This window comes from Astyanax mexicanus, chromosome 7 (assembly GCF_023375975.1).
Source record: "Astyanax mexicanus isolate ESR-SI-001 chromosome 7, AstMex3_surface, whole genome shotgun sequence".
Classification (NCBI taxonomy): Eukaryota; Metazoa; Chordata; class Actinopteri; order Characiformes; family Acestrorhamphidae; genus Astyanax; species Astyanax mexicanus.
Genome location: NC_064414.1, coordinates 7394005 through 7538183, shown reverse-complemented (window position 1 = coordinate 7538183; position 144179 = coordinate 7394005). Strand labels below are relative to the sequence as shown.

The window sequence follows — 144179 nt, the reverse complement described above, 5'->3', positions numbered from 1 at the left end:
TACAACGTACGATGTAAATCCCCCCCATCCTCCATTTGAACATAATGAACATTAAATCTCTTAATATTTAATCTATATTTATAAATCCAGTCCAGTCCACACAAATCACCTCATGATGGATCCCTAATAATACAGGAGAAATAAGAAAACATCCGGGTATTTGAACTGTATTTACCTTCCTGCAAACAATAGGCAAGATAAACGCTCTGTAGAGACGGACGGATCTAATTCCAAATCTAATAGTTAGCTTGTCATTTAATCAATTATGTGAGGCAAGGAATGAGTGATGTTAGTGTGTGGTGCATTCTGGGCAATAATAAGAGTCCAGGGGTGGGTTTCCCGAAAACGATCAACCTTAGCGAATAACGAACGAACTAACGAATGACGTGAGTAAAGAACGAGCCAGTTCTGCGAGTGTTTCCCAAAGAGCTTCGCAAAGTGAAAATTAACGAACGAGGTTAAAGAACATCTTTGTTGACTCCTCCCCCGACACAGCGCGCTCAATCAATCCACAAATATCGATTCAACACTGCAATATGCAGTATTTATTCACTATTACACCCTAAAAACGTAGAAATGTGTTGTAATCATCAACATTATACATATTCTGAAATTTAAGTTACAAAAGGATGTACTTTGGCATTAATAAAATACTCCTAAAGATACATATGACTAAATAAATACTCGAAAATCTAATCTAATAATATAATAATACATATACGTATGTTCCGGTGTGTGTGTGTATATATATATATATATATATATATATATATATATATAAAACCAATAGGAGTATGTTTTATACTTTATACACTCTGTGAAGCTCCAGCTCATCCTAAATCACCATCTCAGTTGGGTTTAGGTCAGGGGATTGTGAAGGCCATGCACCTTTTTGTTTACTAGATAATTCCATTTGCGTCAATTAATAGTTTTCATGGTCTATACCAGCCTGCATCGGGCGGAAGGCAGCAGGCTATACATCCTGGACAGGCCGCCAATCCGTCGCAGGGCAGACAGACACAGACGGACACACAGACACATCCACTCACACACTCACACCTAAGGGGCAATTTTTTATCCGACATCCAGTTAGCCTGAACTGTCTTTGGACTGTGGGAGGAAACCGGAGCACCCAGAGACACGGGGAATAATATAATATAATATGATATGATATGATATGATATGGTATGATATGATATGATATGATATGATATGATAATAATATAATTGATTATAATTAATAGTAACGTAATATAATTGCTTCAACCAGGGAAATTATCATTTTTCTCCCTCAAAATTGGCGGTCCCTGGTGTTTAAGGTGCTGAACTGCAAGTTGAGATCCCCTAAAGAAGCTCTTAAGAATAACGAGTGGGTGAGGGCACTCGTTAATCTGCGAGCGAGTTTACGTAGTACTTTAGTTACGCACGGGTTTGGGAAACACTCTTTAATTAACGATCAATCTTAAGTACGAGTTAACGAAGTTCTTAGCGTTACGAAGCTTTCGGGAAACCCACCCCAGACCTTTAGATCACTGCTAGACACAGATGCAGGAGGAATAGAAGCACCATCAGTGTCAGGTGTGACATGCTGTATATAAGAAGCTTTTATATCAATTACATTTTTCAGAAAGATTTGAAAACAAACACTTTATTAATTTCTACATCTAATGTATGAATTGTTATTAATATATATTTTTAATTTCTATTCCACAAATGAAAATAAAAAAATAAACCTAACACCCACAGACATAATTTTTTTTTTTTTTTTTACTCCTACATGGAAAATGGCACATTTTTGTTTGCAATAAACGTGAATGACTTCGGCCCACTTCCATTTCTCTTTTGTACCCCACCCCTTGTTTTCAAGAGTAACTCAAGAGAGAAATTCTCCCTCTAAGAATTGGGACAAACCTTCAAGAACCCAATACAGATATATAGATAAGGCAGTGGAGCGCTAAAGTGCAGCAAACTAGCTGCTGGTTTAATAGTTAAGGGCATCATATGTCTTTAGAAATATATGTGCTTTCTGTAATTGCTTTGTGATGGAAGTTAAAATTAGCTTTCATTAACTGTTATTTTCCATTCCACCTTAAATTCTGCAGCCTCTGCCATCTGTTGAAACAAGTAAGATGAAACAAGAAAGTTAGCTAGCTAGCTAGCTTGCTAATGAGACAAACTATTAGCGTTTTTAATGCTTGTTTTGAAGAATTCAGCCATTAAACATTAAAACTACACATTAAACTATGATAGTATTGTGTCTATCATCATTTTAACAAGGTAAGTAGTCAAATTTGTAGGTTTCTATGATTGTTTGTGCCGCTATCTTGCCAGTGATTCTGGGGCCCTTCAAAAAATGCTAAATGCTAAAAACCTAAACATGAATGAATCTAGTAAATCAGTACCAGTAAATGATCAAAGAAAGGCTTGGTTCCAAACCACTGAAGAAAGGCAAATTCCCCGACATGAGAAATGAAAGTAATGAAAAAAGATGACTCATATATTCAAATATAAACATAAAACATATTTAATGTTCAGGCTCAGAGTCAGCAGAGTCAGCTGTGGCTTCCTTTAACGAAGAAGAAGCTTCCAGTAGCGATTCCTAACAGACCTACAGCCACTCCGACTCCACAGAACACCAGCGGACCATCTTCAGGCGGATCAACTTCAGATTCTGTGAGAAAAACACACACACACACACATTTTATTACTAATTTGTATGAAAAAAATTATACCAACATATTATCCACAATGCATTCAGAGATGTTTTAACTCATTAATCAAATAGACAATAATCAAACTGCACTATGCAAATAAATGAGCTGGCTAAACTGACATTGTCATCTTGCATTAAACTTTTTTTTGTTGTTTTTGGATAGTGTCACCTAATTGCCTTAATAAAGAAACCACCCATGAAAACTTGTTTTACTAAAAGTTTTTTTACACTGACAGCTCAAGTTTCTGTCATTTCTAGTCACTTCCACTTGTTATAATATCACTGACAGTTGACTGTGGAATATTTAGTAGTGAGAAATTCTCACAAATGGGCTTGTTGCACGGGTGCTGCATCCTGTCACGGTACCACACTGGAATTCACTGAGCTCCTGAGAGCCTGAGACCCATTCTTTCCCATTCTCATTTTTCTGATGTTTATTTAGAGCTTCTTTTCTCTTCAGGAGACATGAATCCAGCGTGTCTGCAGAAATCCGCATGATCCTGCCCACCACATCTGTAAAACATGGTGGTGGGGGTGTTCTGAAATCTGCGTTGAGATTTTCCACCTGTCCAAAGTTCAGTTTTACATGACTTTAGTATTAATCTACAATACAGAACATTTTAAAATAATAAAAAAAACACTGAATTTAATTTTTTTCTAGACTGGTACTCTCTTTACTCTCTTTTGTAAAATATTATTGGGAATAAATGTCACTTTCGCACTTTTGTCTCTGGAGTCGTTTTAGTAGAACAGCTGTACGTCCTATCATCTGATTCAGCTCCTTTATTGCTTCTCTAGGACACAAACTGAGGCAGATTGCTAACAGCATTGAACAGTATTAACTTATCAGCTAATTAAAGAACAATAATAATCAAATATTAAGGACAAATGCAAAATTCAAGCACTGTCATCTCTTGTCAGCAGAGCTTCAGGCAGTATTTTATTACTATAACTTTAAAAATAAGTCACATAAATCTATGTGGGTGTGGCCTCTGACTCCACCTGCTATTCATTACCCAACAATAAGTCCACCCTGACTCCATCCACTGTTGGACCTGGTATGAACTGCTGTAAGATACCACACTGGAATTCACTGAGCTGCTGAGAGCTGAGATTCTTTTCCATTCTCATTTCTAATGTTTATTTAGAGCTTCTATTCTCTTCAGGAGACTTGAATCCAGCGTGTCTGCAGAAATCTACGAAATCTATGATCCTGCCCGCCACATCTGTAAAACATGGTGGTGGGAGTGTTCTGAAACCTGTGTTGAGATTTTCCACCTGTCCAGAGTTCAGTATTAGAGTCAGAGCAGAGCAGCGCTGGGCAGTACTTTGTGGTAAGTACTGAATATAAGAGTATGTAAGAGTGGACTAGGTGACGATGGTTAAAAAGTGAAGTGAAACATGTCCTTCTTTCCCTCTAGTGAGTTACCGGTGCAGAGAGAAAATTTTATTTTAAAATAACTCATCCAGTTTCAGTGGATATCAGTTGAATTCTGTCAATTCTGAAAGCTCATCCCATGTTAATACCCCATTCAGGGTTTTTTCTTCAAAATTAAATTGTTGCCTGGAGGTTATTTTGTGTCACCTTACAATAAATACGTTTATTCTGTTGCCAGAGGTATTTTATTTCTTCTTTGGCTTCTGGAAACACCTATTTGCTCCTACTCTTACTCTTACTGTCATAGTGTGGTCACTTCTCAGACTACCTTATGTAATCCTAATTTGCAATATATTTTATTCTCCTGACCATAATAAGGTTATTTAAGTATAAAGATTTTTTTTTTTACATTTACAGTAATTAAAATAAGTTCCAAGTTTTATTTTGTCAGTCTTTCAGTCAACATTACTTCTCCAGGCTTACAGTGCAGCCTTTGACGAATTAATAGGATTGTCTTTCTCCTCCTTGTGCAAGAAGGATCTCCTAAAATGTATAGATTTTTTTACTAGGAATTAAATAAATAAATAAATAAATAAGTGGTGGTCTTTAGAAAAGTATTATAGATTCTTGTTTTCAGGAGCATTTTTTATATAGATTTGTCTTCACATGATGGAGGCATGAAAACTCCTGAGGTTGTGCTGTACTACTTTAAAAGTCCCCTTTAGCACAGCCAAACAACAACATAAAACTTTCCTATTCACCACTAAAATCACACCATGACTTCCCCTAAAAATAATATATCCCACCCCAGATTCTGGTCTGAGGCTGCTGGAGGGCAATGTGCTCCACGGTGCAGCTGTAGATGTCCCCTTGCTCCGGAACGATGCTTATGGAGGAGAAGAGAGTGAAGGTGTAGTCTTCGTTTGGGTAATACTGGCTCATATACACGTCCTCCGTCACGTTTTCATTGTTCTTTGTCCATGAGATTCTGAGGGACGGAGGGTAGAACTCGGTCACCAGGCAGATGAGCTCATTTACAACACCCAGCTGCTCATCGTTCTTGGGGTACATGGTAATCCTGGGAGCATCTAGGAATATAAACAATAATTTGCTTTTTTTATATAATTCAAGCCTTTTTGGAACATTTCTCAATTTGTCCATTTATTATAGAATTAAAAAAAACAAACAAACAAACAAAAAAACACAATTAATAAAAAATTGACCAACCTACCCAGAAAAGCCAAGGCTAGGCTTCCCAGAACTTCTGGCCTCTTCTGGAGTATTATGTGTACAGCACCAGTCAAAAGTATGGACACCTTATCCTTAAATTAAATGTATTTGGACCATGAAATTCTGATCTCCCACTTGGAGCAGTGGGTGGGAATTGGGGGCATAATCCTGAAATGGTTCAGGTCATTTTTAACTGATAGAACGTTCTGTATTAGCCTTGCCGATTCTGAGTAATCTTCTGAGACTTTCCTTTGTGGGGTCCCACAGGGCTCAATATTAGCCCCACTGCTTTTCTCCCTGTATCTGCTCCCTCTTGGCTCCATACTCAGGAAGCATGGAATTTCTTTTCACTGCTTTGCAGACGATTGTCAAATCTATGTGCCACTAAAGAAAAAAGACAAGTGCTCTACTGAACCTCTGTTAAAGTGTCATGAGGACATAAAAACATGGTGGGCGGGTAACTTTCTTAAGCTAAATCAAGATAAGACAGAAGTGATGGTCTTCAGTGGCACCACTGGGACCCGACCGGTAGATCTAGGTTCTTTTATGTACATCACTTTGTCCTTTCTTTGAAAGCGTTAAAGTGCTATATAAATAAAGATGGATTGGATTGGATTGGATATTTAATATAAAATGAAAAAAAAAAGATGTGCCAACTTTGAAACATCCAAAATAAAATTCTCAAAAACACATTCTGGTTTGTTTAACTCTTTTTTTATTTATTAAATAATTCCATTTGATTTTTCTTTTATAGTTTGGATGACTTTAGTATGAATCTACAATGCAGAACATTTTAAAATAAAAAAAAACACTGAATTTAATTTTTTTTTGATAGGTACTCTCTTTATTGTCTTTTGTAAAATGTTATTGGAATTAAATATCTTTTTTTGCACTGATTCAGCTCCTTTATTGTATCTGACCTTGGATCTCTAGGACACAAACTGAAGCAGATTATTAACAGCACTGAACAGTATTAGCCTATTAGCTAATTAAGAAATAATAATAATCAGATATTAAGGAAAAATGCAAAGTTCAAGCACTGTCATCTCTTGTCAACAAAGCTTCAGGCAGTATTTTATTACTAGAACTGTGCAGTAAGTCACAGAAACATGTGTGGGTGTGGCCTCTGACTCCGCCTGCTGCTCGTTCCCCAACAATAAATCCACCCTCACTCCAACTTCTGTTGGACTTGGTATGAACTTCTGTAAGATCTGTTTATAATGAAGGTGCGGGGGTGTAGGCGTGTATAGGTGTGTAATGTGTGTCAATTCTTACCCATGTCCTCAGCTGGGAAGTTGTACCAGAACACACTGTATTTCAGGTTGTATCTGCATATTTGGAGTTCTTGAATACTACGTTCATAAGCTGCAGGAATGATGGTGTAGTTTAGAGTTGCAAACTTCGGCAGACTGACCACCCCTCGTCCGTCTTTAAAATCTGCATGATACTCCTCCTCTCCGTCGATCATCCACACAACTCCACCGTCAGTCTCAGAGCACCAATCAAACACGTAATACTCATGAACAACTGGAAAAGATGTGGATATGAAGATTTTACACACATGGAATATGACACTGTCATTGCTATAAATTGTGTAAATGCCATCACTACATCTATAACTGTGAACAACTTCAGTGACACTTAAAGCTCCACTAGGTAGGATTGAGATTTTGTGCTTGTGGGCTCCCCCTACAGTTGCAGAGTGTAATAAATGTTTCAGGCGGATTAGTTAGAATATGGCTTTAATGATAACAGACTCCTAACTTGATAAGAGCAAATGATTCATGATCTTGTTTTGTTTGTTTATAATTTTATTTCAATTTTTTCCCCATTTTCTCCCCAATTTAGCACAGCCAATTACCTAACCCACTCACTAGGACTCCCCCTATCACTAGTAATGCCCCAACACACCAGGAGGGTGAAGACTAGTACATGCTTCCTCCGATACATGTGAAGCCAGCCACCGCTTCTTTTCAAGCTGCTGCTGATGCAGCGTTGCCGATCACATCACACCGCACTTGGAGGAAAGCACAGTGACTCGGTTCCGATACATCAGCTCACAGACACCCTGTGCTGCAGGCATCACCCTAGGAGTGATGTGGGGAGAGAGCGCCATCTACCCACCCAGAGGGAGCAGGGCCAATTTTGCTCCCTCTGAGCGCCGGCGCTAGATGGCAAAGCTGCATGAGCTGAGATTCGAACCTGCGACCTCCTGCTCATAGTGGCAGCGCTTTACCACTGGATCACTCGGCGCACCCCTCATCTTGTTTTTACCAGCTGTAAATACACTAATGCAAAAAGCGAACCCTTAATCACCATCAGATCTTAACAGATATAAATCCTGCTACTATTTAGGAACAAACTGACACAACAACAGTCAAAGGAAACCAAAATCATCAACCCATAGAGGGCTGAACTCAAATTCATACTAAAACTTAAAGGAGAACTCTAGTGTGAAATGGACTTGGGTTTAGTTAAACATAATAGGCAGAGCAAGGCAGGGTTATTCATATAACAACTTTCATACACGGTCATTCAGAGTGCTTTATAAATTAGAAAATACAGAGAGAAGTCAAATGAAATGACGTAAAAGAATAAAAATAAAAATGGAAATAAAAATAATTTTAATAATAATTGCCATTTGAGCAGGGCTCCCAAACACTTCACATACGACTGTACAGTATATTTGATTAAAATATAAATATGCTACTGGATGAGATACATTACAGATATAGATTTGAGCATGTCAGTGAATGTGTGTGTGTGTGTGTGTGTGTGTGTGTGTGATGTTTGGAGAAGTTACTTACTTTTTTCTGCTGCACAGACCCACAGTGCAGAGGTGAGAATAAACACGTACAGCTTCATTCTTTCTTCTTTTATCCTGCAGAGAGGACCTGAGAGAGAACACACAGTGCCGGAGAGCTGCTTCAGGTGAGTACACAGTACAGTCTCACACTGTATGTGTGTGTGTGTGTGTGTGTGTGTGTGTGTGTGCTAGAAAGGAAGAATTGTTGAAGCTACATAAAATCACCTCCCCCAATCAGAGTGTCAGTGTGACGGTGACAGCACTGTCTCTGAGCAAAAGGAAATCTTTTTTTTTTGTAGCTTAAGATTTTTTTTTTTGGTAACTTAAACTTATTTCTGGCTTGAGATCTGTATCAGATACAGCTAGACCCAAAAGTATTTGGACAGTGACGCAATCTTCATGATACACTTGAAGTGAGATTGAAGTGTAGACTCTAGACTTTAGTTCAAGCAGCTGAACAAAAATATGCTAAGAAGCTTTTAGGAATTAAAACATTTCTTCTGTATAAAGCCATGTATATAGCTGGACAGAGCATCGTCTCTCAAAAGTGAAGCCACCACAGGTCGGGCGCCCCCTGCTGTTCGGTTTCAAAAAGCTGTGTAACCCCACCCATCCCCATAGGTTTCAATGGCAAAACAGACAACTTTCAATCACGTTTTTTTCTAATATACTGTAATTTGACCTCCTTTATTTAAATGCAGCAGCTAGTGTAACCTCTGCTTATATCGTCAATTTTTTATATCCCCACAGAATTCGTATTTTAAAACGTTATTTAGATCTATTAAATAAGGTTTGGTTATTGTAAAAAGGGCTGGTTATGGCCGGGACCAATAACAGACCTTCAGCTCCGCTCGGCTCTGCAGCCTGTGACCTCGAGGCAGCCCTCAGGGGCGGGGTTATTCAAATGAGTAGCTGTCTCTCCACAGTCTTTCTCCCTCCTCTGGTCTCTACTGCGCAGACTCGGGTTTCAGAATCGCCAACATGTCTAAGGATTTTGGCTTCATTTTCGTTGAATGAATGGGAACGGCAACACAGCGTCCATCTTTTTTACAGTCTCTGGCAAAACCTAGAGAAAAGTAAACGTAATGTAAATATGCAAATTGAGATGTATGTGCTTATACTAAGCAAAAAAATCTGAAAATGAGGTATGAGGCAAATCACAAAGTCTCAAAATGAGTGAAGTAAGACTTCACTAAATCAAGCAACAACCACTGATTTTTCTTGGCTTAAATTTGGACACAAAAGTCAAAATAAATTAAATGATTTTTGTGCTTTTATTGAGTGAATGAATTAAAATAAGGTTCATTATTCCTTAAATAAATTCCAAAATACTCTTACAGTGCTTAGTCAAAAAATCTTATCAAAGGTAAAAAAATGGGGCCTCTACACTAAAATGCTGCCCTCCTCTTCAGTCGAAGTGTAAACAGTCTCCAATCTGATTGGATCTGTTTGATGACGGGCGGAACTTTATGATTTAATTGACGCTCCTCATTAAAAATTAAAAATACCTCTGATTTATATTACATACAGTATGTTTGGCCAGGGGTTAATAAACATTGCTTCATTTGTAAATTTGAAACTAAACAAATTTTCTACTCATATCTTGAGTTTAATTCATTTTCTTTTACATTTTATTAAAAAAACTAATAAAAAAAGAGTAGCACTTTTTAAAAGAAATGTAACATAAGAAAGGTAAAGGGGAAATATTAACCATGTAAGCTGTTTATATTGCTTGCAATTTAGGTGAAGCAAGCATGTGTAAAGCATTTTAATGTAAAATTGCTTAATTTTGCTGAATAAAATACAAGTAACAAAGTAAACGAGTAACAAAAATATGAACACCACACAAGGGTTAAGAATGAGATGTCATAAAAACTATTATACTGCACTCCTGCTGTTAGATTTAATATTATTGCCTATGGGTTTAGAATGGAATATCAGTGAACCTCTTATATCTTCTTATGTCTATATAGAGTATATGGACTAGATATTATAAGTACATAGTTAAATGTTATTTATTAAAAAGTTCTCAAGCATTCAAAAATGAAATAAAACCGGTTTTATTGCATTAAACCTAAACACTCCTAATCACTTCTTCAAAACACGTAAAGGTCATTTCTGATTGGCACAAGATTCCCTGTTTACTTCCTCATCAGCCCGTATCTGCGGCAGCAGTGCGTGAACGCTAATTCTCAGGTGAGCTTGGTGAAATTCCTGAAGTGCACTTGTTGAAGAGCTGCGTGACTACTGAGTGCCCCTTAAGAGCTTTCTAGAAAGAGAAGAATGACAGGCATGTGTTTGAACTGATAAAGGATGAACCTCAGTGTGTGTTTGTGTGAACTCTAAGTTGTTTCCTCTTATTAGTGCACTTCAGTCTCTCACCAAACCAGACGAGCTACAGGTTCATACTGCAGAAAGAGAAGGAGGCAATTTTCCTCCCTGTAGGGCACAGAAAATAAGTGTAGATTTACTAAACACTGCCAAACACTCATAAATCACATCATCACCCCTCAGCAGGTTAGTTTCTTTTTTGTTTCCAGTGCTGTCCTGCAAAAACAACACGGAAAAAATATCCAGTCATTATTTTTTCTTAGTGTTAATAAGGTAAGTTTTGGACTTTCAGACTTTTCAATTTAGGACAAACCCAAATAGCCAATGTAAACAGTTTATCTGCAGTGTAAAAACACCTTTTAGATGGTGCAGGCTTTCTCAATATTTGACTCCACTTTTTGTGTGCATCATGTGTTGCACTTTTGAACAAACTTGACTCTGTGGACCTTTTCTTCGTTTTTCTTGCAACTTTATTTGCCCTTGTATTGTGTTAGAGCTGTTTTTACACGAAGCCATTAGCACCACTCTTTCCAGCTCATTCTACTCAGGCTCTCTCTCCCTCTAGCTTCTCCACTCTCTTACACAGAGCCCCTCCTCTCCTAAGCACCTCCTCAGTAACCTAGAGCTCCACCCACAGCAATATTAACAATAATAAAAGAAAGAAATAGATAATATTCAAAGCACATAAATGATTTAAAATAAAATTCTCTCTAACAAACTAAATATGTCTCAGTGGGGTATAGAAAAAATAAATTTATACACTGGTATTTACTAAGTCGCAACACATGCAGCATTGTGGGTACAACAGATTACGCTGGTGATTCCTGTATCTACTGTGACTGTAGACTAACTTTTTTAAATTGATTTGTAAATGTTGAGCATTTTCCTTTATTTTACTTTATTTTTCATTATCTATTGCACTCCAAACATGTTTTGTCTGGAAGATTCATAAGAAGTTATTTTTGGACTGGTACTCATTTTTCACACCTTACTTATAAGGAAATGTTGGTTATCTATATTTTACTGGATTAATTATTTTTCAGGTGACTTTTTACTTCTACTCCTTACGTTTTCAGACACTTATCTAAACTTTCTACTCCTTACACTTAAATTACATTCAGATCAGAGTGAATCTAATTATGAATGGATGTAGAGAAGCATAAACATATACCATTCTGACACCCTATTGGATTATACTGTGATCCATCACACCTGCACACGTCACGTTTGCTTATTGACTATTGAGTAAAACAAGATACAAATATTTCATTGAAGCATCCATCACTAAAAGGTTACATTTGGAAACTCTTTCAAAACCCTTCTTTAAACCTGTTTTCAGTTTTTCTCTTTATTAATGCACTTGTTAATATATAGTAATTCAGTAGTTATAGTAGTTCTGTAGTCCTCAATTAATCCCACTTCCAGTCATTGTGCACCATCTACTGGAGAAGAGTGGTGCTGCTGATGTTTGTGGCTGTACGTGGTTTGTGATAAGACATTATTAGAAACACCCAGCTTGTGCTTCCACTCACTGGCCACTTTATTAGAAACACCCAGCTTGTGCTTTCACTCACTGATCACTTTATTAGAAACTCCAACCTTTTGTACACTGCAAAAAATCGTTTTTGGCTAAAACTAGACTAAATATATGTACATTCAGAGGTATATACCAACTATTAAGACAGATTTTCTTTTTGGACACAGGAATTTGAACAGTGATTTTTGTGCTTATTTTGAGTTCAAATTACTTAAAGACCATTTCCCCCCAAATAAACTAATATTTATTTATGTTATATTACACCTATAATGCTCACACAAGTTTTTTGCCTTAAAATTAGATAATTTCTCTTGCTAAGATTTTGTACCTTTGTGAGCAGTGACCTCTAATCACTGGCCAGTTTATTCAAAACACCTACCTTTTATATATCCAATCATTGGCCACTTTTTTAGAAACACTTACCATGTGTTTTCACTCCCTGGCCAACATCTACTTTACACATTGGTTATATTAGAGCTGGAGCTTTCCTCTAATGATGTTTCCTGCATCATAAAGAGGAATGTATCACAGGTATCAGAGGAGGCATGTACTCGTCTAAACCCTCATAGTACTTGAAACACTGCAAGTGATAGAGTCTCAGATAAACTGTGAAGAAAACCCCAAAACAAACCTTTATAGTCTTTAGCAGATGGAATCACATTGGTCTTCAGCATGCTTGCTCTTTACACAAGAAAAAAGCACAAAAAAAGTATACATATGCACTACAATGTAAAATGTTTGAATAAAAACGACAGATATAAAGTGAACCCAGCTAACAGAGAACATTGTAAGAATGTTTAGCAACTTTTTGAAAAAGTTCCTAGAAGTTTAGCTAGAAGGTTCCTAGAATGTTTTGATTACGTAACATTCCCAACTAGACGAATACTAACATTATGAAAACGTTTAATGAAACATCCCCAAAACTAAAAATTGTGACATTGTATTGACATTAATCCAATGTTTAAAAACTTTAATTAAAACATGCTAAAAACTTCCAGAAACTCGACAAATTGAATGTTAAATTATTAGCTGGGAAGGCATTATATAGTATTTTAGACACACACACACACACACACACACACACACATGCACACACACAGAAGCACAACAGCACAACAGCTGGTCTCGGAGTGTGACATCTTCGCAGTCCTGTTTACCTGTTTGAACACTGTGTGTGTGTGTGTGTGTGTGTGTGTATTAATACAGCCCGGAGACAGGGTGTCTGTAGGTGCGTAGGTTCGTCTGATGTTCAGTTTGGTTTAATCTGTCCTGCCACCCACCTGTTCTCTGCATGGACAGGTTTTATACACACACACACACACACACACACACACATTGAAAAGCAAACATCAGCATTGGCTCCAATGTGATATTTTTTTTCATAACTCCACCATGCTGCCCTTTATTTAATGTGCACTTTGTATTTGCTTTTTTGCTTTTTTTTTTTACACTTCTAAGAACACCTCTACAAATGTTAAACATGGAGGTGGATGGATCATGGTTTGGGCTTCTAATATTCTAATTCTTCTCTTCACTCTTAAACTAAACTAAAGGCTAAAGCTGTTTCCATGTGGGTCAGCCAGACGTGACTATTCCTGTAGCAGTTTTCTACAGTTTCCAAGAGTCTTTTGAAGGTGTGGGAAACAGTGCTCACCGGTCTCTGGGTTCATCTGTAATTTCTCTAAAGAAAAGACTTCTACTTTTAATAGTTACAGAATTCTCTGTGTTTCTGTGACTTTTTCTAGTTATTATGATGGAAGTGTGAATGTGCTGTGTGTAACACCATCTGTTTATCTCCATTGCTATAGACCAGCTGTAAAAAATACTTAATTTATTATTATGCCTATATATTACTATAATTTACTATTATACCTATAAAGTTTGATTAAAATTAATATTGTTGTTTTATTCTATAAACTACAGACAACATTTCTCCCAAATTCCAAATACAAATATTGTCATTTAAAGCATTTATTTGCAGAAAATGAGAATTGTCTAAAATAACAAAAAAGATGCAGAACTTTTAGACTTCAAGTAATGCAAAGAAAACAAGTTCATATTCATAAATGTTTGGTGGAATAACCTGGTTTTATTCACAGTTTCATGCATCATGGCATCTTCTCCTCCACCAGTCTTACACACTGCTTTTGGATAACTTTATTCCTTTACTCCTAGGGCAAAAAATCAAGCAGTTCAGTTTGGTTTGATGGATTGTGATCATCCATCTTCCTCTTGATTATATTCCAGAGGTTTTCAATTTGGTAAAATCAAAGAAACATAACATTTTTAAGTGCTCTTTTATTTTTTTTCCAGAGCTGTATAATAAATATGTATGGTATGTGTGTAAAAAAACATTTTTTGACATACACTGCCTGGCCAGAAAAGTCTCCACCTGGATTTACTGTAACTATGTAAATAATGTAGGCTTGATGCTGCAGTTGGTCTGCAGGTTTAGGTTCAGCAACAGTATGTGCTGAAAGAATGAGGTCAGCTGACTACCTGAATATACTGAATATAGACCAGGTTATTGCTGCAATTGTGAAAGAGTGATTCAGGGAGCATGAGATCATCATTTTCACACATGGATTGAGAGAGAGTTCACCACAGAGACCAGATCTGAACCTCATTGAGAATGAGGTTTTGGGATGTGCTGGATGGAGAAGAGCTGCTTTGTGCAGCGGTCAGACCATCATCAATGCTGCTGCAAAATCTTAGTAAATTAATGCAGCACTGGTTTGAATGTATATATGATTGATTGCATTTTTGTGCAGGTCATAAAACATTATTCTTGTGGGTTAAGTGAACCACAGATTGCAAAAGATTGGAGACCCCATGATGTATTTAGTTCCAGCAATACTGTTCCAATTTTTTTTTTTTTTTTTTTTTGAGAAGGAACAGTCTGAAAAGCAAAGGTGGTCATGAATCTCTGCTTCAACAGAGTAGAAGACACGCCCCCATCAGATTTTTCATTGAAGGACTGGGATGAGTTGGAGAACAGAGGAGCGTAAAGCCTCAGTCTTTCTGTAAACCAGGCTTAAGCCGTTCTCATGCTCTACAGAGTTAACAGCCTAATCTCAGACAAGTCACTTCCTGTCTAATGGCTGCTGTTCTGATGAAAACACAAACAGACAATTAGTCTGACGTTCTGATGTTCTTGATAGATGTGTAGAACACACACACACACACACACACACACACACACACACACACACACGTCCAGCATTTTTCCTGGTACCATGAATAGGCTTTATAATTTTTTTTAAAGAAGTTTTTCCAAAATATTAACAGTAACATGTCAATAGTATTGGTAGCTTCTCTTCCACTTACTGGCCACTTTATTAGAAACACCTACCTTTTGTGCGTCCACTCAATGGCCACTTTATTAGAAACACCTACTACATTGTGCTTCCATTCGCTGGCCACTTTATTAGAAACACTTACTACCTTGTGCTTCTACTCACTCTGGAAACTTTATTAGAAACCCCTACTACATTGTAAACACCTACATACCTTGTGCTTCGACTCACTGTGTCCACTTTATTAGAAACACCTACAGACCTTGTGCTATCACTCATTGCGGCCACTTTATTAGAAACACCTTCTACCTTGTGCTTGCACTCACTCTGGCCACTTTATTAGAAACACCTACAGTACATACCTTGTACTTCCACTCGCTGTGGCCACTTTATTAGAAACACCTACTACACTGTGCTTCCACTCACTGTGGCCACTTTATTAGAAACACCTACATACCTTGTGCTTCCACTCACTGGCCACTTTATTGGAAACACCTACTACATTGTGCTTCCACTCACTGGCCACTTTATTAGAAACACATACCTACATTGTGCTTCCACTCACTGTGGCCACTTTATTAGAAACACATACCTACATTGTGCTTCCACTCACTGTGGCCACTTTATTAGAAACACATACCTACATTGTGCTTCCACTCACTGTGGCCACTTTATTAGAAACACTCACACTTATTATTATTCAGAAGACGGGGGTCTGGTAAAGTGGACAGTGGATGATAGTTGTAATGTTGTGCAGTGAAGCTAATATGACAGAATGAATGATGATGTGGAAATAGTCCTGTGTGTGTGCGTGTGTGTGTGTTTGTATGTGTGCATGTCCTGCAGTGGTGAGTTCCTGAGGCTGGGGGTTAGTTGTGTCTGCAGTGGTTTCCTCTGGGTGTGTGTTTGGTAACTCTGGCAGTAATAAAGTGTGAGCAGGGCAGGTCCTCAGCCCACTCAGTGTGAGGGTTGTTGTTCACACATTCCTCACACACACCGCGGCGTGTACAGACCTCTGGAGCGCAGAGTCACGCTGTTATCTGATTTGAACGATTTGAGCTCAGACAAGAGCAGCATGCAGGAATGTGTTACAGGACAGTGTCAGGTCTCATCTTCAGAACAGGGATGCACAGTATCTGCTCTGTTAATTACTGCTGTAAAATCGGCCTTCCTAAAATTGGCCTCGAAATGTAAAAAGGTGACTAAAGATACTTATATGCTGCATCAGCAGCAGTTCGAAAAGAGGCGGAGTCTGAATTCATTTCAAGGCATTTTGGGGTCCAAAGCAAAATGACAGATTAGAGCATTAATAAGCAGCAGGTTATAAATAGCTAACTGATTGTAATCACAGCAGCCCTGTTACTCAGAGCATTTGCACATTGCATGTTGTTCTTTAAATGCGGCTTTTTACTGTTAAAAGCCACCTGTAACTGCAGTAAGCATTTAAGGTTGAACGGAAATCCGAATAAGACGCTTGGGAAAAATCCAAATCTAAGTTTGTCTCCTGGGCCAATTTTTTTTTCCATTTTTGTTGGTTCATCAAATTAAAAACTTATTAGTTTTTTGGTAATATATATAAAAACTTTTATTTTCCAACTTTGATTCTCATTTGAATACAGTCTACAGTACTGGTTTTCCTCTTTTGTATTATATGTTGATGGATGATACAAAGGGTTTTTGCCACCTTCTGCCCATTCGAGGACTTTCGAGGACATCTCATCATCTTCTCGAAAAATGTTTCTCCATATAGCCAGAAGCAAGACAGCCATATGGGAAAGGCTATCACTCCAAAAGAAATGCTTTTCTATCGGTATAATTGTGATACATTTTGGGAAAACAGGTTGTGATGTTAAGGAATACACTCACACTGTGAGACAAGTGACCAAAATTTCCGGCATGTCAGAAATCCCTTATCGCGTCCGACTGCTCATTCACAGCTCGTTTGTGCAATTAATCGTTTTTCATCAGTTTTCGCTTTCACACTGCACGACAAACGATGCATGATGAAGCTGAAATTCAGCCCGATCATGAAATTCAGTCGCATGCGACCAGATTGGGCTTAGAATAGTGTCTACCTGGCTTAAGAGTCCATGGGAAAGACTCCTAACACTACATTGGCCCTCCTCTGTAATCGAAATAACCCAGTCAGTCACTCTGGATAAGAGTGTCAGCTAAATGCCATAAATGTAAATGTAAATGTATTGGAAATATCGGTACCACTTTAAAATAAGACTACCTTTATAAAGCGTTTATAAATGGTTTACAATGAGTTTATTAATGGTTACTAATTAGGTTGTAAATGCCTTAAAATCATTAATAATCAGTTATAACACATACTTAGAAAAGGCAACAATGACCTGTTGTTTGCCAAATAGTGAACCCACAGCCATCTATATTGTTGCCCTTTCTACGTATGTGTTATAACTGATTATTTATGATTTTTAAGGCATTTACAGCCTAGTTATTAACCATTAATAAACTAATTGTAAACCATTTATAAACGCTTTATAAAGGTAGTCTTACTTTAAAGTGGTACCGAAATATCTAAATATGAACACACTCACAAACACATCAACCAGCCCCTAACAGACCCCTGCTGACAGCCAGCTTTGTGATGAAGGAGATTAGATACGACAGATACTCTTCATCCCATTCTTCTGTTATCCTTTGCTCTAGTAAATGCAGACTAAACAACATGACCACCAAAACAATCCACCCTCCACCAAACACACACACACTCACACAAACACACACACATACACACTTTGCAGAGGACAAGAATATACAGAGAGAAACATCAGCAGATATACTGTAGAATATGACGTCCTGAACAGTGTGAAATGGGAAAGTAAAAAGGAGGTAAGGCTGTTTGATGAGGATAAAATACACTATATTTAGATGAACAGATATTTATAGATATTATACAGTACCAGTCAAAACTTTGGACACACCTTAAATGTGTTTATTTTATTATTATTAAAATATTAAAAGCATCCTTAAGTGCAGTCACAAAGTTCATCAAAAACATTATGATGGAACTGGCTCTCATCAGGATCGCCTAAGGAAAGGAAGACTAAGAGTAGTTTTTGGGTAAAGTCTAGTCTGGCTTTTCTGTTAATGATTTACTGTAATCCTTGTGGATAATCCTCTGTATTCGCTCTAATGAAGTCCTTTCTTAATGGTAGACTGGAATACTGATACTCCTACTTCCTAGAGAGTGTTCTTCAGTTGGGTGAATGTGGAAGTTCAGTTGTGGAAGTTTGTGGATGTCCTGTACTTTTTGAGTTCCCAAGTTCACCAGTGTGGCATAAAGTTATCCAAAAGCAGTGTGTAAGACTGGTGGAGGAGAACATGCCAAGATGCATGAAAACTGTGATTAAAAAACAGGGTTATTCCACCAAATATTGATTTTCTAAAATGTTATGAATATGAACTTTTTTTCTTTGCATTATTTGAGGTCTGAAAACTCTGCATTTGTTTTGTTATTTCAGCCATTTCTCATTTTCTGTAAATAAATGCTCTAAATGACCATATCTTTATTTGGAATTTGGGAGAAATGTTGACTTTAGTTCATAGAACTAGTTTACTCAAACATTTATCTATAAATAGCACAATCAGATAAACTGATTCAGAAACTGAAGTGGTCTCCTATTTTGTTTTCAGAGCTTTAAGTTTACCTGTAGATGAACCATATATTGCATTGCAACCCACTGTATCTCAGTGTAGTAGGAGTGGCATAGAAGAAACTTCTTCTGGAAGGACAGAAGGGCACTATTACTTACAATTATTTTGGTGTTTAATAATTTAATTTGGGAATGTAGTATGTGGAATGCTTAATCTACAGTATATAAAGAAGTACAGATTTAAAGAAGAATTGATTTTATCATTTGTCTTTTTGCATAAGAAAAACGAGGAGCGTGTGACGTCATCTGCTGGTGTGGAGCAGATGTGTGGTGGAGGTGGGCACAATTAGAATATCATCAATCAATGACGAACATTCCCCCCTTTTGAGACACACCCAAAGCTTCTGAAATCCAAACCACCATGAACAAAGTCAGCAAGATCCAAGAGGCTGAAGACTCTAAGCCAAGACAAACAGATCAGCACGGTAATACTGAGAGTCCAGACTTCTGATGCGTCTAAAGGTGGGGCGGGGGGCTTCCTCACTGCCGCTGGTAAACAAGGAGCAGAGGAATTTTCTTTAGTCTGCTTTAGTTTGGTTAGTTTCTCTCTTACTCTTCTTCTCTCTTTCCCTTTGATTGATAAGATCTGTGTGTTACTTCTGGCAGAGAGAGAGAAGGAGAGAAAGAGAGAGGTGTGAGAGAGAGCAGAACATGTACAGACTCAACCTTCTTTCCTTTTATCATAAGGAAGAGTCTTTCCTGTAAGACATTGTGGATAACTGTTAACAAGGAAGGAAAATCTTCATCATCATCTTCAGCAGAAGAGAGTTGCATATATGTACAGTAAATATGCAAGTGCATATCAAAACCCAAAACTGAGATAAAGATTTATTTCTTGGTGGTTGTTTTCCTGAAGGTGGGGAAATTTCACAATATGCCAAAAGTGGCCCATATCTGTTTTTCTCATCGATAATCATTTTAGATTGTTTACACAACTGTAGATGGTCATTTCTCCTGTATAAAATCTGAAGAATTTGACGTTTTCTCTCTATGGAAGGCACTCAGGAGCTTGTGCAGTTTCTCTCTTGTCTAATTCAACTCTCTACTGGCTGCTCTTGCACTGCAAGCCAATAAAAAAACCCTGCAACTAGTTCAGAATGAGGCGGCAGCACGACTCTTCAGTATTCAATCTTCCGAAGTTCAGTCATGTGACTCCTTTGCTGAGTTCCCTCCACTGGCTTCCTGTTGGCGCCATCATCGAATTCAAACCCTGACGTTGGCCCACAAAGCCAAAAATGGACCAGCTCCTTCCTACTTGATGGCAATGATGGTCAAACCAGATCTGTACCAACCAAGAGCTCTTAAAGCTTCCAATACAACTCGGCTTTAACCACCATCTCTAGGGTGACCAAACATCCGTATCCGGATTTTTTTCAAAAAGTGAGGAAATGTCCTGTTTTTTAAATTACCTTCATTGGACCTTTAAATTTACAGGCACTAGGGCACTGTGTGTGGCATAATCCCTGAGCCGCCTCAGTGAGAGCAGTGGACAGCGTTTCAAAAAATGCCATTAAGTACAAAAGCTTAGGTCGCGCCACAGTCAGGACCCAACAGTACATTACCCCCCTACCCAAAACACATTTTTCTAAAAGCCATAATGACTATAATGTTATATTATGAAAATGGTAATGTTGATAAATTTGTGATGCACTAGGCTGTTCCCTGTTTCAGCTGCATATATGCTCATTGAAAATGTTTGTATTGTGAAATACATCTTAATAACGTTGTGATGCAGGTCATTATCATGTCACATGTTTACAGAGCATTTTTGGAACATTATTTCTGCTACAATGCTACATGTTAACGTTCCTAGAAACTTTTCAAATTGTGGCTAAATGTTCTTCTAAAGTTCTCTGTTCGCTGGGATATTACAGCTCTGAGCAAACACAGATCAGACAGTGCCATGCTGGAGGTGGGCCAGGCTCTCGACATGTGTTGTGTGTGTTTTTTCTGGATTGCGGTGCAGAGTGTAGTTTGTCGGAGCAGATCAGAGCCGATTGTGGAATTCCCCCGTTGGCCTCGCTGCTCTCCGCCGCTCTCTCGCTCTCTCTCTCTCTCTTTCTTTTTCTCTCTCTCCCGTCATCTCACCCAGCCTCCCCCTCCGCCTCCCTGCCTATCTAAATGGCAGGAAATGTTCCCTCATTCTAAAAAATGTCCCAACGTGTGAAACAATTGCACAGGAACTCTTACTGGTGCCTAAGAAAATTTCCCCCTCTGCCTTTATTCCTGCTCGGAAGTGCTGGCTGAGTGTAGGAACGTTGAGTGCCGAAGAATGCATGAGCACAAGCTCAGTCCTGACGTGATGAAAGCCAGTGGAGGAAGAGATACGAGAAGGAGAGCTTGCATGAATTTGGACGCTAACATCATCCGAACTTCAATGCTCCTCCTACAAAAACACATCCATTCAAATCCATAGCTACTGTTGCTGGGTTGGACAAGCTGTAGCCGACGTAATTAATGGCGTAGAAAATCAACAACAGCGGGTAAGGTTGAGCATGATCAGCCTGTTTAAGATCATGCCGCAGCATGTCAATCAGACATCAGACTCTCCATCATCATCTCCTGCTGCAGAACCCAAGTACACCTGAGCTTAAAGGAGAACTCTGGTGTTAAATGGACTTTTGTTGTAGTAAAACATGATAAAAAGTACTTACCCCTGATGGATAGCACACCTCCACCCTCCCACAGCGTTCCGAGATCCAGAAACTTTAACAGTTTGTCCAAACACCCTTCAGACTGGGTGACACCGGACATAATTTTCCTAAATAAACCACTTTCTCCACCGTTCCAGTGTTTGGAAACTGAATTCCTGTAGACATTTCACATGCTCACAATTATTTCTCATTTTTCCTTTAAAATCATATGAGTATGATAAAATGCAACTTAAATATTATTTGTAGGTAATGTTTTTTGCTGTTTTGACCCTGCCCAGCCATTGGATATCAAATTGTCATCAAAGCTGCATTAAAAACTGCTGGATATTTATTTGTTTGAAAATGACAATTGGGTTGAAGTTAGGTTTTACGATGTTAAATTCATGTAAAGTCAAGTAAAATTTAAAGTCATGTAAAAAACAACCTTGGGTTGCCTTCAAGCTCCAGCATTAGACACCAAATCAACAACACACAATGTCTTTCAAAGTTAGAGTTTAATGTAATCTAGAAGTTATGAAGTTCTACAGATGCTAGGTTTGGTAAACATGCATCGCATCCAAATGATGCCAAGTGTTGGCATTTAACATCAACTTATGACGTTTGGAAGACTTCACATTTTGGTTAACATTGACTTAAACCCAACACCCGGCATCAGCTCTCATCAGTATTCCATGTCATACTGATGTTGGCATTAAATGCCACCTTTGACCAGATAAAAAGATCTATCATCATTGGTGACCAGCTGAAAATGTTCTCTAAAAGATTCTATGGTTAGATGTTGTGATTTAAAGCAACACAATTTGAAAAAAGGCAATAATTCCTTCACCTGGGCTCCACCCACCTTTTTCTGGACAAGATAAGAGATACAGGGATACAGATCACTATAAGTGAAAGAAGCATTAGAAAGATGAGCATATTTATGGATTTTACATAAGTTTACATGATGCAGTTCTTGTGAATATTGGCCGGCCCACTTCTATAGTCTATAAGTTACACAGTGCAGTTAGCAGCATGCAGAACCCAGAACAGCAGCAACAGCATTGCTATTCATCCGATTACAAGTCAGTGGAGCATCAAAGTGTGAGTGCTGTTTTAATGGGACAGTTCATTATGCAGATAAATCAAGTTAGTATTCTAGGTTGGACTCTTTTAGCAGAGTTATTACATCCTAAAAGCTAGCATCAACAACAAATGCACACAGAATGACACACTGTGTATTTATTACTCTGCTAAATATTAATATTTGGAGTGTTTCAAATTATGTTGAAGCACTACAAGAAAAGAATAATGGTCCCCGAGGACATTCCGACTGTTCCTCACATTCTTACACAATGAAAAACCGCTCTTGTAATCGCTGTTCCACTCATTCCAATAACACTGAATCATTTCTGTCCTCCTGTGTACTCTCAGTGTAAGGAAATGATTTACTCTGATTTACTGGAGCTGCCATCACTCGGTCCTGCTGCATGCAAACATTACGCCTGAAGAGGATTCCCTAAAGAAACGCTGCAGCCGCGTCATGAACCAGCGCATTGTCTCTGTGGTTTCTTTATAGCTTTCCTGTTTATTAGAGTGATGGAGTAAACAGGGCAGTTACACCATCCAGTCAGGCTTTACCAGGCCTCTGGCTCTCGAGTCTTTGTTTAAGGCTTTTTCTGTAGATTTGAAGGTGGAAAGAAGTTCCTTAGTTTTCTCTAGTATGAAATTATTGGGTTTTGATTCAGATTTGAGGCATTTCTTATGTATATAACAATAGCAAATTATACCAAAACAAATTATTGTGTTTCTTGTTTTGTAAATGTAACATTTGTTCTTATTAGTTTTGGTTTCATAAAGTAGTTTATTCAGTACAGTAAAGAAATTTACTACTTTCTTTTTTCATCACCTATAAAAGCTGTGTGTTACTATACTGGACACTGATTGGTTAGTAGAATGTTGTCAGTTCAGCAAGTTGCCTTTCCAGGTGTTGTACCAAATCTGACTCCCTGACAAAAATCTTCCCATACAGCAAAACAAATGCAAGGGTGATTTATGGGTGAAAATGTCCTTAATCTACTGTTAGCCCTGGTGGGCAACACTACACACTGATGGTGAGTCAGTGGTGAAGGACACACCCATTATGTAAATAAATGATGCCAGGGACCAATCTAAGTTTCCATCACTTACAAGGTAAAATTAAAGTCAGTAAACTGCTAATTTAAGTCAGTTAAATTCGACAATAAACTGTGTGTTAGTTACACTTAAACTGAAAAAATTACGACAACATAACCATTATATTTATTTACCTTTTCAGGCCAATTTGTTTCCCAAATTCTAATAAGTAAATCAATTTAACAAATTTTACAGTGTATAAAGATGACATTTTATTTGGAGATACAAAGTTTTTGCATGACAGTTTACTGTTCAGCTAAAATGATTTTGTGGAGGCATAAGGAGGCACTATATTTAGTTATTCATATATATAGTATATATATATATATATATATATATATATATATATATATATATTTATTTATTTAATTGCATTTGAAGGCAGAATAATATTATTCTCAATCATTTATTACAAAGTTCATTTATTAAAATGTATTTATCGTTACATAAGAGGAGGAAAGTTTTAAGAGGTTTTATTCCTATTCCTGTTCCCATTAAGAGACATGCGTGCAGTCTCTCAGTCCTGGTCCAGTAGTGTAAGGTCATGGTCATAAACGCAGAGGTCCCTCAGGGATCTATTAACAACACAAAGCCCTCTGAGCCCTGCCCGTCTCCCCCTGCCCGTCTCCCCTTGCCCGTCTCCTCCTGCCCGTCTCCCCTTGCCCGTCTCCTCCTGCCCGTCTCCCCTTGCCCGTCTCCTCCTGCCCGTCTCCCCTTGCCCGTCTCCTCCTGCCCTTCTCCCCCTGCACATCTCCTGCTGCCTATCTCCTCCTGCACGTCTCCTCCTGCCCATCTCCTCCTGCCCGTCTCCTCCTGCCCGTCTCCTCCTGCCCGTCTCCTCCTGCACGTCTCCTCCTGCCTGTCTCCTCCTGCCCGTCTCCTCCTGCCCGTCTCCTCCTGCCCGTCTCCTCCTGCACGTCTCCTCCTGCCTGTCTCCTCCTGCACTTCTCCCCCTGCCCGTCTCCTCCTGCCCGTCTCCTCCTGCACGTCTCCTCCTGCCTGTCTCCTCCTGCACGTCTCCTCCTGCCTGTCTCCCCCTGCCCGTCTCCTCCTGCCCGTCTCCTCCTGCACTTCTCCCCCTGCCCGTCTCCTCCTGCCCGTCTCCTCCTGCACGTCTCCTCCTGCCCGTCTCCTCCTGCACGTCTCCTCCTGCCTGTCTCCTCCTGCACTTCTCCCCCTGCCCGTCTCCTCCTGCCCGTCTCCTCCTGCCCGTCTCCTCCTGCACGTCTCCTCCTGCCTGTCTCCTCCTGCACTTCTCCCCCTGCCCGTCTCCTCCTGCCCGTCTCCTCCTGCACGTCTCCTCCTGCCCGTCTCCTCCTGCACGTCTCCTCCTGCCTGTCTCCTCCTGCACTTCTCCCCCTGCCCGTCTCCTCCTGCCCGTCTCCTCCTGCACGTCTCCTCCTGCCCGTCTCCTCCTGCACGTCTCCTCCTGCCTGTCTCCCCCTGCCCGTCTCCTCCTGCCCCCTACTGTACACCACCTCTCTGTCTGCGTGTGTATGACTGTGGGTGTTTTGTGTATGTGTGTATTTTGTGTGTGTGTGTGTGCGCGTGTGTGTGAAGGAGACTCCGCCCTCCTGTACAGCACTCTGAAGCAGTGAATGATTGGCACAGCTGGTTACGCTGATAAGAAGCACTGTGCACCCACCCGCGACCGGACACGCACATGCCCAGATACAACACACACTGTGCTGAGATTACAACTGGCCACTTTATTAGAAACACCTCTACTGTAACCTCCACTCGCTGGACTCTTTATTGGAAACACAGACAACCTTGTACTTTTACTTACTGGCCGCTTTATTAGAAACACCTTCCTTGTGGTTTCCCTCATGGCCACTTTAAGAGAAACCCAAACTTTTTAATTCCACTCACTGGCCACTTTATTAGAAACACCTATTTATCTTGTGCTTTTACTCACTGGCCACTTTATTAGAAACACCTATTTATCTTGTGCTTTTATTCACTGGCCACTTTATTAGAAAATCAATGTACCTTGTGTTTTCTCTCGCTGGCCACTTTATTAGAAACACCTACCTTGTGGGGGTGAAAGGAGCAGGTGTAAGGTCACGGAAGCTTCTGGTTTCAGGAGCTGCAGCATCTCCAGCTCTCAGTGAGAAGATCATCAGGACCCAGAAGAAAAGCACCTTTTCATCTCCTTAATCTCAGCACTTTTAAAAGCACGGCCTGTTTGATCCTCATTCAGCGCGTCAGGCCTCAACTCCTCTTCTTCTCCGAGTTAAAGAGCGCTGAAACATCTGCAAACACACACACACACACACACACACCTCAAAGCTTCACTTCGTCTCTGAGGAACAGAGCAGACAGTGGCTGGAAAAGAAGACTGACCCAGGTCAAAGGTTAAGCACTCTCTCGCACTCCATCAGTCACACCACTCACCCAGAATAAAGGATCTAACACCTTCAGAGCCCTCCGCTGAGAGGATGTGTCTCAGCAAAGAGAAAGAAATAACAAAAGTATGGAGGAGAGTTCTGACCAAACACGCTCCCTCAGAACACAAGGACTACAAACCAGTCTTGAATCTTGAATTGTGATTGTTGAATTGTGAATTAAAGATTGTGTACAGAAACAGTTCAACCTTGTAGCTGCCAGTTAGCATTTTGCAAGTTATTATTTTTTATTTTAACTTAAAATATAACATTTTCTTTAAAAAAATTAAGTTTTTGGCTTTGTATATTAAATTATACCTTATGTTCTTAACATTTCGGCTTATTGTTTTAAAGTATTTCATCTTTATATCTCAAACTGTCATGTATTTCTTAACGTTTTGGTTTATTGTTTTAAAGTGTTGCATCTTTATATCTCAAATTCTGATGCATCTGTAATTTGAAGGAAATGTAAATCGTTCAATGATAATAATACATAAACTTTTATACTTTTGCACTTTTACAACTTAAACTTACTGCACAAACTGACACAAAATACAAAAGTATTCAGTAGAAAATTTGCCTCTACTTCTGGTCCTTTAGGGTGTTTTTTTTTAAACCAGCACTATTACAATTAATCACACAAATAACATGCAAATATGAAGTACTGCTGTCTCTGCTCTTGCTCCATGCTAAACTATTTTCACACTGAGCACTAACCACACTGAACAACCTTCTTGCTAGACAGCTCTGACCAATCAGAGGAGACAGCGTGCTTGTGTATTTTGATGGTGCGTTTAGGTTTTTGCCTGTGTGAAAACAAACCAACCGAGGGGGAAAACGCTCCATTTAAACAAACTCATCAACTAATCCGAACCAGACAAACCAAAATTAGGTGTGAAATCCACCTTAGACTGTGCTGTAAACTCAACGAAGGTGGTCTGAGACACGTGGTTTGGGAGAAGAGTGGATGTACCAGGTCTCTACTTTACTCTAGTTGCAAACTTGACAATATTGTGGAATATGTACACATTTACTTATGGCTTAAAGTCTTTAGAATAGAATGGAAGGGAATGGAACCACAATGTAATTGTTTTCTACAGTCATTGGGCATTGATTTTTTTTTGTTTGCAGCTTTGAAGGTAGAACATTGTGTTTTTTCATTTAAATCTTTCACTTTGTGTATCTGTCACTTTCATAGTAGAGAACTTTGAAGCTGTGAAAGAGTGTGTTTAGGTGCTGGAAACAATCTAAAAGAGAGAGAGTGTGTATGTATGTGTGTGTGTGGCAGGGGGGTAAAAACTACACCACTGAGCTTTGCAGAGGGCTGCTGGGAGTGGTGTGTTTGTATTTGAAGACGTTTAAAGTTTATGAGCTATAAAAGAGGAGAAAGCACTTTACCCGTAATCTCTCTGCAGTCCAGCATCTGTGTGAGACATTACAGTTAAACAGTTAAAGTTCTGCGTGAGGAAAAAAATATATACAGTGTCTCACAAAAGTGAGTACACCCCTCACATTTCTGCAGATATTTAAGTATATCTGTTTATGGGACAACACTAACAAAATGACACTTTGATACAATATAAAGTAGTTTTAATTTTTTTTTTGTCATTTATAATACTGTATGAAGTTGAACAAACGTTCATCTTTAAGTTAAACAGTTCTTTTCACTCAATATATGCATATTGAAGTTGTTTTTATAGCTGAAAATTCTAAATTAAAGGGGCACCACTAAAAAATAAAATAAACAATGAAGTCAAAGTTAAGTTGAATTAACATAAACTCTTAGCAGGATGCAGTAGACAAAACAAGCTTACATTAATAGTCTTTTCTCAAAAAAAGAGTGAACAGTATTGAGAGCACAGCCAACACACAGTTACTGCAGCTCTGACAATTAAGCTTTAAAACACAGCCTAAAACACAGAGACCAAGCAGTTAATCATAATATATGATTATATTATTTTAACATAAGGTAGCCCAAGGGGAATCACTACACACTGATGGTGAGTGTCTGTCAGAAAATCATAAGGTAACATACCCAGTATGCAAATATATAGTGCCAGAAGCCAATGGAAAAGAAGCTGCCAATGGCAACAGACTAAACTCAGTTATTATAAGTTGGTTCAACTCAAAGATCTCAGTTTAAATGTATACAGGGGTTGGACAATGAAACTGAAACACCTGTCATTTTAGTGTGGGAGGTTTCATGGCTAAATTGGAGCAGCCTGGTGGCCAATTTTCATTAATTGCACATTGCACCAGTAAGAGCAGAGTGTGAAGGTTCAATTAGCAGCGTAAGAGCACAGTTTAGCTCAAAATATTGCAATGCACACAACATTATGGGTGACATACCAGAGTTCAAAAGAGGACAAATTGTTGGTGCACGTCTTGCTGGAGCATCTGTGACCAAGACAGCAAGTCTTTGTGATGTATCAAGAGCCACGGTATCCAGGGTAATGTCAGCATACCACCAAGAAGGACCAACCACATCCAACAGGATTAACTGTGGACACTGTAAGGGGAAGCTGTCTGAAAGGGCACCTCACCTCTCCTGTTTCCACCAGAACTGTCTGCCGGGACAATAAATTATTGTGGTCTAAAACCAGGTGTTTTAGTTTCATTGTCCAACCCATGTATGTGCCCAAAAAGTTCAGCTCAACTCAAACTTGTTCAGTAATGTTTATAAAATTCAAGTTCTATGTATACCAGACTTAATTATTTTTTGTGTTTAAACAACTTGGGGTTTACAATGTAGTACTGCCCATGGCTAGTCCATCCCAGTCAACACATCTCTTACCAGCTAGTTCAGCACTGTACAGTATGTTTTCCTCTGGATGATCAGATCTTTTCAACCACCTTGACCATAAAAAAAACAGCTTAGATCATCCAAAACGTTCTACCAGCAAAACTGATCTTGAGCTGGATTTCTCAGCAGAGGAGAACGGGAGAAAAGGACAGCAAAAGTGTCAGAAATACGGGTTCTCCTCTCTCCAATCTCATATCTCTCCTCTTTATGACTGGCGAAACATTATCAGCACTGATAAAGGAGCGTGGGAACGCTGGCTTTAGTGGAGTGTTTGCATCAGAAAATCCCCTCCGCTCAAACTCTCTCAAACACAGAGTGACCCAACGCTGGTATCACACACACATTAAGTGATTAAACCTGATAAAAGGGAGATATGTGGTGTGAGACCGTAAGTAGCGCTGTTATCTTCACTCTCGGTCTAAATGAACGCAATTTGTATTCTTTACCTCCCTATACTCACTCTGTCTCTCTCTCTCGCTCTCTTTCTCTTGTTTTCTCTGTCCCTGAAATTGGGTGACGTTTCACATCTAATCTGGTTCTCTGACTCAGTACTTCAGTCATCCTGTTCTGTTTCAGTGCCTAAATAAGAAAAAGAGGAAATTTCCTTATTCATACGTTAATAAACATTAGTCATCATCTAAGATCCTAAGCCAAATAATAATAATAATTTAAGTTTGGATTAAAACTGTCACATGGTGCTAAGCCAAAATGTGACGAAAATACAATATATTGACGAAAGTGTTTACTCACCTAGCAAATCACCCAATCAATTTCATCTAGAGAGTGCTTCTACAAACATTAATGAAAGAATGAAAGTCCAGTCGTTAAATTTCCTTACTACTAAATATTTCACAGCCAACTGTCAGTGATACTATAACACAGTGAAAGTGACTGGAAATGAAAGCAACTCAGCCATGAAGTGATACACCATCTAAATGAATTATAGAGCAGGGTCATAGGGTGTTGAGGACCATAGTGTGCAGAGGTTGCCAACTTTCTGCAGTGTCACTACATCACTACAGACCTCCAAACTTCAACAGCATATGGCCTTCAGGTTATCTCAAGAACAGTAGACTTTAGAGAGCTTCATTAAATGGGTTGACATGGCTGAGCAGCTGAATCCAAGCCTTACATCACCAAATTACCATCACATAATGCAAAGCATCAACTGCAGTGGTGTAAAGCACACCACCAAAGGACTCTAGAGCAATGGAGAATTGTTTTCTGGAGTGACACATCTTGCTTCTTAGCCCAACATTCTGAGTTTCTGGATTTCATGGTTGCCAGGAGAATGGTACTTGTCTGACTATATTGTGCCAAGTGTAGAGTTTGGTGGAGGGGGGATAATTAGTTTGAGTGAAAGGAAATCTAAATGCTTTCACATACCAAGAGAGTTTAGACAATTTCAGTTTGGGGATGCCCCTTTCTCCTGTTTCAACATGACTATGCACCAGTGCACAAAGCTAGGTCCATAAAGACATGGATGAGTGAGTTTGGTGAAGAAGAAATTGACAGTTATACATTGTCTAAACAGGTTACAATCCTGACCATAACCTGATAGAATTGGGATGGACACTGTTAGCCAAACTTCTCGTATAAACATATAGTACAGGCCAAATGTTTGGACACACCTTCTCTTTTGCAATGCATTTTCTTTAATTTCATGATTGTTTACATTGTAGATTCTCACTGAAGGCATCAAAACTATGAATGAGTTTTGAACTTAACAAAAAAATGTGAAAAAAAATTATATTCTAGTTTCTTCAAAATAGCCACCCTTTGCTCTGATTACTGCTTTGTACACTATTGGCATCATTCTCTCAATGAGCTTCAAGAGGTGGCCACCTGAAATGAAAAGTTTTCCAACAGTCTTGAAGGAAGGAGTTCCCAGAGGTGTTTATTAGCACTTGTTGCCCCTTTGCCTTCTTCACTCTGTGGTCCAGCTCACCCCAAACCATCTGGATTGGGTTCAGGTCCGGTGACTGTGGAGGTTCAGCTCATTTTTTGTTAACTACATAAAACTCCACATGTGTTCATTCATAGTTTTGATGCCTTCAGTGAGAATCTACAATGTAAATAATCATGAAAATAGAAAACGCATTGAATGAGAAGGTGTGGCCCAAACTTTTGGCCTGTACTGTAAGTGTCACATAAACACACTCCTAAACCTTGTGAAAAGCCTTCCTAGAAGAGTTAAAGCTGTTATATATTTAAAAAAGGTGGATGGGTCAGCATAATTTTAAAACCTTTGGATTAAGAATGGGATGTCACTTAAGTTCATATGTGAAAAAAAGGCAGATGAACGAAGACTTTTGGCAATCTATCGTATTTTTCAAATGAATGCAATTTGTATTCATTACTTCACTCTTTCTTATCCAGAAATTGGGTGACGTTTCACATCTAATCTGGTTCTGTGACTCAGTCCTTCAGTCGTCTCGTTCTGTTTCATTGCCTAAAGAAGAAAGAGAGGAAATTTCCTTATTCATATCCATTGTGGCTCGCCCAGTTCTCCATGCACAGAAAATAAGTTGACGCACAATCTGAGGAAACAGAGTAAGTGGGTGCTTAACCTTGAACAGTCTGGAATTGGGCTGGAGTGGGCTGTATGCAAACTGCTTCAGTTATATTGTTCTATATTTTCAGATTTTCACTGTAAATGGAAGTGCTCACACACACACTCATTGATAAAGGCATGCAGTGTTTCCAAAAGTGAGTACATCCCTCACATTTCTATAAAGTAAGTATGTCTTTTCTTGGGAAAACACTGACAAAATGACACTTTGACACAATGAAAAGTAGTCTGTGTGCAGCTTATATAACAGTGTATTCTGTATTATGTATTCTTCCCTCCAAATAATTCAATATACAGCCACTAATATCAAACCACCAGCAACAAAATTGAGTATACCTCTAAAAGACTACACCCCTAAATGTCCAAATGAGCACTGCTTGTCATTATCCCCTCCAAAATGTCACGTGACTCGTTAGCGTTACTAGGTCTCAGGTGTGCATAGGGAGCAAGTTTGTTCAGTTTTGTAGTACAGCTCTCACACTATCTCATACTAGTCACTGAAAGTGCCAACATGGCACCTCATGTCAAAGAACTTCATGAGGTAGAGGATAGGAGGAGAAAATACGATCTGATTGGTTATAAACACTCTGCAAGTTAAAATAGTTCCATTGCTGCTGTGTTTGTAGCTGCGCTGTTTGGTTTGTAAGTGCTGCATCGTTGCTAGGTTGCCTGTATGTTGTGGAGTAATACCAGAAGAGCTTCGGTTACAGTGCATTACTGGCTGTTAATGTTACTCACAGAATGCCTCTTAGCCAATCACATTGCAGAGTTGGAACTAACTGTGGTATAATCAACAACAACTGCATATTAGTGCATGTATAAAACGTGCAAAGGAGGGTCTGTAAAGATGCATGATAGATAAAATTAAAACATGACGGAGAAAAAATTATGAGGAACAGCATGTCTCGTTGGTTGCTCTGCTGTTGCTGACCAGGCCATTGTTATAGCATACAACGTCTTAGGTAGTTTCTAAGGTATATCAAGTCCAGCTAGAACTGTATATGGTATGCAATATGCATTATGATTTTAAATAAGATGTTAATTATGCAATTTGAACTAAGAAAGCTTCAGTCATGTCATTGTGTTGCCCGCAATTGCATTATCTGATCTGTTAAAGTTGTTTATTTTGTGTAATCATTTTATATATGTTTTATCTGTATTTGAAGTTGTAATTGTAATCATTTATCTTCTTATCTGCTTTTTCCTGGTCAGGGTGGCGGTGAATTCAGAGCCTATCTGCAATCATTAGGTGTAAAGCAGGAATATGCCATGTGAAGGGCACCAGTCCATTGTAGGGTACAAGCTGAACTGCTTTAATTTTTGCACCAGGAGTGGCATGAAGTTATCCAAAAGCATTGTGTAAGGCTGGTGGAGGAGAACATGCCAAGAGGCATGGAAACTGTGATTTAAAACCAGGGTTATTCCACCAAATATTGATTTCTGAACTCTTAAAACTTTTTAATATGAACGTGTTTTCTTTGCTTCATTTGAGGTCTAAAAGCTCTGCATCTTTTTTTGTTATTTCAGCCATTTCTCATTTTCTGCAAATAAATGCTCTAAATGACAATATTTTTATTTAGAATTTGGGAGAAATGTTGTCCTTATTTTTTATAGAATAAAACAACAATGTTCATTTTACTCAAACATAAACCTATAAATAGCAAAATCAGAGAAACTGATTCAGAAACTGAAGTTGTTTCTTATTTTTTTCCCAGAGCTGTATATTAGGAAGATAGATTTTCAGGTTAAGTGAGCAAACCTGCTGAAAACATTTAACTATTCAGCAAAAGCAGAACTTCTTGCTTGGCAACTCCTTATTCTAATAACATTTTCACAACCTTAGTATATTTTTCCTCATCCCACCATCATCCGCTAAAAACCCATTGATTTTTTACAGTTAAAAGTTAAAGTCAAGCTCAGGTTTGGAAGAATAAAGGGCATCTATTCCCTTCAGCCAAGTCAAGATTTGAGTGCATCAGTAGAGGGCGCACATACAGCCATCTCTTAAAATTTCCCTTTTATTATCTTCTCATTTAGGAAAGCTAAAGCGAAACCCAACTGCTCACACAGCATAAACAGCCCTAAGGTCACTAAACCAACTAGGAATCTACCGGATGGTAGATTCAGAGTGGTGCCCACCACTCTGCATAACCCCACCTAAAAGGGAGGCCCCACACCTGACATCCACTCACACACAGGCACACAGAGGCAGGCACACAGAGACAGGCACACAGCAGCCAAACACACACACACAGACGCCACAATATTAATTTAAATTAACTTTAAATTAACATGCCTTTAAATTAATTTTAAATCAACATTATTTTAAATTAACTTCAAATGAACATTACTTTAAATTAACTTTAAATGAACATTAATTTAAATTAACTTTAAATGAACATTAATTTAAATTAACTTTAAATTACTATTACTTTAGATTAACTTTAAATTAATTTTAAATTAACATTACCTTCACTTAAAATCATAAAAAAAGAAAAGAAGGATAAAGAAAATAATATATAGCTAGGTGTTAGCTCAGTTTTTAACCCACACAACTGTTTATGAATTATATTTAGTTTGTATGGTAAACTGACTGCGCGGGAATCAAGAGGGCGTTACTGAACCCGAACCTGCACCTCCCCCGAGCGCAATACCGACTAATGAGAGCACGGTGTGGGCGGAGCTGGAACTACTCAGGCCACGCCCCTCACTCTCGGCTGTTGCAGAGCGGCGCTGAAGTTGTGCTGGTCAGAGAGCGGACGGAGCGCTCGAGCCTGAGGATAACGGAGGCTTTAAAGTTTGGATTTTATGATGGATAGTCGTGTTTTATTCCGCGTGAATTTCCCTTAACCTGACCGGAATCATGCGGAGCTACACGGGCAGCTGCCTCTCTATAGCCTGCCTGATTCTGTCGCTTTGGACTCAGGTGAGCTATCCTTTAACTTTAACTAGCATTTTCACACTTTTCTCTTAATAAAATAATCCATAATAACTCATATTTCTGATTTAGTAAAGGCTGTCGATGTGTTAAGCTTTATTTCAGTTCGTTTGAATCTGTTTATCAGTTTATGCCTTATTTTTGTTTTTGCTAAAATTCCACTCTTAATGAAATTTAGCTCTTTTCTCTGAAACCATGTGATCTTTAAAAGTTGCAGAGAGTCGCACGCGCGCTGCGTTACTACATTAGCTGCTAACCTACCAGCTCTGTCACTGACTGCAAATATCAAAAATATTTATTGCATTCATATATCGTGCTTCGTGTGCATATTGTGGATTAAATGCATTTTATATAATCTTTATATAAAATAAAATAAAATAGAAGCCTCACACAGTGTGTGTACCGTTTAAAACAGTACTTTAAAAAAAGTGTTAGACGTCTCTGACTCCCAACGTGCAGTTTGTCAAATTTTATTATGTATAAAGCCATGCCTAGATTCCCCGTATGCAAAAAAAAGGCTTGTGCATGCATGCATTAATGGCATCCAGTAGTAAGTAGTAACGGTAAAAATGAGTCTGAAGTGCTTTCAATTCCAAAATGTGCACAAGTATGCCCAGCGTGTAAAGAACTCTTTATGTGGCAGTGATTTTCAATATTTGCACTTTTCCTTAACTGTAGTATAATTAAATAAGGAGGTTACTGTTGCACTGTGTTTAGTATAAAAAATGCTATAATAAAGTTGTAAGGGAGCTGGTTGCTAGTGTATTAGTGTTAGTGTATTAGTACTTAGTACATTATTACTTTCTGTTAGCGTGTCAGTGTACTAGTATTTAGTGTGTTAGTATTTTGTGTATTAGTATGTAGTGCATTAGTATTTAGTGCAGAACTTACTCTGTTAGTGTTTTAGTAATTTGAATGTATTGGTATGTAGTGCATTAGTACTTACTGTGTTATTGTATAAGTGTATTATTTAGTGTGTTAGTATTTAGTGTATTAGTATTTAATGCATTAGTACTTACTGTGTTAGTGTATTAGTGGTAGTGTATTAGTGTACTAATATTTAATGCATTAATACTTACGCTGTTAATGTATTAGTGGTAGTGTATTAGTGCTTTTGTATTTAATGCATGGACATTCTGTTTGTGCATTGGTGGTAGTGGATTAGTGCATTAGTATTTAGTGCATTAGTATTTATGGCATTAGTACTTACTCTGTTAGTGTATTTGTATTTAGTGTATTACTCTGTTAGTGTATTAGTATTTAGTGCATTAGTACTTACTGTGTTAGTGCATTAGTATTTAGTGCATTGGCTATTACTGTTAGTGTGTTAGTGTATAGTACTAGTAAGTGTATTAGTCTGTTATAATTTAGTGCATTAGTACTTAGTGTTATTGTAATAGTGGTAGTGTATTAGTATATTAGTATTTAATGCATTAGTACTTACTATGTTAGTCTATTAGTATTGGTTTATTACTATTTAGTGTGTTAGTGTATTAGTATGGTGTATTAGTGTGTGATTAATTCGTATTTATTGTGTTTATATGGTGTTGCTTTGTTCCCTTTATTTAAAATAAAATAAAAGTCTGGGAGATTTGGATTGCTTTTTTTAAACAGTGTCTCTGAATGTACAGTTTATCCAGTTGTATTAAGCATAATCCCGTGCTTATCAGATCTGAAATATGATTTTGTGTTTGTGGTTATGTTCTGGCAGGTGTGCCGGTCGTCCGGCTATCTGGAGCTCCGGCTGTCTCGTGTGGAGAACAGCGACGGGCAGCTCGCGAGCGGGCGCTGCTGTGGAGGAGGGGGCGTGTGCGCGTGCCGCACGTATTTCCGCGCGTGCGCCAAGGAGTATCAGGTGGAGGTGAGCCTCGGGGGCCCGTGCATCTACGGCAGCGCGAGCAGCAGCGTGCTCGGGGCCAACTCCTTTCAGCTGGAGAACAGCCGGGATAAACACGGTGAAACCGGAACCGTGCTCATCCCGTTCGAGTTCGCGTGGCCGGTGAGTGCGGACATGCTGCCCTATAGTCCTTTAATATACAGTATTTAATATACAGGCTTCCACTTATTTTTATATTATGCTTGACATTATTATTTCTGTATTATATATTATATACTTACAATGTATTTTGTGCTACATGTTGTTTGTACACTATATTCTTATAATATAATTTATGCATATATGCTTATAAGTTATAACTTATATTCTTACACTATATGTTATTCTGCATTTGTACACTTGCATTCTTCGTTATACACTGTATTCCTATATTATACACTATATGCATCTGTAGTAGAAGCATTTATTAATATGTGTAAGCAAATATGTGAACTGTTACTTTCATGACAAAGCTGGTTCTATGTGAATGCTTTATCAAACAGCATGTACCAATGTGTGACAAAAGTTTTGGCACCCTCAAAATTTCTCTTAGAAAATAATTGCAATTACACATGTTTTTGTTATACACATGTTTATTTCCTTTGTGTGCATTGGAACAACACAAAAAAAAAACAAAGAAAAGAAAAACTTGGTTGCACATTCTTTGGAAAAAATAACTCAAAATCAATCGCTTCCTATAACCAGAAACAAGCTTCTTACATTTCTCAACTGTTATTTTGGTCCATTTTTCTTTTGCAAACAGCTCCAAGTCTCTCATATTTGAAGTTTTACCTTCTACCAACAGCAATTTTAAGACCTCTCCACAGTTGTTTAAGGGGATTTAGATTTTTTTTCTAAATCCCGTTTTTGTTTCTCCAATACACACAGAGGAAATAAACATGTTTAGAACAACATTTTCTGGGAGAAATACAAATTCTGCCTAAGACACTAATGACTCCACTGATAGAGTTAAATTGATGCTACCACCACCATGCTTCACTGTGGAGATGGCGTGTTTGTGGTAACGTGCAGTGTTTGATGCTCAATTTGGTCTCATCACACCAAATAACTTGTTTCCAGTAGGAAAGGGACCTTGGAGTGTCTCATATGGCTGTGGGAGAACTGTAGTCAAGATTTATTATATTTCCTTTTAACTCCTACGAGCTTCTTGGTGTCTTGATAGCTTTCCACGCTTTTATAAGTTGTGAGGTGTTATCTGGTGAGTCTGGTTGAATACTGGCCATGTTCATGGAAAAGCGTGGTGAATTTTCTTCTTCTTATGAGTTGGAGTAAGGCCTAATATTGGACACAGATGTGCAGTAGGTAATAATGGTAAATAACTGGTGACGTCTGGCTAGACTTGTCTGTATACAAACAGACAAGTGACTAAAGCCCTATCTGGATGGGATTAGTTTCTCAGGGAGACGTCTGTGACATTTATTTCGAACTTCTACTCAGCGATAAAACTCCTGCATCTGGACTGCAATTGAAAAAACAGAAGGACCAGTGAGTTTTTTGGCTTTCTCGGTCACATGACATCGCGTTCAGTAGCTCCTCCATTTCCACTCGCTGTTGTGTTTACTTGGATCTCTGTGGAAACGCGCATCCAAAGTGTAATTACGGTGTGAGGCAGTGGAAAAAATAGCTATTTTATTAAATGCGAGGTGAAGAAACTCAGAGATGTGCTTCCGGACGGGAATAAAATCGCTGTTTTTCAGAGTTCATTGAAAAACAGTATATCATTCTGCCTGTAATTTTCTCAAAGGACGACTGAGAAAAACAAATACATGGTCATTCTGGATGGGAATAAAATCACAGAGGGCCCCCATAAAAGAGAAAATTACCCCAGGACCCCCTGGAAAACTAATCCTGTCCAAAAAGGTTTTTTTTAAGGACCAAATTTACATCTACATTCAATGCAGGAGACTTTACACACATATAGCTCACAGGTCAGTGCCATGATCCTTAGATTTAAACCCCTTTAAACCACATTTGGAAATCGTCGTTGTAAATCTGCCCTAAAGCTTTCAGTACATCACACACCACCAGTTGGGAGCTAATCTAAGCTAAACATGTATGCTGTCATGTAACACAGACATGTACAGTTTATTTAAAGCGCCATAAATAACAGGTCATGCAACTTCAAATATCAGCGTGGAAGCTCCACACGCTCTGTATCTGTGATGGGACAGTGCTGAAAGTGAAGGTGGGTTCTGCAGTGTAAGCAAGATGACAGTCATGGTTTACATAAGAGAGTCAGACTAGACCTGGCATGCTCAGAGAGTGATATGAGATATGGGACAGGGCGAGAGGGAAAGAAAGGGAGAGAGAGGGGGCAGAGGGAGTTGCCTGTGTGATCAGATTTCAGATTGATGCATTGTGGTCAAATAACCAGGACAGATTGTAAGATTAGAGACATTCCTTTTGTTGAAATGAGGAACGTTTTACATTAATGTTTGTCTGTTGGTGCCTTCCCCAGGAAAAAGTGACTCACACTGAATAAGAGTGTTGGGTTCAGTCCACAAATGGTGATTATAGGCTCAACTGGTCAGAGCCAAAAGCGTTCTTCAGGTATGTTGAGAACGTTTAGCTCTATAATGGAGAAAATGATTGATGATTGATGACCAGAATGTTCTAGACTTGGGTTTTCTGGCAGACAGTGAACACGTGCAGCACTGTTTCATGACTAAGCATGCAGAAGTGTAGCGTATAAGCCTTTTAACGCTCTATGGGATGAATTATATTTTAGGTTTTGGAAGCTTGGGAGTCCAGAATCAGGTGTTTTTGAACAAGGAAGCACCCGAAACATGCGAGTTAAAAGGAAAAGACCTCCAGGATCAGAGATGAGATCCAGTGTTAAGTTTGGAGGACATTCCATTTGATGAAATTTGTTGAGAACCTGTTAGAATTGTGTGTTAATGTACGTCTGTTGGTGCGCTCCCCAGGAAAAAGTGACTCACGCTGAATAAGAGTGTTGGGTTTAGTCCACAAATGGTGATTATAGGCTCAGCTGGTCAGAGCCCAAAGCTTTCTTCAAGTGTGTTGAGAACTTTTAGCTCTATGAGGAAGAAAATGATTGATGATCAGATTGAGCTCAGCTTGGGTGACTAAGCATGCAGAAATGTAGCGTGAAAGCCATTTAACCCTCAATGGGATGAATTGTATTTTTGGGAGGAAAAATATAGGTTTTGGAAGCTTAGGTGTCCAGAATCAGGTGTTTTTGAACAAGGAAGCACCCGAAACATGCGAGTTAAAAGGAAAAGACCTCCAAGATCAGAGATGAGATCCAGTGTTAAGTTTGGAGGACATTCCATTTGGTGAAATTTGTTGAGAACCTGTTAGAATTGTGTGTTAATGTACATCTGTTGGTTTGTTCCCCAGGAAAAAGTGACTCACGCTAAATAAGTGTTGGGTTTAGTCTACAAATGGTGATTATAAGCTCAGCTGGTCAGAGCCCAAAGCTTTCTTCAGGTGTGTTGAGAACTTTTAGCTCTATGAGGGAGAAAATGATTGATGATTGATGATCAGATTGTGTTTAACTTGGGTGACTAAGCATGCAGAAGTGTAGCGTGAAAGCCATTTAACCCACTGTGGGATGAATTGTATTTTTGGGAGAAAAATATATATTTTTGGTAGCTTGGGAGTCCCCTGTGGATATATCACAGATATGAGAAGCAATGTTAAGTTTAGAGGACATTCCATTTGTTGAAATTTGTTGAGAAACTGCTAGAATTGTATGTTAAGGTATATCTGTTGGTTCCTTCCCCAGAAAAAAGTGACTCATGCTGTATGAGATTCTTGGGTTCAGTCCACAAATGGTGATTATAGGCTCATCTGGTCAGAGCCAAAAGCGTTCTTCAGGTGTGTTGGGAATTTTTAGCTATATAATGAAGCAGATGATTGATAATTGATGATCAGAATGTTCTAGACTTGGGTTTTCTGGCAGGCAGTGAACACGTGCAGCGCTGTTTCATGACTAAGCATGCAGAAGTGTAGCATTAAAGCTTTTTAACACTCTATGGGATGAATTATATTTGGAGGTCTACGAGACCACAAATGAGAACCAGTGTTAGATTAAGAAGACATTTCATTTGTTGAAATTTGTTGAGGAACTGGTAGAATTGTATGTTAATGTACGTCTGTTGGTTTGTTCCCCACGAAAAAGTGACTCACGCTGTATGAGAGTGCTGGGTTTAGTCCACAAATGGTGATTATAGGATCATCGGGTCAGAGCCAAAAGTTTTCTTCAGGTGTGTTGAGAACTTTTAGCTACAGCTCTGGAAAAAAATAAGAGACCACTTGATGATGATGTTTTTCCTTGATATTACCAAATTGAAAACCTCTGGAATATAATCAAGAGATAGAAGATAGATGATCACAACTGTCAAACTAAGCTGAACTGCTTGAGTTTTTGCACCAGGAGTAAAGGCATAAATTTATTCAAAAGCAGTGTGTAAGACTGGTGGAGGAGAACATGATGCCAAGATGCATGAAAACTGTGATTAAAACCATGGTTATTCCACCAAATATTGATTTCTGAACTCTTAAAACGTCATAAATATGAATTTGTTTTCTTTGCATTATTTGAGGTCTGAAAGCTCTGCATCTTTTTTGTTATTTCAGCCATTTCTCATTTTCTGTAAATAAACGCTCCAAATGACAATATTTTTATTTGGAATTTGGGAGAAATGTTGTAGTACCTATAAATAGCAAAATCAGAGAAACTGATTCAGAAACTGAAGTGGTCTCTTTATTCTTTTCCAGAGCTGTATATAATGGAGAAAATGATTGATGATTGATAATCAGAATGTTCTCAGCTTGAGGTTTCTGGCAGGCAGTGAACATGTGCAGCATGTTTCATGACTAAGCATGCAGAATTGTAGTGTGTTTAGCCTTTTAACCCTCAATGGGATGAATTATATTTTTGGGAAGAGTAAATATTTTTTTTGGAAGTTTGGGAGTCCCTGTGGATATATCAAACTTAATAAAAATTTAGATTTTGACTTTTGATACCAAACTGATTATTTGAATCAGGTGTTAGCAAAGAAGCACCCCAAATCTGCAAGGTATGAAGAGGAGGAGGTCTATGGGACCACAGATATTAGGTTTAGAGGACTTTTTATTTGTTGAAGTTTGTTGGGAAACTGTCAGAATTGTCTGTTGGTGTGTTCCCCAGGAAAAAATGACTCACACTAAATAAGAGTGTTGGGTTCAGTCCACTAATGGTGATTATAGGCTTACCTGGTCAGAGCCAAAAGTTTTCTTCAGGTGTGTTGAGAACATTTAGCTATATAATGGAGAAAATGATTGATGATTGATGATCAGAATGTTCTAGACTTGGGTTTTCTGGCAGACAGTGAACACGTGCAGCACTGTTTCTTGACTAAGCATGCAGAAGTGGATGAATTCTATTTTTGAGCAGTATAAATTAGTATAATTTTTGGAAGCTTTGGAGTCCCTGTGGATGTATCAAATTTAATAAAAAAATTAGATTTTGACTTTTGATAACAAGCTGATAATTTGAATCAGGTGTTTTTAAGCAAGGGAGTACCTGAAATATGCAAGGTATGAAGAGGAGAAGGGGCCCTATTTTAGTGATCTATAGTGTACTGGTTAGTTGTGCTTTGCGCAGATTGATTTAGGGGCGTGTCTTGTGTCTTTGGCATCGTTAAGGCGAAAAAATGACAACTTGCGCATCTCGAAATGCGTAAATGGCATGTTCTAATTCTCTTAATTGTTCATGGGTGTGTTTTGAATGTAACGTGAAATAAGTCAATCAGTGTGCAAGTTGTTATTCTCTTTAAGATCCAGACGTGCTGTTACTTTGGTGCATTTGCGTCTTAGCAGAGGACACTGACCTGTGCAGTCTTGCTATGAAGGTACACCAGAAACACATTTAAGGGAACAGCAATGTTATTTTATTCTTTATTCTGTTTATTGTTTATGTAAAATCTGGGTTTGCAACAGTAACTGACATTTTTTAAATTTTTGTATAATTGACGGGCAGCGCAAAGAGAGAGAGAGAACGGTGGCAATATTTATAATGTTTTATAAATATAAAAATATAAAAGTGAATTTCAGATAAATAACAGTGAAGTGAAATAAAATCCGTTTATGTTCAGACACAGTGCTTTTTTTATTTTTATTTTTTATTTCCAAAACTGCAGGATGTGAGAGAGAATGAGTGAGAATGCGTGTTTGTTAAATTCTCAAACAGCAGAATGCCTATATCTGCTATATTAACTTACAGTTATTAAGTCTGCGTACTGAACATAATATAAATGCTTATAACTGTCAGAAATAAATATAGCTAATTATAACTTATAGTTACTGTGAACATTTTAAGTATATTTTAGTTTATAGTTGATTTGCTGAAGGCTCTGGGTGAGGTGTTTTTTGCTGTGGTAAAGAAGTGATAATATGTGGTATATTTCTCGGTGTGCACAGTGCTCACGATGATCGGTGATCCAGTCGTGGCTGCGCGGCTGACTGTTGACTGTTGTCAGGGTTTTAATCAGTCAGTGAAGCTCCTGTGTTTTCTGCCAAGATCTAGAAGAACTGACAGTACCTATGGTATACTCAGAAAAGCATTATATGATAATGTATTTTCATATATTGTCATTTTTCCTGCCCTTTACTGGCATGAAGGGATTACTAGACATTTAGCAGGACAGTTGCTAAACAGCATGAACTTCCATTCTGTAAAAAATCCACCGAACTGAATCAGCCCCTGTGAACTGGTCAGAACTAACCCTGCATGTTCTTTACTTCAGAAACCTGAAATTTACGGCAGGGCTGATTTCCAGAAACCTCTTGATTCAAAGGGCAGTGCACAGATGGGGAAAATATGTCTCCAGCCCTCACCAGCTGTATGGAGTGGTGGTACGGAGTGCAGACTCCAGGAAACATGAGGCTTTTATAGCATATGATTGATCTTCTTATTGTTTTTTCATTATTATTTTTAAAGGTCTCATTCTGCTAAAATCCACATTTTCTTGTTCTTAGTGAAATACTATAGGTCTCTCTGAGTTGTATATGATGCTGCATATGAAACTGTTTTTCAGCCTCTCTTGTCTGCAGTAACTAGTAAAAGATAATCCTCAGAAATATGAGTTGATCAGAGAGACGTTAGGGTGTCGACGTCAACCAGTGACTTTGTGGCCTCTGAACCCGGGCTATAGCATTAGGAGCTTTAGCTAAAGAGGAGCTAACAGCTCTGTTTACAGCTTCTTTTTAAATAGCTAGTTAGCATTAGCTATCTTGTGTAAGGGACTGTAAGTTTAAATTGGATCTCCGGTTGATTCTGCATTTTACCGAGACCTTAAATAAACACTAGGGAAGCACGGATTGACAAGGCAGCACAACTCAACAGGTCAAAGCGGGCGCCATTCGGGTCAGATTTTATGATAGAGAGTGGACTCTGAGGGTTTGACGTGGTTCGACACAATCAACAGAAATGCTTAGAAAACAAGAGGGAACAAGGTTCAATACTCGGAAAAATGTTAATGAAACAAAGGGGTATTTATACTAACACAGACCAGGTGTGGGCAATCAGAAGTTGGGAGAGTGTGAACGCTGTAGAGTCACGTGATCAGCAGAGTGCGGAAGGTCCGGTGTGAGTGCATGCTGGGAGTTGGAGTCTTTAATTTAGTGTGAATCAGAGTTCAGAGCAGGCAGACTGACAGTAACAGGTTTAACAGTTACACTATTTTTTTTCTGCAAAATCAGGGTTTGTCTCGTTTATGAAATAGACCAAATTTTACAGTTTTTTTTTCATTTCTACTAAATGTACAAAACTTATTTATACTAAATAAACTGTAGTATTAATTTTCATTAATGTTGAGTAATTTTAAAATTTATTTTTGAAAGTTTTGTCATATCGCCAAGAGAATTGTTATCATACAAATACCCTGAAATATTGTAGTATTAGTTTAGGGTCATATCGCCCACCAATACTGGTACTTTATACTATGTGCTACAAATATATAGACCCAGGTTATGTGCAAAACACTGCAATATTCCTTTAAAAATGCACATTATCAGACATGCAGGCATGGTGGGATCAGACTGAGAGGATCTCTGAAGAGCGTCTCAGTACTTAAACAGAAGCACCAGGAACGTGAGATGCTTATCTCGAGGACAGACTACACAATGTGATGACTTTGTTTCTTCACACATTACAGCAGTATTTCTGCGTCTTTACATCAAACGAATTAAACGAAATCTGCCAGCGGTGCCATTGTCTACTGTGTCTCGCCGATGTGGGTGCGCCTGAGGAAAGGGGGCACCTGTTTAGGAAAGCAGTGTTTATGGAAGTGGAGGAGCCTGCTGTGTGTGACGTCTTGTTGATGCAAGATCTTTGATATGGTAGAATCCCACCCTTAGATTGTATATAGAGTACCAGCCCTTTTATAGACAGTGCAGTTCTTTTATAGCTTTTTTTTTTTTACTTTGAAATAAAACAAGTAGCTACTGAACTGAACTCACTGTTCTTACAGTTTTTATTGATGTATTTTTTAGGGGTGTGACGAGATCTCTTGGCACGAGATCTCACAAGATTAAAACGGACAATATTTCTCGTCAGGCTTAAACCTGTCTCGCGGGGCAAAAAAACAGTTAAGTGTGGACTTTTTAAGAAGGATCTGGCAACACAGTAGCGATACAGCGAGAGTGTGGCTGAGCAGTGAGAGCAGCTCTCAGCAGAAGAGGAAAATTCAGGCATTTGTATAGAAGATGTTTCTGCTACTTTTAAGTTGTATGTCTCGCTGCATTTTGGCTCCAGTGGAAACAATAAACAGTAACAGAGTGACCAACAAGATAGAAACCATATATAAAAACTGTAAATAAATCCTACATGTGACTGTTTCATAGGCAGCTGTACTAATCCCTTAGCTCTGTACTGTATTAAAAAAAATGTTCTGTCTCTGTTTGCACTTCAAGCATAGTCTTAATATGACTGGTTATGGTTCTGCATAGGTACATTACAAGAGATTTAGGAGAAGAAAACACAAACCATAGTCTTAATATGACTGGTTGTGGTTTGCACTTATTGTTTGCACTATATAAGACCTAGAAAAGTTTTATTTTTATTTTTTATTCTTATTTCTATTTCTTATAGAATCAATGTGTGAGAGAAACCAATCTGTTAAGTTAGCGTTATATGATTTTGTCAAATAAAGCGTAGTTTTTAAGCCATTTTTCATTTTTGAGGTTTTCTTTAGAATTTTATTTTTAAATCTCGTCTCGTCTCGTCTTGTTCTCATGAACCCAGTATCGTGTCTCGTCTCGTCTCGTGATATTAGTGTCTCGTCACACCCCTAGTATTTTTACTATTGTAGTACCTAAATGATTTCAAAGCTTTTAATGTGCCTTTATGAGTGCAGAAAGCCTAAAGAAGATCTGTATGTAAGATAAGATTAGACTTTTATGAGGGTATGATTATTATATCTGATGAGTGTCTTTATCGAACAGCTACTGCAAAAGTTTATTCGTAAACTGATGATGTTTACTATAGCTATACATGATGCAAATGTAGCAACAGTGCATACAACTGCAAAAACACCAGCAGAACTAACAGAGAAATTAAATATTGTGCTACAAGAAATTGAGGGTTGGGTGAAACAACACTAAGTTGTCCTTAATATATCTTACAGTAAATGTATTTATTCAATTACATGCTTTCCTTAAAGCATAATCTAGGGCTTCAGCTTTTCACAAATAAATAATAAATACCTATTAAACAGGTAAAGGAAACAAAGTTATTATGTGTAATTTATTATGAAATAAAACAAGTTCTTCTGCCCCTGTATTAGTGAGAAAATGTGGCCCATTCCTCACACAGGGCTGATGAAGAGAGTTGTTGGCACCTTGGTTCTAGGTCAGAATGTAATATTGTATGATCTAGTGCCTCTAGAAAACATCCAAAATTCAGCTGATACAGAACAGGGCAGCTAGGCTAATTCTTAAATGCACACAGTACACAAATATCACAGCCATGCACTGCTCAGCATGCACAGCCATTTTGGGGGGGCAAGTGCTCAAGGGGGGAAAAAAGGCACTTTTTAGCGCACGTGGAACACTTCATTATTAAAAAAAAATACTTCAACATGAAGTATGAAGTGGTTGTCCTCGTGTTATCTATCATTGATTTGGGCTAGAGCGGCTAGTTTGTCTGGTGACCAGACGGCTAAAGATGCTTAGTAGTTTGGTTTGGTGCATTTTACTGCACAACAAAATGATTTCAGGTTGGGCTTAGAGGGCAAACGGTAGGATTTTACTTGATGTGTATGTTATCTGGCTGGTGGGACACGGGGGAGAAGAAGCCAATCTGTTGCCGTGTGTGCTGTGCTGAAGACTCGCTGAACTGAACTGCTGCTGCAGCGCATCTGTTGTGCCTTGCGCGCGGCCGCGCGGGGTCATGGGTCGGGTGTGTGCGAGCTGATTTCTGGGCACTCTGTTTGCACTCGTTTTTAATCGCTCAGGTTTTTTAAAGGTCATTTCAAACCGGCCTCAGTAAAATCTTAATAATAATTATATATATATATATATAAAAAAAACCTGATGTCTATGTCTGCATGCCTCTGCTGCTCAGAGTATACAAATATCACAGCCATGCACTGCTCAGAGTATAATATATTTTACCCTTTTCAGAAGTTGTGAAATAATGGGAATCCAATAGATAGATGGATGTATGGATGGCTAAATAGATACTGTGGTGCAGTAAAATGAATACAGTGAAAATCCTTCATGATGTCAGGAATGTGAGTATCCCCTACTGTCTGCATTTGATTTCTTTAAAACATTCACAGGTGTGCACCATGTGTGGTGAAGCTGTTAAAAATAAGAACCTGGCCCAGATGGACATGGACTAGCCTTTGGTTGATGAAAAATGGGCAAGTGATGTTTTGATAAGGGTCACACTGTGAATAACCAAGCCATTTAAGCAGCATGCTGGCTCTGGTACGAAAACCTTACTCAAAGACAGGAATGCTGCAGAAACCAAAGCTGAAAATGACTTGTGAGCACATGTAAAATGGTTTATGGTCTGATGACATCACACTGATATCTGGAGTGGCACTCGCTAAGTAGCCCTGGAGCAACAAAACTCTAAAGCCTCTCAGTGTTTTTCTGTTATTGATGTTTACCCGGTGTTCTGCCCAGTGTTAGCTGCCAGGTCCTCACCACTGTTTGAGTGCCCCCTGCTGATTGATAGTTACCAACCAAGGGTGTGAAGGAAAGTGGAAAAGTTCTTCCTCTTCCACTCAAACAGTTTCTTACTGACCAACTGAGCTTTTCTTTATGTTTTTAAAATTTAACATCTTTATGAGAAATTCTAAGATACAGATAATTTACCATTGGCCTTGATATATAAGGATTAGGGGTGGTACAATATATTGATATTGCAATATATTATATCATTTTGTTTGTATTGTATCAATATGTGGAGTCAAAAATCTGAATTTTATTGAAACATAGGTGCTCAAAACTCCTTAAGTGTTATCCCCTAAATTGACCTACTAATGTTACTTAATCAATAAATCTATTATTCCTCATATTTGAGTATTTCTGAGTATTTTATCCTCTTGAGGAACATTATCGTGGGCAATATCATGATAATAAGTAATAACATATCGTAACGTATCGAGATGCCCTGTGATTTCCATCCATAATGAGGATACAAAATAACTTTTAAACAATGCTATTGATACGTGCATTGTCGTGGCTTATATATATTTTTAATAAAAGTAAAATTAAAGTTAACTTGGTCCACCCTGCTTACTTTAACCATCCTGGGTTACCAGAACACTAAGGCTTCCTCAGTGTAGCGCTGTTGGTTAGCATTTACTAGCGTTAAGTGCTGCTAAGCACGGCTAGCACTGCTGCTAACCGCGCTAAAATATTGTAAATGTAAACTGTAAATAAATAGAACTGCTTTACTCACCCAAACGAACAGTTTTCAGGAGAGAAATCTGTAAAGATTAACATCCAGTGCTTGTTTGACTTTGAAAGAAAATGTTTTTTTTTTAAGAATTAAAGTTTTGTTTACTTAGGTGCCCCCCAGAGGCGAGACCTACTGAATTAGAAGGGAAACATGGCGGCACACTTGTTCCTTACAATTGTGGCTTATAATGCACCTTATAATCCAGTTCCCCTCATGTATAAAAAAATGAAAATAGACCAGAAAATACACTGAATAAAAAAACGGTACCTCCACTCTGCATCTATTTTCCAGTTAGAATTGAAGCTAAATTTCTCATTTTGTGGAGCCAGGCTGCTGTTATCATTGTGGCTGTGCTGCTCTTAGCCTGTTAGCATTGAGGCTAAGCTACTCACTCTGCAGATCTGGGTTGCTGTGCCTGTTAGCATCATGGTTGTCCTCCTCTGCTCTACAGTAACCTGCTGCTGTGTCTGATAGCATCATGGCTAACTTGCTGACTCTGTGGAGCCTAGCTGCTGTAACTGTTCAAGCGTCAAGGCTTGATTTTTTTCAGTGAAGGACTCTTTACATAGCTGCATAGCTGCTGTTAGCTTACTGCTGTACTATGTTTAGCTGCTGTTAGCTTACTGCTGTACTATGTTTGATTATGTCTGTGCCTGCCATGATAACAGATTTTTGAACAATATATTTCCCAGCTTTGCTACTTAAATATATAAAAATAAATATAATGTGTTTAAACAAATTAAACACACCAGACAAATTCATGGTAATAAGCTAATTAGCTAATTAGCTAAATGAATGTAACAGGCAGTATCAAGGCCAGCAGAAATGTTTATGCGAGTTTATGCACATATACTATATTGATTATCGATTATAGAGCTACAACGATTATAACAACAATAATCAACAATGTTGAGTATTTAAATTTTTTGACTACATGTTTTATTGTCGACTAAAGTATAACAGTACTGTATTACACAAAGTGCTGGGGACAGAAGTACAATGGGAGATGGGTAACGGATCTCCAAAAGTGTCCAAAAGTTACATATTTTATCATTAAATATCAGTACTCCATGTTTAAACAACATCTAGACATTTAAAAGCCTTTTAATTCTCATGTTCAGATGTTTTTATTGTTTTTAGAGATGGAGAACATGGCAGAAATTATAGCTGACTAATCGACTAACAAAAAAAATATCATCAGATTAGTTGACTACCAAAATTATCATTAGTTGCAGCCCTAATCGATTACCATAAATTGATGATTTAAATATAATTTCAGGCTTAAACATGTTGGCTATGTTGCCTTTTTAAAAAGATGGTTGAGATGGTTTGGTGGACTATTTAAATCCATGGTACATCACAGTAATCACAGTTGTGGTCTCTTGGACTCTGGGTCGTGGAAGGACGCAGCATCGCTGAGATTCATACTGGGATCTCTGAGACAGAACATACCGTCTTAACCAGCTGTGCCACTTAACAGCCTGTTTAATACGCTTCTTAAATATCTCTCTGGACAGACGAGTCGTCCTCTGTGGCTTATGAATTTTAAATGGATGCATGTTTGGAATACCTGTTGATACTGAAGCCATTGTTGAGAAGAAAAGTGATCTCAGACAATGAGATGCCCTGTAACTCAAATCGAGCACTTCTTTAGTGCAGGTGTGTGTACAGTGTGTTCACTGGTAATTACAGGAAAGTTTACTAGAACTAGAATGACTGACAAGACGAGGGCAGAAGAGGCAGAGCTAACATAAGATTGAGTTCGGACAAAGTTTTATGCAGCATTTATAGATTATGTATTTCGGTACCACTTTAAAATAAGACTACCTTTATAAAGGGTTTATAAATGGTTTACAATTAGCTTATTCATGTTACTAATTAGGTTGTAAATGCCTTAAAAATCATTAATAATCAGTTATAACACATACGTAGAAAGGTCAACAATGACCTGTTGTTTGCCAAACAGTGAACCCACAGCAGTCTATATTGTTGCCCTTTCTACGTATGTGTTATAACTGATTATTAATTATTTTAAGGCATTTACAACCTAATTAGTAACCATAAAAAAACTAATTGTAAACCATTTATAAGCCCTTCATAAAGGTAGTCTTATTTTAAAGTAGTACCTGTATTTCAAAATGCCAAAACTATCAAAAGTATCCAGATTCATTACTCTGTAGGTAGAAGTATAGATACTAGGGTTTAAAATACTTCTGTACAAGTTGAAGGATCAACTCAAGTTTTTACTCAAGTAAAAGTTTAAAAGCTTTTCTAAAAACTATAATGACTATTATGTTATATTATTAAAATGTTACTGTTGATAAATTTGGGATGCACTAGGCTCCCTAGTGTTTCAGCTGCCTATATGCCCATTGAAAACTAATGTATTTTAGTAGAATGTAAATATATTAAAGAAGCTTAGTTGGACTGGAGTTTGTCTGGAGTTCTCTTGAGTCTCTGCAGGATCCTCTTCATACTAGGCTACATACGTCTGCTATGTTCATACTTCTTCTTCATACTGGTGTGTGGGCATAATGTGATGTGCAGGTGTGATGGATCACACTATAAACCAATAGGGAGTCGGAATGGTATATGTTTATACTTCTCTACATCCAATCACAATCAGATTCACTCAATCTGGATGGAGAGATTTATCTGGATAGGGGTTTTATTGAACGATAAAAAGCTGGAATGAAAACAAGCAGAAATTAAACAGAAATAAAGAGTCTATTTTTGAAATGTGAGGAGTAGAAAGTTCAAATAATTGTGTAAAATAAAATGTAAAGAGCTTATCCATATTGGCGGGAAGGGTAAAGGCAAAGTCAGGAACTACAATGTCAGTATCATGCATGACACTACAGAAATACTGTATTTTTTGGACTATAAGGCACGCTTAGAATCCTCTAAGTTTTCCACAAATTGTTAGTGCGCCTTATGTATGAATTTTACCAGTCAGGTATTAAGGAGCGGTAAAGCCACTCTGCTGAAGTACAGAGTTATAAGGATGTTTTCAGTGAAGTTTCTCCAGCACTAAGGCTAGGTGCAGCAGCATTAGCATTTGCCGCTAACTGCAGTGCTAGCTCTTTCGCTGTTCAGAGGTGAGAATTTTGGACTATTAATACTTCAACCTGAGTAATGTGAATGTGAATACTTTTGACACCTTTGTTGGCATGGTTATGGGTTCGATATGCATTATCTGGAGTTTTTTATTCCAGCAACAGCTTTACAGTGCTCACTAATGAGTTCTCAGTCAATACAGAAGCATGAATAAATCTGGAATAAATATACCTGTAGATTCCACTGCCCTCGGGCATATAAACATGAATTAGACAAACACTCAAAACACCCTACAAAGATAAAAACAGCCACTTCCTAATGACTTCCAGTCATTCCTGAGGTTATTTTCAACCTTTTCCTGTCTGCCTTTACCCCTCTCGCCTCTCTCGGTTTGAATCGTAGATGAGATTCGGCTCCTCTGTTTTTGTCTGTGACCTCAGAAGATGAGCTCAGTACTCTGTGTGACCAAATAAACCTCTTTAAATGTTTAATAAAAGTAAACGTTAAGCAAGCACATTCTTGTGCTCTGTTTGTGTCCAGTGTTTGGTTTGTGGAAGCATATTTGGTCTATAACTCTAACTAAAGCCTGATAATGAATTTGGGACCCCTGTGAAGAATGTGTACTGTGTTTTAAAAATCCTAATTATTGTACCATAAACTAAATACCCTAAACATATTTTACACCAGTGACTGTAGAAATCATGGACGTCTAGGCATTGTTCTGGTCGTAGCATGACGAGTACAGTGGTATGAAAAAGTTTGGGCACCCCTGATCATTTTTTTTTCTTTTCTTTTCTTTTACCAAAATGAAGAAAAGCATATGGAATTATTTACTAAACAAACCACACTGTAAACCCATATGTTGTTTGAACTCAAATGATTTTAGTCTGTTTTACATAAAATTGGATATTTCTAAACAATACTCAGCTTTTTTGAGTTAGTTAAACATTTGTGGGCACAGATACATTGAAACTGAGGTCTTTGAGTTTAGTCTGTTGCCATTGGCAGCTTCTTTTCCATTGGCTTCTGTCACAATCTATTTGCATACTGGGCGTGTCCAACAGTTTCTGACAGACACTTACCATCAGTGTGTAGGGATTCCCCCTGGGCTACCTTAGAAATAAATCAAGTTCCCCTTTAATAACTTGTTTTAATTTATGCTAACTCAAGTTTTTATTCCCCATTACTTAAAAAAAATTGAGCAAACCTGCTGCCTTAAAAAGTTAAGTAAACTCAACTCCGGTCTTACAGTATTACAAAAATAAAAAAGTTAAATCAACTTCCTCTTTAGTTGTAATAACTTGATGTTCTTAGGTTTTCTTTACCCATTACTTTACTTTTTTTATGGCAACTGTTTTCCTCAAATTTTTAAAGTAAATATAACTTATCAGGTCTTACAGTGCAGAATTGTTTAGTTCTTAAACAAAACCAGAATATGTTTTATATTTTAGATTCTTCTAAGTAGCACCTCTTGCTTAGATTAGACAGCTTTGCACATCTTGGCCTCAGCAAAAAGAAGAGCAAGAGTTACCTCTGTTGCACAGGATATGTTTAAACTGCGTCCGAACTTTGTTACTGTCTGTTACTGTATGTTTGATCTGTTTACTCACATCATAGAGCTTAAACTCTCTCTTTCTCTCTTGTTTTATGAGAAATAAGCATGACTTACGTCACATATTTTTTTCTTTGGAGGTTGTTTTGAGTTTCTGTGAAAGTGAATGTGGATAAGAGATTTCTGCTAAAGGCAGAGGTGTGCATTTTTAACATGTACATGCATGCTTGTTGTGTGGGTTTGTGTGACCGTTTAATACGAGCAGATCTGTGTGAAATCTCAGTCTTTACTTGCACTAGACTCATGATTCAATGTTGCATCAGTGCAGTAGGCCACTAATTGCGTCCACTGTCTGGGGCGCAGTTGAAATGCCGTCTGAAGAGTGGGCTAGTTCACAGCAGGGTAGGGCAGGGAAAAGAGTGACGTAACAGTAACTTTCAGCTAATGTCATTGGATAACACGGGGTGGTTGCAGTAGCCCACAGAGTAAAAGATAGATGCAATAAATCCTTTGTTTGAATGTTTGAAGATATATGTGTTCAAATTTTGCACTCAATACATTGGTGACAGATTTATTATTTGCCAAAAAATGATACATTTAATTTTCTATTAAGGCATCAACGGTGGTCAACGAAAAACATTCAAACTCATATTTTTTACAGCAAACTAATGCATGCGTAATTCACAGAAAATAGACTTTCATTTAAAACAATGTCAGTATATGTCATAATTGAGCAGGTCAAAGGTAATATCAAAGGGCAGGCAAAAATCAAGGTCGGCAAATACAAAAGCAAGGTCAAAACAAGAGAGTAACACAGGTAATGGAAAAACATTGCGCTGTGCATGTATAAACCGTTAATAATGAGAGCAAATGAGCCCCTTTTATAGGGCTAAACCATGTGGCTAGAACTCAGGTGATCTACATTCTAAGAAACTGTGCCATGTGATCGGGATTGGGTATAATGTCGATGTGTGGTGCATTCTGGGTATTGTAGTCCGGAGGCTGCAGATCGCAGGCAGAGCTAATACCATTGTATTACTGGCATTACAATGATTTTACATCCATTCCCTAAACACTGAAACTAATATATATATATATATATATATATATATATATATATATAGTCACCTTTTGTCACCTTACAACCACAAACTTGGTAGACCAACATAAAGTAGCACATGAAGTGCTATGAAAATGATACATGGTTTTCAAAAGTTTAATCAAATAAAAATCTGAAAACTGTGATGTGCAAAAGTATCCAGCCCCTCTTTATCAATATTTAGTAGTAGGGGTGGGCGATATGGCCCTAAAATAATATCACAATATTTCATGGTATTTTCGCGATAACGATATTCTTGACGATATAACAAAACACTGAATTACAAAAAAAAAAAAAAAATCAAGAATACACTGGAACAAAATGAAAATTTTATTTTATTATTGTATACAATATGATATGGCACACCACTAACTGAGATATTAAAAATACAAAAAATGTATCAGATTTGTAACTCCAAGATTTGCACTCCAAATGTCTCCATATGACCAGGATTAAAGTCAAATAAATCATACTGGACAGATATAATTTGTCTCTAATCTGTGTCTAGTAGATATATAATGATAAATGAGATGAGTCAGAATTTTTCTTTTGATAAAAACAGTAAAAAAGTAGTACTCTAATGTGTTAATTAGGGGTGAGTGATATGGCACGATATTTCAGGGTAAAATATTGTTCACGATATTGCAAAATGTTGGCGATATTATCGCGTACGATACGATATGGCCCCCCCTTACTTAGTACAGTCACCTTTCACTAAAATTACAGCTGCCAGTCCTTTGAGTTTGTCTCTACCAGCTTTGCGCATCTAGAAACTGAGATTTTTGCCCCATTCTTCTTTGCAAAATAGCTCAAGCTCTGTCAGGTTGGATGGATAACATTTTATCACATACGCTTAATTGAATTTAGGCCAGGACATTGACTGTGGGCCATTCTAACAAATGAATATTCTATGATTTAAATCATTCCACTGTAGCTCTGGCTGTATGTTTAGGGTCATTGTCTTGCTGGAAGGTAAATCTCTTTTCAGCCTCCAATTGGGTTTCTTACAGGATTACCCTCTATTAAGCTGCATCCATCTGTGCATCAACTCTGACCAGCTTAATTAATAAACAGTATAGTTTGGCTTCACCACCACTCACAACTACAGTACTAAAGGCCTGTTTCATGATGATAACCACAGTATTGTGTTATTTTCTGGGATGGTTATTATACCGTGAACATCTCATACCATTGTAACCCTAGCAGCAAATAAGATTTTTGAGCCATACTTTCCTCCATAGCCCACTTTAGGTCATTCCGCACAAACATTCTTCTTTTTCAGACTTTTTTCAGATGTTTTTTGTGTTCTTTGGGTCATTTTCCTGTTGCACCACCCAACGTCTTTTCAGTTTGTTCATGGACTGTTGCCTTAGAAGTAAAAAGCTTTGATTTAACTTTAAATTAATTCTAGATGTCCAGATCCTAAAACTCAGATGCTCACCCCACCATGCTTCACAGTTGGAAGTGGGAAGTTTTTATATATGTTAGGCTCAGTAGACTATAAGACGCTGACAATATGGCCTTAGTTCAAATCCTGCTTCGCCATCAGTAGCTGGAGCCTGAGTGAGCACAATTGTCCTTGCTCTGCATGTGGAAGGGAAGTCATATTGAGTGGTTGGGGTAATTGGCTCAGCTAATTTGGGGAGAAAATGTGTTAAAAATGTGTTTTTGTGTGTTGAAGCACTCTAGAACCCCTGAAAAAAAATCTCAAATCTTTTTTAGGATTTCTTTATTGCAAATATCCAGATTTAGTATTTCTTTATATGACTCTTTCTGTGATAGTGCTCTACATTCCATATCCCAGGATTTAACTATTGCATATGTGCACATTGTGATGATGATGCACAAACGATATATTGTGCAGCTCTACACCACGCTGTGTATATGAGCATGTTTAGCATGTCTGGTCTGGCTTTTCTCTGGAACTTCCCCCGAGTTTTTGCATGTTTAATGTTGTCAGGATGCAGAAATTGGACAGTTTGTTCCCTGTGTAAAACGACCGAGCTAGAGGCTAATTTATTCATTGAATAGCGCAGCTTTGCGTGTGTGTGTGTTTGTGCATGTACACATGTGCTTGTATTTGCGAGCATACGTTGGTGTGTCTGTATGTGTAGGGTGTCTCATTTCTCTCTCACTAATGAAAACTAACCCCCCTTCAGTCGACACATTGCTGGTGTCTGGTATCTCAGTAAAGGTTAGGCGCTGCTTCAGTGAAGTGCTGATTCAATGAGCGTAGCTTCAGTGTAGCTCCTGACCACACGCCAGCCAGCCTGCCAGCCAGCCAACCAGCCAACAAACCAGCCAGCCAGCCAACAAACCAGCCAGCCAACCAGCCAGCCAGCCAGCCAACAAACCAGCCAGCCAACCAGCCAACAAACCAGCCAGCCAACCAACCAGCCAACTAGCCAGCCAGCCAGCCAGAGCGCTCAGCATTTCACTCTGACCGTCTTCCTCCGCTGGAGGCTCTATTTTAGTTTAGTTTACCTGTAAACAAGGTGCAGCATGGGTACATATAAATCTTTCAATTCACTTCAGTTTTATTCCAATTTTGTCTCTGGATCCTACCAGGCTCCGACCCTTACTGTCTTTACTTTTTCCTACCTCTTTTTGCTTTCCTAAAACACAAAATTGCTACTGATTAAAAAAAAAAAAGGAATTATCTGCCGATATCATTGAGATATTAGCCGATATCATATTTGCCGATATCATTGTGCAATTTTTGTTTATCAATTCATAAGAATACTGGTCAGTAATTTGATATATATATATATATATATATATATATATATATATATATATATATATATATATATATATATAACAAATACTACTAAAAGAGTTGGCCAACTCTGGCTGTGCTGCTTTACATTTTCTTATTTAATTTTAAGATATTTTTATAGCTTTAAAGTTTCCGGCTTCCGGCTGTGCCATTAAAATGAAAACTGTGTGAATGAATATATACAAACGCTGGTGGGCGTGGTGGTCTGGAAGTGAGGTGTGTAAATTGAGGTGAGGTAAATTTCTGCTGTATTGCTAGCTTGGCAATGAAAAACACAGGTGTGCCACTGACTGATTTGAAAAGTCAGACGTTCTGTCTATTTCTATGTTGGCTACTCTGATACTCCATGGGCTCAACACGTGAATGCCTTCACTTGTTGCTCAGACACATGAACACACAGCAGTGCACAATCCCAACTTTTACATCAGCAGTAAACAGACAAAATAAAATAACATTTCTGTTCCCGTAAAATACTTCCTTGCTCACCTTTACAGCATAAAAGAGCATGGTAGTTTCCTGTGCTATATTGGGCAAGTAACACGCTGATTGGTTTATTGCACCTTACGCTTAAAACACATCCATGATTCATTAAGAGAATTAAATTAAGTCGTGCAAGGTGTACTTTTCCTGTCATTACGATACCAAAGACACACTGACTCATCATAATCAAGATTACTACAATAGAGCCCAGTTATCAGTTATAAATGTGTACTTCGACAACAGAAATATTAGATATTTTCATCCAGCCAGAATTCCCACATCGGTACATGCCTAAAAAAAATTAATGAAATTAAAATTAAACCAATATTGTGATAAAGGAGTGGACTGTTGCTGATAACCAGAGCTTATTCATGAAAGGGTTAATGAAACATAATGTAAGATACAATAGCAATATACACAGCCAGCGTAACTCTGAATCAGTAATAAAGTGAGTAATAAACATTGTAGAGAGATTCTATTGTCAGGATGAATGGTGGGAAATCATGTGTCTCTAACAGTGGCTCATGGCATATGATTTAGACAACCGGTGGGAATCGATAATCAAAATTCCCCTCTAGAAAAAAGAAAGAAATGCTTTTACATTTCATCTAATTTAAAGATATGATAATGACACTGAAACTATGTTGACTAAAGGTTCCCGTAAGGTCATGTGAGTGACCTTTCTGTGCTCTTTCTGTTTAGCAGGACAGAAGATGAAGATTCTAATTATGATCTTGACCTCAGTTTTCTCTGGAGCCCACTCATACACGCACACACACACACACATACACACAAACGCACACACACACACACACACCCTTGTCTTTTACCACTGTTCATCTGATTTATTATGAGCTAATAAGTCACCACAGCGTGGGAACAAGGTTATTCCCATATTCACACTGTTATGGCACGCATACACTCGCGCACACACACACACACACAAGTTTGTACACACACCTTCTGGCCCATGCACACACTCACACAGCCAATCTCACTCTCACAGTCACTGTCACGCACAGATACACTCATTCACCAGCTGACGGCATTACTCCACACCAAACTCGTGAACCTAAAGCATTTACAGCCAAACACTCCTGATCCCCTCACTGATCCACTTATATAAACAGCATGTTTGTGGGTCAAGGAAACCCACAGCTCACTTAAAAAATTCAATTTCAATTAGGGCTGCACGATATTGGAAAAAAATTACATTGCAATTTTTTTTTTCAACGATATATATCGCAATATTAAACAATGCAGGGCTCATGACGTCACCAGCCCCGCCCCCACCCACATGCTGTCTCGTGTCTGGACCAATCAAGAGCTGTGTCAGCGGCGAGCTTAACTCAAAACCTGAAGGAAAACAGCAAAACAACAGTATTCGGCCCTTTAATCAAGCATTAAAATGGTGGAAACACTTTATAATAACTTTCATTAATATACCATTAATGAATAATTAATAACTGTTATTTTTCACATTTTAAGAAACTTAAAAGTTGCTATCACATTTGTAAAAAATAATGAACCCATTGGCAACGTGAACTTTCAATTGATAAACATTTGCCCGGTTTAAAATTTGTATTTACTAGTGATTTATTAATGTTCAAATTCTGATGAGCCAATAATTTTCTAAATTTCCTTCTGGATAAATAAAGTATCTATTTATCTATTTATCTATCTATCTATCTATCTATCTATCTATCTATCTATCTATCTATCTATCTATCTATCTGTCTGTCTGTCTGTCTGTCTGTCATGCTGATAAATAAGTGTCATGTGTGAGCATTTTTGAATATTCAAATTCTGATGAACTACTGCTTTGTTCACGTCTACTGATCATTAGTTAAAAATATATTAATGAAAGTTATTATAAAGTGTTACCTAAATGTTTTTTTAAAAGGTAAATAAGAGCGTTTGTTTTTCTGCGATTAAAAGCGTGAATTCAGCTGTAACTGGAAATATCTGTGCTGAAAACTTTGCTGGACTGAGGTGCACAGCTTTCGACACGTGCGTTTACAACAAGCATGTGCCCAACCATGTGGATGGAGACCATGCAGTTACCTCGTGTTTACTTCAAGTTTCTATAAAAAAATAAAAATAATAATAAAACGTTTTTACTCTCACTTGTTGGTTTGCATGAGCATCCTATTAAAAAAGGCTAACTGCACCCATGATTGGAAGGGTTTACAGAAATCATATTATGTTAATAATACATATTATAGCAGTTTGTAGCTTTGTTAGTTATTAAAACTATGCCAGGATAAAAAAAGTGTGGTATAATGTGAATAGATGAAGACTGAGGTTGTGTGTATATTCTGTGTGTGTGTGTTCTGACCATTTTTTTATCTCTTTCTAGAGGGCATTCACTCTGATTGTGGAGGCGTGGCACTGGGACAACAGCACAATCAGTGACGACAGTAAGTAACACAGTTCATAAAATGCATAAGATAGATAGAAGGCTAGTGTTACAAATGAAATATATTTAACCTATATACAAAAATAAGAGACCACTTCAGTTTCTGAATCAGTTTCTCTGATTTTGTTATTTATAGGTTTATGTTTGAGTAAAATCAACATTGTTGTTTTATCCTATAAAATACAGACAGCATTTCTCCCAAATTCCAAATAAAAATAGTGGCATTAGAGCATTTATTTGCAAAAAAATGAGAAATGGCTGAAATAACAAAAAAAAGATGCAGAGCGTTCAGACCTCAAATAATGCACAGAAAACAAGTTCATATTCATAAAGTTTTAAATCAAGTTAAGAAATCAATATTTGGTGGAATAACCATGTTTTTTATCACAGTTTTCATGCATCTTGGCATGTACTCCTCCACCAGTCTTACACACTGCTTTTGGATAACTTTATGCCACTCCTGGTGCAAAAATTCAAGCAGTTCAGTTTGGTTTGATGGCTTGTGATCATCCATCTTCCTCTTGATTATATTCCAGAGGTTTTTAATTAGGTAAAATCAAAGAAACCCATTATTTTTAAGTGGTCTTTTTACAGAGCTGTACATAATGCTGTTTAAATGACTTTTGGCACATCAGCATGAGCATGATGTAAGATGTATTTGCAGAATTTGTTCCCACATTAAGCTTCATTAACAGGTTAAGTAGTGTGAATTTCCTCCTGCTGCAGGTACAATAACCCTCTGTGTTGTGAAGGCTTGGTGTGGGCATGTTGTTGGAGAGTGTGGGTTTTGTGGATTGTTGTTGTGATCACAGGTAGCTCGGTGTTTGTGTGTTTTCTCGGTCGAGGTCAAGCCAGCTGTATCCTGTTTTCCTCAAATCCTGCGGTGCCTTTGCTGGGTTACGTGTTCTACTCCAGCAGGAAATGAGGTTAATTGAGGAATTCAGTGAATGATGTCGGTTGGCTCTAAACTTGTGGTGTGTTTGTTGGGTGTTTTTTGTACCTTTATGCTCGGCTGAAAATGGACCACACCTCAGTCCTCAGGTGGATCTGTGATAAATGCATTGTGGAGTACACTTTCTGTGACTCATTTACTGCTTTATTTCTTAGTTTTTTACTTCACACATAGCACATGGTAACGGGGCTCCGAGTGGTCCGGAGGACTAAGGCTCTGCCACTATGACCAGGAGATTGTCGGTTCAAATCCCGTTCATGCAGCTTGCCATCCGCTGCCAGAGTCCAGAGAGAGCACAATTGGTCTTGCCCTCTCTCTTCCCTCATCACTTCAAAGGGTGATGTTGATCAGCACAAGGCTGCATCTATGAGCTGATGTACAGTTGTGGTCAAAAGTTTACATACACTTGTAAAAAAACATAATGTTATGGCTGTCTTGAGTTTTCAATAAGTTCTACAACTCTTATTTTTCTGTGATAGAGTGATCGGAACACATACATGTTTGTCACAAAAAACAGTCATAAAATTTGGTTCTTTCATAAATTTATTATGGGTCTGCTGAAAATGTCACCAAATCTGCTGGGTCAAAAATATACATACAGCAACATTAATATTTGGTTACATGTCCCTTGGCCATTTTCACGGCAACTAGGCGCTTTTGGTAGCCATCCACAAGCTCCTGGCAAGCTTCAGGTCGAATGTTTGACCACTCTTCTTGACAGAATTGGTGCACTTCAGCTAAATGTGATGGTTTTCTTGCATGAACCCGTTTCTTTAGCACTGTCCACATGTTCTCAATGGGGTTTAAGTCAGGACTTTGGGAAGGCCATTCTAAAACCTTAATTCTAGCCTGGTTTAGCCATTCCTTTACCACTTTTGATGTGTGTTTTGGGTCATTGTCTTGTTGGAACACCCAACTGCGCCCAAGACCCAACCTTCGGGCTGATGGTTTTAAGTTTTCCTGCAGAATTTGGAGGTAATCCTCCTTCTTCATTATCCCATTTACTTTCTGCAAAGAACCAGTTCCACTGGCAGCAAAACATCCCCAGAGCATAATACTACCACCACCATGCTTGACAGTAGGCATGGTGTTCCTGGGATTAAAGGCCTCACCTTTTCTCCTCCAAACATATTGCTGGGTGTTGTGGCCAAACAGCTCAATTTTTGTTTCGTCTGACCAGAGAACTTTCCTCCAGAAGGTTTTATCTTTGTCCATGTGATCAGCAGCAAACTTCAGCCGAGTCTTAAGGTGCCTTTTCTGGAGCAAGGGCTTCTTTCTTGCACGGCAGCCTCTCAGTCCATGGCGATGTAAAACACGCTTGACTGTGGAGACTGACACCTGTGTTCCATCAGCTTCCAAATCCTTGCAGACCTGCTTCTTGGTGATTCTTGGTTGACTCTTGACCATCCTGACCAATCTCCTCTCGGCAGCATGTGATAGCTTGCGTTTTCTTCCTGATCGTGGCAGTGACACAACTGTTCCATGCACTTTATACTTGCGTATAATTGTCTGCACAGTTGCTCTTGGGACCTGTAGCTGCTTTGAAATGGCTCCAAGTGACTTCCCTGACTTGTTCAAGTCAATAATTCGCTTTTTCAGATCCACACTGAGTTCCTTTGACTTTCCCATTGTAGCTTTTGTAGCTGAGTCTAATCACTGGGTCAAATGAGCCCTATTTAAATGGGCTCATGAGAAGTCAACAGCTGTAGTCAATCAGAATCACTTACAAGAAGTGAAGAGGCCATGACATGAAGCTAATTTGATTGACACAACTCGCTACATCACCAAAATTGACAAATTTTGTTGCTGTATGTATATTTTTGACCCAGCAGATTTGGTGACATTTTCAGCAGACCCATAATAAATTTATGAAAGAACCAAATTTTATGACTGTTTTTTGTGACAAACATGTATGTGTTCCGATCACTCTATCACAGAAAAATAAGAGTTGTAGAACTTATTGAAAACTCAAGACAGCCATAACATTATGTTTTTTTACAAGTGTATGTAAACTTTTGACCACAACTGTATCAGAACCGAGTCGCAGTGCTTTCCTCTGAGCTCGCTGTGATGCAACTCAGCAATGCAATATCAGCAGCAGTTCGAAAAGAGGCGGAGTCTGACTTCACATTTATCGGGGAAGGCATGTGCTAGTCTTCACCCTCCTGGTGTGTTTGGGCATCACTAGTGATAGGGGGGGTCCTAATGAGTGGGTTGGGTAATTGGCCTTGTAAATTGGGGAGAAAACCTTTAAATTCTATATTTTTTGTTTTCCCCGTTTCTTTCAGCAGTTGATTGCATTGTTATTAAATAAATTAGTCAGTGAGATCTGGTTCCAAATTTAAAGTTAACTATCAAAGAAATTTCATAAACTGAATGTTTGTGGATTTCTTACTTTAAATGAATAAACATCACATCGTTGATCTTTTCTTTTTTTTAACCTATTGATAAAAAAACAACAATAACAAATTGTTAGTTCCATGTTCGATTTTCTTTTTATTTCTGATGTTTTAGGTTTTTGATGTTGTATCGTTTCAGTATCGGTATTGCGATATTTAGGTGAGTATTGTATTGAAAGCAATAATTTTGCTATTCTGACAATAAAACAGTTTTATTGAGAAAAACAAATCTCTATTGTATAAATAATCAAAATTTTGTTTAAATTTTTATCATTTAAAAAATATATTTGTTTAAAAAAATAAAAAAATTAAAATTTCTAAATTGACAAAATATCTGTTGCAATGCACTAGTTTACACTAAAAACTACACTATTACATAATGCTCCTGATTGCTTCATTCTAAGTAGGTATCTGTACCGGTGGTTACAAGAATATACAATACTTGTATTGTATGTACATGTATCTATTCATTCCTATTTTTAAATATTTTAGTATTTGCGTATTTACACTGAAAAAAATATATAAACACAACACTCCAATTTATTTTTTGCTCTATTTTTTTTTTCATGAGCATTTCTCATGGGAGTGTTCTAAAACTATTAACAGGATGTTTATCTCAGAACCACAAAATATTGCAACGTCTTTTTTTTCTCCCAATATCGTGCAACTCTAAAACGTAGACAGTTGCTTCGCTCAGCAGCCGTAACTGCTTCTTTAATGATGGCCAGAACAAAACAGTCAGTCGGATCCACCCCAGATTTTACACGGATCTGAAAGGGTTAATGAAGGGAAAGCATCTGTTATAAGTATCTTTATTACTTTCAGCTGTATAATGCAGATTACAGTAAGGGTATTCTTGGTTGAGGATTGGGTTTCTCTCAGAACTCTAAATTAGTGCCCTTAACAGGCAGCGAGGAGATCCAGCCAGAAGAGGGTTTTTTTTTTTTTTTTTTTTTTTGTGGGACAATGTTAAACTTGTTGGAGAGATTTTGTGTGTGTTTCTGTGTGTCTGTCTGTCTGTCTATATAAAGCAAAAAAGCCATGAGAGCATCGCCTTGTTAAGCCATTAATTACTGTCGGCTTCTCGTTATTTTCCACTGATGTGTGTATACTCATTACTCCACAGACAGCTGCAATGCTACTGCACGCCACACACACACACACACACACTAATATTCTCGCCCACAGCCCAGTGTGTGTCCGTCCACACATCGTCTATTTCATTATCAGCCAATGAGGCTCTGACATGAGCTGGTTAGCTTGTTAAATGCAGAAGCGAGCGTGTTCTGCTGTCTGCGGCGGTTAATGTGGAGTGGACTGTAGCTGTCGGAACTGTGTATCTCAAGCCCAATGTAACCTTTTATTAGTGTGTGTAAAGGAAACATTGCGCAAGAGCACTTTAAGAGGTTTTAATATTTATTTTAAAGGCTGGAGCGAGCAGACAGAGAGACGTTATGAAGAAATCGTAATTTTGAAACTGTGTAAAAGCATGGAAACATGCAGAACAAGGACCAAAAAAGCTTCTAATTAAAGTTCTAATAAAAATAAATCCTTGGAGGAAAGTCTTTTTTTTACTCTGCGCTGCCTTAGCCACACCACGAGTAGTTACAGTAGCAGTCAAAAGTTTGAATACACCTTAAATTCAGTGTGTGTTTTTATTATTGTAATGTAAAATGTACTGCATTGTAGCTTCACCCTTGTGTGGTGTTCATATTTTTGTTACTCGTTTACTTTGTTACTTGTATTTAATTCAGCAAAATTAAGCAATTCTACATTAAAATGCTTTACACACGCTTGCTTCACCTAAATTGCAAGCACTATAAACAGCTTACATGGTTAATATTTGCCCTTTACCTTTCTTATGTTACATTTCTTTCAAAAAGTGCTACTCTTTTTTTATTAGTTTTTTAATAAAATGTAAAAGAAAATGAATTAAACTCAAGATATGAGTAGAAAATTTGTTTAGTTTCAAATTTTCAAATGAAGCAATGTTTATTAACCCCGGCCAAACATACTGTATGTAATATAAATGGTTATAGGGGGTGGTGGTACAGGGTGTGTTTATCGAAAATGTGTTTTGATATATGTTTTTCACACAAAATGAGCCAATGCCAATGAGTTTGAGTTAGAAAAAATATTTGTTTAGTATCATTTGATGAAAAATGAAAACGGGTCCCACAGACCCGAACACCACACAAGGGTTAATACTAACTATCCTCACATCCAAACTATGAAGAAAAAAACATATGGACTTATTTAGTAAACAAAAAAAAGGATATATTTTATATTTTACATTCATCAAAGCAGCACTTGTCTGGATTTATTCAGTCGGCTGGATTTTCTGATTCACCTGGAATTCAGGCTTTCCTTTATTTACTTGAATTTCTTGTCTCTTAATAAAGTGTTTGAGAGCATCAGTTGTAAAGTTGTGAAGAGGTAGAGTTACAGGTATACAGTGAACAGCTCTATTTAAGGATTGTTTTAATCCATATTATGAGAAGAAATACTCAATTTAAAAGTAAATACAAAAATACTTTAAAAAAATGAAGCCAATTGGTCAGCCAATGTTTAAAATTTCAAAACCTTTGAAAACTATCCTCAAGTTCAGTCGCAAAGACCATCAAAAACATTTTGATGAAACTGGCTCTCATCAGCACTGCTGTCAGTGTGGCGTACTTTTTGCATCCATGGGACATAGGCAAGGCAAGTTTACTTATATAGCACCTTTCATACACAACGGTCATTTAAAGTGCTTTACAAATTAGAAAATACACAGAGGAGTCAAATTAAAAAACATGTAAAAGAATAACAATAAAAATGGAAATAAAAACTAAAATAAGAATCATGATTAAAACAAAGAGAAGTAAAATTAAAAACATTTAAAAGAACAACAAGGAATTCAAAATAAAAATAAAATAAAAATAAAGCATGAATAAAACATGATAGAAAAGTGCCGTTAAAGAATAAAAGTGGGCGGAGCTGCAGTGTTTTAAGCTGAGCTCAAGGCCTGATCAAACATGTAGGTTTTTAGTTTGGATTTAAACATGTTTTGGTGTTGGTGTTGGTGCTTTTCTAATGCTTTCGGTCAACTGGTTTCATTTAAGAGCAGCGAAGTAGCTAAACATATAATACATAAAAAAAACTCATGGGGCAAAATACTAGACTTTTGGGTAAATTGAATTAAAAAATAATATTGTTTAAATCTAATTCACAGCAGAATGACAGCAGACTGTAGTCAGAACAGCTGATGAAGCAGATCCTGTCGATTGAATCCTCTTGTGAAGCCTCCATCTCTCTGGGCAGGTGGAGTGTTAATTACATTTCAAACTATTAACCAGCTCTTGACCTGCGTACCTGCCTGATTATGATGACTCCTGTGTGTGTGTGTGTGTGTGTGTGTGTGTGTTAGATTAGACCCAGCGTAGAACAAAAATATCTGGATACCTGTTTATTTTTCCTATTAAACGGCTTTTATAAAAAAAAAAAAAATAGAGACGTCCAGAGTCGGCTTTTTACTAGAGTTTTGAACATGAGTGAGGCCAGGTGTTGGAGATTATCAGCACCCCACCAACTCTGATAAACTTATCCTTTGCAACAGAGAATACTCTTAGTCTTTCTTTCCTGTGGCGGTCCTGATGAGAGCCAGTTTCATCATTACATTTTTGATGGACCTTACCATTGCACTTGAGGATTCCTTTAGAGTTCATAGATTTTTTTGGATTTACTTAGTAGAGTAGGTATAATATAATCGAGGCTATAATATAAATTAGAACAAGGGTTGCACAATATTAGATTAGATTTTTTTCGATGAAATATATCGCAGTATTAAACAATGTTGGGCCCATGACGTCACCAGCCCCGCCCCCTCCACTCACGTGCTGCCTCGCCTCCTGTCCCATTGAGCGCTGAGCTCTCAAAACCCGAGGAAAACAGTAAAACAATAGTAATCAACCCTTTAATCAGGCATTTGAACAGCTTTTTTAAAGGTAAATAAGAGCGTTTGTTTTTCTGGGATTGAAAGTGTTAATTCAGCTGTAACTGGAAATATCTGCGCTGCAGAATTGTGCAGGACTGCGGAACACAGCTTTCCACATGTGCTAACGTTTACAAGCATGTGCCCAACCACGTGGATCATTCCAGGTGACTGTATCTCATAAAGCTGACTGAGAAAATCCAAGATTTTCCAAGATGGACAAAGCATATTCTGCTTCGTTTAACTTGTTTTTGTTTACTAAATAATTCCATTGTTCCATTTTTTTCTTCATAGTTTTAGTATTAGATTACTTTTGTATTAGATTACAATGCCCATTACATTACATTACATTACATTACATTTGGCAGATGCTTTTGTCCAAAGCGACTTACAATAATTATGTACATTTAGCTATAAAGGACATAGAAGTTCAAGGTAACAAAAAAAAACATTTAAAGGACAACTCCTGTGTAAAATGGACTTTTGTTGTAGTAAAACATGATAAAAAACACTTACCATTGATGAATAGCACACCGCTGTTCTCCCACAGCGTTCCCAGATCCAGAAATTTTAACAGTTTGTCCAAACACCCTTCAGACTGGGTGACACGGGGCATAATTTGCCCCGATAAATCACTTTTTCCACCGTTATCCAGCTCAAAGTAGCTCCACACCTCAACAAAAGTCCAATTTTACACCAGAGTTCTCCTTTAAGACAGGGCCTAAAGGAGGCCAAAGGAAAACAGTGGAATAAAGGAGGAAAGGAGGGGAAACAAGGAAATATAAAAAATCTGTATCTGTATGTGTCCATACTCGGTTTTATTCTATATTTTTATGTATATTTTATACACCCCAAGATGAAACGCCCCCCCCCCCCCACACACACACACACTCTCTCTCTCTCTCTCTCTTTCTACACTTTCAAAAATACACTCGTGTGTGTAAGTGTAAGTGCGCACCCCACCCGGCCACTCTCCCCAGTAACAGTCTGTAATTGTCTCCTTCAGTGTAGAGAGGGAGAATGATTGGTCTGTATTTTTATAACTAATTGCTGGAAGTGAATTAGGCGACGAGTGCTACTTCTCCTCCTTTTTGGAGTGGAAGATGAGGGAGAGGGAGAGAGAGGGAGGAAAAACGGGGATGACACATTTTGATGTGAAACACAGCGTTGACTTCTTTTTTAAGGCGGAAATTAGGACAGTATGTCAAAGCATTTTGTTCTATTTCTCGAATCCCATGTCCATGTATGGAAGAGGCTGAGGCGGTGTGGGGCCTGATGGAGTATTCAGGGAGCAAATCTGGAGGGGGGGGATTTTTAGAGCACCTTGGCTTACGGTCAAACAGCCCTCGCCCCTTCAGAAGGGTATCAGAGCTCGTTCCCCTGCACTTTTTAAGAGGTTCAGCTGTTTTGGCAGATTTAATAGAGTGGGTGGAATCTTCCTTTTAAGGAACAACTTTGAGCAAGAATGGTCACATTGCTAATGCAAATAAGGGCCCATTAACTGGGGGGGGGGTGGACTAGATTTCACTCCGCATGGGTCTGGATATGAGCCCACTTTACAGTTCTTCACTCTCATACCGTATTTTTGTAGTAGTAGATACTTTAGAATTAATGGCTGGTATTAAATAGAATTTAGTAGGTGAATTAATAGCTGAACTAGATTGCAGTTCCTGCAGAAACTGCGAGTGTGATGGCAGTGCTGGCCGGGGTACTCAAACTTTTGACCAGTAGCTCCATATACACACACAGTACTGGATATCTGGGGTGTCCAAACTTTTAAGCTAATGCTGTTTTATCCTACAGCTGCTCCATACACTCACAGTCCTGGAGATCTATCAGCCATCCTTCGATGGGCCCCATTCCTTCCACTCATTACTATGGGGCCAATTAGTACGACAATTGTACGGAAACCATACGATTTTTTTACCAAAAACATAAGTCCGATCGGAAAGCTGTATACAAGCCCACCATTCCCGATAAGGCCGCACATTTTAACGTTGGAACAGAGTCGATATCTTGAGAATTGCAGCCTAAAGTAGAAAAGTTAGCTTGAAATCAAAATTGGGAATAAGTGAAGATGGTAACGTTAGGAGCGTGAAATAATGCAGAAACTCTCCTCTCCTGCTTTGTGGAGTCATCTTCAGGTGAAAGCTGCGCATTTTTTGAGCATTTCTGCTTGTTTTGCTGGGTGGTGTTGGTTTTAGCTAGCCGGCTGGAATGTGGTTAGTTTAGCGTAGCTTGCTTTAGCTCAGCATTTGCTTAGCGTAGCTTAGCCTAGCCTGGCTGGTTAGCGTTCTGGCTGTCAGACGGCAGTAACCGAGCGATTTTCTTTCCCATTTTTCCACAAAGACGAGCCAGAGCTGCGGGTGAGCATGCTGCAGTTGAGCGCTAGCCTGTGCTAAGCTAACGCTGCTGCGGGTGTCCTGTGTGTATACGCCGTTACTCTGCAATGCGTCGGCGGAGTGATACAAGTTTAGTGTGAGAAGGCCGTGATGTTATCACATATATCAGCACGGCTAGAACACTTCTCAACCAATCAGATTGTGAGGTCGAAACTAACTGTTGTATAAATGTTAATAAAGTTAATAATGCGTTGTGTACAGAAATATGGGTCGTATTGACCTTACTGTGTTATTTAAGCTTTGGGTAGGTTAAATAAACCACTCGGAGCTTCACAACAGGTTGAACCTGAACGTGACTGTGGATTTTAATAGGGTCACAGTGTCCTCCCGGCTGGTGAGGAGTGAGAGAGAGAGAGAGAGAGAGTGTGAATCTGCACGAGAAAAAAGTGTGTAAGAGGAGGATAGAATAGAGCTACAATTGATGAATACTTTATTACTTTACCTTACTAATCGAATCAAATTATACAGTGCCCTCCATAATTATTGGCACCCCTGGTTAAGATGTGTTCTTTAGCTTCTCATAAATTGAGTTTTGTTCAAAATAATATAGGACCACGATGGGAAAAAAGTAAAGTCCAACCTTTAACTCAAGTAAATGTTAAGGGGGAAATAAAATCCCTGACTAAGAAATAATTATTCTTCATAAAATCACCTGTTCCACAATTATTGGCACCCCTAACAATTCTTAGGAAATAAATTTAATAAAAGTATTTCTGTCACTTCTACAGTAGTTTACGAAGTTGATCAGAGTATGTAGGAACATTTAATTAGTAATTCACAACTTCCTGTTTCCCTGGGGTATAAATATGACGTGACACAGAGGCCATTTATCTTCAACATGGGAAAGACAAAGGAACATACCATTCAAGTGAGGCAGATGTGTGTTGACCTTCACAAGTCAGACAATGGCTACAAGAAAATCGCTACTCGCCTACACCTGTCCATATCTACTGTCAGAGGAATTATTAAGAAGTTTAAAACAACTGGAACAGTGGTAAACAAGCCTGGACAAGGACGCAAGTTTATTTTGCCACCACGCACAGTGAGGAGGATGATAAGAGAAATAAAAAGTTCTCCAAAGCTCACTGTTACAGAATTGCAACAAATGGTAGCTTCTTGGGGTCACAAAGTCTCCAAAACAACCATCAGGCGCTATCTACATGCCAACAAGCTGTTTGGGAGGCATGCACGGAAGAAACCATTTCTCACTCACAATCATAAACGCAAACGTTTGGAGTTTGCTAAGCGGTACTATGACTTCAACTGGGACCGTGTGCTTTGGTCAGATGAAACAAAGATAGAGCTTTTTGGCAACAAATGCTCTAACTGGGTCTGGCGTAACACAAGAGCTGAGTATGCAGAAAAGCACCTCATGCCCACTGTGAAATACGGCGGGGGATCAGTGATGCTGTGGGCCTGTTTCTCTTCTAAAGGCCCTGGGAACCTTGTTAGGGTGCATGGCATCATGAATGCTCTAAAATACCAGGCCATTTTAAAACAAAATCTGGTGGCTTCTGCCCGAAAGCTGAAGATGGGTCGTCACTGGGTCTTTCAGCAAGATAATGACCCTAAACATGTGGCCAAATCTACACAGAAATGGTTCACCGCACACAGAATCAAGCTCCTCCCATGGCCATCTCAGTCCCCAGACCTCAACCCCATTGAAAACCTGTGGGGTGAGCTGAAGAGGAGAGTGCAGAGGAGAGGACCCAGGTCGTTGGATGATTTAGAGAGAATGTGCAAAGAGGAATGGTCAAAGATCCCTCTTTCTGTATTCTCCCATCTTGTGAAACATTACAGGAGAAGATTAGGTGCTGTTTTGTTTGGCAAAAGGGGGTTGTACAAAGTATTAACATCAGGGGTGCTAATAATTGTGGCACACATGATTTGATGTTAAATAATTATTTCTTAATGTGGGATTTTTTTCCTACTGAATAAATTCACTTGAGTTAAAGGTTGTATTTTACTCTTTTTTTCCATCGTGGTCCTATATTATTTTGAACAAAACTCAATTCATGAGAAGCTAAAGAACACATCTTAACCAGGGGTGCCAATAATTATGGAGGGCACTGTATTTGCTATTTTTTTGTGTGTGTGGTAATAACTGTGACCTGCAGCATCTGCCTGGAGGCATAAAAATATTGTCTGTGCATACAAATAAAATATAAAGGACTGTTGATTGGTAAAAAATTTATAATCTTATTAGCTGTGAATAATCACTATTAATTGCAGTTTTGTTCTTTTAACAATGGATCATTAAATCTAAAATAAAGTTGCTGTAGTATTGTTAAGTAGACGCTAGATGGTTTCTGTGGTAGCTCAGGTGGTTGCTATGGTGTTGCTAGATGGTTTCTGTGGTAGCCCTGGTGGTTGCTGTGGTGTTGCTAACTGGATGCTAGATTATTTCTGTGGCAGCCCTAATGGTTGCTATGGTGTTGCTAAATAGATGCTAGGTGCTACATGCTGGTGGATGCTTGGTGCTAGATTGTGACTACACTGTGTGATTGCTGTGATATTTTAAGCAGTTAAAAGGCTGGTAGGCGGTTGCTGTGGTTTTCCGGGTGGCTGCTGTGTGGCTCAGATGTAGCTGTGGGATGTGGAGGAAATCTATATTCACTTCATATGTCAATTTGATAAAAGTAATCTACCTTCTGAATTTATGAGAATAAGCTAGTTAAATGCTGCTGAAAAATGCTAATTATTTTGATATTGCTATGTACTCTTGTTTTGAGCTTCTGAAACCTGATTGGTCAAACCAGTAAGCATCATGCTACGTTTGATTAATCTGATAGAGCCGTGTGATAGAGCAACATAAAGCTGGTGTTCTGCAAAATCAAGTTTTATTATTATTTATACAGTATCTCCAAACTGAAGGCTAAGTTCTGTATGACAGAAGATATCAGGGACAGGTTGTGAAGTGAGCTTCTCAAAAAGACAACATTCCAAGAAGATCAAAGTAAAACACCAAATGAGATGATGACAGAATAAGTGGTTTGGCAATGGCACAGAAGATCTGGCAATTTCTTCATGGGTGCAACCTCAGCACAAAATCAGCTCTGCAGCCCCTCCCACAAATACATGTTCCTTAGGAAATTGGCTCCATTTAAAAGAGAAATGAACAGACATTTCCTTACTTTTTCTGCTGTGTTCTATATCTGACTCTATAAACAGGGTTTCTGAAGAACGGAAAGGTAATGACTTGTATGGTTAGGGTGATGGAGTGAGTTAGAGACTAAAAGAATATAAGTGGGAAAGAGTGATAGAGAGCGAGAGTGGACAAGCGAGAGAGTGAGCTTTCTTCAGTCGCCCTTCCTCTTCAGTTCCCCCTATTATTTCCTCTCTGGCTCCAAAACTGTCTGAGACTTTACTTCCTGAGAGAGAGAGAGAGAGAGAGACTGAGAGACAAAGGGGGAGTCAGAGTAAGTTAGAGAGAGACAGAGAATCAAAATGAGTATGTAAGAGAGAGAGAGAGAGAGAGAGAGAGAGAGAGAGAGAGAGAAATATGTAAAAAATGAGAGACAGTGGGTAACACACCTTAAAATAAGACCCCCTACAATTTTGGGGACCCCCACCCCACAAAAAGTGATTCTTATTGTTATATAATTATAATTATTATAGTTAAGTAAAGTAATTATTATAATAATCATCAGTCAAGCTAATAAAGCCACATTGAATTGAGACAGAGAGAGAGACTGAGAGAGAGACTGAAAAAAGAGCGAGAGAGACTGAGAGAGACTGAGAAAAAGAACGAGAGAGTAAAAAAAGAGTAAGAGAGACTGAAAGAGAGACTGAGAGAGAGACCTAGAGAGCCTGATATAGAGACTGAAAAAAGAGTGAGAGAGACTGAGAAAAAGAACAAGAGACTGAAAGAGAGAGTAAGAAAAAGAGCGAGAGAGACTGAGCGAGACAGAGAGACTGAGAGAGAGAGACCTTGAGTGACTGAGAGAGACTCAGATAGAGACTGAAAATAAGAGCGAGAGAGACTGAGAGAGAAAGACTGAAAAAAGAGTGAGAGAGACTGAGAGAGAAAGACTGAGAAAAAGAACGAAAGAGACAGAGAGAGAGGTAGAAAGAGAGACAGAATGAGTGAGAGAGAGAGAGAGAGAGAGAGAGGTAGAAAGAAAGATAGCGAGAGAGAGAGAGAGAGAGAGAGAGAGAGAGAGAAAGAGGGGTAGAGTGAGAGTCAAAGTGAGTAAGAAGTTACAGATACGGGTAGAAAGGGATAGAAATAAAGGTAGAGAGAAGGACTAAGAGAGAGGTAGAGACAGAGTGAGTGAGTCAAAGAGAGACTGAGAGAGAGAGTTACATTTGTGTTCTGTTACATTTCTATTCTCTGCTGTTTCTCAGTCTGAGGTCTCGGCGCTGGTTTGACCTCCAGTCGCCCTCAGCGCTCTCTAAGGGAAGCTATAAACACTTAGGAACGATGGAAGCATTTCCTCGAAGGCTCTGTTGTTGTGGATGGGTGTAGAGCTGGCCGGCGTCCAACCATACAAATATTCACAACAAGTGATCGGGAGGGGCTTTAATAACCACCTCACAAACAGAGCAGCCCCCTCTCACGGGGATACACACAGGTCACTGTGCACTATTAGACAGATCTGAATATCATAAACATGCACGTGTTTACAGCGACCCGCAGTCACATGTGATAGATGTGATAGACCTGTAGTACATTTAATTATTTGGAGTCGTATGTGTTTACACTGGAGATATAAAGCTATTATTAAGGAAGTTTTAGGGTTTTTTCAATTAAGACTGTTGAGCAATTTCTTCACCTTAATCTTCCTTGAAGGTTCTTTAAAGCACCTTAAACTTTCTTAAAGGTTCCACAAACCACTCTAATTTTATACTGCTGTAGAATTGAAGTGAATTATGCAAAATACTGGAAAAAGGAATATGTAGAATTGTATTTGTATTGAATTATATTATACTATGTCAAATAATTAAACAATAAGTTCCAAAAAATACACCTTAATGTTTACTTAAAGGTCCCTCAAACCATCTTAAAGTTATTTAAAGAATAATTTTTGACTTAGTGACGGTAGAATTTCACATTTTATATAATTTTTATTTAATAATGCATTGCTAGTTGGTTGATGTGGTGTCCCAGGTGGTTGCTATGGTGTTGTTAAGTGGATGCTAGATGGTTTCAGTCATAGTTTAGGTGGATGCTATGGTGTTACTAAGTGGATGCATGATTATTTCTGTGGTAGCCCAGGTGGTGGCTATATTGTTACTAAGTGGACGCTAGATGGTTTCTGTCATAGTTCAGGTGGTTGCTATGGTGTTACTAAGTGGATGCACAATTATTTCTGTGGTAGCCTAGGTGGTGGCTATATTGTTACTAAGTGGACACTAAATGGTTTCTGTCATTGTCTAGGTGGTTGCTATGGTGTTACTAAGTGGATGCACAATTATTTGTGTGGTAGCCCAGGTGGTTGCTCTGGTGTTGTTAAGTGGATGTTAGATGGTTTCTGTCATAGTTCAGGTGGTTGCTTTGGTGTTACTAGTACAATTCTTTCTGTGGTAGCCCAGGTGGTTGCTCTGGTGTTGTTAAGTGGATGCTAGACGGTTTCTGTGGTAGCCCATGTGGTTGCTCTGGTGTTGTTAAGTGGATGCACACTTATTTCTGTGGTAGCCCAGGTGGTTGCCATATTGTTACTAAGTGGACACTAGATGGTTTCTGTCGTAGTCCAGGTGGTTGCTCTGGTGTTACTAAGTGGATGCACAATAATTTATGTGGTAGCCCAGGTGGTTGCTATGGTGTTGTTAAGTGGATGCCAGACGGTTTCTGTTGTAGTTCAGGTGGTTGCTCTGGTGTTACTAAGTGGATGCACAATTATTTCTGTGGTAGCCCAGGTGGATGCTATGGTGTTGTTAAGTGGATGCTAGATGGTTTCTGTCGTAGTTCATGGGGTTGCTATGGTGTTACTAAGTGGATGCACAAATATTTCTGTGGAAGCCCAGGTGGTTGCCATATTGTTACTAAGTGGACACTAGATGGTTTCTGTCGTAGTTTAGGTGGTTGCTATGGTGTTTTTAAGTGGATGCACAATTATTTCTGTGGTAGCCCAGGTGGTTGCTCTGGTGTTGTTAAGTGGATGCTAGACAGTTTCTGTCATAGTCCACGGCGTTGCTATGGTGTTACTAAGTGGATGCAAAGTTATTTCTGTGGTAGCCCAGGTTTTTGCTGTGGTGGCTAGATGGGTGGGTTCTAGATTGTGTGATTGCCATGGTATTTCAGGCAGTTGTTCAGTGGCTGCTAGGCAGTTCCTGGGCTTTTCCAGGTGGTTGCTGTGGTGTGTAGAACACTGACTTGTAGAATCTACAGCAGTATGTCTGTAGAGTTTTTATTAAACGTTGAATGCTGAATGTTATATATTTCTGTGATTAATATTTTGCGTTTGTGTGTTTCTACAGAGAATGATCTGCTGATCGAGAGGGATGTGTATCGTGGGGAGATGAACCCCGGAGATGAGTGGCAGGTGATCCAGCACACCGGCTCAACAGCCAGCTTCCAGTACAGCGTACGCATTCGCTGCGAGCGGCATTACTACGGCAACAAGTGCAACAAGAAATGCCGCCCACGGGACGACTACTTCGGACACTACGAGTGCGACCACCTCGGCAACCAGCAGTGCTTGGAGGGCTGGACTGGACCTGAATGCAAGACAGGTGTGTGTCATACATGTCAGGGTTAGTGCTGTGCTGAGAACAGCTCATCACCCAGATAATGCCTTTAAAATGTTGACCCTGCAGTGCGGTGCTGGTCAGTGTTGAATATGCAAATTAGGATCAGTGAATTGTTAGCCATTTTTATTTCCCATTATATATCTACTTTTATAGACAGATTATATCTGTCCAGTATCATTTATTTTACTTTAATCCTGAATATAAAGTCATATGAAAAAGTTTGGGCACCCCTATTAATCTTAATCATTTTTATTTTTTAATATTTGGGTGTTTGCAACAGCCATTTCAGTTTGTTATATCTAATAACTGATGGACACAGTAATATTTCAGGATTGAAATGAGGTTTATTGTACTAACAGAAAATGTGCAATATGCATTAAACCAAAATTTGACCGGTGCAAAAGTATGGGCACCCTTATCATTTTATTGATTTGAATACTCCTAACTACTTTTTACTGACTTACTGAAGCACAGAATTGGTTTGGTAACCTCATTGAGCTTTGAACTTCATAGCCAGGTGTATCCAATCAGGAGAAAAGGTATTTAAGGTGGCCAATTGCAAGTTGTTCTCCTATTTGAATCTCCTCTGAAGAGTGGCATCATGGGCTCATCAAAACAACTCTCAAATGATCTAAAAACAAAGATTGTTCAACATAGTTGTTCAGGGGAAGAATACAAAAAGTTGTCTCAGAGATTGAACCTGTCAGTTTCCACTGTGAGGAACATAGTAAGAAAATGGAAGACCACAGGGACAGTTCTTGTTAAGCCCAGAAGTGGCAGGCCAAGAAAAACATCAGAAAGGCAGAGAAGAAGAATGGTGAGAACAGTCAAGGATAATCCACAGACCACCTCCACAGAGCTGCAGCATCATCTTGCTGCAGATGGTGTCACTGTGCATCGGTCAACAATACAGCGCACTTTGCACAAGGAGAAGCTGTATGGGAGAGTGACGCGATTCTTAATTGTTTTCATGTCAAATAAAGACATGAAAACATTGAATGAAAAGGTGTGTCTCCATTTTTGTCTTTTAGTGTATATGGTGTGATGTGTTTCTGTGTTTTTGTGCTTAATTTAATGGGTCTAAAACACATTTTATTGATCTTAAGCTTCTCTCTCTCTCTCTCTCTCTCTCTCTGTGTTGCAGCTCTCTGTAAGCAGGGCTGCAGTGAGCTGCACGGAACCTGTGCTGTTCCAGGAGAATGCACGTAAGTGTAGAAACCTAAAACACAGCGATTCTTCTCTCTTTTACCTGTTTCTGAATTGTACCTACAGTACCTGTATTATAAGGAAGCTGTAGAGTCTCTCGCTCTTCCTCTCTTTCTTAATCCTTCCCTTATTCCCTCGTTCACACTCACTTATCCTTTAGAGCTAAATACAGCAGTGAGGGCTAGTTACAGCTTGTTGTTTTTTGTAGGTTTGTGGGGATGTCTGTGTGTGTGTGCTTGTGTGTGTGTGTGTGTGTTTGTGAGATGCCTTCGCTCAGATACAGACCTGTGGAAGGAGGGTTGGCCTCCACTGAGCCTCTCAGCTCAAATAAAATAATCCCCACAATAACATGATTCATTTTCTCTACCTCATTTTCTGCGTCAGTTATTCCACTTTTCCACCTCTTCTTCTTCTTTTGCTGTGAATGAGCCACTAATGACCTGCTGTATTGTTTGGAAGGAGAGGTAATCGAGCTGGTATTTGGCTTTTTAACTCCGCTGTAATGTGTTTACTCTGGAAGATTAATGCTGTCAAGTGTTTTTCTGTGGTTGGAGAATTTATAGACAGAAATTACACACAAGAATTGCACACAGAAGGAATTAAACGGCAGGGATAAAAACTTGGTGGATAATCAAGCACCAGTGACATGAACAGTCTAGAAGAAAAAAAGCCCTATCCGGACAGGATTAATGTCTCAGGGGGACATCTGTAAAAATATTTCACACTTCTACTCAGTGATAAAACTCTTGCATCCGGACTGCAACTGAAAAAAAAAAAAAAACAGAAAAAGAAGGAACACTGAGTTTTTAGGCTTTCTCGTTCACGTGACATCGCGTTCAGTAGCTCCTCCATTTCCACGCGCTGTTGTGTTTTTACGTGGATCTCCGCGGAAACGCGCGCACAAAGTGTGTAATAGTAATTAGTACATCATGTGATGTAATTAGTGTAATTAGTACATCGTGTGATCATGTGACTGTACACCATTGTGCTCAATAAAACATCTCCAAAGCTCTCCTCATGGGCTTCCAGGAAAAATCTATACCATACCATATATCTATTTACTTTACAGGGGTTGGACAATGAAACGAAAACACCTGGTTTTAGTTACAATAATTTATTGTTCTGACAGACAGTTCTGGTGGAAACAGGAGAGTTGAGGTGCACATTGAATTCTGCCATGATTTAAGCAGCCGTGTTTTTATGTTTTTTGGATACAATCCGGGTTAGCACCCGAACATCCCTTTCAGACAGCTTCCTCTTACAGCGTCCACAGTTAATCCTGTTGGATGTGGTTCGTCCTTTTTGGTGGTATGCTGACATTACCCTGGATACCGTGGCTCTTGATACATCACAAAGACTTGCTGTCTTGGTCACAGATGCTCCAGCAAGACGTGCACCAACAATTTGTCCTCTTTTGAGGACAAATTATGTCACCCATAATTGTTGAGTGCATTGCAATATTTTGAGCAAAACTGTGCTCTTACCCTGCTAATTGAACCTTCACACTCTGCTCTTACTGGTGCAATAATGCATAAATGCATAATAATGAAGATTGGCCACCAAGCTGCTCCAATTTAGCCATGAAACCTCCCACACTAAAATGACAGGTGTTTCAGTTTCATTGTCCAACCCCTTTATATTTTACTATATATCTCCTATATTGCCTGCATCTGTTAATAATGTTACCTGAGGTTTCTACAGTAATTTTTTTTATTCTATTTTCTTATTGATTAGTAAATTTTACATTTTAAATAAATAGATACAGTGCTTGGGTGCCTAAGTTTTATATACAGTTTTATATGATATAATCTAAATAGTCTAATATTGCGATATCGCATGTTTATCACATCGCCCACCCTGAGACTGGTGCAGTTGTGTGTCAGAGCTTTCCGTGAGTCAGAGGTGTGTGTGTTGGTGTGTGTGTGTGTGTTTTTGCCAGGGCTGAGCATACCGTGATATGGGGTTGTCTGTTGCTGTTGTCTATCAGAGGGTGTGGTTAGACAGTAGACCAGTAGTAAGGGAGTGCGTGTACGCATGTGTGTGTATGCATGTATGTGTGTGTGTGTGTGTGTGTGTGTGTGTGTGTGTGTGTGTGTGTGTGTGTGTGTGTGTGTGTGTGTGTGTGTGAGTGTGAGACAGACACACACTCGGGCTGTACATTACGGAGAGTGTAGGGGCTTTAAATAGTTCTGAATGAATTGTGGAGACAGCTGGAACAAGGTTGCCAGTGACACAGAAATAACACCACATCACACTAAACCAACTGATTAGCTAATCCTACACCAGCAGTGTGTGTGTGTGTGTGAGAGAGAGAGAGAAAGAAAGAGAGAGAGAGAGTGTCTTGAGCATGTGTGTGTTTGTGTGTTTGACAGTATTTATTCAGATGTCAGTGGGGGTCTGTTCAGGGTGGTGCGTCCGTGTCGTGATTGATACCAAAGGTTTAGATCTTTTCTTCAGTCTTTCAGCTTAAACGCATTTCTGTCATTTTGTGCACATAGTTGTGAAAGCATGCAGACTGGTATGCGCCGTGATTCACATGTGCTGTAAGGTCACTGGCGGTTTCCATGACCTGCAGAAACAGCAGCTGGTGGTGTAGAGTGTAAAGTGTAGAGCTAAAACAGTTTACATTAAGTTATATAGCATACAGTTGTTTTATTCTATAAACTACAGACAACATTTCTCCCAAATTCCAAATAAAATATCGTCATTTAGAGCATTTATTTGCAAAAATTGAGAAATGGCTGAAGTAACAAAAAACATGCATGCATGATCTTTTAGACCTCAAATAATGCAAAACAAACAAGTTCAGAATCACAGTTTTTATGCATCTCCTCCACTAGCCTTACACACTGCTTTTGGATAACTTTATGCCTACACTCCTGATGCAAAAATTCAAGCAGTTCAGTTTGGTTTGATGGCTTGTGATCATCCATCTTCCTCTTTATTATATTCCAGAGTTTTTTTGTTTTTTTTTCATTTGGTAAAATTAAAGAAACTCTTAATTTTAAGTGGTCTCCTATTTTTTCAGAGCTGTATATTTGTCTTAGTAGTGCAATTCTAATTATGAATTTATTTCAGCAGTGCTATGCTACTCACAATATAAACAGGTGGATCTCTAAAAGTTCATTGGAAAAATAATTGAAAATGTACTTTATTTCAGTAATTCAATTTAAAATGTGAAACTCATATATTATATAGATGTATTAAACACAGAGTGTTCAATTTTAAGTGTTTATTTCTTTAATTGATAATTAAATTTTTGAGTGAAATTAAAAACACAAAAGTCAGCATCTCAGAAAATTAGAACAGAATTAAATAAGACCAATTGGTACTTTTGGCAGTGTGGGTAGTGTGCCAAGTCCTGCTGGAAAATGAAATCCACATCTACATAAAAGTTGTCAGCAGAGGGAAGCATGAAGTGCTGTAAGATTTTGTGGGAAAACAAAACTACACTGACTTTAGACTTGATAATAAAACACAGTGGATCAACACCAGCAGATGACATATCTCTCCAAACCATCACTGATCATCAGTACATTTTACATTTCATTTGTAAATCAGGGGAGCAGAGTCTGGAGGAAGAGTGGAGAGACACACAGTCCAAACTGCTTGAGGTCTAGTGTGAAGTTTCCACCAATCAGTGATGGTTTGGAGAGACATGTCATCTGCTGGTGTTGATCCACTGTGTTTTATTATCAAGTCCAAAATCAGTGCAGTTTTGTTTTCCCACAAAATCTTACAGCACTTCATCATTGTTATCAGAAGGATGATGACTAGGGGTGTGCCTTATCATATCATACGCAATAATTTCAATTTGACAAAAAAAAAAAAAATCAATATCATGGTATTGTGGTATTTGTTACCCTATTATTATTTTATACAAAATCAGGGTCTTGGTAAAGTAATGTTTTATGGAATAGACAAATGATTATAGATTTTTTTTCTACTGTATGAAACTATTATTTAATCATATCACCAAGAAATTACTTATCCAAATCATTACTGCAAAAGTACCCTGAAATATCATGATTTTTTTTTAGGGCTGTATCGCCCAGCCCTTGTGATAACAGACAGGATTTCTTCTATTTGTTCAGGTTATTAGTATGTTACAGTTGTGGAATTTATTGTAGGATTGTCTCACAATATGATGTGTGTGTGTGTGTGTGTGTGTGTGTGCTGAAGCAGTTTCCCCTAGAGCTTGGATAGCATGTGTGGTGTACATGGCCTTTGACCCTCAGTCTGAAGTGGAATGCTGATCTGTCTGTGGCTGTGTGTGCGTGTGTGTGTGTGTGTGTGTGTGTGTGTGTGTGTGTGTGTGTGTGTTTGTGTGTGGAGTGATGGCTCAACTGCAGATGGATGAAGATGAAGCTCTGCTGTGTTTAGTAGACACTCACTAGAGTGAATTTTGTACTTTCTGAGGGATCTGACAGATTTGCCAAAAGAATAAGTTTTTTTTTTGGTTTATTGTATTAAATTATTCTTTAAAGAATAATGAAGGCAATTTTTTGTCTATCCACTGCTGTTCAGCCATGCCAGTTTACTATGAGTTTATTGACATTATTGATACTTGTGGCCTGATTTGACCATTCACATTTGTGTCGCATGTTGGTTGATCGGATACATATCCGATTTAGGACCACATATGGAATTGACTCAAATTTGATTTGAAAAAAAAAAAATGTATTTAGCACATTCATACAGCCAGGAAAAAATCAGATCTGAGCCACATTGAGCAAAAAAAAGTCAGATTTGAGTCACTTCAGCCTGGTAATGTAACGTAGTCTTAGTTTTAAGCTGTGTCAGTTGTATGTTCTAATCTGTTCACTTTATAGTAATTTCTTTCTTCATTTAGTTTTTAGAAGTATTTAAAATATATTTTTTTACTTACATGAAATCAAAGAGAACACTATATACAAATCTGTTTTATGCACCTGACCATAACTTTCAAAAGTAGAATTATCTCAAGCTGCCGGCGCTCAGAGGGAGCAAAATTGGCCCTGCTCCCTCCGGGTGGGTAGATGGCGCTCTCTCCTCCCTACATCACTCCTAGGGTGATGTTCGCAGCACAGGCTGCGTCTGTGAGCTGATGTATCAGAACCGAGTCGCTGCGCTTTCCTCCAAGAGCGCTGTGATGCTACTCGGCGATGCTGCATCAGCAGCAGCTCGAAAAGAAGCGGTGGCTGACTTCACATGTATCGGAGGAGGCATGTGCTAGTCTTCACCTTCCTGGTGTTTTGGGGCATCACTAGTGATAGGGGGAGTCCTAGTGAGTGGGTTGGGTAATTGGCTGTGCTAAATTAGGGAGAAAATGGGAAAAATTTGAAACAAAATTATGTAAAAAAAAAAAGGTAGAGTTATTGTGCAAAGCAGTTGATATTTTAACAAAAAAATTAAAATCAATGAAATGAATATAAAATTTAGGCATAATAACTAAAGGTTTTAGTGTGATTCAAGTCTTAAGTCAATTTAACTTAAGTCAAATGGTGTGTCCTTCATTCCAGGTGTCATTACGGGTGGCAGGGTCCTCTGTGTGACGAGTGCCTGACGCATCCAGGGTGTGTTCACGGCACCTGTGTGAATAAATGGGAGTGCATCTGTGAGAAGAACTGGGGCGGACTGATGTGTGATCAAGGTGATCAGCAGCTCACACCTACTGTCTCTGTGTGACGTGATCTGATCTGATCTGATGTTTACTGCTGTAATGTAGCTTTAGCTCTTCAGCTAATATGTAAAACTTTATATTGTTGCACAGAAATGTCATTTATAAATTGCTTTTATAATTTTTTTCTTGCATTTTATTTTACTATTATTTTTTTTTATGATTTTCACAGACCTGAATTACTGTGGGAGCCACCGGCCGTGTGTGAACGGAGGGACGTGCTTGAACACGGAGCCCAATAAGTACCAGTGCGTTTGCCCTGAGGGTTACTCTGGCAAAAACTGTGAGATAGGTGAGAGATCTTTTATAACTTCATCAGAATTCAAAAACATCAGTGGTGTCAATTGATTAAAAAATGTAATCAGATTAATCACGACAATATTCTGTGATTAACTGCGATTAATCGCAAGTTTTTACTGTGGATAGTTGAATGTAAAAAAAATAATGAATGTAAGGAATGTAAAATACAATTATATTTATATTAGCAAATTATTTTGCAGAAAATGCTTCACAAAAAAGCACTGAAAAAAACAAATTATGAATAATGAAGAGGAATATTTTTTACCGAACAATATTGTGCTTTGTTGGTGTGTCTAATAGGATGTTTAGCTGTATCAAAAAAATAAATATATATATATATATATATATATATATATATATATATATATATATATATATATATATATATTAAAAATATATATATATATATAAATTTAAATACGTTTACTTCTATTTACTTTTAATGAATGCAATTGTAATTAATTAAGAAAAAAATAACAATAAAATGATTTTTTTTGTTGTTGTTTCAACCAAATCAAAGCTAATGTCTATCCTCCTAAGACCCATCCTTTTGCTTGCTTTTTAATTTAGGATTAGTATGACGACAAGTATAAAATCTAACCTTTGTCTTTGTACAGGAAGTTGTTTTCCAAACAACAATGTTCTCATATAGCGACAGTAGTTTATTACACATTTATATTCTTGCCATTTGGGACCAGAAGGACCACATTAGTCTAGACTAGTTTCAAACATGAATTCTTAAATGGCCCACGTTTCTGTCTGGACTGACTGTAGAAACTTTTGACTGGGATTCCCACCATCTCAAATTTCCAATCATTTGAGTGTAAAGTTGTCATGTGACCATTAGACGGTACAGACAATATCTGCATATGAGGCCAAAGGGTCAACATTTAAAAAAAACATTAAAAGTATCATGGTGCAGAAAAGCAGAAATGTAACGTCCCCATACGAGGACGCAGGGTCTCAAGAGGGTATAGGAACTAAAGTGTTACAATTGATTCTAATTATATGCGATGGTAATATTTTTTTAGAAAAATTAATTTTAGGCATAATTTATATTTAATAAATAATTTCTGATGTACAGAACCATTGAATTGTGATTTATCTCTATGGTTTAATTTGTTAATAGCATTGTGTGTATGAATATATATGCCTGTAATTGTGTGTGTTGATGTTGTGTGCAGTGGAACACGCATGCATGTCCAACCCGTGTGCCAACGGTGGAACGTGCCACGAGATAGCGTCGAGATTCGAGTGTCTCTGTCCCCCGGGCTGGTCAGGACCTACCTGTGCTAAAGGTCAGAACTGTAACACACCTTTACTAACTTGAGTTATTAAGAAGATTTATTGTTGTTTTAACCATTTACACATTTACACAGTACTCTTATATACACCATGTACACAAAGTTATTGGTACACCTGTTCATTCATTGCTCTTTTTTTGGCATCAAGGGAATTTAAAAATATTTGATCCTGCTTTTGTTGAGGTCTCTACTGTCCAGGAAAGACTTTCTACTGGATTTCGTAGCTATGAGGATTTGATTGCAAAAGTGAGAAAGAGAGACAGATAGACAGACGGTGCAAGCAAAAGAGAGACAGAGAGACAGTGCAAGCAAAAGAGAGAGACAGAGAGACAGACAGACAGTGCAAGCAAAAGGGAGAGACAGACAGACAGTGCAAGCAAAAGAGAGAGACAGAGAGACAGACAGACAGTGCAAGCAAAAGAGAGAGACAGAGAGACAGACAGACAGTACAAGCAAAAGAGAGAGACAGAGAGACAGACAGACAGTGCAAGCAAAAGGGAGAGACAGACAGACAGTGCAAGCAAAAGAGAGAGACAGAGAGACAGACAGACAGTGCAAGCAAAAGAGAGAGACAGAGAGACAGACAGACAGCGCTAGCAAAAGAGAGAGACAGAGAGACAGACAGATGGTGCAAGCAAAAGAGAGAGACAGAGAGACAGACAGACAGTGCAAGCAAAAGAGAGAGACAGAGAGACAGACAGACAGTGCAAGCAAAAGAGAGAGGCAGATAAACCTAAATTTAAAGGAAAACATAAAGGAAACCTAAATTTCCTTCGGGATAAATAAAGTATCTATCTATCTATCTATCTATCTATCTATCTATCTATCTATCTATCTATCTATCTATCTATCAGACAGACAGTCCAAGCTAAAGAGAGAGACAGAGAGACAGATAGACAGACAGTGCTAGCAAAAGAGAGACAGAGAGACAGACAGACAGTGCAAGCGAAAGAGAGAGACAGAGAGACAGACAGACAGTGCAAGCAAAAGAGAGAGACAGACAGACAGTGCTAGCAAAAGAGAGACAGAGAGACAGACAGACAGTGCAAGCGAAAGAGAGAGACAGAGAGACAGACAGACAGTGCAAGCAAAAGAGAGAGACAGAGAGACAGACAGACAGTGCAAGCAAAAGAGAGAGACAGACAGACAGTGCTAGCAAAAGAGAGACAGAGAGACAGACAGACAGACAGTCCAAGCGAAAGAGAGAGACAGAGAGACAGACAGACAGTGCAAGCAAAAGAGAGAGACAGAGAGACAGACAGACAGTGCAAGCAAAAGGGAGAGACAGACAGACAGTGCAAGCAAAAGAGAGAGACAGATAAACAGACAGACAGTCCAAGCAAAAGAGAGAGACAGAGAGACAGACAGACAGCGCAAGCAAAAGAGAGAGACAGACAGACAGACGGCACGTGCGAAAGAGACAGACAGACGGCGCGAGCGAAAGAGACAGACAAAGAGAGAGACAGAGTGACAGACAGACGCAGTACAAAGGAAAAGTGGTTCATTAGTAAATTCTGTGTAATGATCTACTTTCTAAGATATTAAATTTTTTTGCTTATCAGAGACAAATTTCAGAACAACAAAAAAAACAACAAAAAAATGCTTTTTGCTTTTTTTTTGGTGTACTAATTTCTCAGAGAGAGAGAGAGAGACAGACAGGTGGTGCAAGTGAAAGAGAGAGAGACAGACATACAGACGATGCGAGTAAAAGAGAAAGACAAAGAGACAGATAGATGGCGCGAGCGAAAGAGAGAGACAGAGACAGACAGGCGGCACGAGCGAAAGAAAGAGACAGATAGACAGACAGTGCAATCAAAAGAGAGAGACAGAGAGACAGACAGACGGTGCAAGCGGAAGAGAGAGGCAGGTAGACAGACAAACAGTACAAGTGAAAGAAAGAGACAGACAGACAACACGAGCGAAATTGAATATTACATGTTTTTGCTTATCAGAGACAAATTTCAGAACAACAAAAAGAAACAATAAAAAACTGCTTTTTGCTTTTATTTTTAGGCGTACTAATATCTCAGAGAGAGAGAGAGACAGACAGACAGACGGCGCAAGTGAAAGAGAGAGAGACAGACATACAGACGATGCGAGTAAAAGAGCAAGACAGAGAGACAGATAGATGGCACGAGCAAAAGAGAGAGACAGAGACAGACAGGCGGCACGAGCGAAAGAGAGAGAGAGAGACAGATAGACAGTGCAAGCAAAATAGAGAGACAGACAGACATACATACGGCTTGAGTGAAAGAGAGAGACAGACAGACAGACGACACAAGCGAAAGAGACAGACAGACGCAGCACAAAGGGAAAGTGGTTCATTAGTAAATTGTGTGTAATGATCTACTTTCTAAGTTATTACATTTTTTAGCTTATCAGAGACAAATTTCAGAACAACAAAAAAACAACAACAAAAAAACGCTTTTTGCTTTTTTATTTTTAGGGGTACTGGGACTAATTTTAGGGGTGTTTGAGAGGGCAAGCGACGACCCTGGGATGTAGTGATTTTCTTTCATTTCTCATTTTCTCCACCCTGTGTGTTCCTCTCAGATAAAGACGAGTGCATGTCGGCTCCCTGCGCTCACGGAGGAACCTGCATCGACCTGGAGAACGCCTTTGACTGCGTGTGTCCCGCGCAGTGGACGGGGAAGACCTGTCAGATAGGTAGGACAGACTGGTGTCGATGTGTCTCGTCATTTGGTGGTTCTTGGATGGAGTGTAGCGTGTACAGAAAGGAGGTTTAATGCGTGAGACGTAGAGCGTGACTAAATGGGGGCGACTCCTCTCAGATATCAGCCTCCCAGTCTCTGAGTGTGCAGATTGCATGTTTAATTTAATGAGGTGTGTAACTGAATGTTGTTGTGTTTAAATCTTGCACCCAGCAATTGCTGTGGAAGTGTGTGTGTTGCCTTGCAGTGTGTGTGTTTGTGTGTGTGTGTTATTGCATGTTTGAGTTCCAGACTGCATGTCTGTTGCAGAAAGCTGTACATTATCAGTAACTCTAGCCCAGCCATTTGAGTAAAGCTAAATATATCTCCAGCCTTGGCAACTGCCAGCCGGGGGGCTAAATTTACCCTCACAGGGGGCTATCTTTGGTGGAGGGGGAGATAGAGAGGGGTAGAGTGAGTGAGGGAAGGGGGGGTTGGTATTTTACTCCAGCATTCATGTTCAGTTCAGTACGAGGGGCTGCCTAATAACCTGTAAACAAGACCACTGGAGCACAGTTGAAGGGGAACAGAGGGGACCACTCCAGTGTCCCGTGTCCAGTGTCCTGTTACCTATACAGACAGAGCAGGACAACCTGCAGGACTACCTCCAGGGCACAGTTTTCCATATACAGACAGATAGAGCCTGAGCACTCGCCCTGCTATAAACAGCTTAATGCTCTCTGATAATAAAGTGTATTATTCATCTCATCATTATTATTTCGGTACCACTTTAAAATAAGACTACCTTTATAAAGGGTTTATAAACGGTTTACAATTAGTTTATTAATGGTTAATAATTAGGTTTTAAAGGCTTTAAAAATAAAAATCATTAATAATCAGTTATAACACAGAGGTAGAAAGGGCAACAATATAGATGGCTGTGGGTTCACTATTTGGCAAACAACAGGTGATTGTTACCCTTTCTACGTATGTGTTATAACTGATTATTAATGATTTTTAAGGCATTTACAGCCTAATTAGTAACCATTTATAAACTAATTGTAATTAACCATTTATATACCCGTTATAAAGGTAGTCTTATTTTAAAGTGGTATTATTATTTCTATTATTATTATTATCGTCATTATTAAATGAAAAAAAAAAAAACCTGCAAAAATGTATTTGAGTAAATTTTAGGAGTGGGAATTGCAGGGCATGTCACGATGCGATATTATCATGATACATTGTCCACAATAAGGATGATATCATGATACTCTGCGATACTTTGCTGCATCTGTGTAACTAAATAGAATAAAATACTGCTAAATAAGCAAATTCCAGGAATTATTGGTGTCAGTTTAAAAGCAGCAACTTAAGTAACTAATAAGTCCAATTGGAGTGCAATTCTTAGGGACTATAGAGCTTCTAAGCTTTAATTAAAAATGTCAATATTCGATGCCATGTATCGAAAATGCTTCGCAAACAAAAACAATACAAAATATCATGCTATTGATATTTTGTCACATCCCTAGTTAATGTCTAAAACATACAGAAGAAAAAAGGTATTAACTACAATGGAAGTCAATGTAAACATATTTAATTTCAAAACATTTTGGAACCAAATCATAATTGGTTCATTCATTATGAAATTTACAAGACACAATGTAAAGGACAGTCTGGCAGATTCACATTATCTCAAAAATAAAATAAAAAAAACAATAAGATAATTAAAACATATATATTATAAAATGAAGAGAATTAAGATATTTTATTTTCTTTATTATGGTTATTATTATGGATGTTATTGATAGTTTTTAATAATCAATAAATTAACATTAGAATAATGAACTAATCTGAAATAGAAGCACTACATTAGTCAATTAAATATTATTATTAGATGCTACCATTATCATTTGTATTCACATTAACTCAAAAAGTAAAAAAAAAAAGACAATCAAAAATATATTAAAATCTAAAGATTTTTTATTTTATTATTTTTATTATTTTTTTGGTAAAGGTATTGTATTTATGTCATATTCTTCTACTTGGTCAGTTGCTGGTGTTATGATTCAATAATTCGAATGGGAGTTCATCTTATCAGAGAGTGAGAGAAATGAGAGGGGATGCTAGTTAGCTTTGTCTGAGGTCACGAGCAACTTTTGTATGGTTATACAGTGGTGCTTGAAAGTATGTGACCCATTTAGAATTGTCTATATTTTGTCACAAGTATGACCTAAAACATCATCAGATTTTCACAAATCCAAGTCCTCAACGTAGATAAAGAGAACCCAGTTAAATGAATAAGGGAAACATATTGTAAGTTGTCATTTATTTATTGAGGAAAATTTTCCACTGTTACATAATCTGATGATGTTTTAGGTATTTATGCAAATTTTGGCAGAAATATGGACAATTAATTCTAAAGGGTTCACAAAATTTCAATAACCACTGTAGATTAAAAACAGCCAAATCTTTAATGCTCCTTGGTGGCGGGATGTATAGCTTGTTTGTCTCTCTCTCTTTCTTTCTCTCTCTCTCACTCTCTATCTCATGCTCTCTCTCTCTCTCTGTCTCTCTCTGTCTCTCTCTCTCTCTCACAGATGTGAATGAGTGTGTGAAGAAGCCTTGTGTAAACTCTTACTCTTGTAAAAATCTGATTGGTGGATATCACTGTGCCTGCTACCCAGGCTGGACGGGACAGAGCTGTAACATCAGTCAGTACATCAGCTCAGTTACATCCTGCTCATCACTGTCTCTGTCCTTTATCACTGCGCTGTATTTACACTGAGTTGCCTGTTTATTAATTCAGGTATTATTTCAGCAGAAGGATTGCCAACATGTTGTATGGAGAGGATGTAGTGCCAAATTAAAAAGCGATTAAATGCAATCCACAAGATGCATTGCTTTTCCTCACTGACATGCAGAATATGTGCCAAAATAAAATGCACACCTATTATAACATTACATTTTAGTGCACTTAATCTCTTTATTGAAACACATAACACAAGAATTGACATTTTCAAAACTCTGAACCTCCTTAAAATGCAATCATAATAATAATCAGCTTCATTGTATTCCAGTGCGCAGCGTTACAAATGTTCAAAAGCAGATCATAATGTACAGGATTGCATTTCGTCTAGGAGCAGTCCTGTATTTGTGCCAAAACGAAATGTTATCACTGTCCAGTCAGAGCCCACAACACCAGTCTGAGACAACACTCAGAGTAAAGCCCTATCTGGACGGGATTCTGAGAAAATTCTCAAGGGGACGTCCGTGAAAAATATTTCACACTTTTACTATGGAAAAAAAACAGGAGGACCAGTGAGTTTTTTGGCTTTCTAGGTCATGTGACATCGCGTTCAGTAGCTCCTCCATTTCCACTCACTGTTGTGTTTACGTGGATCTCTGTGGAAACGTGCGCCCAAAGTTTAATTACGCTGCGTGGCAGTGGTCAAAGAGCGGACAAATTAAATTTTGTTAAACGCGAGGGGACGAAACTCAGCAATTTGTGTCCAGATGGGACTAACTTTACCGGACAACCACAGAGTTCAGCGAAAAAAAGTAGATCAGTTTGCCTGTAATTTTCTCAGAGGTCGTTCCGGACAGGAATAAAATCATAGAAGTCTCCCTTTAAAAGAGAATATTACTCCAGGACCCCTTTAGAAACTAATCCTGTCCAGATAGTAGAGAAATATGTGTAAATTAAATTCCACCGGTCATTTAGGTTTGAAAGAAAATGTTTTTTTTTTTTTTAAGAATTAAAGTGTTGTTTACTTTGGTGCCCCCCCAGCGGTGAGACCTACGGAATTACAAGAGCCCACTATTTTCGGCCACCTTACGTTCAGCTTAAAATACCCTATGTTAACTGGAAAATATATACAGTACACTTAAGCTTTTATTTTAATAATAACGACTCTTAACCTGATATTGGAGGCGGATAATGTGTGTAATAATACGTTTTTTAGAATCTATTAGAGACATGGACACGTTTCTGTACTGTGCTTGTGGGATTCCAGCAGCTTTCAGTGGTGTTTAATGACATCGCATTGGGTTTGTATTTGGTTTGTAAGCGCTGCATCATTGCTAGGTTACGTTGTAGGCTATGTAGTATGTGGTGGAGTAATACATGGAGAGTTTCAGTTACAGTGCATTACTGGCTGGTAATGTCACTCATAAAACTCCTCTCAGCCAATCACATCGCAGGGTCAGAACTAACTGTGGTATAATCTCTTTGATATCTAATCAGCTCTGGTGGTCCTTCTCCATAAACCGGCAGCTCAGTGTGGATCAGTAACAGACGCTCAGTGATTTCCTGTTAAAATCAGCAGTGTTACTCTCTGTTACTCTGTTGCTTCTCTTCTTTTTGCTCTTTCAGCTTTTTAAGCCTGTTTAGACTTTTCTTTGGCACAGAGTGAAAGTCTGAGGATTACAGTATATTACTGTAAATGTACTGACTGAATAAACGGATACTCCTAATGTGAAAACCATCAGATTTTTTTTTATGATTATTATTTAAAGAGAAGATTTAAAAGGTCTGAGATCTGTAGTCTGTCTGTACCTGTTCTGCAGGTTCTTCTCCCCGGAGAGCTCATCTCTCCTGAACATCCCTGTATCCTCTGTAGCGTCAGTAATCTATCCAACCCAGTTTTAGATTGAATACGGACAGATTCACGCTGAAAGGAGAGATTAGCGGCTTTGTTTCCTTTAACTCCTACTCTTCCTGTTCCAGTGCACTCGCGTACTAACACGCTCCTGATCCAAGCTTTAAACACGTTTGCATGTTTAGACTGACTCAGGATGGGTGGCTGCTGTGCACTGTCCTGATAATCACTGAAATGCACTGAAATGAAAAGGTGTTAAAGGAACACTCTGTGATTTTACAACATACATTTACAACATACATTTATGAAGCTCTGGAAAAAAATTAAAAACCACTTCAGTTTCTGAATCAGTTTTTCTGATTTTGCTATATATAGGTTTATGTTTGAGTAAAATGAACATTGTTGTTTTATTCTATAAACTACGGACAACATTTCTCCCAAATTTCAAAAAAGATGCAGAGCTTTCAGACCGTAATTAATGCAAAGAAAACAAGTTCATATTCATAAAGTTTTAAGAGTTCAGAAATCAATATTTGGTGGAATAACCCTGCTGGTTTTCAATCACAGTTTTCATGCATCTTGGTATCATGTTCTCCTCCACCAGTCTTACACACTGCTTTTAGATAACTTTATGCTTTACACTCATGGTACCAAAATTCAAGCAGTTCAGTTCAGCTTGGTTTGATGGCTTGTGATCATCCATCTTCCTCTTGATTATATTCCAGAGGTTTTCAATTTAATAAAATCAAAGAAAATCATATTTTTTTTCTCCAGAGACAGCGTTTGTTGATATCAGTATATATATATATATATATATATATATATATATATATATATATATATATATATATATATATATATATATATATATATATCTGGCTAATATATCAGATTAAACTGCGCCTTATCAGCAGTTTAGCTTAATCCATATTGTTTTTATGTCTTTAGTATTAATCTACAATGTAAATTGTAGCATTTTTTGTAACATATTATTGATATTATTGATATTGATATTTCAGTATCAGTCAGAGCCTGAAGCACTGAGCCGGTGACTACAGTACATGCTGGGTTTTTGAGCTTCATGTAATTTCCATATCATAACAAACAGCATCGACCTGTCATCAACTGTTAGCGAGTAATCCAGCACAGAAAACATTTAGCAACATGCTCCAAGCCTGTCGTTGTCAGCATCGTAGCTATTGAACAACTGATCATATCGCTAAGAAATATATTGTGATATAAATATATTTTGGCCATATCGATCAGCTCTATGTAGATAAAAAAATAGTGGATTAAAAATATCTTTAAAAACACAGAGTGTGACTTTAAAACCATAAGATGAAAACTAGTCTTGATTATATAATTGAAGTATTACATAATGATTCTGATTTTCTGTTACAGACATCCAGACCTGTTATGGCCAGTGTCAGAATGGAGGCACATGCAAGGTAAGCACACAGGAATGTTGTCTTATACTGTTTTTTGTTTTTTTTGACCACACATTTAACCCATAAATTAGTAAGTGTTTAAAAAGTTTGAAACAAACATAAAAAACATAACACGTATTTATTTATTTATTTATTTATTTATTTTTGAGATAGGAGTGCGCCATATTGTTGTGTGCACATTAATATTGTTATAATTTTTGGAAGTTTAAAAAAATCAATACAATTATAAGAGCAATGTTTAATTACAATCTATTGCAATCTATTTTGTGTTTGTTTAGAATAGAATAGAATAGAATAGAATAGAATAGAATAGAATAGAATAGGTTATTGTCCACAAATTCATCTTTGTTTGCTTATGGCGTCAAAGCCATTGACAACATATAACAATACAAATTCCTAATTTTCAATCAATTTGGTAAAAATAATCTGGTACCACTTTAAAATAAGACTACCTTTATAAAGGGCTTATAAATGGTTTACAATTAGTTTATTAATGGTTACTAATTAGGTTGTAAATGCCTTAAAAATCATTAATAATCAGTTATAACACATATACGTAGAAAGGGCAACAATATAGACAGCTGTGGGTTCACTATTTGGCAAACAACATGTCATTATTGCCCTTTGTATGTATGTACATGCATTTGTATGTGCATACGTATGTGCATTTACAACCTAATTATTAACCATTAATAAACTAATTGTAAACCATTTATAAACCCTTTATGAAGGTAGTCTTATTTTAAAGTGGTACCAATTATCTTTTAGAATCATCTTCTAGAATTCTGTTGTATTTATCTCACTATAAGGTACACTTAAAATCCTTTAATTTTCCCAAAAATTGTCAGTGCGCCTTACAATCCGGTGCGTCAGATTGCAACAAGCAGATTCAGTATTAGCATTAGCCTCTAACTGTGCTAAGCACTAGCTTTTTTGCTGTTCAGAGCGGAGTATTATCGGACTGTAGCCTGCGGCTAACCCCGGCTAGCGCTGCTGGAGCAGCATTAGCATTACCCTCTAACAGCACTAAGCGCTAGCACTTTCACCATTCAGAGGCGAGTATATTGGACTATAGCCTGCGTGTTTACTCTGTTAAAACAAGCTACGTGTGTCGAACTGCCAGAGCACTCAGGGTTACTCAGTGTAGCGCTGTCGGCTAGCCTTAGTGGACATCTGGAAATCAAGCATTTTTCTCACCAAAATATTTTTTTTTCAGGAGAGAAATCTGGGTAGATTAACAACCAGCGCTCGTTTGAATTTAAAACAAAATGTTTATTTTTTAAGAATTACAGTTTTGTTTACTTAACTTAGCTAAGCTTTACAGGTCTGGTCACCAAGAAAAACATGGCGACACCCCTGTTCATTACTAGTGTCCCTTAATTGTTAGTTCAAAGGGTGCAGCGTGTCCTTTATAATCTTCAGTGCCTTTTTTTAGAGTACAGTCTCTATGGAGATCGATTGTACATCTTTGACCTTTTTCCTAAAGAATAAAACGAGATAAAACAAGTGTATGGGTCACTCTCTGTTCACACAGCAGCAAGAGGGACAGAGACGAGAGAGAGAGAGAGAGAGAGAGAGAATGAGAAGGAGGGAAAGGGGGGACAAACAAGACTACAGTTACCACATTATCATACAAATCCAATAGCCAACAGCTTCAGATTTCTGGGTGGCACATAGCAAGCAGTGTGAAATGACCCTAAATTTACTTGTACCTCTGTACTGTAACAATTAACAGCTATACAAGTAAATTTATCTCTCTACACCTGCGGGGTGTTTAAGCATCATTTAGTGTCCTTTTATATCCATGTAATACTATTTTATTAAACATGTAGAGACGAAACTAAGAGATGTGGATCTGTGAAAAATCTTTGAGTTCAGCGAAAAACAGTAGATAATTCAGCCTGTAATTTTCTCAGAGGTCGTCTGAAAAAAAACAAAAAAAAAAAAACAAAACATGCATGGTCGTTCCTGACAAGAATAAAATCACAGGGGACCCCCCATAAAAGAGAATATTACCCCAGGGCCCTTTGAGAAACTAATCCCAGTAGAGTAGAGTCCTGGCACTTTTAAAAGTGTATGTTTTGGGCTGAAACAGGTGAAAGGGTTAAAATATTAGCAGCACAGCTCAGTTTTAAAGGTTAAAGGTAATTTAGAATAGTCTTGCCACTGCTTGTTTTATGCTTGTACACTGTCAGCAGTATCTCAGTAATCAGCATCAGTGAACTTGGACATGCATTAAAACATTCATATGTGAACTGTGCAGTAGTATACACGCCTCCATAGCTGCAAGGTGTTTTTTCAGCTTCAGCACTCACTGTGTGTGTGTGTGTGTGTTCCTGTTAGGATGGTCGCCATGGCTACGTGTGCCAGTGTCTGCCGGGGTTTGTGGGTAGGCACTGTGAGGTGCAGCAGAGCGGCTGTGCGAGCGCTCCGTGTCAGAACGGGGGGCAGTGCCGGGCGACGCGAGCCGGATACGAGTGCCAGTGTCTGCCCGGGTACACAGGGACCACCTGCCAGGTGGGCAATATACAGAACACAGGAACACATCATCTCAGTCAGTGTTCTCATTATAATCAGGGTGGGCTCAAAGTTGGGCTCCACTTCTACTACTGCTACTACATATTCATATATACAAATACATGGACAAAAAAGTTATTGGAACACCTGTTCATTCATTGTTTCTTCAGAAATAGAAAAAGGGTATTAAAAGAGTTTATTCTGCTTTTGTTGGAGTAACTGCTGGAGTAAATCCCAATAAAACACAGTTCCTCATGATCATCAAACGAACAAAGCTTTATATTCCAAGATATTGGAATATAAGATGTTTACATGTCAAACATAAATAAAATAAAATAATATTTTTCAACATAGTAACATTCTAGCTCTTTCCACACTTAGTAAAAACAATGGGCGATATTGAGGTCAGCAAAAATGACTGCTATCTCCTTATACCAGTACTGTGCAAAGATTTTAGGCACCTATGGGATTTTTAGTAAAGAAAAGGCCTCTTATCTGTGAAGTAAGTGATTATTAGCTCAGTAAAACACTAAAATACAATAAATACAAACCTGTTTTCCTTAAAGCATCTCTCCTCATCTGAGTTTAATAGAGTTATTTCTAGTTCTTATCATATTAATCAACACCTGGTTTGTAAATTGGTAAATGTGATAAATCAGGTGAGCTGCTGACGGAACTGAACATAATATACACATGCTGGCTGAGGAGCATCCAGGAGAAATCTGGATATACACTTTGATCTTCAGCTCGGCTCACAGGATATAACATGAGAAGTCCTTGTTAAGTTTTACTGTATGTATGTTTATTTGCATCTGTTAAAATTATATATGGTGCTTTTTTCAGGTAAAAACACATTGCTGAGATAAATTGATTAGTTTTATTTGCTTTGGTGTCTAAAACTTACTGTACTGTACGATAAGTGCATGCATGTAATTATCATAACAGGCCAATATACCACGCAACTTTACAACCTGTTACTTGTCTTTCTCTGTTATATATCATGTTAATCTTATTTCTGTCTCTCTCTTTCTCAGGTGCATGTAGACCCATGCACCCCAAGCCCCTGCCAGAACAAAGCTCAGTGTCATGCTCTGCAGGGTGATTTCTACTGTGCGTGTGCTGACGAGTATGAAGGGAAAACGTGCGTTCAGCTGAGAGATCACTGCAAGACCAGCGCCTGCCGAGGTTTTACACTACACTCTTTTCATATCACATAGAGCTAAATAAAAATACACTAAACACCAGGGATATGCTGAAATCTTTGCCACACGATTAAATCAGCGCAAGATTTCTCATTAAGTGTTACGTTTGTCTCGCGAGACTTATAAAAAGGTATCTAAAACAAATAATTGATCTTTATGGCAGCAAACAGCAGTGCTGGTCTGCTCAAATTTGAATTATAATACTTCTTTATTTACCCTCCAGACTTCAGTCACGTTTGCATCAATCACAAAAACCTTGTATCAGCCTTGCTTGCATCCACTTATCATCAGAAATGAGAGATACAGAGGCAGGTGAGATTTAGAGCAGAAAGAGAGAGAGAAAGAGAGCAGTGTGAGGGAGAGATAAAGGTCCTGATCTTCTTCCCACTTTTGGACATGGACAACATTTCTCCCAAATTAAAAATAAAAATATTGTCATTTAGAGCATTTATTTGCAGAAAATGAAAAAATGGCTAAAACAACAAAAAAAAAATGCAGAGCTTTCAGACCTCAAATAATGCAAAGAAAACAAGTTCATTTTCATATAGTTTTAAGAGTTCAGAAATCTATATTTGCTGGAATAACCCTGGTTTTAATCACAGTTTTCCTGCATCTTGGCATCATGTTCTCCTCCACCAGTCTTACACACTGCTTTTGGATAACTTTATGCTGCTTTACTCCTGGTGCAAAAATTCAAGCAGTTCAGTTTGGTTTGATGGCTTGTGATCATCCATCTTCCTCTTGGTTATATTCCAGAGGTTTTCAATTTGGTAAAATCAAAGAAACTCATCATTTTTACGTGGTCTATATATGTATAATTAGTATTTATATATAAATAGTTGTTAATAATTGACTTGCATTAAGTTACATGGATTTTTATTTATGCATTTGGTGCCACAGTGTGAAATCACAAACCTTGAACCCTTGTGTTTCTGTTCTTTTTTATTCTAGTGATTGACAGCTGTACCATTGCTGTGGCGTCTAACTCTACGAAGGAAGGGGTCTGGCATATCTCCTCCAGTGTGTGCGGCCCTCACGGTCGCTGTATCAGCCTATCAGGAGCCAACTTCACCTGTGCATGCCAACCTGGATTCACAGGGTCATACTGCCATGAGAGTGAGTTACAGGAGATACACTATCACCAATAAACATCACACTCTCTCAGACTGAAAACATACTGCACAACTACCGGTCAAAAGTTTTAGAACAACCCCAGGTTTTTATTCCATCATGTTCAGTAATTAACTTGAAATTGCACCAAATCCAGAGAACTTAAATGGTAGAACAGTTGGCAGTACACTACCAGAGCTTTTAAGAAAAAAAAAAAATAAACAAATTGTAAATTGTGAAAAGAAACATATATAAAATACATATTGTAAAAATATACATATTAAAAATACAAATTAATATAGTAAAGCAGTGCTGGAACAGATGGTGTTACTGTACTTTTTACTTCAGCATTTACACACTTACACACAACACATTCACACTTAATATCATCATAATAACTAGAAAAAAGACACAGAAACACAGAGAAACCCATTATTAAAGTATTAAAAGTAGTAAAAGGTTTTTTTACTTATAGAAAATGAAAAAAATAAAGCCAGAGAGCAGTGAGTACTGGTTCCTTCATCTTCAAAAGACCCTGGAGAAAACTGGTACAGGAGTCAGGTCTGGCTGACCCACATGGCAACACCTTTAGTTCAGCTTAACATTGGATGCATGGCTTGTTTGACTAGTGGGATCTCTCCGAACCGGTTCACTTGGACTCGAGCATGGTACGCATGCAGTGTGAGCGCTATCTGTGTTGTGCTGAATTCGGTAACCCTGACAGGAAAAGCACCCCCTCTCAGGAGCACGTGTTATGTCGCTATGTATGGAAGCGTGACTGAGATAACCATGACTTTTGGCACATATTTTAAAGTAAGTTAAAGTGGATTATCTCCACTTTAATCAAGAAGACGGTGCGTACACGCTCTCGAGAGAGGGTGCTTTTCATGGCGGGGGTGCTGAATTCAGCCTACTGACCAATGAGTTATGATGAAAGTGTGCCTGGGCACGGATTGTTTAAACACAGAGTGCAGGCCAGTTTTGGAGTGGGGAGGGGACAAAACCATGCTCCAGCATGATTCAACCAAACCATGCTTAGTGTGAGTGCACTCTAAGTCTCAATTTTAGCAGTAAAGAGAACGAGACTAATAAAAATCATCAACTTTTGACCGGTAGTGTACTTCTGATAATGTTTTAAGGACACCTTTATGATTCTGTGCTGATTTTGTGCAGATATTAATGACTGTGCATCGTCTCCATGCCGGCACGGCGGAACATGTCTGGATGGAATCGGCTCCTTCAAGTGTCTTTGTCCAGACGGCTGGGAGGGAGCACTCTGTGAACAGGGTCAGTCTGAAGCTCTCTCCTCTTCTGTTCTGCATGATCTCCTTTATCCAAGTGTTTCTCAGCCTTTTCTTTTCTCTCCTCTTCTTCTCACTAATCTATTTTTTTTATTGTACAGAGATAAACGAGTGCATGAGTGGGCCGTGTATGAATGGAGGTCAGTGTGTGGACCAGCTCAATGACTTCTACTGTCACTGCACTGATAACTGGAAGGGCAAGACCTGTCAGTCTCGTAAGTCTAATTGTGTGTACGAGTTTAGTGTTAGAGTACCGGTACATTTTACGTACTGCACCATCCTGTACATGTGTGTATATATTAACTTTCAGTTTTTATACTGTGAAAAATATTTTTTTTTGTGGCCTTTTGTTGACATTTCTGTAGTACAAACCTCAAATACAGAGCATGTACCAAATCAATACTTAGAGTTGCAAAACTTTAGGCATGTCATACATAAACAGTGCAAGTAAAACATTTGGACTCACAAATTAAAGTCATCCAGACTGTAAAAGAACACATAAGAAATCATGTAGTAACTTAAAAGTGTTATACAAACCAAAATACTCTGTAAAGAAGCTTTTAGCTGTTCTTATCTTGCAGTTTCTGAGGCTGTTAACTCTGAAGAACTAATCCTGTACAACAGAGGAAACTCTTGCTCTTCCTTTCCTGGAGTCCTGATGAGAGCTAGTTTCATCATAACGTCTTTACAAAGCCATTTTAGTTCTTAAATTTACTGACTACCAACTCTACCTCTTCACAACTCAACTCAACTTTACAACTGATGCTCTCAAACACATTAAGAGACAAAAAATTCAAATGATTAACTCTTGACAAGTTCAGCACATATTCTGGTTTGTTTAGTACTTTTTCGTTTACTAAATAATTCAGTTTTTTTTTTTTTAATTCCATGTTTTCTTCATAGTTTGGATGAGTTTAGTATTAATTTAATGACTGGTATTGTAGGTGCTTATTTTCTAAAAAATAAAAAATTAAATACATATACAGTATATATTACTAGGGACATAGATTTTTTACAACTCAGTAGGACTACTAAGTATGTGTGTTTTTGAACTTACTTAAAGATACTTAGTTAGAATAAAGGGTCAGGAGGATTAAAAAAGAGTGTATTATGCATCTCTACTATTAGTATAATTAGATGTTAAGATAAACATTTATGTGTTTTTAGAGGGTATGGCGGTATATAAATCGAGTAGCCACTCCCATCTCAATCATTTAGGCCAAGATTTTCTTTATCCTGTAGTAAAAAAAAGTGTTCCACCTCCCCAGATCAACTTAATTCTGTCCTAAAAGGGCTGAAGAGTGTGTTTTATAATACTGTATTTAGATATTTATGGAACATGCTTTTTATTATTATTTTCATTTATGGAAAAATATTTATGTTATGTGTGTGTGTGTGTGTGTGTGTGTGTGTGTGTGTGTGTGTGTGTGTGTGTGTTTGTAACAGGAGAGAGTCAGTGTGACCCTACTACGTGTGCTAATGGTGGAACATGCTATGATCATGGAGCATCATACCTCTGCGTGTGTCCATCTGGCTGGCAGGGCAGTACCTGCAATTTAGGTGAGTTCTAGCTGTGTGTGTGTGTGTGTGTGTAGATTTGTGTGTCCATGTGGCAGCTGCTGATTTTAACTGTAATTCAAAGATTAAGCTAATATATAAATGTCTTGAGTCTTGAGTCTGTGCATCTTAGGGCCCTATTGTACAACCTCCACAAGGCGCATCGTGATGCTCATTGCTATCTTACATAAAAAAGAAGATAGGTTATCTTAATGTTTCTCTTATTGCCCCCCCCCTTCCTTCCCTCCCTCTCTTTAGCAACAAACAGCACATGTGATTCTCAGCCTTGTGCCAACGGGGGCACATGTGTAGGAGGGGTCAAAAGTTTCACCTGCATGTGTAAAGATGGCTGGGCTGGATCTGACTGCACCCTGAGTAAGACCACACCTTTAATCTCAGTGCCGTTTTCATCAGTAGTTGGGTTTATCATTCAGAGACTAATGCTGGTGTTTGTTTGGTTCATTTTACAGATGTTGACGACTGCAATCCTCATCCCTGGTACGTAGCTTTTGTGCATTTGCAGGCATATGTGATATATACTACTGCTTCTCAAAGTTTTAAACCCAAAAAGAAAATTTGAATATTATGAGGCCAATTGGTATTTTTGGCAGTGTGGGCAGTGTGCCAAGTCCTGCTGGAAACAGAAATCTGCATCTCCATAAAAGTTGTCAGCAGCAGAGGGAAGCATGAAGTGCTGTAAGATTTTGTGGGAAAGCAAAACTGCACTGACTTTAGACTTGCTAATAAAACACAGTGGATCAACACCAGCAGATGACATGTCTCTCCAAACCATCACTGATTGGTGGAAACTTCACACTAGACCTCGAGCAGTTTGGCCTGTGTCTCTCTCCACTCTTCCTCCAGACTCTGATCCCTTGATTTACAGATGAAATATAAAATTTACTGATGATCAGTGATGGTTTGGAGAGACATGTCATCTGCTGGTGTTGATCCACTGTGTTTTATTAGCAAGTCTAAAGTCAGTGCAGTTTTGTTTTCTCACAGAATCTTACAGCACTTCATGCTTCTCTCTGCTGACAACAAACTTTATGGAGGTGTGGATTTCATTTTCCAGCAGGACTTGGCACACTGCCCACACTGCTGAAAGTACCAAGTGGTCTTATTTAATATTGTAATTTTCTAAAACACAGATTTTTGGGTTTTCATTGGATGTAAGCTATAATCATCAACAATAAAATAAATAAATGCTTAAATGATCTTATTAGTGTTATCTTATGAGTGAGTCGTGGAACACTATGGTTAGATAAAAAACTAGCTATATTCTCATGACTTTTGGCACATCAGATCATATGGGACTTCTGATGCTTCACTAATCACCTCTGTTAAAAACTGCTCGTCAGGTTGTAGATTAGCACTGGAACCAGGCCCAGCATTTAGCTGTTATATTTTTGTGTTCCTACTTTGGTTAAAGTGATGGAAAAATGATTTTTTTCTGTTTTTTTCTCTTTTAATTTTTTTCTATTTGTAGTTATAATGGTGGTATGTGTGTGGATGGTGAGAACTGGTTCCGCTGTCAGTGCGCTCCTGGATTTGCTGGACCTGACTGTCGCATCAGTGAGTAAAGCAGTTCAACATCAACACATTAAATTTATTCAAGTTTTACAACACCGCCAATTTTCCATTATTTTTGCCATAAAATGACCTGAAAAAATAAGTTTAGTGTTGTAGAAAAAATAGTCTACAGTGCTGTGTTTTTGATGTCGTTACTGCAGCACATTCACACTTTCATCATAATAGTGGATAAAAGTAGATCAATCATCATAATAAAAGTGGATCAATGTGTAAAACATTAAACAAACAGAAAGTGTATAAACATGTAAAAGTAATAAAACCAACTAAAAAGTAAAGTAATTAAAGTGAAGTATAACATTAAAGTGAAATTAAATTTTAAAAACACACCAGCGTGTGTGTGTGTGTGTGTGTGTGTGTGTGTGTGTGTGCTGAATGAATGTTCTTGAGGAACTCAGCACACGGTCTGTCAAGAAGGAATTATAAAAAGTTTGACTTGACATTTTCCAGGTTACATCATAAAAGTGAAATGAATGGTTCTTTTTCTGTCTCTCTCTCTCTCTCTCTCCCTCTTTCTCTCTCACTCTCTCTCTCTCTCTCTCTCTCTCTCAGATGTTGATGAGTGTCAGTCCTCACCCTGTTCTTATGGAGCCTCCTGTGTAGATGAGATTAACGGGTATCGCTGTGAGTGTCCGCCGGGCCGAGCTGGACCTCGCTGTCAGGAATGTGAGTACTCAAAAAAAAATTCTCCATCCGCATCTTCTCGTCTATAGACAAAAGTCAACGAGATTATCTCTGCATATAGATATACTGAACCAGTCAAAAATTGGACACAGCGTCTCATTCAATATTTTTCTTTATTTATTTAATTTATTTTCTACATTGTAGATTAATAATAAAGACATCAAAACAATTAAAGGACACGTGTGAAATCATGTGGTAAACAGTAAAAAAAAGTGTTTGTCCTCCACATTAATCCCCTGATCTAAACCTGATGAACTGACACAGCGTGAAGGTAAAGCAGTGAATATTGTTCAGCACCTCCAGGAACTCCTTCCTTTAATACACTGAGAAAACTATTGCAGCTGACTCTCCCTCATGAAGACACTGAGATTAAAATACCAAGAGTGTGCAAAACTGTCCTCAAAGATAAGTGAGCTACTTAGGAAAATCTAAAGTATAAAATATATTCTGGTTTGTTTAACAGTTTTTCTAGTTAAAAAAATAATTCTGCACATGTTCCTGTATAGCTTTAATATAGTCTTCAATATTGAATTTACAATGTAAAAAAAACTTAAAAAGAAAGAAAACACATTGAATGTGAAGAGATGTATCCAAACTTTTGACATACTTTTTTGTACTTTTCCCATCGTTACGATAGCAAAGGCACATTGACACACCCTTAATCAAGCTGTGAGGTGCAGAACTGCTTTTAAGCCTCGCTCTCTTTTCTTTTTCTCCCTCTGTATTTTTTATTTTATTTTTGTTATTGTAGTTATTGGTGTTGGTAAGGCGTGCCAGCACTCCGGGTTGCCAGTTCCTCATGGAGGCCGTTGGGAAGAGGAGTGCAACACCTGCCAGTGTGTGAATGGAAACATTAAGTGCACCAGGGTGAGTTCATATAATGTGTATAAATTTCTCTAAATTAAAAACACGTATGCTTCAGTATAAGCATTAAACTGATACCACCTATCTTCCCCAGGTGCATTGTGGGCATCGGCTCTGCATTCTGCACACGAGTTCAGGTGAAACGCAGCAGCAGCAGCAGCGATGTCCTGCAGGACAGGAGTGCACAGAAGATCCCTCACTGTCCTGTCTCCATCCACCCTGCCTTCAGTGGGGCGTGTGCTCCAGCCCGCATTCTCCACCAGTCGACACCGACTGCAGACCAAACAACAGTTATCTTGACCAAAACTGTGCTCGTGTTACCCTCATATTCGATACAAAGTCTCTGCCACAGGTAAAATTATGCTTATAATTATAATAATAGCATATTATACAGAAAAAGAATGATTTTTTTTTAAATAGGGATGGGCAATATATCTTAATTATTGATGTATTTTTAAGATATATAAAAATTATCATATTGTAACCCTACATCTACTGTGCAGAAATAGAGAAGAGAAGGAGAAGGCACTCAACAGAAGGCAAAAAGAGAAGGCACTCAACAGAGCACAGTTATGTGTAAATTGTGTCGTTGAAAAATCGTGATAACTTAAAATAAAACCCGCAGTCGTATTTATTATCATTAGTATTTCATAGGCCCCAAAATTGAACCCTCTGGGTCATCAAACCAAGCTGAACTGCTTGAATGTTTGCACTAGGTGTGGCATAAAGCTATCCAAAAGCAGTGTGTAAGACTGGTGGAGGAGAACATGATGCCAAGATGCATGAAAACTGTGATTAAAATCCAGGGTTATTCCACCAAATCTTGATTTCTGAACTCTTAAAACGTTATGAATATAAACTTGTTTTCTTTGCATTATTTGAGGTCTGAAAGCTCTGAATCTTTTTTGGAATTTCAGCCATTTCTCATTTTCTGCAAATAAATGCTCTAAATGACAATATTTTTATTAAGAATTTGGGAGAAATTTTGTCTGTAGTTTATAAAATAAACAACAATGTTGATTTTACTCAAACATAAACCTATAAATAGCAAAATTAAAGAAACTGAGTCAGAAACTGAAGTGGTCTCTTAATTGTTTCCAGAGCTGTATTCACACACTTTGTTACTGTCTAAACAACTCAGACAGAAGGTGTGAAAATATGCTTTTGGCAGAGTGCAAGATAGCAACAAGCATACCGATTCGCCCTACGCAGGGTGTAAAATAGGACCCTTAGTATTTAAACTTGCACATTGCTGTTATTATATATATACTGATGTTATAAATACTGTAACTTTAACTTTATACAATAATAAATTTTTGTCTTATTGCCCAGCCCTATTTTTAACATGATCCTGTGATTCTGAGACGTGTGTGTGTGTGTGTGTGTGTGTGTTTCACAGGGAGCAACTGTAGAGGGTATCTGTTCAGAACTAAGATACCTCCCTGGCACTCGAGTCCTCGCCAAAGACTACACCCTGTTCATACTGTGTGAGCAGTCACCTTCCAGCAGCAGTGCGGTGGAGGTCGCTATGGTGAGTTATGATGTTTAAGTCTTCATTAAACTCCTTTCTCATCATTTTTTACAGCAGTGCAACACAATTCAACCTTCACTTTTAACCCATTCCGTCGTGCTAAAGCAGTGATTAGAGCCGTGAAAACACACGCACAGTGTGGTGGAGATCCTTCTCATCACTAGGGCTGCAATGATGAGTGCATAAGTACATAAAACTCCACATGTGTTCATTCATAGTTTTGATGCCTTCAGTGAGAATCTACAATGTAAATAGTCATGAAAATAAAATAATAAAGAAAACGCATTGAATGAGAAGGCGTGTCCAAACTTTTGGCCTGTACTGTAGGTGCGCAAAAGTAATGATTAAAAATAGTTTTTCCATTGAGCTGTGCGACCATTCTTAACTTAACTTAAATAATTTTGGGCCCTTAAAAGACTTTTAAAAAGGCTTTGGTTTCTTGTCATCCAGTGAATTTATTTTTTATTATTCGGTCATAAAAACAACAGATTGCTACTCTTTGTTTTATTTTTATCCCGATTTCTTCCAAATTGGATATCAGTTTCCCTTTTCTCTCTCTCTTTTGCTTAAAATACTTTAAAAGGCTTTGGTTTTTTGTCATCCAGGGAATTTAATTTCTATTATTTGGTCATAAAAACAACTGATTGCCAGTGATGGTATAGTTACTTTGAAAAAGTAATCCGATTACTGATTACTGATTACTCCTTTAAAAAGTAACTTAGTTACTTTATGGATTACTTGATTTTAAAAGTAACTAAGTTACTTTACAAGTTACTTTATTAGTTACTTTCAGCAGCTGCAGACACCACCTCCCGCCGCCTTAACATAAACATTACAATCAGTTTTGCCAATACTCCCTTTATTGGAAAATGCATTTTTAACAGCAACAATTTATCTCTATTAAGTTGAACTATTTCCTAAAAAAATATATATTTTTAATTAAAAAAAAAAATTAACTTAACATATTTAAAAAAAAATAAATTAAAATATGGTATTTCTTGATTTTACTAAACATAAATACTTGTTTTTATAAAAAATATATAAAATAAAGAAAGTCTTTCTTGACCTGACATATTTAACACTGTAAAACTGAACATTGAACTTGTTGTTCTCTGCAGGGCAGCAAGGAGTGGTTTTATAAAACAGAACCGTGTATATGGTCTAGACCAGGGATCACATATTTGCAGACTGCGGTCCGGGTCCGGACCCAGACGTTGTCCAATATGGACCCAAACCGATAAACTACTGAGAAATTTAATTCTGACAGTGTTCATTTAAAGCACCGGAAATTTGTGGCAGACTGCTGCCCTGGCTAGTGAATTGGGACGCGGCCGCAAAAAAAACGCCTTTATAAAGAGATACTGGCGAAACCCGAGAACTGGCGAAAAACAAAAACGGGCGAAAACTAAAGACACGCCGAGCGCGAGAGAGAGAGACAGGGGAGAAAGCCAGACGCGTGTGATTGGGGAAGAGCGGAGGGGGAATGGGGTAAAGGAGCGGTGTGTGTGTGTGTGTGTGTGTGTGTGTGAGTGTGAGGTGGAGAGAGAGAGAGAGTAACGCACAGTGACTTAAATAAGTAACTTTAATCTGATTACTGGATTGGAAATAGTAACGCGTTAGATTACTCGTTACTGAAAAAAAGGGTCAGATTAGAGTAACGCGTTACTAAGTAACGCGTTACTGACATCATTACTGATTGCTCAATTAATCACCACAGTATTCTTCAGATGGCACAATTTTATTACCCACGCTGCTGTTGGATGATGCTGATGTCTAACTTTGCTAGGAGACAGTTTCTCACAGATGCCTTAAAAAGGCCATTACATCAGCATGTCTTTAGTTTACAGTTTAAGTTGGTTTACTAGACTTTCTAAAGTACTACTCTTTGTTTTATTTTTATCCTGATTTCTTCTAAAGTTAGATATCAGTTTCCCTTTTCTCTCCCTCTCTCTCCCTCTCTCTCTCTCTCTTTCTTTCTCTCTCTTCCAAATTGCCACTCACTTTTCCAGTTTGCACTCTATTAAAAGGCAGGCACTTAATTCAGAGTTTCGATGGATTCCAGAGAGCACTCGTAAAACCTCTTTTTTTTCTTTTTTTTTAAATCTCTCCATTTGTAAAAGTGCAACAGCAGGCATCGCCCACCCCTCAGCACCCCTTTCAGCTTTTTTCTTTACATCTGCTTATCATTGCAGACCTTTTACCTCTGAAATGGACCTCCCTCCTTCACTACAGCCATCAATCTTTCCCTCCTTTATGCACATTTAAAATCTCTCCTTTTATTTCCCTCCGTTTTCATCCCCCTCTACGTCTGATTTCACCTTCTGCCATCCAGACTCTCGCAGTAGAAGAACGTGAGGCACGGGTCTATCCACTTTCTCTGCTCTAAGCTCTTAATGGGCAGAGTAAGCGCTTGACCCTCACTTCCACGCTGTAATGTTTAGAAGATTAACGGCCTGCAGTGTTCGGAGACGTTTCCGGAAAAGGAGTGGTGCTGTTTTGTGGTCTGAGCTCATAATACTGTCTCTGGTCTGGATGTTGAGCTTAACATTCTGACATTCCAGAGGAGCTGAGACTCATTGTATCCTGATAATTGCCTTTAATATATTATATTTAATATATATTGCATTAAATCAAACCTTATGAACATTATTCAGATCTTTTAAAGCAGAGACTTGGTGGTGTGTTGGTTGTCTGACAGTCAAATCAGTGTGTGAAGTGTTTTTTAATTGCTTAATAATATATACATATATTATATTGAACAATATAATTAAATACCAGAATTATTCAGTGCTTTATAGTCAATCAGTAAATCAACAGTTTAATAACTAGAGTGTCTTCTATCTGTTTTGAATGAAGCAGTAGATTAATTGCTCTCATTAATACTTTATTATAAACTTAAAGATCTCATTCTATCAGTTTAAAAAAAATCAATTTTAAACAGGTTAGATGTGGTTTCTAGTATGTATGAATGCTATGTGAGACATTTTTTGTAAAGAAAAAAAAAAATCTCCAGTGTTTCTATTTAGCTCTGCTTTAATTCACTGAATTAGTGGTCTCTGAAGAATAACAGATTTTGGCTCTTGCTCATGAATATTCATACATGCAAAAAAAAAACTTTGCCTCTAATTGGCTAACAGGACTGCAGAAAAGTCCGGTGTTCTTGTCAAACCATCGTTCCCTAGTGTATATTTAAGCCTATAATTACTTACACAAGATAGCTAATGCTAACTAGCTCTCTAAACAGAGCTGTAAGTGTGTTCAGCACTGCCTGTGGGCGGTCCCAAGCCAAGGTGGGCGAGGCCATGAATACTAATTCACAAGTTGGCGTGGACACAGTGCTTTTTCTGATCTTTCTTTTCTTAGCTACCTCAGACAGAGGAGGTCGAAGAACAGTTTCATATGCAGCATCATATACAACTCAGAGAGATCCATAGTATTTCACAAAGAACAAGAAAAAAAATCATATTTTACTTTTTAATTTTAAATTTTTATTGTCTTATGTTTTTTTGTTCAGAATAAAGTATGTAAATTGATCATGAAGTGTTACCTAAGGGGTCGGATTGGGAACACTTACTCTATATACAGACTACCAGTCAAAAGTTTTAGAACACACTTATTGTTTAGTAGTCCAGTAGCAGTGCCAGTAGTATGGCCCAGACAAGTTGCTTTTTTATTTTCTCCTCTTATCAATTTCTGAACTTCACCTGTCAGATATCTAATTCTTATATTTATTGCTAAAACTGAGACTTCAGTGTTCAGTGTTAATCTGAGCTAAAGGCTAAAGCTGTTGCCATGTGGGTTAGCCAGACCTGACTCTTCCTGTATCAGTTTTTTTCCAGTTTCCTAGAGTCTTTTGAAGGTGTAGGAAACAGTTTATTTCTGTTGCTACTTACCAGTTGTAAGCTGGTAACCAATTAAGTGTTTGCTAAAAATCACCACTTCTTTTTTTAAACAAGCAATGATTTTTTTTACTTTATTTTTACTATATGATTTTACAATATACTAATATTTTTCTTTTTTTTTACAATAGTTAAAATGTTTTTTTTTTTTTTTATCATTTTTTTCCTTTAGGGAAGTTTACTGCAAATTTTGTACACTGGATTTTGTACTAAACTAAAACTTTTGACCGGTAGTGTACATGCAGTATATTTAGAAATATATTAAGTATATGTGGCTAATCTGACTGTTTGTTATTTTCTGTTTTTTTTTTTTGTTTTGTTTTTTTGTTTTTTCTAGTCGTATGAACAGTCTTCTGCAGTTGAGAACACAGGACAGATACAGGAAGTGGTCGGCTCTATTATTAACGTTCTGTCCAAACGTCACAACAGCACTCTGCTACTGGCCATACGAGAGGTTAAAGTGGAAGCACAGGTCATGCCCACCTCCATAGGTAAGTGACTTTTTGTGCAAGAAAATGATTCAATTATCTGATTTCAGACATGCATTAGATGTTTATATGTGGGCTTGATGACTACACTGTTCCAGCAACAGGGATGCCAGAAAATCTGAAAAAAACACCTCTACAGCTTTTTAAAAATATTTTAAATATAAAAAAAATGTGGCAGCAGGGGTGAAATTTTTATTTAGCAATTGGTGTTAAAAACAAATAATTCATGTATGCCACTTCTATAGAATTGTTTCATAAAATCACACAACACATTTTAATAAACATTTTATCAATTCCTAAGATTCTGAGATGATTTTCCATACAAAACATAGAAAAATACTAATATATTTATTTTATTGTTCGATTATGGCTTACAGTCAATGAAAACCCAAAAATCAGGGTCTTGAGAAAAAGTCCTGCTCTTCAAACCATCACTGATTGGTGGAAACTTCACACTAGAGCTCGAGCAGTTTGACTGTGTGTCTCTCCACTCTTCCTCCAGACTCTGCTCCCTTGATTTACAAATGAAATGTAAAATTGACTGATGATCAGTGATGGTTTGGAGAGACATGTCATCTGCTGGTGTTGATCCACTGTGTTTTATTATCAAGTCTAAAGTCAGTGCAGTTTTGTTTTCCCACAAAATCTTACAGCACTTCATGCTTCCCTCTGCTGACAACTTTTATGGAGATGTGGATTTCATTTTCCAGCAGGACTTGGCACACTGCCCACACTGACAAAGTACCAATTGGTCTTATAGTATTTATAATATAATATTTTAATTTCCTGAGACAGTGATTTTTGAGTTTTTATTGGCTGTAAACCATAATCATCAACAATAAGATAAATAAATGCTTAAAATAGATCACTCTGTGTGTAATACATCTATATAATATTTGAGTTTCACATTCTGAACTGAATTACTGAAATACTTAATAGCTGCACCTATACATTAGTTAACACATTTCTGCTTAAAAAAAAGGCTAAGTTTAATATAACACATGGTAATACTCTCTTTCATCATCCCCTAAATTCTCTTGTCAGGTTACCTGGTTCCGCTGCTGTGTGTTCTGTTCACGTTGCTGTGGATCTCCTGCATGGTGGTCTGCATCTGCTGGTTCCGCAAGCGCAGGAAAGCCAGAGAGAGGACCGGCGCTCCCATAGAGGAGAGCGCCAACAACCAGAGGGGGGCGCTACTGGGCGCTCAGTCGCCCCATAAGGAGAACGTAGACGTTGGGGAAGAAAGCAAAAGCCTGATGTACCCTCTGGACAGGGTGGGAGACGGGGCGGAGAAGGAGAACGAGGACGAGGACGGAGGAGAGAGGGACAGGAAAGGGCTGACGGTGGATAAGTGCCCTTCTCTGAAGTACACTAAAGGGGAAGTAGTGTACACTGTTTGCACTGCGGCACAGAAACAGCCCTCAAGGACACACTACAGCGCTAAGGACAACCGATGTAAGAATGTGAACAATAGTGAACAGGTGAAAGATCACTACGTATGAGCAAAGTGGGAAAGAGCAAACACACGCGCTGGACTTTTTAGATGTCCTCGTTGAAAACGGAGCCGTCCATGATCTTACTTTTTTTATTTCTACAAGTCATTTTTCTTCTGTTTACACTGTTTTTATTTTTATTTTTTTAAAGGAAAAAAAATATGTTTTTTTGTTTTTTTTAAATCTAAGCTGGATGTGTGGCTGAAGACAAATCCACTAAAGGCAGCTTCGATTTTGGATTTTTTATTTTAATGTTTTATTTTTTTTGTCTCAACCTGCCTTAAATTTGTGTGAATCACTGTTCTAGTTTGTGTTTTTTATTTTTTATTTTTTGTTTGTTTAAAAAACACTACTGAGCTTATATAATGGTCAAATCTGTGGAAATTACACTGATCAAGCATAACATTATGACCACCTCCTTGTCTCTACAACACGGATTTTCCTTTTTTTTTAGCTCAACTGATCATAAAGGAACACTTTGTAGTTCTATAATAATGACAGTTTATAGTCCTGCATCTGTTTCTCTGCATACTTTTATTATTATTATTATTATTATTATTATTATTCACAACCACAGATCAGCTATTATTATTTTATTTTAGCTATATTATTATTCTCAGCACTGCATCAGTGATTAGCAGTGATTAGCATGTTGGTGGTGTATGAGGTGTTAGTGTGTGTAGTTCTGGTATAAGTGGATCAGATACAGCCGTGCTGCTGGAGTTCTTAAACACCTCATTGCTCATTTCTCAATAGACCACCAACAGTGTCCTGTAGGTTGAGTCCTGTAGGCATGTGGAGTCATGTGACCACTGATGAAGAACTAGAGAATAATGACCAACATTGTAATCAACAGTGCATCAACAGATTTGATCAACTTCTATCTCTGAGTAATACATAGAGTGGAGGACAGTGTGTGATTCAAACACAGTGTTTAAAAACTCCAGCAGCACTGCTGCACCTGATCCACTCGTACACTCACAGAACAACACACACTAGCCCTGCGTTCACACTGGCAGGCGACAAGGCGCTTGTGTCGCTCCACGTTTGTCTTTTGTGGATGTGTTTAGGATATGTATCGGCGTAGTCAGTTAGCATGCTAGCAAGCTAGCTAGCTTTATATCGAACTATCCAATACTTTTTTCCAAGCTCTATTTTTCTCCAAATTATCCTTGTATTTGTGCAAAAATATTGTGGACCATTTAAAACAGAAAAGAAAGCAAAACTATATGTTTCTATAATTTTCTCACTCATGTTCAAAACCACATTGAAGAGGGGTGATGTCAATCAGTACAAGACGTCTGTGAGCTGATGTATCGGAACCGAGTCGCTGCGCTTTCCTCTGATTACACTGTTATAATGTTAGTCTGATTTCACATGTGTCGGAAGAGGCATGTGCATGTCTTTACCCTCCTGGTGTTGGGCACTACTGATAGGGGGAGTCCTATTGAGTGGATTGGGTAATTGGCCTTGTAAATTTAGGAGAAAATGGGATAAAAATGAGAAATAATATTGATAAAAGTTCACAGAGTAGAAGGCAGGGACATTGGTAACCCCTGTGTCTGTGATTGATTGGAAATTTTTGTTAATCCAATTGGTGTAGAATAGCGTTTGACTGCATCATAATACATTTGTAATACATACATTTGAGAAAATCTTAACTTCATTTTGTCGCTTTTTCATTTTGTCGCTTGATGTTTGTTGCTGCCATATTGCAGCTACCCATAGGAAATAAATTGTGAACTTCCAGTGTGAACCACCCAATTAAAGGCAGAGATAAAAGCTCTAAATCTGTTGCTACACCTCTATCAGTGGCCACAAAACAGGAAAATCTGTCCACAGGATGCTGTTGGTTGACTATTCTCAGTCTAGCAGTGAAAAATGAGCAATTAGGTGTTTAAAAACTCAAGCATCACTGCTGTATCTAATCTACTCATACCATTACAACACACACTAACACCTCATACACCACCACCATGCTAATCAGTGCTAATCAGTGCTAATCACTCACTGCAGTGCTGAGAATTTTAATGACCCACCACTCAAATAATAATAATAATATTATAATAGCTGCTTAGTGGTGGTTTTCTCTCCTGTGGGCTCCTGACCAATTGAAGAACAGGCTGAAAGGATGATTATAATAAAGTATACAGATACAGAAACCTATACAGAACTACAGTCTGTAATTATTACAGAACTACAAAGTACTTCTACTGTATATGAAACTAATAGAAACTATGAGATGGTCGTAATGTTTTGCCTCATGTATCTTCAACATCTTAAGGCTTAGCTGAACAACAACTGTTTTATAAAGATTTTCTTTTTTTTTTCAGTTTTTAAACAACATTCACCTTGAATGATTTGTGTTGGTGGTTTAGTTTTGGGTCAGTTTCTAAATGTTTTATGACAGTAGAGCTTTTCTCTTAGACGTCCTGACGGTTTTCAGACATTTAAGGTGGACCTAGAGTCTATCTCTGCAGAGAAATACTATGTAAGAAAAAGAAAAATGTAAATATGTAAATAGAAGAAAAAGTTATAGCTGTGTATATTTGAGTTTAGTAACTTAAAAGACTGTTTTTTTTAAATATTAATATTTCTATGATTAATATGTCTGTTATGATTTTTATTTGTATGTTTCTGTTCAATTTGTTTTTCTCTTTTTATAATGCCATTCCTTTTTATTTATGTTGGTCAAAAGCATTTCAGCGTTTTTTGTTTTTTTTAATGTGTATATTTACGTTTTGTAGTAAATAGGGCTGAATCCGGCTTCACGCTGTTCACATCAGAGCACACTCAGAGCACGCTCATGCTCAATATCGTTATCACTATCACTATCATGGTCGTTATGTGTAGATATGTTTGTTTTGCTGAGGTTTATGCAGGTTCAACACAACATGCTGATTAGAGAAGATGCTTTACTTTGTTTAAGTGGGACGTTTTCATTCTTTATATCCAGATTCAGGAGGAATTTGGCCGTAACTGATTTAACTGGTTTTATGATGGGATTGGTTGAAATATTCCTGTTTTTTTTACACAGAATTTTTCCTGAAAGGATTGTAAAGTTGCTGTTTACATCCCTCAAAATATACAAAAAATATATACATTTTGGTGACAATAAAAGAATCCCAGGATGTTTATCATAACTGTAGTAAGGGTCCCACTTTATAATAAGTGTCCCTAAGTACTATGTAGTTACATGGTAACAATCCATGTAACTACAGTGTAACTACTGATTACACATGTGTAACAACAACGTTTGTGTACTCAATCAGCCCTAATTACATACTAGACAATAGCTGTTGGATAAGTTTACACTCAACTTATCACACACACATATATTACAAATATATGTAAGTACACACATTGTTACACATGTGTAAGAAACTCTTGCTCTATTACTTGTGTAAGTACACTCACCCTGGTACACATGTGTACTTACACAAGTCAAAATTAACCTTAATACACATGTGTAATTACATAACCTGTACCTCTGTAGTTAATCTGTAACAATGTGTACTTCATTAGTAGTTACACTGTAGTTACATGGATTATTACCATGTAACTACATAGTACTTAGGGACACTTATTATAAAGTGGGACCGTAGTAAGAATTGAAGTTTACATTTGGTTTGATTGATTCTGATGCTTTAATGCTTTTAAAAAACCCTGTGGAGATTCCAGAAGAAGAAGAATGTCTCGCTCATTTTTTCTTCTTCTCTGTTTTGTTTATGAAGGGAACAATTCTTTTTGTCTTTTTCGGGCGATTTTGTGTTTCACCATGCCACAACAGGAATAAAAGAGATTTAAGTGGATTGTCACAAATGTGGCAATAAATAAAACCAATTGTCTCTCTGGATAAAATCGTTTCTGTGTTGTTTCTAGGTTGTTTATTAAAGTGTTTTTTTTTAAATGTAACAGAATTGTAAAAGTTACCAGGATTGATAAGTTCACAGTTTAGTTTGTTATCTCCACCAAGCCACAAATGGGACTCATCACTGATGATGACCTGCTTGTGTCAGACTGTCAAGAAGTGACTCAGTCTTCAGTGTCAGTGACATGGTGTACTAGGACAGTCAATGTTATGGTCTGTGTACATGTACTACTGCGTCCTAGAGCCGTCTGCCAATGGTGTTGGCACTAACATGATAATTCATTTAAACATTCACCTTTGCTTGATGAATGTTTAAATCGTGGCTGTTGTTTGACTCCATGTACACTGAAAAAAAATGATGCGTAAAATTTTAAGTAAAAAATTTGAAGCTTCGCAACTTTCTGCATTTGCTTTTTAATTAAATTTAATTTCAGATAAATTTAAGTAACTTCAACTCAGTTTCAAGACTTAAATATTACATAGTGAACATAAGTGAACTGAACTTCATTCAATCCTTTCTTTTAGTAACCTTTACTTCACTTATTTGTCTTTTACGTCACTTATTTAATTTATACAATATTACTCAAATAATTTATGATACATAATATATTATAATTCCGGAAATTTAAAACACACATATTACACTGCCTCAACACACGAATGGCATGTAATAATTTGTTTTAGTATACCAAAAAGAATGTATTACATGCCATCCATGTGTTGAGACAGTAAAACTTGGCCTGTTTACAAAATAAATCTTTGAGATTATGTAAATATTTGAATGTAAGTTTTGACTAAAAATATATATAATAATATTGTATTAATTAAGTAATTGTATTTAGGTAATATTGTATGCAGAAATGAAGTAAAGTTTACTAAAAGAAAGGATTGACTGAAGTGCAGTTCACTTATTTTCTCTTTGTAACATTTAAGACTAAAAACTGAGTTGAAGTTACTTCAATTTATCTGAAATAAATTTACTTAAAAAAGCAAATGCAGAAAGTTGCGAAACGTTTTTTAAGTAAATTTTACGCATCATTTTTTTCAGTGTATGTTTTACAGTCCGTCAGTTCAAAGCGTTCAAAACACTATTTTTACATCATTAACAAGATCAAAGTAGCTCCACACTTTATTGGTAGAATTCTGTGTTCCCTGACATCTAACCCGAGTTGAAGGACAGGCTTCAGTGATTGATGTGAGAGAACGAGTGTCCCTGCAGTCAGTGAGAGTAATGGTGTGTATCATCTTCAGATTGAAGATTAACCTGACCAATAGAAACTGTGTGTCTTCAGAGGGTCTGTTTACCCAGACAGATCTTCCAGGAAGGAGACGCATCCCCCCAGTTACAGCTCTGCCTCAGTGCCTTCTCTTCTCAGACATTAACCAAATCAACCTAGACTGACACTAAACCTGGCAACCCAATGTCTCTGCTGGTATTTTAATAGGAGACATACAGTCCCTGAATACACTGTAACACATTTTCTTAAAATCGTAAAATCACAATATCACAACTTCACAGCTGTGATTGCCAGTAATTTACTGTAGTTTTACAAGAATTTGCTGTGATTTTAATAAACATAGAATATAGAGTATAAATCACTCATATTTTTAGTTTTATAGGGGTTCTATTGTGAGTGAATTAAACAATAATTATTGTAAAATTCATGACAGTATTTTAATGTAATTACTCTAAAATCCACCTGTGTTTTTACTTTTTTACAGTTTTTACAGTTCATTCCTGAAAAGTTCAACTGTATTTTTACTTGCCTCAACTTAATTAAACAGTTAATTACTGTAATTTTTTTCCCATATTTCTTATAAGGTTACTGTAGTTTTAGTTAAACATCTAATCACTGTAAAATTCACCTGTATTCTTACTGCTTTGCTTTAATTAAACAGTTAATTACTGTAAAATTCACTTGTATTTTTACTGCTTTGATTTAATTAACATCTAATTAATGTAAAAGTCAACCATATTGTCATAGGGTTACTGTGGTTTTAATTAAACATCTAATCACGGAAAAATCCACCTGTATTTTAACATGCCTTGATTTAATTAAACTCTTAGAAATGTGATGTCTGTGAAAGAGGGAAAAAACAGACAGATGCAGTGCGTGTAAGAGTCATGTTTATACTCATATAGAGTGACTCATATAGAGTCAAAAACCATGCAATTAAATCTATTAGGGATTTCTGACCACCTCCACACTGTGTGATGATGCAGGTCTGCAGTCACCTCATCGTTAATTGGCAGCTACAAGTTGCTGCTGCTAAAAACCACTATAGCAGCTTTACTATGGAGACGAAATGAATCTGTTCATTCATTTTATCCTGATCCTGGAAAGGCTTCCCACCGAAAGAACCACCCGCTGAATTGTCAACACGTCAACGTCAGACGCATGTCCTTCTAAAACCAATCAGCGTCAAGTTAAGGAAAATGCATCGACACGTAAGTGATGATGAAAGGATGTAGGAGTATCACACAAAGGTCTTTGGTGCGCTCCCTAAACTGCAGTGTGAAAACAAAAATAAATGGACCAAATATATACAATGTAGCAACACATGATCCTTGGTTCGGACCACGGTCCGGACTTTCAGGTGTGAAAGCACCCTTACACCCTGTCAATAGTCTTTTTTTACGCCTTGCACCCATGCTATTGAAATAGCACCGGAGTTTAGGAATAAAGTAGGAAGTAAGGTGTGTTCAGGTAAATATCTGGTGTGTTTCTATATTGGAGGCAGGAGATACAGGTGTGCCACTGACTGAATACTTGAATTACTTGACTATTGTAAGTCGCTTTGGACAAAAGCGTCTGCCAAATATAAATGTAATGTAATGTAATGTAATGTAATGTAATGAATAAAACCTTGACAACAGTGAACAGTCAGCCGTCCAAACCTAGAGTGCAAACCTGACTTTTACATCAACAATAAACAGAATAAAGAATAAAATATCATTGCTGTTCCCTTAAATGTGCTGCTGGTGTACCTTCACAGCGTGAACGTGCAGGTCAGTATCCACTGCTGAGATGCACAAAGTTCCGCACTGTTAAGATATCAACATGCCAATATCAGAGCTCACCTGCCTCTTAAAGGGAATGACAACTGACACACTGATTAGTTTATTTTACATTACACCTGAAACAAACCCACGCTTAATTAAGAGAATTAGTTCATGTCCTTTACGCATTTCGAGCCACGCAAGCCATATTTTTTTGTGTCTTCACAATATGACGCCCTAAATCAAGCTGCGATATGTGCAATAATGCAATAATCGCTAAAATAGGGCTTTAAGTGTTGATTTTGGTTCTGATGGCAGATTTGGATTTTTTATTTTTTTTTGCCCGCCACCACCCCCCCTCATTGGAGGTCTAATACTTTCTTTAATTTCATTTTTTAAGGGAGGACATATAAAAAAAAAAAAAAATCAAGACAGAGAAAGTGATAGAGAAAAAGGAAAGGGAAAAAATAAATAAATATATAATATATAATTAATAATTTTATCATTTTAAAATAATATAATAATAATAGTTTGGGGTTATGTCTTTTTAATTACTATGCTCAAGTTTAAGCTAAATAGCTGTGGCATCAGTTCCCTTATACCACTGCAGATTTCATAATGGGGCTCCAAATAATACTGAACTGCTGCTGACTGTGTTCAGTGTGCGAAACTATTTTTTCTCATTTGGATTTAAACAATCTGAAGAATTTAGAGAATATGGTTTTGGTGCCAGCACACAACTTTACCAAAGCAGCCACCTGTCAGTTCAGCCTCCTGCACCTAAATCCAGATGTGTCCGACCTTCCTCCCTTCCTTTTTCTCTCTATACTCTAACCCTAGCTGTTCTCCAGTCTCCTGATGAAGAAGGAGGGGGAATGTGAGAGCTTGTGAGAACGTTTTGAAGCTGCTGATTTAAGGCCATAATGACAGACCGGTGAATTATGTGCAAACCCCGCGTCTGCTGTTGCTGGATCTGACTAGATTTCCTGTTATCTCTTGACGCAAACATGAATCAGCCTTTTTTTTTCCCCCACCCGCAACACTGGAGCTTCTCACCACCTCAATACCTTAATTGTTAAGGGAACCAGCTGTTGAGAGCTGCATCTGCAGGATTAGGCGAGGGTGCTGCTGCTGCTGAAGCATTCCCAGAAAACATTCAGCCCTGTCTGTACTGAGACTTGCTTTGGATAATGCTGGCAGAACCGAAGAGCAGCTGCCCATTAAAGCTTCCCAGCCCCTCCTCCTGTCGTCCATTCATTCTGCTCAGTTCATTTTATTGCAGTACTCTTAGGGCCCAGAGTCATGCCGGGTGACGCTAAATTTGAACGCTACATAACTTTGAGGGTAGTTGAGCGCTTTGCTCAAGGGCTCAACATAGGCGTGGGTATCAAACCCACAGCACTGTCAGATAGATAGATAGATAGATAGATAGATAGATAGATAGATAGATAGATAGATAGATAGATAGATAGATAGATAGATAGATAGATAGATAGATAGATAGATAGATAGATAGATAGATAGATAGATAGATTTAGGAAATTTAGGAAGTAAGTACCCCAGAAGTAGCCCAGTTTTTGTGGAGTTTAGTCTTTGCTAATGGCATGATAGCAATGTTGGATGAGTAAGGTTGCCGTCTATGTCTGACAAAAAAACTGGACAATGTCATACTAATGACTGACGAGCCTTTTTACCCAATGTTCCCCAACATACATCTCGATAAGATGATAATAGAATCAGGAAAAGCTTGGTAAAGCAGGTTTTTGTACATACATATAGCACAGAATGTTTTAAGGGTTTTGCCACCCATATCAACGGTTGTATTGTTCCTCGAGTATCACTATAGCAGAGCCACAGATGAGATGCTCTGCTCCTAAAGTTCAGGATCTCTGGATCACCGTTTTAATTCATTCAATCCACACTGTACAGCTGTAAATACAACTAAAGTATTTAAACCCCTAAACTGTTTCACATTTTTACAACACAAAGTAGTTCATCATTTGGATGTGGAGTAAAAATGATACATGGTTTACACATTTTTAAATCTGAAAAAAGTGTGAGGGGTTAGGATATTAAAAAGGGTTAGGTATTAAAAAAAACATATCCCAAGCTTTGAGCATCCCAAAAAGCTGTTCAATCCATCATCTAAAACTGCAAACCTACCAAGACATTGCCATCCACCCAAACTGATTAGAGAAGCAGCCAAAAGGTCAATGGTCACTCTGGAGGAGCTGCAGAAATCCACAGCTCAGATGGACAGAGAATCTGTCCACAGGACAACTATAAGTCATGCACTCCACAAATCTAGCTTTTATGGATAAATGGCAAAAAGAAAACTGAAAGAAAATTGTTGAAAGAAAGACATAAAAAGTGCCATGTGCCATAAGTCATGTAGGGGATAAGTAACACTGGCAAAGTAACTCGGTTCATTATCCTCAACACACCATCACCACTGTAAAACACGGTGGTGGCAGCATCATGCTGTGGGGATGCTTTTCTTTTTCTTGAGCAGGGAAAAGAAAGCTGGTCAGAGTTGATGGGAAGATAAATGAAGCTACATACAGGACAATAGTGGAAGTAAACCTGTTGGAAGCTGCAAAAGACTTGAGACTGGGAAGGAGATTCACCTTCCAACAAGACAATGACCCTAAACATAAGAGCCAAAGCTACAATGGAATGGTTTAGATCAAAGAAACTTGATTAAATTTGATTTATTGGATACCTACCATTGAGGTAACTGACCCAAAAATGACTTGACTGATCCGTGTACCCAGAATCTCACGCTATCTGGGTAATCAGCTTCTATTGATGCTAATAAAGTAACGGAACAGCCCTCAGGATGGCATCGGGGATCCCCCTCCAAGGCGAAGTGGTCGAGGGCTTGTTAAAACCGGCAATGAAATGGACGCCTACAGTTACAGCAATCAAGGCAAGACGACATGAAAGCACGAATGAGGAAATATGGAGCCTCTGTTTTATGTTCACCATGGTGGAAAGACGAGAAATAATTGTCAACGAGTTAAAACAGCACTTTTACCAGGTGGCCTAAAGTAAAGTTCTAAACTAAAAGTTTGGGATGAAATGGTTCACCCAGAATTGCATCAATATTCACGCTCCCTTGGGCTCCGTGATCTCGGACAAGTCAGGGCCAACGAAGGAATTTCATTTCAAATCTCATGAGCCTCAACACACATCAATTTAGCAGCGTTTCTCTGAATCAGACGCGTCATCTCTGCCCTGGTGCTGAACGTATAATCAGGGGGTTTAACTGTGGAACTGAGGAACAGCCCTAATAATTTTAATGGAGGGTAAAATACAGAGGAGATTTCAGCTAGTAATTCATACTGGACAGAGTAATAGAAACTTGCTTTAGCCATGTCATTTAACTGTAATGGCTTAACGACAGCCTGTCACTGGTGAAAATAAAGGAGAACAAATGCACAGTTCACAATCAGAGTTGAAACAGGCAGGATTGATTCTAGAGTCAGAGATTTAGCACATAAAAAACACGACTCCACCGATCACCCTTAAAAATAAACTAAATAAATTAAAAGTAAATGTATGGTTTGGTTACCTAGTTTTCATATGGGATGCATCCAATGGAACTGACACTTTCACACATGTGGACACACATTTAAAGGCTTTTAATTTAAAATGCTATAGGTCTCTCTAAGTTGTGTATGCATGCTGCAAATGAAACTGTTTCTCAGCGTCCCAGTAGCTAATAAAAGAAAATCCTCAGAAATACAAGTTGATCAGAGAGACATGAGGTGTCTACATCAACCAGTGAGTTCATGGCCTCGCCCACCTCGGCTCAGGACTGCCAACCTATGCTGGAGTAGAGCCAAGCTTTCTCGTTAGCTAAGGAGGAGCTAAAAGCTCTGTTTACAGCTTCTGCTAGTTAATGTTAGCTATCCTGTGTAAGTAACTGTAGGTTTAAATCGGATCTCCGGTTGATTCCTACACAGGAAATTTGGCAGTGTTAAATCAACACTGTTAGTGTTAAATCAACACTTATTAGTGTTGATTTAACACTAACAGTGTTGATTTAACACTGCCAAATTTCATGTGTAGTTTTACCGAGACCTTAAATAAGCACTAGGGAAGCACGGTTTGACAAGGCAGCACAACTCGACAGAACACCGGTCAAAGCGGGCACCGTTTGCCTCGGATTTTGTGATATTTTATAACAGAGTCTAACTTTAAGTAAAGTTAAGTGAACTTATAGCACTCAGTACTATAGCTTTATAACTAAGGTAAAAATTGTAAAAATTTTGTCCTTTGAGTTTTAGAGCTGTACAATTTGACTGTGGTTTGGGAGGTGATTGGGGGGAGGGGGGATAGGCAGGTAGGCAGTCTCGGCTGTAGTGCTGTTAGCCAATAAGTGGCGATATGTTTGCATGTATGAATATTTATGAGCAAGAGATAAAACCTACTGTCATCATCTAAAGCAGGGCTAAATAGAAACACCAGAGCACTTTTTAATTAATTAATTTTTTTTTGCAAAAAAATGGCTCACGTGGCAATTAATTCATATTAGAGAGAGACCACAACTAGACATTTTAAAATGAATTTAAAAACGATGGAATGAGATGGAATGTTAACAGGAAGAAGATTCTCCACAATAAAGGAGCTATATAATACACAAATAGCTTATGGTGCTTTCTTTCAATGGCTTTATGTATTCTTGTTTCTTGATTTTTGATATTCATGTTCTAAACCTAAGGCCTAGATCTAACATTCATGGCACTTTCTACAAGTAAGGGAAGTTTAGAACTACTCAAAATTGTCTACTATTATTTGTCGCCTAAGGTGGTCCCATTATGACTGCTTCTGTTTTTACAAATGCTGTGTACTTTACTCAATGTTTATAGAAAACAGTGAGTCATACCGTGTCTGAAAACACTTAAGCAAACCTATTAGACATTACTGAACACCTCCACACTGTTTTTCAGAGAGTGTCTGGTAATTTAGATAAGTAGTTAGCACCAGGCTAATTGGTGTAAAATGCTTCCAGTGCATATGAGCTACTTAAGCATCATAATTCCAACACAGAAAAACTAAAAAAACAAACAAAATTCAGATCCCAAAACCTGTAGGGGAAAGTGGGGTGATTTGTGCCAGTGGGGAAGTTGTGCCACCCCCTGTTTCTAGGGAACCACAGAAGAAAGTTCACATGATCACAAATTTTTGAAAAGTCAGCAATTTTCCTCATCCTGCAAAGAATAAAGAATAGGGCCTTATTGCAAGAGGTAAGCACATTTAGGTTCAAAAAACATTAATTAAAAAAAGTAATAGGGAGCATTATTAATAATAATTATTTCCCCAGGAACTGCTCATTATCAGTTACCACAATGCAGATAGTTCACAGAGAAGCAAAATATGGTTGGACAATAAAACTGGTCTTAGAGCGCAATAATTTATTGTGGTGACGGACAGTTCTGGTGGAAACAGGAGAGTTGAGGTGCACACTGAATTCTGCCGTGATTTGATCAGCCGTGGTTTTATGTTTTTTGGATACAATCCGGGTTAGCACCCGAACATCCCTTTCAGACAGCTTCCTCTTGCGTCCACAGTTAATCCTGTTGGATGTGGTTGGTCCTTCTTGGTGGTGACATGCTGACATTACCCTGGATACCATGGCTCTTGATGCATCACAAAGACTTGCTGTCTTGGTCACAGATGCGCCAGCTAGATGTGCACCAACAATTTGTCCTCTTTTGAACTCTAGATGGTATGTCACCCATAATGTTGTGTGCATTGCAATATTTTGAGCAGAACTGTGCTCTTACCCTGCTAATTGAACCTTCACACTCTGCTCTTACTGATGCAATGTGCAACTAATGAAGATTGGCCACCAGGCTGCTCCAATTTAGCCATGAAACCTCCCACACTAAAATTACTGGTGTTTCGGTTTCCCCTGTATTTAAAGCGTATTGCTTCAACTTATGCAAATGTGAATGTAAACTGCTAATAAACCTTTAATCTTTGCTAGGATGTGATTGGTTTGCTAGGCCTTGTTTTAGAAAATTAACCTTTGGTGTGCTCATGTGTTTGACCTTTTCGCATTGGGGGCAAGTTGTGCCACAAGACCAAGCTGCATTTCTTAAATACTATATTTCAGATCCAAAGTGACTGTTTCCAGGGATGCACCACATCCTGAAATATATGTACATTTATTAGTTGGAAGCATTACTGTCATGGTCTTGCTTTAAAGTCACTTTAAGTAAAAACTGGCACAAATCACCCCTATTGGCTGATGAAGCAATCTTGACGTAAGAGTAGAAGCAGTATAATTTATTTTCCAAATTATCACAGCAGCTACATTTTGTCCCGCTGAATTCATGCCTTCTGGTTAACGCTAGATTAATTGCCTTTAAATTACCCAAAGCAAACAAACAATATACTCAGTAATGTAATGTGTACACAGATCTGTCAAAACAGAAGCCGTCAGTGTCCAAATGCTCGGCCACTTCAGAGAAGCTTCGCGGGGAAAGCGTAACCGCATTGTTTTCCTCAACGAATCATTAAATTCCAGCTTTGTCCGGATCAACGAAAGCTGCAGCATGAGTGGGCAAGTTCAGATCCGCCCTGATACCCGGCAACGGCCCAGGAGCATCACAACTCCTGCAAACACACTGGATCCACCAGACTGAGTTCGGTCTCGTGTTCTGTCAACCAACACAGCCTCAACCCGTACACTCTAAACTATGAACCATATTAACCAGTCAAATCTAATGTTTTTTAAATATATTTTAAAATCCTGATATCATATGTGACATTATCAAAACAGTATTTATATTGCATCACATTCCTACATGTATACTAAACATGCTGAGAGTTAGATTGTAATACAGTGCCCAAACTTCCATTATAGTACAGATTCTACTCTTCTAATTGAGTTAGATTGTGATATAGGACTCATACTTCCATTATAATATAGTTTCTGCTCTTCTAATTGAGTTAGATTTGAATATAGGATTCATACTTCCATTATAATATAGTTTCTGCTCTTCTAATTGAATTATATTGTGTTGTATGTCCCATACATCCATTATAATATAGTTTCTGCTCTTCTAATTGAGTAAGATTGTGATATAGGACTCATACTTCCATTACAATACAGTCTTCTCTTCTAATTGAGTTAGGTTGTGATATAGGAGTCATACTTCCATTATAATACAGTTTCTGCTCTTCTAATTGAGTTAGATTGTGATATTGGACTCATACCTCCATTATAATATAGTTTCTGCTCTTCTAATTGAGTTAGATTGAAATATAGGACTCATACTTCCATTATAATACAGTGTCTGCTCTTCTAATTGGGTTAGATTGTGTTGTATGTCCCATACATCCATTATAATACACTTTCTGCTCTTCTAATTGAGTTAGATTGTGATATAGTACTTATACTTCCACTATAATACACTTTCTTGTCTTCTAATTGAGTTAGATTGTGATATAGGACTCATACTTCCATTATAAAACAGTTTCTGCCCTTCTGATTGGGTTATACTGTGATATAGTACTCATACTTTCACTATAATACACTTTTTTGTCTTTTAATTGAGTTAGATTGTGATTTAGGACTCATACTTCCATTATAATTTAGTTTCTGCTCTTCTAATTGAGTTAGATTGTGATATAGGACTCATACTTCCATTATAATATAGTTTCTGCTCTTCTAATTTAATTAGATTGTGATATAGGACTCATACTTTCATTATAATACAGTTTTTGTTCTTCTAATTGAGTTAGATTGTGATATAGGACTCACATTTCCATTATAATATAGTTTCTGCTCTTCTAATTGAGTAAGATTGTGATATAGGACACATACTTGTATTATAATACACTTTCTGCTGTTCATATTGAGTTAGATTGGGATATAGGACTTATACTTCCATTATAATACACTTTCTGATCTTCTAATTGAGTTAGATTGTGATATAAGACTCATACTTCCATTATAATACAGTTTCTGCTCTTCTAAATGGGATAGATTGTGATATAGGACTCATACTTCCATTATAATACAGTTTCTGCTCTTCTAATTGAGTTAGATTGTGATATAGGACTCATACTTCCATTATAATATAGTTTCTGCTCTTCTAATTGAGTAAGATTGTGATATAGGACACATACTTATATTATAATACACTTTCTGCTGTTCATATTGAGTTAGATTGGGATATAGGACTCATACTTCCATTATAATACAGTTTCTGCTCTTCTAAATGGGATAGATTGTGATATAAGACTCATATTTCCATTATAATATAATGTCTGCTTTTCTAATTGAGTTAGATTGTGATATAGGACTCATACTTCCATTATAATACAGTTTCTGCTCTTCTAAATGGGATAGATTGTGATATAAGACTCATACTTCCATTATAATACAGTTTCTGCTCTTCTAAATGGGATAGATTGTGATATAGGACTCATACTTCCATTATAATACAGTTTCTGCTCTTCTAATTGAGTTAGATTGTGATATAGGACTCATACTTCCATTATAATATAGTTTCTGCTCTTCTAATTGAGTAAGATTGTGATATAGGACACATACTTATATTATAATACACTTTCTGCTGTTCATATTGAGTTAGATTGGGATATAGGACTCATACTTCCATTATAATACAGTTTCTGCTCTTCTAAATGGGATAGATTGTGATATAAGACTCATATTTCCATTATAATATAATGTCTGCTTTTCTAATTGAGTTAGATTGTGATATAGGACTCATACTTCCATTATAATACAGTTTCTGCTGTTCATATTGAGTTAGATTGTGATATAGGACTCATACTTTCATTATAATACAGTTTCTGCTCTCTTAATTGAGCTAGATTGTAATATAGGACTCATACTTCCATTATAATACAGTTTCTGCTCTTCTAATTGAGTTAGATTGTGATATAGGACTCATACTTCCATTATAATACAGTTTCCGCTCTGCTAATTGAGTTCAATTGTTTTACATATACATACTTTCACAATTGTATAGTTTCTGCTCTCCTAATTGAGTTAGCTTGTAATGCAGTACAGATATTGTTCATAGAGTTTATGGTTAGAACGTGAGTATAGTACTTATACTTTCACTAAAATACAGTTTATGGTCTCTTAATTTGAGATAAAAAGTAATATAGTTCTTATACCTTCACCATAGTACAGTTTGTGGTCTTTTAATTTGTGTTAAATTGTGATACAGCACTTATATATATCTATAGCACAATTTCTGCTATTTTAATTAAGTTGGCTTGTGGTACAGGACCCATACATTAACTCTAGTAAAGTTTTTGCTCCTTTAATTAAGTTAGATTGTGATACATTACTCATACTTTTACTATGGTAGAGTTTACACAGCTATAATTAAGTATTTTTGTTGTAAAGTACTACTTATTTTCATTACAGAATGAATTTCACGGTAGTAGAGTTTCTACTATTTTAATTAATAAAAATTGTGATGTAGTATTCGTGTGCTCACTATAATATGTTTTTTTTTTGTTAATAGGATCAGGCTAATACAGTACATATTACATTTTTATATACTATAGCACATTTTCTGCTCTTTTTGAGTTAGATTTTGATGCAGTATTTGTATTTAATTTATCTTTTTTTATTTTACTATATAATCTATATTTGAAAATCTTACAGATTGACTGCATCCTGTGTGCAGGAGAGTGTCAGTGTGTATAATGTGATACCCATGGTGTCACATGATTTCCTTGAGAACACACACACACACACACACACACACACACACATACACATATGCACACACTAGCAGTACCCGTATTAAGACTACATTCTACATTTCAAGAGACCCATTCAAGCACAAGCACCCATTCAGTACTCTTTGATGTCCGTGAAAAGGCACACACACACACGCACACACACACACACACACACACACACACACACACACAGGTTACTGTTCTGCTGATGTTTCCGCCTGAATAAGATTGAAATCTCATGGCCTCAATTACCACACATCCTACACTCTCATTTACTCTTATTCTTGAAAGGAGAATCCGATTTTCTCCAAAGAGAAACCTAAGACAGAGACACCATGATCACCCCCCCCCCCCACACACACACACACACACTGTATGTGGAATGTGTGGGTACCCTGCTCAAAATGTTTTGTTACTGTAAATGATATTACATGTTTATTTCCATCCTTTACAATCCAACTTGTAAATTGAGTGCACTGCTTGATCAGAACTTACCATCATATTTATCACTCACAGACATCTCATTCTGCAAAAAACTCATTTAAGGGTGGGGGGTACTAAGCCACACTGGGAGTAACTGGTAGCCTAAAAAAGTCACCACCCAACACGCAGATTTGTTTTCTAGAGTGGTTCGCTGTGGTGAGAACGTGATCTGCTCCCGATCCGACACAGACATCAAATATACTTCTTTTTAATCGAGCTAAACTGCTGATAAGGTGCAGTTTTATCAATCAATCTATCAACCTTTATTTTCACTCGGGACTAGGTTTTTCCCTGTGTGAAACCAAACCAAACAGAGGGAGAAAAGCTCCAAATTAACAAACTCATCGACTGTTTTTGTTAAGGGCCAGAAGAAAAAATATATTTAAAGTCACAGGCCACACTCTGTAATAAAACAAATAATGAAATATACCACTTTAAATAATACATTTTCTTGATTATTTTCATTTACACAACATTTTACTTGTCTTAATATCTTTATCTATCTGAGAGTGTTGTGTAAACTTTTTTTGTGTAAAGATTTTTCAAATTATGTTTCATGTCAGATGTTTCATTTCATGATGTCTCTTAATATTAAACTCCTTAATTACAGCAACTTTTAGACTCTTTTGCCCTTTTTCTGCGCTACAACTGAACACTCTCGCTGCTTTAAGACTCTTTGGCCTGTTTTTCTGCGCTACAACTGAACACTCTCGCTGCTTTAAGACTCTTTGGCCTGTTTTTCTGCTCTACAACTGAACACTCTCTCCGCTTTTAGACTCTTTGGCCTGTTTTTCTGTGCTACAACTGAACACTCTCGCCACTTTTAGACTCTTTTGCCCGTTTCTGACACCTAGCGTTCAAACTTTGAATCTCACATTATAAAAACCTTCTTAAGAGCGGGCAAACTTTCATTCTATTTCTAAAATACCTTGCGGGCTGCTTCAGTAAAGGAAATGGGCCAAAAATGGCCCGCGGGCCGTAGTTTGGACACCCCTGCCTTATAGTATTTGTCTGTAGTAACCAATTGGGACACAGCCACTGTATATCAGAAGCTGTTGTTTCTGTTCGGATAGAGTGTGAGAGACTGTGCTCTGTTTACGGGTTCGGTGGGCAGTAACTGGTGTTTCTGTGAGCTGAGAGACGAGGAATAACTGACCATTAGAGGAACACAGGCGGCGTCAGCACAGCTTAGCTCACTGATCAATGAATTACTGTTTACTGCAGCATGTGGAGCATGCCATCTGCACGTAACACTACTGAACAGCTTCAATTAACTGTCTGTGTGTGTGTGTGTGTGTGTGTTTAAGTGTGTGTGTGTGTGTTTAAGTGTGTGTGTGTGTGTTTAAGAGTGTGGGTGTGTTTGTGTGTGTGTGTGTAAGTGTCCAGGTCAGGCCAGTTGTCATTACTCTGACAACTGTCCACAACTCGGACGGCAGCTGTTACTGCACAGCTATCAATGAGGCATTACACTACTGCATAAACAAACCATGTGCGAGTTTGTGTGTGTGTGTGTGTGTGTGTGTGGTGTTTGCATGCAAGCCAATCCATTCCTTCGTGGCTTCATCTGTGATGAACCTGTGTGTGTTTCTACACAGTCACTCATTTCTACTTTATTTTGATTTTTTTGCTATATATTCTATGCACACACATACAGACAGTATATAAACATAGCACAAAGAGTGAGGGAAATGTGTGTTTTATTGATCTGGTAACTATTTATTGGTATTTATCAATACTTCTTGCCAATTAATTTAGTATATACACAATACTACCACCACCAAGCTTAACAGCACTTAAATTGCAATTGAATGCATCACTTATAATACTCCAAAAAAAAAAAATCAGAATGCTTTTATTTTTCATAGGGTTAACCTGAAAATTTTAGTAAAACTCAAAGGTGTTTTATTCTGGAGCAGAGCCATCTTTCCTCTCTCTCTGTAAATGCATGCAAATTGGGAAACTCGCTTGACTGTAGGCAGTGCTGATGTTCCAGCAACTCCTAATTTATGGCAGGCCTGTATCTTGGTGGTTCTTGGTTTGTTTTTGACAATCCAAACCAGTGAGGTATTTTTATTAAATTCAATTAAGGTAAAAACTTATTAAAAGTCCAATTTTTCAATGACTAAAGTGTCCATGAAGAGTGTATGTAAACTTCCCACCATATATACATATTGTTGGTGTGTGTGTGTGTGTGTGTGTGCGTGTGTGAGAGAGAATGACAGTGAGATGTTTATTCTGGGATCTGTGGGACAATTTACAACTGTTACCTTCACAAATATCCATTCACTCCTCAGTGTGTGTGTGTGTTGGTGGGGGGTAGTAATAGCAACCTGATATATTCAGTTGTTCACTGAAACAGAGGGCAAAGAAATATTACCTGCCAAAATGACAAAACACACACATACACACGCACACACACACGCACACACACACACACACACACACACACTGCAGCTGTTATTGTAGTTGAGTCTGCATGTTCAATATCAGCATATAATAGAGGTCCTTGACAGCTATACCTCTCTTGGTATGTGTGTGTTTGTGTGTGTGTGTGTGTGTGTGTGTGTGGTTTTGTGGGCTTGGGTGAGAGGATGTTTTGTAGAGAATGTAAATACACTCCTCTGAGCTATCCCCAAAATTTTAAGTCCCATACCAACAACAATAGATGTGTTTATCCTGTTCCAGCACCTGGCAATGGTAATAAACGTGTATTAAATTTACCTCGGTAGGTCTATGCATACTGTCATTTAGAAATATATGAAAACTTATTAAACATAAATATATATTTGCTATATTTAATATTACACATTTTGAAAAAAAAAATGGTCCTACATTGCGACCTGAAATCCCTTGGTAATCTTCAGCTTTCATGATGCCCTGCTTACAGTCATGACCCCCAGTGCCAGATGGAGCAAAACCACCCCAAAACATCTTCGGACCTCCACTACATTTGACTGTAGGTAGTCTCCAAACACAAGCAGCTACAAAAAAACCACCAGAAATAGAGGCTGGATTTGTCGCTAGTTGTTTTTAACTAAGAAAATGCAGATAAGAAGATTAGGAAATTCTCAGGTTCAACTCAGAACAGAATGAAAATTAAATGCTCCCCGCATGGATGTTTACACTAAAAGATCACTAATTAGCTAATTTTGCTGTCAATCAAAAAGGGATTCAGCCTCAGACAGATCATCCAATCATCATGCAGAAGCTGAGCGTCCGGGCCAGCTGAGGCCAGCCCACTGCCCCATAGGCCCCCAGAAACACTAAGCGTCTGATGGGTGGGACAAAGCCCAGCGTTTATCCAATGACTCGTCTCGTTTTGCTGCACTCTTTGCTTCGCTATTGAACTCTTTAAACTGTTTAAAGCAGCACTGTGAAGCTGCGGGAATGAGTGAGAGGAAAGCCGCGGCGTTACCAGTGATAAGAAGCTGATTCTGAACAAAAGTTGAGCGCGTTGTAGCGCATATTTAATAAGTGACATGTACACACAACAGTATATATTTAATCACTTATTTTTTTTTTTTTACATTTTAGGGGAAGCTGAGCTTCCCTTGCAGTCTTAGAGCAATCATCTCTGATTCACACCTATTAATTGCCACAGGTGAGTTTAAAAGAGCATCACATGGTTGAAATAAAGTTGTTTACCTACAATTTTGAAGAGTGTCACATGAGTATTAATTTTGTATTAACTGAGTTTTTTTAATAAACATGAATACAATAAATGTGTAAATGCAATGGACTTTATGTTAGATAGTTTTTTTTTCTAATACTATATAGTGTTATAAAGAGTTATACAGAGCGTATGCATTGGCTTCTGTGGTACCTATCAGGTGATTGGACAGCTGTCTTGATGAAAGCCTGTGGGATGTAGAGATAATTTATTGGCTCTCTTTGCGGTGCTTTGTGCTGTCGCTACTGTCTGTAGTCAGATTACGTAGCTCTGAAACAGTCTGGGAAATGGCCTTGGGCTTTAGGGTGTAGTCTGGGACTGTGTGTGTGTGTGTGTGTGTGTGTGTGTGTGTGTGTGTGTGTGTGTGTGAGGGTTTAGAGATAACACATCTTTTATAATATGTAGCTGTACAGCTAGTCATTGTACAGATCCCATATTTATATTAGAACTGACCTTCAATTACAGACAGTATCATTAAAAGCTGCACGTTCAGTGACCCGGTGACTGACCACGTCTCTTTACAGCCTGAACGCTTCACACGCAGACGTTCTAATGGCCAGTGTCTGTCCGAAGGGGCGTGTGAAGCACACACACACAGTGGTTATTTCCTGCAGTGTTGTGATGGTGTGCAGAATACTGGTTATCAGGTACTACTATTAGATCAGTGATGATACAGGTTATCAGGTTCTGCTGGTGGGTGTGTGTTTCTTACTCACTAAAAAAATGATAGGTGTTTTAAACCCCATGGATTGCAGAGGCCTGTAATATGACATACACTATATTACCAAAAGTATTTATTCACCTATTGGCATAGGAACCAGTGGGAATATCAGAAATAGGTGGATTTATCCCACTCAAAAATGATACCGCAAAAAAAAAAAGAAATTGTTTTAAAATCAACTTTTATTTTGAAAAGGGGTCAAACTCTGCACCCCCGCTATGAAAAGTACCCTCTCTCGGAAGAGCATTTCTTATTATGATTAAAGTTATCTATAGGAATTATCTTCACTTTTATCAAGAAGACGGTGCGTATGCTTTGCTGAGAGGGGGTGCTTTTCGTAGCGGGGTGCAGAGTTTGACACCTTTTCAAAATAAAAGTTGATTTTAAAACAATTTCTGATTTTTTTGTTAAAGCCATAGTTAAAGCCAAGAAGACGTGGGTGCGCGCTCCCGAGAGGGGGTTCTTTTCCTGGCGAGAGTGCTGAATTCGGCACAACAGTCTGCACCCCCACCAGGAAAAGCACCCTCTCTCGGGAGCGCGCACCCACGTCTTCTTGGCTTTAACTTTACTTAGAAAATGAAAATAACCAAAAAACTGTTCTAAGCTACGCTGACTCATAAAAAATAAGAAAAAAGAAACTTCACCTGCAGAGGGTGCTCTTCCTGGTGGAGGTGCTGAATTTGTCACCATAGGAGTGCCTATATGCCTGCACCCCCGCCATGAAAAGCACCCCCTCTTTTGGCAGGGCGTACACACCGTCTTCTTGATACAAGCGGAGACAATTATTTTAGCTGACTTTAAATAGAAACGTGCTCCCAAAAGGGGATGCTTTTCATGGCAGAAGTGCAGTTTTCGCTGCCCTTTCAAAATAAAAGTTTATTTTACAACAATTTCTGCTTTTTCTGAGATATAATTTTTTTTGGGGGGCAGGGACAATTCCACCTATTTCTGATATTCCCCTGGTTCCTACGCCAATGCACAGTGTTGCACTTCTACCATGTTTACACAGTGAAAGGTAATGATTGTGACCAGCAGCATCTGGCTGGAAATGTCCATGTGAACAGGCAAATGACTCGAATTCACTTCCACATTCACTGCTGATTAAATCAAACACATACTTCACAGTACAGTGTTTTTCCAAAAAAAAAAAAAACAGCTGTTGTTTAGCGTACAGGACACAGTGTAGTTCTGTAATTACAGACTGTAGTCCTGTATCTGTTTCTCTGCTTTTATCCTGTTCCTCAGTGGTCAGGACCCCACAGGGCGATGAGAGGTCCTGGTGTGTCCAGACCACTGAAGAACAGGGTGAAACTATTAATGAAAGCTGTGTTGAACCCATGAAATACAGCAGGATGTTAGATTTGACTGATAAGTGCTTGTTTAATTGTTGAGTAAGACATGCAATAGCTTCAGGGTCCATATACACAGTATTTGCATGTTGGGTGGAGTCCCCAGTGAGGGCAATTCCATTATTTATGATACAAAAGATCAACATTTCAGCTTTTATTTAAAGATATTTACATCTGGATCTGACACATTTTCCTTGTGTGTCCCGTTACATTGATTATTATACAGCTCTGGAAACAAATTAGAGACCACTTCAGTTTCTGAATCAGTTTCTTAGATTTGACTATTTATAGGTTTATGTTTGAGTAAAATGAACATAGTTGTTTTATTCTATAAACTACAGACAACATCTCTCCCAAATTCCACCTAAAAAATATTGTAATTTAGAGCATTTATTTACAGAAAATGAGAAATGGCTGAAATAACCGAAACAGAGAGTGATATTCAACACAATGGACATAAAACAATAAAAAAATATATTTTATTATAATTTTATTTCTATTTTTTTTCCCATTTACTCCCTAATTTACAAGGCCAATTAACCAACGCACTCATTATGACTCCCTCTATCACTAGTGATGCCCCAACACCAGGAGGGTAAAGTCTAGCACATGTCTCCTCCGATACATATGAAGTCAGACTCCGCCTCTTTTCGTACTGCTGCTGATGCGGCATTACTGAGTAGCATCACAGCGCTAACACTCGGAGGAAAGCGCAGGAACTTGGTTCCGATACATCGATACATACATCAACCTTTGGAGTGATGTGGGGAGAGAGCATCATCAACCCACCCAGAGAGAACAAGGCCAATTGTGCTCTCTCGGGGCTCTGGTAGCTGATGACGGTAGCTACATGAACAGGATTCGAACTGGCGATCTCCTAATAATATTGGCAGCACCTTAGCCCGCTGGAACACTCAGAGCCACCCATTATACAGTATACATTATTTTATATATGTAGAGAGAGAGAGTCATCTTTTGTGTGCATTATGAAGTAAAAACAGCATTCTTATATCTTTTCATCACTGGAACATAATTTACGTCTGAAATGGTCTAAAATATACGTTATGTGGTAAGAATAATTATCGTTTTTTACATTTTTTGGTTACAATTAAGAAAAACACTTTGTAGGTATTGAAAAACAGTTGTTTGGGTATCGGTATTGAATTCAAAGTATCGTTTCAGTATTAATATTGAACCTTTTTTTTTTTTTTTTTGCTGTACTCAGCTCTCTGTGATCCAGAACAGGCAGAACAGCAACTCCATTCACACACCTCCCTGATTATGTGAGACTGAGTTATGGTGGGAAATCAAAGTCCCTTCCATTGTCGGGCCCAAATGTTCCTGTTGATAAGGAACACAGCGCTGTGTGAGAGTGTATGTGTGTGTGTGTGTACTGCAGAACACTGTATTGTTAGGGTATTTATAGTTTAATTGAGGTCTATATCCAGCAGTGTTCCTCTGTGGAGTGGTGAAGGTGACAGGGGCTGCTGGACCCTCCCGCGGGCGCCAGGTTACGGGACACTTCTCGGTCTGAAACAGCTGTTGGTCACAGTGTCCTGTTCCCGATTTGTTTGTTTTGCAGAAAAACAAACAAGTATCACTCAAACTGCCAAAAGACTCGACCGATTTGACCTTTTGTTTAAGCAACAATCCACTCTTTCCCCTGCAGAGCAGTTTAGAAAGTCCAGTCTGAACCAGCTACAGTGCAAATTAACATCATATAAACTTCAGAATCTTCCTCACAATCAGAATCATTTTATTTCACTAAGAATGTTACACATACAAGGAATTTGTACTACAGGTGTTGGACAATGAAACTGAAACACCTCTCTCATTTTAATGTGGGAGGTTTCATGGCTAAATTGGAGCAGCCTGGTGGCCAATCTTCATTAATTGCACATTATTGCACCAGTAAGAGCAGAGTGTGAAGGTTCAATTAGCAGGGTAAGAGCACAGTTTTCTCAAAATATTGCAATGCACACAAACATTACAGGTGACATACCAGAGTTCAAAAGAGGACAAATTGTTGGTGCACGTCTTGCTGGAGCATCTGTGACAGCAAGTCAGCAAGTCTTTGTGATGTATCAAGAGCCACGGTATCCAGGGTAATGTCAGCATTAACCACCAAGAAGGACCAACCACATCCAACAGGATAAACTGTGGATGCTGTAAGAGGAAGCTGTCTGAAAGGGATGTTTGGGTGCTAACTCGGATTGTATCCAAAAAACATAAAACCACGGCTGATCAAATCACTGCAGAATTCAATGTGCACCTCAACTCTCCTGTTTCCACCAGAACTGTCCGTCGGGACAATAGATAACTGTGGTCTAAAACCAGGTGTTTCAGTTTCGTTGTCCAACCCCTGTATAAGAATGAAGAGCACTGAAAAGTGTAAGGAGCTAAGAGATAAATAAATTCTATACTGTACACATATGAATATAATGTAAGAATATAAGAATATATTCTAATCATTAAATGTTATTGTGTATATTAATATTACAAATGCCTCATGCACTGTAATATTGTTAGGTTGTGTTGTTACATTTCTAAACTTATGACCCATGACCCATGTTGTTGCATTTCAGGAGATATTTACACGTTTGCAAAGAACATCCACCCACCAGTGCATTACAATGAAGTAGAAAGGCTGAATGCAGTCAGTGTCAGGTCAGGTTCATTTCTCGTTTTTTTTTTTTTTTTTTTTTTTTTCTTATTTTTCTCAGGTCAATATTTCTGTTTTTTATTTTATTCGTTTTGTACATACTGTATCTATGAGCCTGGTTTCTCTGACCTGAACCAGATCAATGCAGCAAGAGCAGCACCATCAGCAAACATCAGCCCACTCTGCCTGTATAATAAAAACATGATGAGTAAAATTTACTTTAAAAAAGTTTCGCAGCTTTCTGCATTAGCTTTTTTAAGTAAATTTAATTTCAGATAAATTTAAGTAACTTCAACTCGATCTCAAGATTAAATGTTATATAGAGTAAATAAGTGAACTGAACTTCAGCCAATTCTTTCTTTTAGTAAACTTTACTTAATTTCTGCATACAATATTACCTAATAACAATTACTTAATTTATGCAATATTAGTCAAATAATGTATGATACATAATATATTATAATTACTGAAATTTAAATATATTAAGTTAAAACCACATATAACACTCTCTCAACACATGGATGGCATGTAATACAATCTTTTTAGTATATTAAATAAAAATATGTATTACATGCCATCCGTGTGTTGAGACAGTGAGACTTGGTGTGTTTACAGAAAAAAAATCTTTGACATTATGTAAATATTTGAGTGTGTGTTTTAATTATATTTATATAAAATTATATTGTATAAATTAAGTAATTGTAATTAGGTAATATTGTATGCAGAAATTAAGTAAAGGTTACTAAAAAGAAGGATTGATTCAGCAAAAATAAATGAAGTAAAGTTTACTAAAAGAAAGGATTGATTCAGCAAAAATAAATGAAGTAAAGTTTACTAAAACAAAAGATTGACTGAAGTTCAGTTCACTTATTTATTCTATGTAACATTTAAGTCTTAAAACCGAGTTGAAGTTACTTAAATTTACATAAAATTAAATTTACTTAAAAAAAGCAAATGCAGAAAGTTGCGAAACTTTTTTAAAGTAAATTTTACGCATCATTTATTTCAGTTTACTGTTGAAGCAGGTACTTGGGCAGTAATGATAATAGCAGTGTCAGAGTTAATCATCTCTCTCTCTCTCTCTCTCTCTCTCTCTCTCTCTCTGATGTAACAGTCAGTGTCTCTCCCCCCTGTCGTGTCTGGAGCGTTCGTGTGGATGTGTTTCCACAGCTGTCTCTAACAGTTGCTTGTGGCGTCTTTTTTTTCCCCAGCGCTTCTCCCTTTCAACGCCCCTCAGACTGACCACGGTCACGAACACAGCCGGCCCACGGCCTCCAGAGACCAATACCACGCTGCTCGCTCGGCGCAACAATCGCCGCTGTGAATCTGCTGGATATAAAAGAGCTGAGCGGTTGCCACATAATAAAACATGTTGCATCAACATGCATTTTTCCAGCGTGTGTTTCCATCTTAAAAACGCGGCTGCGCTTTTACATTCCTCTGCTCTCATCACTTTCACTCTTTCACTCTAAACACAAGGGGCTGTTGGAGAGAAGGCAAAAACAAACAAAAAACACAACGGCACGCCCTAAATCAAGCTGCACGATGTGCAATTGACCTGTGCAGCTTGATTTAGGGTGTGCCGTTGTGTTTTTGGTATTGTGAGGTTGCAAAAAAGTACGACTTGCGCGGCTCAAAATTATCTTAATTAATAATGGGTGTGTTTTGGACATAACATGAAATAAACTATTCAATGTGCCAGTTATCATTTCCTTTAAGATCCAGCTGAGCTCCGGCTTTTACACTCAGCAGAGGAAACTGACATGCTTTTCCCATCGTTACAATAGCAAAGACATGCTGACATACCCTAAATCAAGCTGAACGATGCACGGTTGATGGCTCATCGATAGATCCCTAACATAGCGTCTGATTTAGGCATTTAGGACAAATGGATGATAATCATTAGTAACATTAGCTTGTTAAATAAAAGAAAATACAAATCAGTCTAACGGGACCACATGCTGAATTATTTAGTAAACCAAAAAAAATAAAAGAAACAGAATATGTTTTATACTTTAGTAGCACATTTATCTTAGAGGACAGATCTGCAGGTTTTTAATGATTTTAATCTCAGTGTCTTCATGAGGGAGAGTCACCTGGAATAGTTTCCTCAGCGTCTTGAAGGAAGGAGTTCCTGGAGGTGCTGAACAATAGATGCTGCTTTTCCTTTACGCTGGGAAGCTTCAGCTAATCCCAATTATATTCGCTATCTTTCATAAACTCCTGAAGACTGAGCTCTTCAAAGAGCACTTACTCTCCTAACACCTCTAACTAACTACCTTCTACTACCAGATCAGGAGAATCTCTCACTATCTTTAATAAACTCCTGAAGACAGAGCTCTTCAAAGAGCACCTACTCTCCTAACACCTCTAACTAACTACCTTCTACTACCAGATCAGGAGAATCTCTCACTATCTTTAATAAACTCCTGAAGACAGAGCTCTTCAAAGAGCACTTACTCTCCTAACACCTCTAACACACTAACTACTTCTAACCTCATTTCCTTCTTCCCCTCCTTCACTCCTCTATCCCATTATTTCCCTTCAACCTCCTTTAGGCCCTATCTAAAAAATGCTTTACCTTTAACTTCTATTACTTTTGTACTTGACTATCGTAAGTCGCTTTGGACAAAAGCGTCTGCCAAATGTAATGTAATGTAATGTAAATCACCTCAAATCACCATCTCAGTTCATCAGGTTTAGATCAGGGGATTAATGTGGAGGACAAACACCTTTTTACTGTTTACTATGTAATTCCATATGTGTCCCTTAGGGGTAACAATAAATAAGAAGAGGTGTGTCCAAACTTTTGACTGGAACTGTACCAAGTTATATGCCTTCAGTGAATTAAATGTGACCTAGTGTTGTAAAGGTTGTATCTACAGTATATTTGTGAAAGTTTTGAGAAGTTTCCTAATGGAAGCCCCGCCCCTCCAGTGGAGAAAATGTGATGTGGTGCTCTGTGGATGTTCTCACAATTAGATTGGCTGTACTTTATACAAAAAATTCAATTCAAATAAAGTAATTGTTAATAAGATGATATTAATTAATGTTATTATTTGTTATTAATTATAACCCAGTCTGAGCTGTAAAACAAGCTTTCTTTTAAACTACAAAGACTAATTTGTTAGTCTAACTAGTTTAATAATGTAATGTTAATCTTTATCAAGGGCTTGTTTAGCTTGTTTTGCTGGTCATTCTGGTCAATCAACATGGTCTTGCTCGACATGCTAACCTGTCCAAGCTTAACCCTTGTGTGGTGTTCATATTTTTGTTACTCGTTTACTTTGTTACTTGTATTTAATTCAGCAAAATTAAGCAATTTTACATTAAAATGCTTTACACATGCTTGCTTCACCTAAATTGCAAGCAATATAAACAGCTTACATGGTTAATATTTACCCTTTACCTTTCTAATGTTACATTTCTTTTAAAAAGAGCTACTCTTTTTTATTAGTTTTTTTTATAAAATGTGAAAGAAAATGAATTAAACTCAAGATATGAGTAGAAAATTTGTTTAGTTTCAAGTTTACAAATGAAGCAATGTTTATTAGCCCTTGGCCAAACATACTGTATGTAATATAAATGTGTGTGTGTGTGTGTGTGTGTGTGTGTGTGTGTGTGTGTGTGTGTGTGTGTGTGTGTGTGTGTTTTTCACAAAAAATGAGCCAATCCCAATGAATTTGAGTTAGAAAAAAAAAAATTTGTATCATTTGATGAAAAATGAAAACGGGTCCCACAGACCCGAACACCACACAAGGGTTAACGGGCATGGGGCATGGGGTCATTGGTCTCAGCACTACATTGACTTAGACAAGGTGGTGGTGTATGAGGTGTTAGTGTGTGTTGTGCTGGTGGTACAGTGAGTGGATCAGACCCTGCAGCAGTGCTGCTGGAGTTTTTAAACACCTCAGTGTCACTGCTATACTGAGAATAGACCACTACTCAGAAACATCCAGCCAAAAGCATCCTGTGTTCTGTGTCCTGATGAAAGTGTGAGCACTGATTAAAGACTACCGTTCTTCTTAATGACATGAAATAAACACCACAGAAGAACCACAGACCTCAGTTATCATGACATATATCAGTATAAGAAGGTCTTCAGCCGTGGGAGTGGGCACGGCTGCTGTAAATGTACTACAGCCACAGGCCTGTCTGCTGGGTTTAGTGGTTTTTCCGTGCTCTGATTCGTGATTCTGTTTTCGTTTCAGCACCAGATCACTCACCTCTCCACACACCTGCGCGCACACACACACACACTGAAGCCAAATGTCTTAGAAGGGTCATGTCTCAGCCTGCCCACCAACTCATTAAAACACACAGCACTCTTCAAAAAGCTTAGCTGGGTGTGTTTTGCTACTTTCTTGAGGCTCAGCAGCGCAAATCCTCCTACGTCCTTCCAGTTCTCATGAGAAAAGAGCAGAACAAAGCTGTGAAAGAACCGAACCACACAGAAAATAAACATTCTGCTAATTTTTTTTTTACATTTCCCAAACCAACTGCCTCACCTCTCCAGCAGTGTTGGGTAGTAATGGAATACATGTAACCAGTTAGAGTTACAGTGAGAAAGTATGTAAGTAGCAAAGGTGTCTACAATATTCACATTCATTACTCTGTATGTAAAAGTATAGATACTAGGGTTTAAAATACTTCTGTAAAAGTTGAAGAAATATCAACTCAAGCTTTTTACTCTTTAAGTAAAAGTGTAAAAGTACTGGTTTCAAATCTACTTAAAGTATAAAAGTAAAAGTAATGTAAGGGGAAAAAAAAGCTTAGGCCTATAGTGCACTCCAGTTGGACTGGAGTTTGTCTGGAGTTCTACTAGCATACTAGGATACATACGTCTACTATGTTCTTGCTGGAGTGTGTGTGTGTGTGTGGGGGGGGGGGGGGGTCGTGACGTGTGCAGGTGTCACAATCAGATTTACTGGATGGAGAGATTGAGAGATTTATCTTTAGAGTGTTTTTTTTTTTTTTTTTTACGAAAAGAAGCCAGAATGAGTTTTCTTGATGAAGCTTCTGAAGTTTCATACTTTGCCGGCTGCCGGAATAACAAACCTGCCTGACTGACCACTGTGAGCAACTAGTGGGAGGAGCCTCCTAGAGGGGGATTTTGATAACAGTGTGGTGGTATTTTCCTGAATTGACCATCACAGAATTTGAAAGACGGTTTACACAGTTTGTCGTTGTATTCATTTCATAACCTGTTGTTGACTGGGGGGTCCCAGGCCAGCTTGGGGTCCTAGGCTATTGATTAGTTAGCTTGGCTTGTTGCAACAAGCCTGGGGGGGTCATTAAGCAAGTAAGTGTCAGTTTTGGAAATTGTTATTCCCTATTGTGTCCATGTGTGTCCATTCTACACCCCATAATAATCTTTTTAGGTCCTACAGCAGAGCCTTTACTCTCTCATCTGAGACTAGTCAGCAACAACAATGCCTCCCCCTGCTGTACAGATCTGGCTTTGCATAATAAATTACAAAAAAGCTCTTTATATATATATATATATATATATATATATATATATATATATATATATATATATATATATATATATATATATATGTCTTTGCAGATACAGTATTATGAACCTAATTAAAAAAAAAACTCAATTGCTGCATTTTAGACTTCAAATACAATCTAACAAAAACTTTCAATTTGTTAAAAAAAGGCAAAGTGGGTTAAAAAAATGTAAATCTACATTTAAATATATGTGTCCTTTTGGAATTTTATGTTTTTCTGTATAAATTTGTCATAAAATGGGATCTGATCTTCCTCAAAATCAAGGGTATTGACATATATAATGCCCTTAAAATAACCATTATATCCTACCAGTTTATTGTTTTTGAGTAAAATAATTTTGTTTTTTTCTATTTCTGACTGCTGACAACACTTCTGCAAATAAATGCTCTAAATGACAATATTTTTATTTTATTTTTTATATCATGATTTTTCTAGCGCTCTCTGTGTTCTCCTTGTGTTCACCCTTGTCTACTCTGCTCCCACGTGTGTCATTTGTAGCTCCGCCCCCTTGTTACCTGTCCTCAGGTGTTTCTTGTTTCCTGTTACTTCCGTGTGTATACAGTACACAGCCCCTTTGTTTCAGTGTTCCCTTTGCCAGTTCTTGTATGTTCTACGTCTGTCTACATGCTACGTCTCTGAACCCTCGTAGAAGTTCATGTTAAATCATCTGCACTTATGTCCGCCGCTGTATTAAATTTTTGTTTCTGACAATTACCTATAAATAATAAAATCATAGAAACTAATGAAGTATTGACCAAAAATTCAGAAAACGAAACAGCATGGGCTGATTACAGGGCCCTGTGGTAGGTCATTAACCTCTCCTGTGTGTGTATGTGTGTGCGTGTGTGTGTGTGCGTTAATAGGAATGAATCATGCCATTAGAACTGATTATCATGATATTAGTCATAACCATAAAAACCCTGTTTCCAGTACACAAACAAATGCGTGCATTGATATGTTCAGTGTAGGAGAGCATCAAATTAGAGCATCAGAAATGTCAACAGAACAAAATGATGTACACTGACCAACAAAAAACACAACTAACAATAATTAGTACTGCAATTACAGCAATAAAAATCACTCCATTCCCTATTAAATACAAGCTATTTCAACTTGACATCCAAACTAAGAAAAAAAAATGAAAATAGAAAACAAAAAAGTGTTAAACAAACCGGAACATGTTTTATATTTTAGATACTGCTTTGCACATCTTGGTCACCTTTATGAGGTAGAGTCACCTGGAATTCAGGCTTTTAGTTAACAGCTGTGCTAAACGTATTAAGAGTTAATTACTTGAATTTCTTGCCTCTTAATGTGTTTGAGAGCATCAGTTGTAAAGTTGTGAAGAGGTAGAGTTACAGGTATACAGTGAATAGCTCTATTATGAGAAGAACTACTCAACTGAATAAAAATACTTTAAGCAATGAAGGTCAGTCAATCTGAAAAATTTCAAGCATTTTGAAAGTATCCTCAAGTGCATTCACAAAGATCATCAAAAACCTTATAATGATGAAACTGGCACTCATCAGGATCGCCCCAGAAAAGAAAGAGGGTTATCAGCCTCAGAAACAGCAAATTAACAGCACCCCAGATAGGAGTTTTTTAATATAGTATATAGTAATAAAGTATTTTTTCAATGCTTTACCGAGTAT

General features: G+C 37.9%; 2 protein-coding genes across 3 annotated transcripts; one reads left to right on the top strand and one right to left on the bottom strand.

The window, feature by feature from the left end:
- Window positions 1-2508: 2508 nt before the first annotated feature.
- On the bottom strand, window positions 2509-8280 carry LOC103040636 (H-2 class II histocompatibility antigen, I-E alpha chain-like). Its single transcript, XM_022685095.2, has 4 exons — window positions 8129-8280; window positions 6597-6848; window positions 4898-5179; window positions 2509-2671 (listed from the first exon to the last, which is right to left on the bottom strand). The coding sequence occupies exons 1-4, from the start codon at window positions 8184-8186 to the stop codon at window positions 2553-2555; spliced, it is 711 nt and encodes a 236-aa protein (XP_022540816.2). The 5' UTR covers window positions 8187-8280; the 3' UTR covers window positions 2509-2552.
- A 25999-nt stretch (window positions 8281-34279) lies between these two features.
- jag2a (jagged canonical Notch ligand 2a) lies at window positions 34280-111722 on the top strand. Of its 2 annotated transcripts, XM_049481048.1 has the most exons (26): window positions 34280-34467; window positions 36191-36478; window positions 59623-59683; window positions 75829-76083; window positions 77246-77306; window positions 82809-82939; window positions 83139-83258; window positions 84451-84564; window positions 87124-87237; window positions 89822-89935; window positions 93224-93270; window positions 95614-95787; window positions 96822-96972; window positions 97941-98105; window positions 99273-99386; window positions 99502-99615; window positions 100847-100960; window positions 101216-101332; window positions 101428-101455; window positions 102447-102532; window positions 103100-103213; window positions 103983-104098; window positions 104190-104447; window positions 105495-105626; window positions 109863-110016; window positions 111058-111722. In XM_049481048.1, the coding sequence occupies exons 1-26, from the start codon at window positions 34405-34407 to the stop codon at window positions 111513-111515; spliced, it is 3663 nt and encodes a 1220-aa protein (XP_049337005.1). In that variant the 5' UTR covers window positions 34280-34404; the 3' UTR covers window positions 111516-111722. The 2 variants fall into 2 exon arrangements, with proteins under 2 accessions (XP_049337005.1, XP_049337006.1); XM_049481049.1 differs by lacking the exon at window positions 89822-89935.
- The last annotated feature ends 32457 nt before the right edge of the window (window positions 111723-144179 follow it).

Excerpts from the sequence above, each read along its gene's own strand:
- jag2a (XM_049481048.1), top strand. The coding sequence starts at position 34,405 with ATGCGGAGCTACACGGGCAGCTGCCTCTCTATAGCCTGCCTGATTCTG. Across the intron at positions 83,259-84,450 it reads TGGCAAAAACTGTGAGATAG|TGGAACACGCATGCATGTCC; the intron begins GTGAGAGATCTT and ends TGTTGTGTGCAG. Across the intron at positions 98,106-99,272 it reads AGGGTCATACTGCCATGAGA|ATATTAATGACTGTGCATCG; the intron begins GTGAGTTACAGG and ends GATTTTGTGCAG.
- LOC103040636 (XM_022685095.2), bottom strand. The coding sequence starts at position 8,186 with ATGAAGCTGTACGTGTTTATTCTCACCTCTGCACTGTGGGTCTGTGCA. Across the intron at positions 6,849-8,128 it reads GGTCTGTGCAGCAGAAAAAA|TTGTTCATGAGTATTACGTG; the intron begins GTAAGTAACTTC and ends CATCTTTTCCAG. Across the intron at positions 5,180-6,596 it reads CTTCCCAGCTGAGGACATGG|ATGCTCCCAGGATTACCATG; the intron begins GTAAGAATTGAC and ends TTATATTCCTAG.